This window comes from Struthio camelus, chromosome 8, assembly GCF_040807025.1.
Source record: "Struthio camelus isolate bStrCam1 chromosome 8, bStrCam1.hap1, whole genome shotgun sequence".
In the NCBI taxonomy this organism is placed as follows: Eukaryota; Metazoa; Chordata; class Aves; order Struthioniformes; family Struthionidae; genus Struthio; species Struthio camelus.
The window spans coordinates 12,451,112-12,595,290 of NC_090949.1; the positions used below are offsets into that span (position 1 = coordinate 12,451,112).

Consider the following 144,179-nt stretch of genomic DNA (forward strand, 5'->3'; position numbering starts at 1 on the left):
TCTAATATCTGGAGTTGATAATCATCACCAGTACTTTGACTTAGCTTAGCATAAATCAAAGAATAAGTCAGGTTATGTCTATTTTAAGCCTGGTGAACAATTCAATATAAATCTGGCTTCCTAAACAACAAGGCCAAACCACCACGTATTTAGATAATACTTTAAAGTTGAGTGATCAGTATTATACCTGTGTTTTAGCACGGTTATCGTCTGTGCTTGGGAATTTCTCTGACTTATCAAAGCATAATAACTTTAAGATTGTATGTAGTAGCATGATTTTGAGACTTCAGACAATTTGCATGCGCTAGTGAACCTAACACAATTAATTCAATGTAACTTTTTTTCCTGAATCTTGCAGAGGAGTAAAAACACTGTAGCTGACACTAGAAGACCTCCCCCTCCCCACCCCCCCCTTCCAACTTTGCTTCCTGTGTGCATTTTCCAGCCATTTTTGTAGGGAAAGCTTATGCAGGAATCTAATTCTCCTCCAATAACATGCTAAAACATAGAGACTTAGGAATAGTATATGGCACAATTACTTTGTTTACCAAATTCAGAATGTTAATTTGAGATTTACTCTTTTCTCAGTATGTTTGCTTTACATGTATGAAGTCGGTAACGGTATTGTCCGTGTTGTGAGGTTATTGTCTTGTATGTAAAAAGAGCTTTGAGATTCCCACTGGAAATGCAAGCTGCCAGCTTTATCAACTTTTGCAGTTTGTTAGCTAACTGTAGAGCTGGCAAACCCAAACGTGTTCAATGCTAATAGTATTACTAATGGACTGAAATGAAGGTCTTTCAGCAGTGGATGTGAGCAACCCTTTGCTATTGTTGCGAAGGGTTGTGATGAATGTAACAAAAGGATGCCAGTTAGTAGCAATGTCAAGTTCTTTTGATCTCCACTTTCATAAAGTCATCCCTTGCTGTGTTTTCTTAGTTTTTGTTTTCCTCCTCTCTGCAATTTAAAGAAGTTTAACTTGGAGAAGAGGGCCTCTAACTGCAAACTTTTGTCCTTAACTTCCCTGAATGCCTAGTGCAGTTGGGTGCTGGCTCACTCAGATGCTAAGCACAGACTTCCAGATGCTACCGTCAACTCCACCGAAACAAGTACAGACGTGCTCACTTGTACTAGGGGTTACCCTTACCCCTCAGCAAAGAATAAAAACAATGTTCTAAGATAAAAATCTCATTCTATGTAAGTTTGGAGAACTTTACAGCTATTGTAGTGCAATAATACACATCAAGCATGCATGATCAATTACATATTACAACCCAAGATCCAGAAAGTCGTCTAATACCTGACTTGTGTCAGTTTTTGCACACCTTTTTTTCAGAATGTGCTAAGGAATTAAGACAGCTTTCCCCTTATTGAAGTATGGTGTGCTTTGACTTGCCAAAGAAGCTGTACCCTAGAATACTAGAATTGACTCAGTCTAAAAACCTGCAGTGAACTGAGCTACATCAATCAAGATGTAAATTCCAGCCCAGGTTTCTCTAGCCAGTTAGGCTCTCTTCTGTCTTCTGCTGTGCAGATTTCTGCTCTGTGTTTCTATGCACTATTGTTTCGGGGTTTTCATATCAAAAGCATTTAGATGGAATACTAAGCTGGATATTTCCAGCATTTTCTTGATGCAAAGCTTTCCCAGAAGCATTGATGAAAAGAAGTACTACTGGTCTCATTTCAGTTTCTGTTTTTAGAGTAAGGGTAATAGCTCTGGCATGAGACTGAATACCTTTTTTTTTTTTTTTTTTTTTCCCTTTCTTTCTTCCTCTTTATAATGGAAAGCAAGCAGGTCATCTTGCCAGGTTTTCAGTACCTGAGCAATTTCCTGGGTGGAACAAAGCAAACAGTGGATCCTCTGAGCTAAAATAATGGATTGCGTTTATCTGCAAATTATTCTTTTTTGCCTTTAATCAGTGCTTTATTATTGGGTTTTCAAAGGCGACTTAGTCATACATTCAATTTTCTTTATGAAAATATTGAGAATTCCAGCCTAGAAAGTAACTGGACAAACTAACACAAGTTTTCTGTCTCTCACACAGACCACCATGGTAGATGAAGTTACCCTGTAAACTGTTTCTTAACTTTTCCACCTTTACTATCACACCTGGCTACCAATTTGATTTCATTCTTTATCTGAAATGATTCAAATGTACAGTAGAACCCTGATTGCCTGCGGATAGTCTTGCAAGACCAGTTTCCATGACACTGCCTGTGAATGATAACAACTTAGCTCACTCTCATAAGGACCCTCCTTTTTCTAACATTTAAAAACTATTAAACGTGGAAATCCAGTTGATTTTAGACAGGCTGCCCTCACAGTATGCCCATCAAACTCTTAAATTTTTTTTTTCCAAATTAAGTGAATAACCATGCTACTCTAGTCCACATGTGCTCTAACATCTCCTCTCTCCCTTCAGAAGTCGCATTTAACATGCATTCTATAGTTGGAATAGACTCCTCTTCCTGTACAAATCTTTATTCGAAGTCTAAGAAGAGGCTTCTTTCTCAAAAGGCTGGGCAATTGTTCAGAGAGGAAAAGGAAAGCGTGATAGTGGGCAGTTATTCATTTTTTAAGAATGCCATATCTTGTCATTATTTCTTCACGTTCTGATTGCCACTGCCTTCCCTGCATATTTTTCTTGGACTCTATTATAAATAAATACTATTTTTTTGTGTACGCCAAAAATGTGTAAATTCTAGTAATGTCTCAGTAGGAGGGGGAAAATGAAATATTGTAGAAAACTCTCTCTGCATTGACATAATCTCCTTTTGCACTAATAGATGTGATGGTTGTGTATGTTTATAAAGCAAGTGGTAATCTAGTGCTTGTAGCCTTTGGGTCCAGTGAAACAGCTTTCTGCCATAAAATGTTTAAATGGTCTAGGTGAATATAGTTCTGCCTCTAACCTGGATCTCGCTTCTGGTGCCTTTGGAGGTACTGCACTTTCCTTTGGGGTGAAACAGACAATTTGGGGCCTAGAACGTTTTTGGTGGCAGTGAGGGCCCCTTCCTGACAATGGCAGTAAAGACTACTGGAATAGAAGTGCGGTGTAAAGGGAGTAAGAAGGGACTCGGATTTGTCCGAATTTATTGTGCAGCAGGTTCCTCAGCAAGTGAGGATTCCTCCACTGCCAAATTTTTTCTTTAATGGCACCCAAAGAAAATCAGTATGGATTCTGTCCCTAGCTGATCCATTTGGTGTATAATCCCTGACCACCACCTTTTTTTTTTTTTTTTTTTTTAAGGGCTGTTTCTTGCGATGTAATTAAATGCTGCTTAGCAAAAGGCTATTGCAATCTTCCAGCTATGATATATGTGCATCAAAGCACAGATGTTAAGTAAAGCTGGACTTTTTCAGTTCAGTGACTGAATTAATGCATTTCAAAGGAAGAGAGGGGAAATGGTTTCAGGACAAATCAAACCAGATGGATGAAAGTGGAGGTTAGATTTTTCCATCCGTTTTTTTGAGTTAACTCAAATATTTGGTCTAAAATGAGTGTTTTAATTTAGAAATTATTCATTTTTTTTTTTACCTTTATTAAAAGACGTTAATTTCATGAAAGAAAAGTGCTCAGTGTTTTTGTTTGGAAAAGCTGAAGCAACCTCCCTTGGACCTCCTAGTTTCTTCTCCTTGGTTTGGTTGATACTGATCACTGAATTTGACTGGAAATCAGAAAAGGCTTCTGTGAAAATATATTTTATGGTTAATTATTTGACTGAGGGGAGGGAGAAGTCTAATTGTTATATTAAATGTTTTGGCTCTTTATTTTAAGTTTGACCTCTGCTTATGCACCTTAAGACTGAGACCTGAGAGAGATGTTTCTGAGTTTGTATATGAGTTGCACTGAATGTCAGATCTGTCCATATCAAATGATACAGGAAATGAACCTGTCATACATCCTCATTTTAATTTTCCCTAATGTCTCGTTGGTGGGAATTAGGGTTTTTTTGCCTCAATATCTCAATAAATTTTTAAAAAGAATACCAAATTACTATCTCTTCCCTACATTGTGTACAGTAATGCTGGATTTGGAATCATTCTTTTTTTTATTTCAAATAGAATTTTTGATGAGAAGAGAGATGTTAAATCTTTCAGATCAGCAGAAATACCCACTGTAATTCTAATTCTGGAATCTCTCTTGGTTAGACTGTAAAGGCAACATTCGCACATGCTAGTCAAGGAGCTGTTTTGATCCCACACTCCGAAGTTTTCAGACTGCTATATGCTACTCCTTTTACCTAGAGGATGATGTGTATTGGACAGTTGCAGGGGCTAGTGCTGTGGTTTCTGTACTGAATTTTGCAAGGGACTCTGCAAACAGGGATGTAGAAAAGCTACACAGATTGTGCTCAGCCAAAACCACAGTATTCACCACTATTTGAAACATTTATGCCTTTCTAGATGAAAGTGGAACATAATTTTGCTGGAAGCCAGAAGCTTTTTATGCATGCAGAGTCTAGAGGGAGAAAAAAATTCACTCAAAGGAGAGAAGAAAAACTCCTCTGGAAATCAGTTGTTGCCACTCGTGAGAATATCATACATGCCTTCATTGTTCATGTGTTCCCACATCTTGCTAAAATTTCAAGCTGAAAGCAACAGTAACTGGGGACTTGTGATGTCATAGGGCAAAGTAACTTCAAAATAATATTTCAAGATGCTGAAAGAATTTAGCCAGGTACTGCTGCCACTTAGTGTCTAAAGCCAATAGGGTTTCATAGGGTATACTTTCTGAATGAGGTCGATCCTCTTGCATTTCTAAAAGCTTCATAAAATAAAAACTTGCTAGAAGAGTAATTTTTGCACATTAATAGCTACTGCAGTCATAGTCCAAAAGAGAGAGATACCTTTTTTCTTAAATAAAAGAAATGAGAACATAGTGGTTAACCAAATCAAGGAGGGGAAAAAAAAAAAAAAAACACCTTAGGTATTGGTCTTGCAGTTACCTGTGGCAGTGCAGAAACCTGCACTGTGAGACTTTGAATCAACAGCTGGGCATGGGCATACCTGTCTGACCATGCTGGTAGAAATGGGATGCTGACTTTCAAAAATCCACTCAGAAACAAAACATTTCACTACCATTTTTATTTATTGTAACGTTCAAGGGTTTTCATCTTGCGTCTGGCTACAGAAGGACTAGTATTTATTTGCCAGGATTCACAATACACTTCTGAGACACCGTTTTCCTTCAAAACAAATAAACCCTTAAACCTGGAAAAGACCTACGAAGTGTGTGTGGGGGGGGGAACAGGTTATCCAAACAAGCTGTAATTGTATTTTTGACTCTAACTCTCAATTCCTGCTGCAATATTAGAAGTAGGAAAGGTTGTTTTGAAAGTGAGCTAACAGATTCTTCCATGTGCTGTGTGGAAGTGGGTTTTTTCTTTTTCTTTTAAAGAGTACTTTTTACAGAACCTCCCCAAATTCTTCCTCGCTTGAGCTTGTTTACCAAGCACTCTTTTTCTTCTGATCATGCATCCTTTTAGCATTACTTCTTGATTTAATCCCTGCTGTCATCCAACATCCCGAGATACTTGGTCATCTCTGTGCTGCCTCTATGCAAGGCTACCTAGGATCCTACAACAGTGCCTTTCAAAACTTGCATGATCCTAAGCTTCACTTACTCGGTTTTAAGCGCTGCGCTGTAGTGAGGACTTGAGTTGTATGTTTTTGTCTAAAAGTGTTGCCTTAATTCTGGTATACTTCTGCTCCAAAAACTTACCTCCTTTATCACCAAGTGTCCTAAGCTTACAGTGTCAATCATCTGTAACACACCTTGGTTTCTCTCCCAAAATTTTTCCTATGCCTACAAGTTTTGCTTCCAAGGGAGGATCTAAAAGTTACAGCTTTGTGGAGGACAGGTTGGGTAAGAGGAGACAATTATAGGTTTGCTAGCTCAAGTTGAATTCCTTGAATAAATACTGGAACAAAAGTTCCAGCTTTCTGTAAGTTCTTGACATATGAGGAGAATAACAGTCACCATAGATCTGTAAGGAACAAATAATATCAAATTAATTTCCTTTATAATAGCATAACAGAGGAGCAGTAGCTATTCTCTTTGTATTAGTAAGATTGAAGGTAACCGTCAATAGACGTATATCTAGACTAAAAGATCTGTAGTGCATTGGTCTAAGACGAGGAAGCTGATTGGAATGTCTTCAGATATATAAAATCTCCAAACAGGAAGAAAAAAATGTCATCCTTGCCTGAGTGGACAGAAAAAGAAATAATGAGCTTAATTATAGCATGGACAGTTTAGTTTAGATGCTGGGTAGACTGTCAAAGAATGCCGGGTAGACAGTGAAGTCTGTGGACTTTCAGCACTGTAGGCCTTTAAGATGTCCCTGGACAAATGTCTGTCAGATGTGACTTGCATATAGCTGATTCTGCCAGGGAGCAGGTGGATGGACTTGATGTGACCTCTCAAACTCCTTCCTGTAGCTAGTGGTGTCCCCCAGGGGTCAGTCCTGGGTCTAGTCTTGTTCAGTGTGTTCATCAGTGACCTGGAGGAAGGGACAGAGTGCACCCTCAGCAAGTTTGCTGATGATACTAAACTGGGGGGAGAGGCTAACACACCAGAAGGCTGTGCTGCCATTCCGAGGGACCTGGAGAGCTGGGTGGAGAGGAACCTCCTGAAGTTCAGCAAAGGCAAGTGCAAGGTCCTGCATCTAGAGAGGAATAATCCCATGCACCAGTACAGGCTGGGGGTTGACCTGCTGGAAAGCAGCTCTGCAGAGAAGGACCTGGGAGTGCTGGTGGACAACAAGTTAATCATGAGGCAGCTCTGTGCCCTTGTGGCCAAGAAGGCCAATGGGATCCTGGGGTGCATTAGGCAGAGTGTTGCCAGCAGGTGGAGGGAGGTGATCCTGCCCCTCTCCTCAGCCCTGGTGAGGCCTCACCTGGAGTACTGTGTCCAATTCTGGGCTCCCCAGTCCAAGAGAGACATGGCACTCCTGGAGAGAGTCCAGCGGAGGGCTACAAAGATGATGAGGGGACTGGAGCATCTCTCCTATGAAGAAAGGCTGCAAGAGCTGGGCCTGTGTAGCCTGGAGAAGAGAAGATTGAGAGGGGATCTCATCAACGTGTACAAGTATCTGAAGGGGGAGTGTCAAGAGGATGAGGCCAGCCTCTTCTCCGTGGTGCCCAGCAACAGGACAAGAGGCAATGGGCAGAAACTGAACCACAGGAAGTTCCACCTGAACCTGAGAAAAAACTTCTTGACTGTGAGGGTGACAGAGCAGTGGCACAGGTTGCCCAGAGAGGTGGTGGAGTCTCCTTCGCTGGAGATATTCAAAACCCGTCTGGATGTGATCCTGGGCAATATGCTCTAGAGGTCCCTTCTTGAGCAGGGGGGTTGGACTAGATGATCTCCAGAGGTCCCTTCCAACCTAAACGATTCTGTGGTTCCCAGTCTTGTGGTTTCTTAATTCTGTATGCTGTTAAAAAGTTGGAAAAAGCTATTTTAGATAAAAATAAAGTTACATATATGCAGAATAAAGCAGAAAAAATGTAATCTTTTTGTTGCTGGTGAACCATCTTGTGAACACTGTTGAACCTATGTGAATTAGGAGTAAACATCTGTGTGTTGTAGAAGGTAATCTGCAGCTTAGAGATTTTAGGCAAATGGCTTTGTCTGTCAGGCAGCTGAATCCATATTTTAAGTACATTCCCATCCTCATCTTCTAATGTAACATCCTGAGATTTGTGGCTCTGAGAAGAGAAGTTAACTGTATAGTTGCAACCTCTCCCCTTCCCATTAAGGGGGGAAAAAAAATGCTTACCTATTCTAACATAGGTAGATTATCCAAACCTGAATTTTAAATACCTCCAAAATTTGGAGTGAAACAGCAAACTGTTACAGTTTTTCTTGTTGTTCATGGGCTAGCATTAAAGCCTTTTGAACTTTCAGATGCGTGTTTACCATTGTAATTCTATCTTGGGCCAATCCCATTCAATTAAACATAAATCTGGTACTGCTGACTTATGCGTTGTGAAACTATAACTATTTCATTAGACACTACTGTAAAATGAATACAGCTAAAGATTATTCCTTCATATAGGCCCATGAAGATCTACTAGTTTTAATTATCGTAAACTAATATTATCTTAATATTATAATGGTATTTTTTTCTCCAAAGTTAACTAAAGAAGCATCCTAAAGAGCAATGAGGTGATGTAGTGGTTAAAGACAGCATAAGAAGAATTGATACCAGTGCTTGTCCCAATAGAAGTACATTTCACATCTGTTATTTATGATGTGCAGTGCCATTGGGGACTGATCCAATAATTATGTACATAGCAATACCTTTAATTAGACTAACAGAATAAATATTGCACACAGGCTTTAGCGATTTCATAAAAGCTTTACCCCGGTGAAGAGGAAATTGGTGCAACTGGAGAGTGATAACTCCAACAGGAACTGTAAACTGGGAAAATCAATACCTCCTAACTTCTCTTGCACATTGATTCTTGCAGCGTTTGTGGATAAACTTATGATTACTCTCTGACCTTTAGAAGAACCTTCATGTGAACTCAGAAAGCTTAAGTATAAAACTTAATTGTCAAATGACAAATGTCAGATAACCTTCTGTTATTAGTGTACCTATACCAGTGTGTGTAGGGTGTATGTGTTGTATTTATTTATTTTATTCTCATCTCTTTTATAAGTACTACAGAGACTAGGTTATTGGAGCATATAATATTTTTACCTGGGATCCTGCTGCTGCTTTTCTGGGCTGCACTGCCTTGGGTAAAGAGCTGAAGCTGGAGGTATGAGGGCTTTGAAGTTAAAGCTAACATCCTCTTTGTTTTCTCTGCTTTCCTTGCTGTAAAGAGCAAGTAACTGGAGTGCTGGAGTTGAGTGAATAGCTTTACGTAGTCACCTGCTGCAACACCTGCTGGCAGCTGTGTGTGACACCACTGCAAACCTCTACCCTGTAGCACAGAAACAGGCACAGAAACCCCTTGTTCAGCCTCATGTTTTGTAATAGTGAGAAATATATATAGCTGGGTTGCATTTTCCTCATTCCTGAAACCAGTTTTTCCTTGTATTTCAGCCAAAGCAATACTTGCAAAAGTTGAGGCTTATTTTCCAGCTCAGCACTTTACAAATGACTGTAACAATGCTACAGCCGTTATCATGTCTTCTGTGGCTTGTTGAGCCACAGCTTTACAGTGGTCTGGAGGCACAGTTAGGTGGACAGGTCATTTTAATAACCTATTGCTGTTATTTTGCATTCTCACTCATGCCTTGCTTTAAGTGAAAGGCCAACAGACCAGACTTCAGAAGAAAAGACAGAATAGACCTTTTTGTATTGTTGTCACAAAATGAGGTCTTCCTCTTGTATGCTGCTTGTGCACAAAGTGAGGGGAACTAAATTAACAAAAAAAAAAAACCCCTGAGCTGCACCTTGTGGGCAGGATGAAGAAGGTGCGTCTGGAATCGTGGAACCCTGATAACCTCAGCTGTGAAACCACTTGCATGTTGTCTACTTACCAGACTACAGCTTTAAGTTGGGGTGAATTCTTTCTGTGCCCTGTTATCATTCGCATGCCTTGATCCATCAACATCCCTCCTTAAACACACAAGATGAAGACCAAGTGTTTTTTTTTTGTTTTTGCAATACCTTTCTAAAGTGCTTAGTTTTCTAAAGGCTGCTTTATTTGTCCCTTGAAGAGTAAAGAAAAGAACCTGCTCTTCTAAGGAATGTATACTACTCATCAGATTTTTTTTTCCTGATTGTTTTCTTAATGCTAGTTTCTAAATGCAAGGCTTGTAAAAAATAACTAACCTGTAACTTTCTACACAGTAGAGCTGTGTCTGCTATGAAATGTAGTTTATAAATTCAAGTTTTAAGTCTTATTTTGAGACTTAATATCTTCGTGTATCCGCAATAAATTGTTATACTGAGGTGGAAATTCATGTCTTCATTTAACTGTTGAAAGTGATCTGAAACAGCGCTAGTGGCTGTCTGCATGCCATGCAGGCCAAAATCTCATTAAAAATGAAAGCTGAGCGCCCATTGCTGTATTTTGTTCTTTATGGTTTGGTTTTACTAATAGTTGTGTGAGCCTTCTCGGTAAGAACAATTATTTTAATAATTGTAAGAAAATTCTATGTAGATATCAAAGCTTGGATATAGGAAAGAAATGATGAAAAGTAGGTCATCCTTCAGTCTGGCTTTTAGCTACATCTTAAAGATTTTTCTCTGCAGTCATTTGCTGATCCACTTATTCTTAATATCATAATCCTTAAATTTATAATCCTCAGTGACAGCTAATGACTGCTAACATGGGTAGTTTTCCTCATCCAGTGTCAACAGCATCAGTGATGCACTTGGTCGTATGTTTTAAAATGGTCGTCTGTTTCAGAATCTGGTTATTTAAAGTGTATGTAATTTAATTACCAAACAGCAAATATACTGTCTGTGGAAGTCACTGACCTAGAATGTTGCTTCTAAGCTTTCTAGCACGCTAGAAAGCTTGAATGATGTAAAATGACATGAAAGCCGAAGACATAATTGCTCATTGTGAATCTTTTTTCGGTAGCTAACGTTATTCTAAAGATGAAAAGTGACAGTTATATTTTTGGCATCCTTTCCCTGTAGGAAAGGAACATGCAACCTACTTATTTTTGCTGCTGCTAGGCCCGACTCAAAATTATATTCATTAAAAGTGTATTTACTAACATTATGGACTGAATTTTCAAGTGGTCTCTTCCCAAGTACTAATTTAGGGCTCCCATAGTCTAGGTAGCTCATGCAAAATGAGCTGTTAGAGGTTTATCCACAAAATATCACAAGAATTGTTTGGGAGTGTCTAAAATCAAAAATAGTTAGGCCTCCAAAATTCAGAGGCTGCTTCTGAATGTTTGGCCCCACAAGACGGAGATATGCCATCTGGTGACAGTTTTACCTTTTACTCAGCTCCCCTCAGATAGTGCGTGTGTTCCCGTTGCTTGCAAATTTACACTTGTAGCTGAAGGAAATGTTTTATATATAAAAGCTTGGAAAGCAGCTAGTGAGCAACCTTCTTTTAAAAAGAGCCCATTAAAATGTATCAGCTGACAATCTCAAAGAGAACAAAAAGTCTAACAATGCTTTTAAGTACATACTGCAATATTATGTGGTTTTAAGCACATAGGCTCTGTATTCACTTTTAAGATCGACTGCAACATTTTCTCATAATAATGAAGCTATGTAAACTGAAACCAGCTCAGGAACCTACCAGTCTTGCCTGTGTGCAATGCAGAGTTATCCACGTTATTGCCCAACAAGTTAGGAGGGCCTGCTACAGCTGTGACTGTCCTGTTGAAGGAGGATAGTTGCAGCAGTGTGCTATAAGTTCGAGCACAACAGGGTGTTAATGCAGCACTACTGATTTTGGGACCCAAGTCAGAATCTGTTTGCTGACCTGTGACATCTACCAGTTCATTCGTGGAAGACGCCAAAAGAATAATCTATGTGTGCTTATTTAATTTTATTGACTATTAAAAGTACTCAAAATATGGCCTGTTATTTTTAGGCCCCTTATTAATTTGTCTTTCAGTTCAGCAAAAGCTAGTCTTTATTCTCCTGCAAGTAATTTTGTCACCGATATTCTGACACTGTCAGATTAGCTACTTTTATAAACTGAATAAAGGAGGAAAATTTCTTTTTTAGGAAAATATAGCTTGGATACCTCATCTGAGAAGAGAGGAACCAGTGGAGCTAGACATTCCTACTGGTCAAGACCAGCTGCAAAGGTGTGCATGTAGATTCTAGCCAAAAATATCTGTGCAGGTATGCATGTCTTGGACTTGGGTTATTCCTGAGCAACTGCTTCTGACTCAGCAACAGAGGCAGTAGTGCCCTAAAAATCTCAATACAACATCTAAAGCAGAAGTAGTGTTCCCACACAGCTAACAGGCTTTCAGGGAGGAAGGAAGCGGAACTTTTTTTTTTCTTTAAGTATGGAGCGTCTTAGGTGCCTATGTGCACACAACAGAGATTTGTCCCCATTTATAAAGATACTGATGGGATTGGTGGTGTACGGTTTCCTCTGGAGCCTTAGCAAGGGTAGAATATAGTGAGGGAAGGCTATTCCTTATAGAATTTTTATTTTATTTTTACAATTTGACTCCTAACAGTCAGTTTGTGGTATTCACTTTGAACAGACCTGTGGTTTGGTTGTCTTACTCTTGATGCATGTTATCTGATTCCAGAAGGCACTTCCAGGCAGCAGTTTGAAGTCTTTCTATGTGTACCTGCAATGTTGGAAATTTTGCTGCACATAAATCATCTCTTGTAAAGACCAATACAAAACTTAAATCAGTGAAAGGGATTGTAATGACTTCAACAGTACTCGGTTCTGCATCAGAGAAGGGTGCCAGAAGGCATCTTGAATTGAGAAGCTCCTGTGTATTTTAAAGACCCAGGTGATGAGGTTTGGCTTTATTTTTTTGCTCAAATGCACCAAATGAATAACTTCATTATCTGTACACAGAACTAAAAATTGAAGGTGATGTAAAATGCACAATGTGAGGAGAGAGAGGAAACAAGCTGCGATCATTTCAAGTATGTGCACTGGTGCTGTGGGAGCCATTGTCAGGCATAAGTATGCTGTGAGCTCTCTTTGCCACCCACATACCTCCATCTTCATAAAGCTAGAGAGACTGTCATGTGGTAACGAAGGCCAGATTATCATAATGTGGGTGTAAAGTTTCTACCCCAAAATACTCTCCTGCTTGTTGTGTTCTGAAGCTACTTATGTATACCTGCAAAGCAGCAATCTCTACAGACAGAGTAGTTAGGTGTCCAAGTGCTGTGCCTCCAGGGCCACCCACAACTTGTCTGTGGGTAGAAATGCTCTCTCTGTAGGTGGAAACATGTGTTTGAAATTTCGGAGTACATGTCCTCCCCCCCCCCCGGCCCAAGTAACATCTACCTCTGCATTTTTATTTAGTGTAGGATGTGCAGGACCATGTTTCTTTTACATTTGTCTTGTGTGTCGCCAAGTCCTCAGCTTGTATCAGTTGGCATAATTCCACTGAATTCAATAAAATCATGTTGACTAAAACCAGGAGAGAATCTGAATTCAGTGGCAGACCATCATCCACTTGAACTTCTAGAACGATTTCCTGTGACTGGTTTGGGGACACATAAATCTTTATGGACAGTCTTCAAAGTCTTCCTTACTGATATTCTCTAGACCACAGTTGGCTGCTGTCTTTAAAGTATTGCCTTTTTTTTCTGTCTTCTATAGTTATATCTTGAATATTTATTTAAAAACTAGTTCTGTTTATCTCTGCGGCAGTTCATGGCCTTCCTAGTCTGAGGGAGGGAAAGGGCAGCAGACATCAAAATTTCACCTTGTCTGTCAGTGTGGTAACCAGCAGTATATTGATACTGAGACACTAAGACTGGATGGCATTTAAATGTGAATCTATCACCATAAACTCTAGGCTTTTCATGGCTCGTTATTTTGAGGCAAATACCGTAATTAGTACAGGGTGTACTTTATGATAATTAGGAATGTTTTACACATCAGATGGTGATGTTGAATTTTGAGGGCAACCACCTGGACTCGACTCTCTCTAGCTAATATTAATATTTTTGTATTTCTTTTTGTTCAGTGATACAGCATGCCTATGATAGAATATTCTAACTGTTTAACCACTAAATAAGAGAGCCATGCAATCAATTAGCTCAATAGCATGATTTTTAGGATTTTTTTGCTGTTACCCATAGGTCATACTGTAGTTTGTTATACTGTAGTTTCTGCAGTCTAGATATAAAGTGTATGTATATTGTAGTTTATCTTGCGTGTAAAATGAACTATCATAATGTCCAGATAAATGTTACTTTTCAGCTGTCTTGCCTCTTTTCTAGACTTACTCTGAACACTGCTATCCTAAAATCTTGGTATCTGATCCATTTTAGACTCGTCGTCCCTCATGTAATCTGGCTTGTGTGGATTAGCGTTGCTATACCTGAACTCTTCCTTGAATATTTTTTAGTATTAGTTCAGATCCAAACCTAGAGGAGGAGATTATTTTATGATTACAGTGACAATATGAAGGCAATCTCTTAATCAACAGATGTTGATTGAAATATTTTCTATCAGCTTTCTGATAAGAGCCATATTTGAAAGTGGTGCAACTTGAATATTGGTCCTGTTTCCTTCTCAGGCCAACACACTTTACTCTCAAACATAAACCTCATCCTACATATATTTGGGCTAAGGATATTTGTATTTTCAATTCGTGGTTACTAGTTGTTATGAAGTGAACAATCTAAGACTGCAATGAGAAATATTGAGGTTGTAAATACACTTTCAGTGCAGACTGCAGAATGGGTTTTATGAGAAAATGATCTTGCGGTGACATAAACTTGTTATTTCTCATAGAGGAGCAGTTACCCGTTATGCCTATTGTATGAACAAAGAATGAGGCTGCAGTAATGTGAAAGGGTTATACTTCTTTACATAATAATGTGAAATAGTCATACTACTTTACATTTAAAAGATTTCTTATTGGACGGTTGTTAACTTTTATAATTGAATTCTTTAAAAAAAAAAATCCCTTTACTTAAGGTAAGACAGCATCTGCAGTATTGCCTAATTGTAAAAAATGGCAAATGTTTTAAGAGTTCTCTTGTTATGTCTGTGCACCTTGAAAACACCCCTCATTTATGTATGGGATTGAACTGTTCTTTAGCTCATGGAAAAACTTGTGCTCGTTCTTTCCATTGCCCCTCCGTAGTCTTTCCTTTTAATTAAAATAGAAGTGGGGAGGGGGAGGAGAAAATGAAATACAATGGTAAGCGTAAATATTTTTTCACTAAATTGAGACTTCTGCTTATGTTCAAAGTTTATGCCTACTAATACATGCTGCCATGGATTTTAAGTTTCAAAACTGTAGTGAAATGTATGTGTTATTTTTAGGATTAAACCGTATTTTAGTAATTGCTGTATGTTCAATAAATGGCAAGTGCTGCATTTCAGGGGGATGAAATAACCTGTTTCAAACTGGGAAAGATTTTGTGGACATCCATGTATCTATGGAATAATGTTAGATAAATTTAAATGTGTTAATTGTATGATGCCATTACAAATGCTATTTTTGGCTGAAAAGGATCAGTACTTGCCTGTAAAATAAGGAGACATCAGACTATTTTAGCTAGCCTTGGCTGGACTGTTTGGAATGTGGTCTGCGTTTCTTGCATTTGTACTCAAGGAGGATGCAAAGGAAGACTAGAAAAATGAAAAGTTAGACAAAATTATGCAAAGCTTTAAGTAAAAGAAAGGGCAAGATGTACAAATAAACCTGGAGAAAATATGCTATACTTTAGTGGATGTCATCGTATAAATCTTTAAAAAATTGAGTCTGCGCAGTAGTTGTTCTGCAAAGTAACAAAGATGGACATCAAATGCAACCAAAAAAAGGGATGGTCTGCAAGAAGAAAATTGCGGTGTTCGCATGAGGGGAAGAGTCTGGATTACAAGTTTATCCATTTTTTTTTTGCCAGAAAAAACACAATTGGGATGCAAGGTCTAGATACTGCTTCCAGTTTAGACTATTTCTGTATTTAACTCTTACTGAGTATCACTTCATCTGTAAAGCAAGGAATGTTAGTGCTTTTTTTTTTTTTTTCCTCCCCTACTTGGTGGCATGAGACTATGCCAAAAAGCGAGTCTAGTGTTCTTCATACCATGGTTCTGTTTATCACAGACAATTTCTGTCATAGAGATCCTTATGACTTGTAGCTTTAAAGGCAAGGCCAAGCATCTTTCTATACTTCCTAAACAGAAGTTACAGACTTGATGCAGAAACTGTTGGGTTATTTGCTTTGATCTGTCTCATTCCAGAAGTTGAGGAAAAATGCGTGAACATTTATAGGCAACTATAAAAGAGCCCCCAAACCTTATAACAGCTCCTTAGTACTGTCTCTCCTGTTCTCAAGCATGATATTGTGGCTACTGCCTAGGGAAGAACAGCTGTGCTCTCACGTATGGCAAGTGTTTTGCTTTTCCCCCTCCTCCATTGCTGTAAAACTAGTGCTCTTATTATGTCAAGGTCCATTGCATTCACTGCAACTTTGATATGCTTGACCTAAAGATATGGCTGTGAGTTATTTGTAGTGACACTGAGGAGCAATTTTCTGGAATGTCTTTCTGGCCCATGGATGCTGGATATCAGTACATATGTATACTATTAACAAGAAACATGAAAATGATTGTGAAACCTCTCCAGTATTTCACAGCTATGATTATGGGGATCATACTGTGGCCTTATAGTGCAAGGAAGGGCATGTGCAAGCCAGTGCCCATTGTGGTGTGTGGAGTAATGGTAACTTGTTTTGCAAATGAACATTCTGTCTGGAGCAGCAGACTTCTAGGTATTATGTTGTATGAAAAGCGCGAAGCAGATGGTATTTCTCTATCTTGCTATGAAAAGATGATGTCACTAAAAGATTACTAATACAACTTACACTTGGCATCATTAAAATTTCAGAGACCATTTCAGCTGAGAGCCTATTCTTTAGGAATGCATAAAAACCTCCAGTCGAGGTGAAAATACTTGTTTTACCTTTGTAATGGGTGTAGACTGATCCTCTGTGCCCAGGTCGATGCTGATTGAGGTTTCTGTACCCTTCTCTACTAGGGTGTGAATTGTTACTATTTATTTTTTTTTAGTGAGTGTAGGAAACAAAATCAAGATAGAAGCCTTTTAATAAGGCAAACAGTTGTGTATTTTGAGAAGTATTATCTTAGGAAAGGATATAACAAACTTTTTTTTTTTTTTGTTTAAATCCCTCCCCTCTTCCTGTCTGTCTTTCTCCTTCCCCTGCACTGGAATTGGTCTATACTAATTCTCATCATTCAGCTTTTCTCAGTTACAGCTTAAATGGTTTCTGTTGTTCCCCCTGCGCCTGAAGGTGATTTCATGCCGAGATGCTGGTTCTTTCCTGTGTTGTCAAATTCCAGAATCTTCTATTTTGATAAACCTCTTGTCTGTTATAAATGAATAACACATCTATAACTAGCATTAACAAATGCATTGCAGAAACAGAATTTGATCTGTTTTAGCTTGCCATATCTAATCTTGATGAATACTGTTGTCAGAACATCCTCACTAAAACTTAATTTGAAAGTTACTCCTTCTACAGAGAACATAAAACTTTGAGTCCTGCTTTCTATATGATCTTTATCTATTTGCAATATGCAGTTCAGTAGTAATCTAAGTTCCCATTTCTGTAGAAATGACTAAACTTAAAGGTACAGGCTTATCTCTAAACAGTGTTGCTGATAATTCATCCATCCATAGTGTCCTTCCTCTCGATACTTAACTCTGCCCCCTCTGACAGCAGTACAAGCAGTACTCTGCCCCCCCTGCAAGCAGTAGAACCTTGTGGGCTCTTTTCTAGTGAGTTTTGGAATTAAAAAAAAAAACAAAAACAAAAACTTCCCAACTGTGAATTTTAATGTCTAAACGTTTCCAGGATTAATTCAATTTCTTGTTAGCGTGGTTATCTCTTTGAGGAACTCATTTTCTACCCTTCCCCCCCCAAAATCAGTCTTGCATGGTATTCAGGAGAGAGCTCTGTCATGACTAAAATATATTTTTAATCATTTGATTTTTCTGTTAATACAAAGTTGAAGAAGAAACAAATATGGATGTATCTTCCTGTGACAGACTTGATGCTTGTATCCCTATTTAGTTGCTACATGGACAGAACATGGATAAAACAAGGAAGTACAGTAAGAGACCCATTGCATAATTGAGAAGTGTTGAATGTCTTTTGCAAATAATCAGACTAAACTATAATAGATCTCCCTATTATGAGGCGAAACAATAGGAATGACATGTGATTACCTAACTTGGATGTAGTGCCTACTCCTGAATGTTTGACTTACAACCAAGTCTAAAGGCTGAACTTACCTTGGAGAACTGCATGACGTTAGAAATTTAGAATCACCCCTGTATGTGTCTGTGATGAGGTCATAAGGAAATAAGGACAGAGTAGTGTACTCTAAATTTTTATTTTCATATTACTATCAAAAATTCTGAGAATGTGGCATAGGTACCCGAAGTTTACAGTAAGTTTTACAGTTTAACTACTGTTCAATTACTGTTATTATCGGATAGATAGCTCTTTAGTCCTGGTTTATCTCAGAACACAAAGAAGAGTCAAGTCTCAAAAGGTTTGTTTAATAGTGTTTATTACATGCTTTAAAAAAAAAAGCCTCATGTGAAACTAATCCTTTACTTGATGTAATATTTTATCCATATCTTTGAATTCTGGATCCCATTTGTGCTTCTGTCTTAACAAGTGCAGCAAAGGTTTTCTTGTGTACTTGGTTGTAATGCTTAAGATGAGGCTTAAATTTCTTTCCTTCCTATGCTCAGAGTCCTTAGGAGTGTGCCTACAGAAACAGTTCCCCATACTAGCAATCACTTCCATGTATATACTGAACACAAATTCTTATGGCTTGAATGAGTCAGAACTCTGGGGAGTACGTTGTTCTAGAAAGAGGCAGTGATTTTTCCCTGCCCCCCGCCCCCCACCCCAGTTAGCTGACTTAAGCACACTTAAAAACAACAAGCAAAAAAGTGAAAATCCTTGACTACTTTTTGACCAGAAAATATTAGGATATAAGAATCTGCTTCTTGCTACTGCTTTCAGAGATGATGTTCCTCTTAACAGCAACTGTAAAATGTGGGGCCACAGTTGCATTCATTGTTCAGTGAGCTTGTCCACATAGTTAAACCCACCGACAGCAATGAATGTTGATTGTGACCTTTTTTGTAAAGCTTGGCAGGGTGGAGGAGAAACCTCATGTGCTGGTTAGGTTGCTTTCTTCAGTGTTAAGGCCTGAAAGCATGAAGTAAGGAGGAGGATGGTTAGCTGGAGGGTACAATCAACGGTCGATGGTTTTCACTTTAATTCCAAACTCACCGACAGCGTTGAATGTTCACTGAAGCAACCACTACAACAGAACTCCATTGACTTGACAGCATCCTTAAATGTCTGAAAGGAGGGGGGGAAAATCAAAATTGACACAGTGATTTTAATTGTATAGATGATGCAATTTCAGTCATTGTTCTCTTACCAACTCCCTTCTCTGCCCATCCTGTTTCGATCTTCAGGCAAGGAGCTGGCAGTTTTCCAAGCTTCTCTCTGAAAAGAAAAGGTATTTCACTTATTCAGGTTTTAATTATATGTTGGGCATCCCGGCAGAAATGGATTAATGTGCTCAGTTCTGATGTAACAGATGGAACAGAACTTTATAGCAAATCAAAATACAAAATCACATATTTTAACAGAGCTGGCTAAGAATTTTAGAAATTGGTGTTGCCAATTATAGATTGCCCAACTGAGTAAAATCTCCCTTGCTGACATGGTTCAATTGGATTTAAACTTGTTTAGGATTGATGAAAAACTACATTTCCTCTTAAGGCTTAATTTCTTAGTAAACTTGTTAGAGAGACAGAAGACCTTTATTGTCTTACAAATTGTCACACATGCAAGACCTATTATGATAGTTTTCAGAAGGGAGAAGATGAATTCATGTCAAAGTTTGACCTAGTTTCTTTTCATGTATTTTTTTTTGAAGTGGCAGCATGCTGTTTATATCAAGAAATTGATCAACACAGAATAAAGTGCTTATTCTAAAAAAAAAAAGCAAAAAAAAAACCCCCAAAACCCCAAAACTTCCACAATAGCATAACACATTTCCAATTTTCTGAACTTTCCAATTATTTGCCCTTTCTTAAAAGGAGGAGGGGAGAATAGATGTAGTGCTGTAATTTTCATGTTATAGAGAAGATATCCCTTCTTGGGGGGAAGAGTTTTAGAGGACAGATTAGGGAGTGAACATGGTAACCTAGGAATCTTACCTTCCTTACTATTTGTAACTGTGAGCCAACTTCTCGCAGATCAGTCTCTTGAAGGCAGTTGGTCTGAATGCTTTTCCTGAGAACCGCGCATAGCTCGCTGCAGTGAAACTGACTGATTCATTGGCTTCTGTGATTGTTCTTTACTAAATATTTTACCAAAGAACAAGGTAGTTTTATACTCTTATTTTTTCATTAATGTATGATTATTTTAAGACTCTTTATAAATGCTCTTTCTTAAAGAGCATAAAGGCAGCCATCACCAAAAGACTGCAAGTCATAAGTGTGCTGCCTGCATAAATTATGTAAAGAAATGCCATGACAAGCACTTTCACCTAGCTGTTTCTTTCAAACTAATTGCTCTGCATGTACAGGCTTTTATTACTTTTTATCATTTAACTCAACTGTATTTTCTGTCAAATGAATCTAAAGGACAGCAAGTTATCAATATATCCTACTGGAGAACTAGACATGGATAAACCACATCTCTCCTTTATAGCGGATCAGACCTATTTTGTTTAGGAATGCCACTGTGATTATGAATGTATCAGACTTCAAAGCAATGTGGTGAACTCCTTTTTGCTGACACAGCAGCACGGGTTATCTGCTGCCGATGGATGCTTCAGCTCTGAAGCTGGATTTTCCATTTGTTTGTACTGGCTTTATCAAAGTAGCTCCATGGATGTTAGGGAAGCAGTTCTGGTTTACACCAGCATGAGCGATGAGAGAATAAAGCTCTTCAGCTCAATGATCTTTTGTATTTATCTGCATGCGTTCAACGTTGTTCTAGCCAAATGAATACACTTTACGGGTTAAGGTCATTCATGTTTACCATCCTCCCTGTTACAAGCTTGCTTTCTGTACAACATTTTTTTTTTTTAAAGTATTTATTCCTATGCTTATTCCCTGCTTCCCTCTGTCACTTTATATTTCAATATAGGGTTTTGCCTGCCTGATACCTGGCAGTTAGGATGGGTGTAGGGAAGGAGAGGAGCTATGTAGATGCTACGGCTGGGTGAAATGTGTTAAAAGTGATTATTTTTAATGTTTACTGTTATATCCCCCTCCCTTCACCCCTAGTGGAAAAACCTCAGTATATCTTGGTTACCTAGCCTGTACTGAAGGGGGTTGAAACTTGTTCAAAGTACAAAAAAAGTAATTCTCCGTTACAGCCATGATGCTTGGTGCGTGCAGGTTATGCAGGGTAAAAATGCTTTCATCTTCTGTCTTTTCTGTCTTTGTCTTTTTTTTTCCTTTCTTTTTTTTTTTTTTTTTAGAAGGTTAGTAGGTCATAAATAAACCAGAGCATTTCCCTTGCTATGAGCAATAGGGTCATGGTGTACATGAAATATCGCTTAAAAAAAAATCCAGGAACCTAACACGAATTGACAGAGGTACATGAGGAAGTAGTTCATTGTGTCGTTGTAAAGGCTGTAGGGATTTGGACTGTTGGAATTGCCTATTTTAGGAATAGATAAGATATCTTGTCTGATGACCTGTACCTAATTTAAGTGACTGCCTTTGCCAGCCCTTCCAGAGGGCAACTGTGTGAAATAGAGCATCTCGTCTTCAGTCCTTTTCCTCTTCTTGATGGTCTGACCTAAATTGAAGATACGGATGTTGTTCTGCACAAACAAACGACTACCTCAATATTATGCGAGCTGCATCTTTAGTTCTAATTAGCTAGCTCTTGCATTTTGATTTTTATATATCAAATCAAAAGGGAAATGTTCAGCTTCATTATACTGGTTAATCCTGGCAACTAGATTTTGTCATGCGGTGTATTCATGTTTAACAGCTGCTGTATGCAAAACAATAATAAAAGCTCCCTTTCCCTACTTACAAATGGTGGCTGGAGCCATAAGGCACTACTCTGTCCTGCTTATTGCCCTACCTCTTCCTTCCTTCCTTTCTCCCTTCCCCCCACAAATGTTTACTGAAATATAGATCACAGATGTCACACAGGTCTCGCTTTGCTGGTTAAGTCAAGTGTGTGTGTGCACGCGTGTGTGTTAAACAATCTTGCTACTTCTCCAGTAGTGAGAGCTTTTGGGAACAAATATTTTATGTGAATAAATAGATCTCAGGCTGGGGTTTCTTACTAGTTGTAAACTTTAGATAATTTCCCTAATAATGCATTAAAAAACAACCTATATACATTGTACACTGATTAAAATAGTATGTTAACCTACTTCTGTGGTAGATACTCTGCATGGCTTACATCATCTTTTTCCTTTACTGGGATTGAGTTTTTCCTGGGAGGTGCAGTAAAAGTTTTGCAGGCAAATATTCATTTGTCTAAAAGAGACAACAGAGCAAAAGTATTAATACTCATATTGCAAAGTTATCTTGTGGGTACAGTTGTAGGTTACTTCCATTAATTCCATCTCCCACTTGCCCTCTCCTAGTCTGTCAGCAGGCTTCCAGTTGTATGCCTGGGGACAGGAAGAAATGCAATGCAGTTGGATGTATTTTTAATTTTGTCACAAAAGTGAATTCCAGTGGCAGTGTCTAAAAATGGCACTAAAACACTTGATCAGATTCTCAACTAGTGTAAACTGACACAGCTCTATTGACGTCAGTGGAATCTGCATTTACACCAGCTGGCACGTGGAGATTCATCTGGAAAAAGAAGTGAAGTAGAATGATCAGTCTTTTTTTAAGTACCTTTTCTGTTTTTCATCTTTTTGACTAAAGTATTCTCAAATGCCAAATCTTCATATATGTGCAATAAATTAACAGCAATAATAAATCTCATTATACACTGACATTGTGATGTGCTTCCACTAAAAGGAATTAAATCCAGCTGTCTCTTATTAGAGCTTCAATTTATTTTTGCATGTCTTTGAGTTATATGCTGAAAGTAAAATTTCCATGTAGCCATGAAGAGGAAGGCCTTTCTCTGACAGAATGAAAAGTGTTAATTTCTGCAGTGGTGGTAGAAATTGCAAGAACAGAATCCTGTTCTTTCAGGATTACCTGCACCGTAATCCGAGACTCACTGTATTCTACAAACACTGATTATAGTTGTTTGTGCAGTGCATTAAAGTGTACAATTGGCTCCTATTTACTAATGCAGTAATTTTAAGGCCAATGTTTCCTGAGAAATCAACTAGACAATCGCATTTTCATCTTGCCTTCAACCTGTGGAAACATGGTAACATCTCTTTAACCCTTTGCTGGAAAAGATATATTAGGGAACATGTCACCATTTACTGGAGTACAGCCATCTTTGGAGAAGAGCAGCAGCTGTGTAACATCTTGAAGTGCTAGTGCATGCCAGCCTCACACAGGAGGGAAAATTGTGATTGCCTTGTTTAAATTCTGCTTTCTACAGGGTTACTTTTTTTTTTTTTTTTTTTTTTACGTTGTGATATGAAGAAGTCTAAAGTTATGCAGAATTATTCTCATTATTGCCAATGAAATAAGAGTGGGAAATATCTTGGCATACCAGAAAACCATTTCAAAGAAATAACCACAAGATCATTTTTAAACCAAATAAAAACTTGGGTGACATACAGGCACATTACAATCTGCCATTTGTTGAGTCCTCTCAAAGTTCTACCTGCCCAAAAACGAACACATCTCCAAATGTGCTAAGTTCATGTGTCTGTAGCCTTTGACAAAATTTTTGAGCAAGTCTGCTGTCAAAAAAATGACTGTGCTTTTGAAACTAGACCCGTCAGATAATATTACATGTCTGTAAAACAGTCAAAGAGAAGGGATGCTGATTAGCTGAGCTAATTTAGAAGCAGTGCAAATGTGAGGAGTAGTGACGATATCAACTCAATCAAGTACTTGATTGCACCTCCAGAAATACTTTCAAACTCTGCAATTAAATTATACTTTGCCCATTAGAATTTTACCTGGCTAGTGATTTGTTAAATTTTGATACTAAAGCACTTCCAAAATAAAACTTAATGGATGCTTAATGGAAACCTGGATGCTACCTATCCGAGGTAGTATTGGCTTTTTGCTTACTGTGTTAAACTTACTGTACCTCATTCAATATAATTTATTACTTTTATTTAACAAATCACAGTTGCATTCATTTTTTTCTAAGTAGACTTTTATATTTTAGCTGTTGTGCTTGGCTGTGCAATTTATGTGAGTACTACTTCATGCTGTTAGTCCTGCTTGAAATTGTAAGAGCTTTTCCAGCATAAAGGGTTGTAGCACTGGACCTGTAAGTTTTTGTGTGTGTGGTGGTTTTTTTTTTTATTATTATTTAAAGACAAGAAATTGGTGAATAAATTCTAATACTGCCTTTAGTTTCCCAGCCTTTTTGAACTACAATTCTCCACTTTCTGTTACTGGAACACATTACTATTTATGGAAGATATGCACGTATTTCAGTGTCCATAAATCATATGCAAACATCTGTTCTTTAAATCAGTAGATGGAGTACGGTAACTGCTTTTTACATTAATATCCATGAAACAATGCTCACCTACTGACATTATGCTTAGAGTTTAATATTTTAGCAAACATTTCAGTAATCTAACTTTCCAGGCAATGGAAGTCAAAATAGTAGAAATTGCAAACAGTCTGGCATAGAGTTCTGTGACCTGTACTCAAAAAATGTCAATTGGACATTCGACAGTGGTCGAGGTGAATATTAGGAGCAACATGACTGACTTGACTAAAGTACACTAGGTTCTGTTGTTAACTTTCTGTAGTCATTACTCCCTTTGAAGATAACTTCTTACCCTCCCTCCTCCTCTTGTGGTTAGCCTTAAACAGGCACCCTTTCCTTATTGGATGAACCTGGATCATGTGTGGAGATCTGCATTTTTGTCTTAGTGCTACCCTGTGTTTCCCATGTGATCGTGTGGATTCTAAGGCCAGTAACTCAAACATATTCTTCAAGATGCAATTTGTTTAGCTTTTATTTCAAGCTTGTATTTGGTCGTCCTAGGTACCAAGACTGGTTTTCTTTCAATATCTGCACCTTTGTCTTATTTTTCGAATAAGATTTGTAAGGCTAAATGTTTATTTCATGGAAAGGGAGACTTAGTATTTTGAGGCTGGACTATAAATGTTAGCAAACCATTTTGATAGGATGAAAGTCAGCATAAAAATGGAAAGAAAAATATTCTATATGGCTAAGAGGTATTAGTCTGAATTCTACTGTAACCAAGTCTTAGACAATAGCTTGCAGTTCTTTAGCTGCAAAAAAGGGGATGATTTGTCTTGACTCGCCTTGGTCCTTGGTGCCTACTAATCTCCTTGGTTTAAAATAAATTAAAACTGTTTCAGAATAAATGAATATGGATCTCCATCTTATCTGGGACCTGTAGATTATTTCCATATAGTTTGTATGTTGTTTCATGCTTTGAGACCCAATGGCAGCAGTGTTGTGAATACAGTGATTGTCTTTTATATGACAACAGTGGTTGTCATATAACATGGCATTAACAGTGGTTGTCTCTTATATTCTTCACAGTTACTATATACATGAAAATTCAGAAGAACATGCTTGGGGCTTTTAAAATACTTCATTTTATTTTGGCCTTTACTTTCTTCCTAAAAGTTGCCCAATACAGGAAAAAATTCTGCTGGAGCACAAACTGAACTTAGTGTTCTCTATGTGCTTATATCTCACAGTCATAGCATAGTGCAGTAACAACTTGCTTTAATATCCCATTTCCTTCTTTCTGAGACACCATAGGAATGGACTGCAGGAATTGCCAAATTCAAATAATTATGGTCTTGCCACACAAAGTTACTTTTGATCAATGGCAAGTCATTTAACCCTAAAGTTTAGTGGTTAATACTTACAGCCTCGTAAAAGTGTAGTAATGGCTGATATCTCAGATAGTGCTTTGAGCATGTGAAGTGCTATATAAACAATATAGGGCTATTGCACACAAGTCAAGCTATTAGCATCTAAGGCACACTGCCCCAGGTCTTCAAATGGGAGGCATGTTTTCACTGGAAAAGAGGTGCTTCTTGAGTTCTGTGTCTCTGTTTCCAGGTTAAGCATCAAGAACTTGTATCTACATGCTATCTAGGAAGATTTGGGGAGGAAGGGGGGAGCATTTTAAATGCCGTTTGTTACGCAGTGTTGTATACCAACTAAAGGCAGACTACGTTCAGTTAGAATTGTTTTTTTTTTTTTTTTGAAGATGTAAGGAGGTAAATTGCTGTCTGATCACGTTATCTCCTTTGTAAATGCATTTTGGTGTTCCTGCATTTTCTTTCCTCTGTGAAAGTTCTGCATGCAAACCTATCATGCATGCAAATCTATCACAGTCGCTAACAAATACTTTGTAATTTTCATGTGTAGTTTCTCATAGATGAGAGATTGTGCTGCTTTATTCCTAAAAATATCACTATTATTTTACAGAAGTTGCACAAATGTAATTTGAAAATACACTGAGCATTTCAAGGCTGTCTGTGTAAATGTTGGCTGAAATCTTCTTAAGTATTAGTATTATTAGTTTAAGTTAAGAAAGTGGTAGGGGGCACTCGTTAAACAGCAAATGGTAGCACCTATCTAGTAGAGCTGAAAGTACTGCTCAACTGAGAAATAAGTTTTCATAGGGACTGGTGGAATTGCCTAATTTGCCTCATTCTTACTAACCATCACACTCTGCATGCTCTGATAAATAAAGCCTGTTGCTTAGGATTCACAAGACATGCCCATCTTGCAATCGGTATAGCATGCAGTCTGGGGCAGTCAAAAGATTCACGACTGCCTTCAAGGAGAAGATGCAATTCCCTGAATTCCCTTTTATGCCTGCTACTGTTCCAGTTTAAAAACAAAATTGTCTTTGGCCCAGAGCTGGCAAAACATTCATTTTGCCTTCTGAAAGTGTAATTCTTATTTTCAATAATAGAGACCATTTAAAAAAAACAAGTGTTTTTTTTTTCTTATTAGTGTCTACTGCTAAGCCTTTAGGCATATTAAATGATGTAAACGGAAGTTTTGGATTTTTGTTATTGCTATCTGGGAACAACTACTCAGAACAAATACACTATTGACCCAACCCTCTAAAGCTTTGAACACTGCATAAACTGAGACTTTGAAGGATTGGATACACAATTTAAGTGTTTAGCATAGCAAAAACCATTCCAGTACAAAGTTACTTGCACTGGATCCAGTGACTTACAGCACAGGCTAAGCAAAATTCCATGTGTTCATAGAGCAAATGCCTAGTTCATTTACTGCTTATGTTTAGAACAAAACAAAAAATCCCCCTCAAAAACCACATGCACAAAAACACACTTATTTTCTCCCCTAGCAAGGGTTTTTGTAAGTAGTATGTATTTATCTAAAAAATAGCTCACAACAAAAAGATAGGGGATTGCAGACAATGTTATAAAAGCCTTATCTTTATTGTTGAAAATAGATGCACCCTTAATGTTTTTAATCTGTCTCTACTCTCTTGGCTGCCCTAACATCCTCCTCCTTGTCCCTGTTGAGCTTAGTTGCCCTTTGAAAAGCACTTTGTGCTCCAGTGACCACTTTAAACTCTGTTGATAAAATTAAACTGGACTCCTAATTTATTTTTCCAGTAGAAAGTGCAAGTTGAAAGTGGTCACTGGCCCACAAACTTGTGGTGAGAGCAAAGATGATTTTAAGCGAGGTTTAGTCTCCTTTTTTGTCCTTCTCAGTCCCTTTCTTTTGTCAATTTATTATATTCCCTTTGCTTTCTCCTCTCTCCAGAGTCTCAGGAAATTGCAGTTCGGTTCCTACATCCCTTCTTCCAGTTTCTCTCTCAATCATACATTGGCTTAAATTTGTATTTAGCTGTTTCTCCAGCCCAGCAGCAGTGAGACTTCTCTTTTTTTGCAGCCACCTCCTGCAGTAAGGAAGGGTAGGTCAGAATATACAGCAATGTCTGGGACAGCAATTGAAACTGGTTTAAGAATCCAGATCCTCTTTCTTAAAACCATGGGAGATGGACTAAAAGTTTTACAAAGAAGTAAATGGGATGAGGGAGAGGATATGTAACCACTGAAGGTGGGTTTTATTAAACTGTTCCCCTTGTTTCGCATATGCTTGTGTGTGTTTCAAAAATATGCTGAACATACGCAGACTGTTTAATATGATGGAAGAAAGGGAAATATCTCTTCCCTTTGGCGATATAAGGACCAGATATTGTGCATCTGAAACATCTAAAGAGCTCAGCAAAATCAAAATTTATTTCTAGACAATTGGGTTTTACCCTTCTGCAGTAAGTAACCAGTGTGTATAAACTGCTCTCCTGTAATGAATGAACCCTTTTTAGAATGAGTGCATGGCATTTTTTGCGATCGGCACCTTTACAAAAGTTTCTGGTTGGGAGATCAGCTATAACTATCTTGGTAACCCTTCTTAAACATGGAATCATAACCTAAAAATTGATAGGGCATTGATGGGCTCTTCTGAGAAGTTTTGTTTCTGCATCAAGACCTCTGAATTTCTGTAAACCTTTCTTTCTTAAGATACCTACCAATTTTATTGCTGATGGTAATTGGGGAATTTGTGGTTCACAGATTCAGAATCCTGTGCTGCTTAAAGTGTTTGGGGGGAGGGGGTGTGTGTGGTTTGTTTGTTTGTTTGTTTTTTCCTTCTTTAAAGAAATTGGGATGAGATTCCCTTCAGTGGGAGGGCTGCACTGCTTAAGACCTGTATAAACTCTATACTGCTGAACACCTAATGCAAGGACATTATGTTGGCTTTTAGCAGATAAGGTGAATTTCATTCTTAGTGAGGATGGCCCAGTTAAAAAGCTGTAGCTGAAAGTGCTAGGTTAAAAGCACAAATCAGCTAGGTACATAAATATTACATGGCTACATCTTTAATGGGTTCCTGTCGTAGACCTGCTTTGTTTAAAGATTTCCATAACCCTGCTGATTTATTGCGTCTTTTCTAGGAGTATGCTGTTAGCAGGAAACTCAGTTGAAGCACTTTCAATCATGTTGGAGGATCATTATACTTTCACTTGAATAACTAATTAGTTGCAAGAAATTAACCACTGCTGTTTAGCACAAAAACACTTCCAAGAAGGCTTTCATTTTTGTTGTGGAAAATGACCTCAGGCGCTTGAGGAGGGGGCAGAAAGGAGAAATAATGATCCTGCTGTCTTTTAATATAACTTTTGTTTTCAGTTTAAACTGATAACTAGCAGGCAGCAAAGCTGTCTGAATAGGGCACTGCACTTGGGCTCAGGATAAATACATTTTAATCTCGCCTGTCCCATGGATCTGATGGCTGACCTCATTCTTTTGGCTGAAACTGGTTTAAGATTCCAAATTCTGTCCCTTAAGGCTGTAGGAGACAGGGTATGAGACTGACAAAGAAATAAAGTAGTGAATGGGTTGGAGGGAGGGATATAACCAAAGAAAAGATGAAACCAGTCTGTTCATGTCTCTGGGTTTTATTTTTCCTGTTGTGAAGCGTGGATCATGCTTAGCTGAAAACAGGGGGACTAGTCTGAGTATATCTCATGAAAGTTTGGTATTGCTGTCATGCTGTTAGCAGCACAACTAATGTAATGTAAGACAGAGTGAAGTAAGGGAGAAGAATGAAGAAGAGCCAAAACATTTAGCAGTTTCTCCAGCTTCTAGTGCAAAGATTGCAGGGAAATTGAGGACAAATGGCTTCTGAGATCCAGACTCTTCTCTAATATATAAAAACAACTTGACAAGGCAGAGTGTGGAATCCTAGTAACTGGCTTCTTTGGAGCTGCAATTGCATCCCAACTATTTGAGAAATATATATATTTTCTTAATTATAGTAAAAAAAAATTGTAGCCAAAGTATATTTTAATTCTTATCTTTCAATTTTCTCCCCCCTGTCTTTCAGAGGAAGTGAATTCTTCAAATGTTTGGAGAGAAAGGGAGAGAGGTATCACGCAGTAATGTAAAGGCAAAGAGGTTGGGAAGTTTATTGGTATTTCTCACTCTCCCCTTCCTTCTGGCTACCCCCACTTGCAAGGTTAGAAAGTTCAATCTTCAATACGTGTATATCAGCTGTAGTGACACAGAAATGCTGGGAATTTTTCAGCATAAGAAGAACGGGCTTCTGTAGTCATGATAAACTCCTGCTGAATATCAAAAATAAGGGGCTGGAGCCAAAGGGCTTTAATGCACACAGTAGCCCGTTCCTTTAATATGTTTATCACTTCCCTTCCTTGTCCTTTGCCTTCCTTCCAGCACTCACTCCAAAGCACCTATTTTGGGGAGTCTGCCTGAAGGTTAGGATCACAATGCCATTGAGGTCTTTATGATTATATTGGAATAGCTGCATATTTCAAGTGCCTTCCCAAAATATTGACATACATCTAGTACTTGCTCTTTTTTAATAGATTTTGCGAAGTTGCAACTTATCACATGGGAATACAGTAGAGAAGGTGGTTACGGCTAACTTTGTGTGGGGAAGTTTGATGCATGTGTATGTGTCAGGAAATCTGTCTTAATGTGGAAGAAAACAGCAGAGCTGCTTTCTAGACAGAGGACGCTAGCAATGCCATAATATCTTCATTCAAACGAATGACAGCATTTTTCTTGAGGAGCTATGGAACAAACAATTTCAGACCGGGCACGCTGCCACTGAAACAGATTGGCACAAACGCAGGCAGCCAAGAGGTTGTGTGCGCGCATGTGTGTGCGCTTGCACGTGCTAAGCACTCTATTTGAGGAGGATGTCTGTACACAGGAGCTTATCGGGGGGAAAAAGAAGGGGGAAAGGGGCTAGTGCAAGGCTTTTCAAACTGTGTATTATCCTGAAACTGCATGCAAAGAAAGTTTTAAAAGGAAAAAGGGATTTTAAAAGATCCGGCTCCCTTGATGCTCAGTGGAATTTCTGCTAAAATTCTAGGCCTTTTTTTGTGCTTCACTGGAAAGTGCACTAGGAGTGCAAGAATTATTGCACAGAAATTTGTTAAATTCTGTGCAATGTATCTTTCAAGTAACAGACATTATACAGTAGTCTAATGTAGGATTCTTTTAGTTCTAGTACCTGTGGCTTGTTTCCACTATGTGGACATGCCTTGCAGTAATTAACAATCGAATAACATACTAACATATTCAATATGTTATCATTAACAAACATCCAAGTTATAGGCTGTTGACAGATGCCTCAGCTTCCCTTTTGCCTTATGAGGATGTTCTGATTTGCTTCCAGCACCTCATTTAGTTTCAGCTGCTCCTTCACTTTGATGTGTGACTGCCCAATGAGCTTAATGTGTCTTCAAATTGCAGGTACTGCATATAAGAGTAGTTTCAAACTCCAGTTTGGACTTCTGCCTGTGGTTCAAATTAGATTTGCTGATGAAATGAGTGCCTAATCAGATCTAAATCTTGAAGTTCTTTCCTACTCTAATTCATGTCAGACTCAAGTTACGGACTTGCTAATGTTCAAAAGAGGTGGAGAATGCGTAGTCTAAAAAACTAAGTATCTAAGGAGAAGAGAATGCAAGATTGCTTTGTTAAAAAGAAATGTTTTGAAATACAATTAAAACAAATAGGTAACTATGTTTGCCTTACATTCAAACTTCAGTAATTGGATGAAAATCACAAAACGTGGATCATTTGTTTAGATAGTATTGTGCAACTTTCATGAATGAGTCAATAGCAGAGCAAACCCTAGACCTCTTTACTGAGAAAATGCATTTATATGGGCTTAGCATGCTGAACCAAGATATTGATGAGGGACAGGCAGAGAAATATGACCTTAAATGGATCACAGGAAAAAGCATGTGATTATGTTCTATCCTTTCCTTTAGGAAAACTCATTCATATTAGTTGCGTGTAAACATAGCTAACTTTCTATTTCATTAGCTGTGCGTGCATGCATGCAGTGGAAGAGACCAAGTAAACGAGAAGGTGGGTTAGTCGCACATCTGAGAATCTGCCCTGTGCTCGGGCCTGTGCTGTGTAGATCAAATGTGAAAGGATTAGCTATAAAAGTGTGTTCCAGACATTTGATTACTTCAGAAGAATGGAAAAAGGTTCACTGCAAATTGAAAGAGGCTCTGAATGGGAGAAAGAATGGTTGCTTGTCTGGTATGTGAGTCTGATCTGAATCTTGTCCTCTTTCTCCACCCTCTGCTGAGGACATTGAACCATTTGTCTTCCTTCCCGGTCTCTGCAAGCTGTAAGTCTATAAAAATGATTTTATGTGTATGAGCAAATATATTTGCTCATACGCTTTAGCATGTGCAAGTGTTCCAAGCTTTTATGTCCTACTGATTGATTTCAGTTTCGCATTCAGCAACAAAACTTGGCTGTTTTTTTTTTTTTTTTCCCAAATGATAACTGATTTGCACGCACACTTGGTGGTAGTGAGTTGGTGTTTCTGTAGTTCAAAACTCCTTGTAAGTGTAATGAATGTATTCACTGTCTTTATAATTGCAAAGACTTGCTGGAGTATTAAATCTCTGAATAAATTTTTTTACGTACTGGAAATAGGGGTAGTTTTACTGGTCAAAAATAGGAACAAAATCTGTGCTTTGTAGCATATGCTTTGCCTCATGAAAAATAAGGGAAGAACTAGTAGCCCTTCTTGGATTATGCCTTCTGCGTATCTAAAATGTTTGATAAACATTATAGTTGCTTGTCAAAGGTATGCAGTCAAACTGAATGATGCATTTGGTCAACGTCACCTTGGCTTTGGCATTCTGCCCAGTTTCCCCCCCCCCCAACTATCTTACAAAAAAAAAAAAAATTGGAGTCCAAAGGCATAGGACCAACTCTTTCTCATTCTTTTCTGTGTTCTTTTTGAGCTTTTGCATAATACTAGTATCAACCATTCAATCAGCATCTTTGAAAAGCACCTACCAAGCTGCCAGATTCACGATGCAGAGAAGCTAAATGGTGCCAGAAATCAGTCACTTTGTGCTAAATATGGCTGCTGGCTCCTTTCCCTGTCTGTCAGAGCCTGTAAAAGAAGTCTAATGCTCTGCTATTCAGTGAAAAGATGGCAGGATTTAAAGAAAATGACATCTGAAGTTGCTGTTATGTAACGCTTTTCTTGCCGGCCTGTATGGTTAAGGAGTTAAACTGGTCTCAAATGGTAGCAAGGTCCAATATTGATTCCTTTCTGGTATCTTATATTGCATGGGATGCGTTTATGTTTAGCTATTGTGGTATTTGTCATTGAGCTCTTTACTTGCCATTAGTTGTGTTTAGGAATTTTTAAAATTCTTCTTTTTTAAACAGAAAGATCTTTAAAATATTGACTTTTGAAAATGCAAACTAGTTGTATCTGTTTGAAGACAACCTTTAAATGGTGGTCTAGAATGAATGAAAAGGAATATATTCATTCACCGCAGTGGATCACTTTGTTCTTTCATTAAGAAAATGGGGAAAAAGGAAAACTAATTTTCAGTTATTTTGCTGGCCAAACTGCCTTGCACATGCACAGAACTTCACTCAGCCAAATACCTATAAAGTTGTTCGGCTACCCTCTTCTTTTATCACCTAGACGTCTGTATGGACTTGGCATACTGAAAACTAGAACAGTGTAATATTAAAACTAAAATGAAGAAAGTAATGCTGAATCTACAGTGCAAACAAATCTTTTTCACCATTAACCATAAGGTGGTTTTTTTCTAATGGCATTTAATTCCAGTTTTTGTAGACTCCAGGGACTTTCCCAAAAATTCTGATAGCCAGTTTCTTTTATGAGACACAATAGAATGACTTTTTTTCGTTCACATACATTAAGTATATTTAGTAGTCTTGGGGTGGGGGGAAAAGAGTATAATGGAAACCTGATCAAGCTGCATTACTTTGTTTAAACATATTCCTCACCTGGCTTAGGTGCTTAACCATCACTGAGTGCATAAATCCAAAACTGAAATTCTCAAACCCCCTCTTCAGCGGTTGCCTCACTATGGAGGTGCCCAAAGCTGCTAGCCGCGCACCTACCTGCCAGAGGAGTTTGTAATTGCCTAGACCCAGGCCTTGCCAGGGGGGCATGCGCCGAGCATCCCGCCGCAGGAGTGGCCTGCGAGGCTTGCTCCGGCACCTCTGTGCTGGGCCTTGTATGAAATGCCTGTATTCTGGCTCCAGTGAATGCTCACAGGAGCAGAACATGAGACACAAGGTCTCTCCTCCGAGGCTGGCGTTTCGCCTACCAAGCAGTAGCTTAACGTTCTCTGTAGCCAGCTGAATATTGAATTGCTCCTTGCAAAGTGTAAAAGCTTATTGAGGAGGTGTTCGAGAGCCCTCCTCATATCAGAACACCTAGTAGTGGGATAGGGGGAGATTTGGGTTCATGATCATGTTGACAAAGCTAGAATTTGAATCCAGGCCCTCCAAGCCTGGGCTATCCCTGGAGAGGGAGGCAGTGAAGTGCCTCTCCCTAGTCAGCTGCGAAAGGAGTGTTTGGAGTGCCAATCCAGAGAAAGGACCTGGTCTTGTTGCTGTAACGGCAGGAGGGAGCAGCATGAAATCCAGAGTTTCAAGGCTGCAGTTTTAGACCCGTGAATCTGCTCATTATTCCTCTGCCTAGTTTAGGAGCTCTCTTTTCACTGTGCTGACTTCTGAGAGTCCTTCTACATGCACAGTTCTCTGAGTACTATACATAGTTGAGTAGATATAAATCTCTACAGATATTTTCAGGATAAATTTTTGAAAGATAACTGCAACACTTATCACTTCTGTAACTTAAGTCTTTTTTTGTTGATCTGATCTATCTTTTGGGTTTTTTTCTTGTCTTTTTTCCCTCTATGTTAGAAAATAGGCTTAAACAGTTGTGGTTTTGGTTGACTCCTCTTGTCCTCAACTAAGAGGCTAATGTTTATTTGCTGGATATTCTGTTTTCTTCTTAGGCCTGACTTGATATCGCTGCTTATGCTGAAATGAGACCTCCTGAGTGATGTATGACACAACGCAGCCAAGAAATCTGTGCTTGGGATGTATCTTCTCCAGCTGGATTGTCCTCCAGGAAGAGGTCTAGCAGGTAAATCACAGCCACCAAGAGTGTGCTTTTAAAATTGATTTGTTACTAAAACTTTACACAGCTGTTTTGGGGATTTTTTTTTTTTTTACTCCTTCAGAAGATATAATCATCAAAAATAATATAGTTATTCCTCTCCAGATGCCTTTGGGGATACTTGGGAAAATGTAAAAATGTACAATAGTATGAACTTTGCTGTCTCTCATTCAATTTCTTTTTTGTTAATTTGAGACAATGGAGAACAAATGCTGCTTATGTAAAATGAGACTGGGAGTGCAAATACATGGAAAATGTGTCTGTTCTTGTGAGAGGTGTGGTATGCAGTAGCTTATGATGAGGCACAGTTGAAGAGCTGTTTTGACTAATGTGGATGCTGTCTAAAACACTTCTGGTAGAGCTATTCCTTCAGATTGTGCGTTGCTTCCCTTCACTTTCTGTGCCTCTCTTCCTCCCATCCCAACAGCCCTGTGCCCTGCACCTTCTCTTTAGGGTTGGGGGGAGGGTTTATGGGGGAGTGTTAGCTGACAATAAGTGTGTACTTCCAGCTGGGATCTAATGATAAAACTCAAAAATATGTTGCAAAAATACACTGCAAGGTGGTGGAGAGGAAATAATAGCCTCAGGAGCTATCCTTCTGTTGTGAACTGTGGCAATATAGATTGCATTGCAAGGTGTTATGTGTCTGTGGCTCATGACAAATTGGTAATTTTACACTGAAGATAATTCAATGCACTGTTTGCAAATTAGTGGTGAACTTGTCATGGATACTCACTTGGGACCCGATTAGGTTTGTTTGGCTTTTTCATCCTACGCTATTTGTATCTTTTTCTGATTTCTCTTCTATGACTGAGGTGGGGGAAAAACAACATAAAAACCCAGAAAGCTTGTGCTAGATTGTGCAATAGAGGCATTTTGTTATGGAGCAGAATGCAGACAGATTTCAGTCCCGCAACCCCCTCCTTTCCCCCCCCGCCCCATGTATGGGTCTGTATATTTCTTTCAGATCAGACCTAGGAACTTAATCATGAAACTTGATGTTTTAATTGCCAGGCACATGATTAGAAGTGTGTGTCAGAATTTGTAGTTTTAGAAGAGCTGAGCAAAATGGTTCATGGATTATGTTAATTCACTTTCACTCTAGAGAGTGTTTATGGGAAATTGTCCAATTATAAAAGTAATTATTGATCAGGAGACTCCTTCTACTGCGATATCTTAAATAGTTTTAATTTGTACAATTTCCATAACACTAAATCTGCAACAATATTTTTGAAACATAGCTGCAGCAGCCCCACTCTAACTTTTTTTTCTACAGCCCTATGCATTTGAGTGATGGTAATTGGTGAAAAGGCCAGGATGGACAGATCGTTTCTACTTCATTGTCCCACTGAGTCCTATCACAGAACTTTGAATATAGGTATTCACTATTGACTGTTCAAGTCAAATTAAAATCCATATTAAAATTAAGTTCTGCATTGCTGGATTTCATAAGTTACAAATTAGGTATTGCAGACAATTGTGCTACTACAGTTGTGTTAGTTTAAAAAGATGGAAGAAAGCAAAATGTTTGTTTAGAGAAGACAGCCAGACCTATCTTAGGTATCTAAAACAAACTCATAGAGGTATTTTATCAGACAATTCAAAATTTGATCACTGAACATGACTGAATGTAAAAAGGTCTGAATAAAGGGAGATCTCAGATGCTAGTAAGATGGACTTTTTTTTTTAAACCAATAAAGAGTGAAAACCTTTGTTACTATGTGTCAAATCTTCTTGTCTGTTTGATGGAACTGTCAGAGCAGTTCTGTGTAGCTGAGAAGCAAACCAAAATTTATTTTTGCATTGTTTTTTGTAGAGGCTTATTTCCATTAATATTCTACAACCAAAACCTGCCTGAAAATGTATTAGCTTAAGCATGTAATTGTCTGTCTTCCTATATGAATATAGAAGAATACATCTATTGGAAAAGTAATGTATCTGTTTTATTTTGATACATTTAGAAAGGAAGATGATGTGAAATACTTATAAAACAAGATATAAGTGGAATGTATTTAATTTCCTGAGAATCATGGATATATGTAGTCTTACTTGAGACTTCTCATCTGTTCTTAAGAAGGGTTCCGAGGAGGATTAAAAAATATCAGCTTGTATAACAGTAGATCAGAATAAAATGAAGATACATATTTTAAAGTCCTAATAAATCAAAGTTGCAAGGAAGCATTGAAAGTAATGTTTGTCACACAATCATACTGTTCATGAAGAATATAATTACTTTGATTCTGTCTGATTGATACACATGTGGACATGATGGTCAAGTGCTTTCTGTAGAAGACTGAAGTGGAACAAATACAGATTATTCTCATTTGGTTTTGTTTCTTGTTTAAATGCAGTCCTCGCCCCATTCTTATACCACAATAATTAGTAAAGTTCTTTGAGGTTTAGCAGGATCATATCAGTAAATTCAAAAATGGACCAGATTTCCTAGCTCAGAGATACAGGGGAAGGTATTCTAGTTTCCTTGGGGCCTGTTCCCTCCATCCCCTCCATTAAGCTGTTTCATTTTACTCTTGAAACACAAATTTCAGGCAGCTATGGGCAAACATGAATTAATTCCTGTGTACTTTTCCTTAGTATATAATGCCACTTCTTCTCAAGCAAATGTCTGAAGAGACTATCTAATATTTTTTATCATTACTTAAAGGTTAGCAATCCACACCTTTATCAAACCACCCAAAGGAGGCGAGCTCTATGCAGATCTCCAGTGGTAAAAAATCAAACCTAGTATCTTTTAATAGATAGTTTTCAGAGTTTGCCATATTAACTTACAAGAAGTGAATTGTTCCAGAGGTAGCTTTGGGCTAAACAGTATATCTTTAGAGTAGGTTTTTCAAAAGGGCCTATTGTTACTCTACTTTGCTCTCAATGAAGTTAAATGGGAATTTTATGCTGACTTTTAATTACAGTTGAATTTAGGAAAGGCTAATTACTTCTATGTAAGGAGGATTTTTCAGATCAAATCAGCAGAACAAACCATCAGTACTTGGAATGAATCCAGTCTAGGCTGACAGCACCAAATTCTGAATAGCCTTTGAAACAGCTTTGGTGAATGACGTTAATTTAAAAGAAACTAAATATTAGTAAGGCATTGATGAATGTGGTCAGATTAAAACGATGAAATACTAAAAGTATCTTCAAAGAATTGTCCGTGGCTAGAGCCAGTGATCGTTAGCAAGTCATTTAATACACCGCTAACATAGCGGTCTCAACTAAATTTAGAGCTTTTACCAGCAATTGCCACGGGATAGTATCTGGCATACCACAGTTATTTCTTAGAACAAAGAAAACTAAGTAATGTACAGAAATTAAATGCTATAGCTAAAACGTAGATATTTTCCACTTTAGTCATTGGCTGATGATGCAGGCTTATGCATAGACTTAACTACATGTTTCCTACATGTTATTAACTACATATTTAAAGTTTGTCTCAGACTATTATTGGCATGCCAGTATAGGCTGAAGGAGATGGAGAAAAGAATGCTAATGGGGTAATGGGGGAACTAACAGTGCTGTTCTACAACCTAATGAAGGGCTTATAGAGAACACAGAGCCAGACTCTTCTCAGAGGTGCACAGTGAAAGCATAAAACAAGAAACAAGTTACAGCAAGGAAAATTCTGACTAGGTGTACGAAAAAAAATGAGGTGGCAAAGCACTGTAACAGTTTGCCCAAAGAGGTGTTGGTATCTCCATTCCTGGAGATATTGAAAAATCAATCAGATGAGGCCCTGCACAGGGTAATAGCAAAGGTAGCTCTGGTTTGAGCAGGATATTGGACTAGATGAACTTCTGAGGTCCCTTCTAACATCAGTTATTCCAGGAGTCTTTTTAACGTCAGTCATGTTGAGTTTGCATCGGGGAGGCTTGAGGGAACTGTCCAGAGACACTTTTGTTAGTAAAGATGTTTCAGACTTTTATGCAGTTAAGGTTTACGTACAATATTTAAGGATTCACTTCTGTCCCAGGAATAGTATTGGCTACGTTTCCAAAGTTTATGTATATGGAACCATTGACAGCTGTTTGCAGTGTAGTGTAAAAGTTGATACTGAAACAAAGGGCGTATGCAAGTGGCCAACTATGTAATTGCTAGCTGTATTTTGCTTACCACTTGGAAAAATACTAAGTATTCCAGACCTTTTTTTGTTTCAAATTCCTTTTTTGGTCTAATAATGGATTTTTGATATGCTCTAGAGCAATAAAACTCACAAGAATCTAAAAAGCAGATCTATTTCTACATGTCTTTGTCAGCTGCTTAACAAGAACTTGCGTATCTGAAGGACGCTCTGAGCTTTCTGTTCTAAAGGTCAGGAGTAATAAACGTCTCTCTTGACTTCTGACACTTTAAATTTCCAAGCAAGAATCTTATATTTGGGCTCTTCATATGCGTGGATAACTTTCTTCAGTGCCTGTTTAATGTTTTGTTTGAATGGTGAGAAGGACCGAGTGAATAGCTGATTGTTTTGTTTTGTTTTGCTTTAATACTCTGCTATCCAATGCCAAATCACTGTAATTTTGGATGAAGTTTAAAATAGAATGCTTCACCATTAAATTGCAGGAGAAAAAATAAACAAGCTAGTTCACTCTTAAAAACGTAAAATACAATTTTGTTTGCAATGGAAAGCTTATTTTTCATTTAGGCAAAAAAAAAGACAAAACATTGCAAAGCTTAGGGAAAAAAGTTGCATGCGTTCCCCCCCCTCCCCCCCCCCCGCCCCCCGGAAAACAATTTTAAAAGCTGAGCTGAACTGTTGAATATATTCTGTTGCTTTAGATAATCTTGGCAGCTTTAGTGTTTGCTCACAAGCTTTATGGATGTCTGATATTTAGCTCTTCCGAGTTGAGACTATATCTTTAATAAGCAAAAATCATTAGTAATTTGTATAGGATCTTAGAAATAACCTGATATTGAAAAAGCTGGCTTACTGTAGTTTAATGAACTAAATATTTTTTTTCTTAGTGTTAATATTATGAAGCACTAGTTTGAGGTCTTGGTGTTCAGAGTGATGAACAGAACTTTCTTTAAAATATAGAGAATCCCAAACTGTAAATAAGAAGCATCATGAAAATTTGAAAATTCTTCCTTAGATATATAAACCTTTTTAACTTAAGTGGAGCTGGCTTGTGGGGTCTTCTAGCAGCAGACCAGCTTTTACGAGCAGACCTCCCCCAAAATCATTTTTGTGACCTTAAAACAGCTTGCTTTTAGTCTTTGATGGAATTAAAAACAGAAAGAAAAAAAAGAAAAAAAAAATCAAGGCCAAAAATCTGGATTCACTGCTTAGCTTTGTTAGTGCCTTTATATGATCAGAGGTTACCACTATTCAACTTCTCAGGATCATCTAGGAAAAAAATACCTCAAACTTTGTCTCATAATGGTTTAGAAGTTGAATGTATTTGTTAAAGATGTTATCAAAGTGCTATTTAATATTTGTTACTGTGAATAAACTTTTATTATTGTGAATAATATATGCAAGTAAATGCCTTCCTCCAGAAAACAGTGTTTCAGTACGTCTAGGGTATATTACTGAAATGGGAAACAAAAAAAAAATCTTAACATTTAAAAATATATACCTGATCTAGTGTAGTTGTACTTTAGTCCTATATTATTTGTACCTCTAAAAATTTAATCATCACATAGCCAAGACTCCTGTTGACATTGAATGAACGTGGCTGGCTGTGTAAGACATTTCTGTGGAACCTAAAGACAGAATTGTCTCTTATCTCTATTCGTTGGCAGAGAAAGAGGGTGACTGACGACAAGTGGGTACAGTATATGAAAGAACAGTTAAAGCACAGATGCAGTGCCGTTATAATGCAGCGTCTCATTGGGTGATGCGGTGTTTTGACTACGTGGCTGCAGCAGGTCTATTATTTACATGCCATTAATGGCACAGAAAAGCAATAGTGTGGAGACAGGAATGCTGTAAAATCTCTGGGTCTGTACTTGCAATACAGATAAACTAGCCCTTTGAACTTGTGGTGCCAAACGTCCAAAGTTACCATCCTTCCATAAGGACAGCAGTTTTTGCTTTTGTGGGCTTTTATTTTTTTCCTTTCTCCTAGCACAGGCAGACATTTTCTGTTTAGATTGCTTGACTTAGATCATTACTAAGATCTAAGGCAAAGGGAGACTGCTTATGTTTTTGACTAACCCCAGTTCACACATTTAGCATAGAATTCACTATTGTGAATAGTTATGACTGTGTTTTCTTTGTGCTTGTTGGCTTTTGAATATGCTTCTTTATACTTTCACTAAAGTAGCACACAGAGCTAATTTTACCAGAAGCTATTGGTGTTTAGCTGTAACAGAGTTACACACAGTCCTGTGACTGCATCCCAGTTATAATATCTCATTTGTTTCCACCAGGCTGTTGTAATGTTCTCTGGTTTTTAGGCTTGCTGTCTTTTTCCTCGCTCATGCATGCTCTTGGGCACTTGCTCACTTGTACGTGCGCATGCTCATGTGCTCTCTTTCTCTTTTTATTTTTTATATATAAACTTTTTTATTTATAACTGATTTTGTTTTAGCTTATTGGACTTAACTGTGGGTAAGCACGTTTCCTTACCCGCACGGAAGCCAGATATTGAATGAACCTTAGCATAATGTATGCTATAATTGTTTGCCAAAATTGGAGTGAGTCTTTCCAGAAACAGTTCCTGATCTCTGAAAACTTTGCAAAATGTGTATAATAGGTGAAGCTTTTTTTTTTGTATGTATTTTTAAAGGAGTAGTAGTAGTGCTGGTGCTCTTTAAACAAGTGTTGCTTACACAGCATTTCTAGCGGGATGTTGTGGTAATAGATGTATTATTTCTTCATACTGTTAGAATACAAACAAAAGAATGCAGCCCTTATAAGTTGTATCAAATCATGATGCGTGTATGTTAGTGTCTTTTTTTTTTCTCCCCTTCCCCCTTTTTACACTGATTCACTGTATACAGGTCTTCTACTATACTAGGTAGATGCTAGCTGTCACCAATTTTGGTTAAGCCCATGTACTCTTTTCAAAATGTTCATGCAATGCCAGTAACTTTTAAATCCAGCTTCTGTTCTGTGAATATGTTGAAACTAAACATTAACTCTTGCTAAACAGATAAGTGGCTTCAGAAAAGCTGTTTTGTTAGAACAACGCTCAAATTTGGAGTTTAAGCGTGTGTACATATGTATGCCTTTCTCCTCTCGTTTAAAAATGAATCATGACAAAAATTCAATGCATAGTTCTCTGCTAGAAAAATATATGGTTGCTTAGAGTGATTTGTTTTAATTGGTGTGTATCGGTCATCTGTAGCTACCTCCTCTAAGCAGAGTCTATGAAACATAAGCTGATCATCACAATGGCTTTTTATTTATCCTGTGCACTTATATAACAACTCAAGTTCTTTCAAAATCTGGTACTAGAATGTGCATAAAAGCATCTCATGACTGCTTTGGTTTTGGAAGGAATCTTAATCAGCAGTCAGTAAAATACAAAAGGTCCACTGGCCAAATGAAAGCAGCTGTCTGTGCTTTTTCCCTTCGGAATATCAGTGAAGAAAGATCTTGGTTAAAGAAAGTTCTCATCATGCACAACTACTGCAATCAGTACTTTTTAGCTTCGCTCCCCCCTCCCTTTAAAAAAAATAAAATGTTTAGTAGTTTTAAGGTTTCTTTGACAGGAAGTCTAAAAACTTTAGCTAGAAATTATGCCTGTAACTAATAAATCTGGGGAGTTTAAATTTAGTTTTAAACTTCTAACAGCAAATGCAAATAAACTGTTGTAAGCTTGGAGCATGCTGGGGAACTGCACTGCTTCTGTCTTCTGCCTTGTGAAGATCATTGTTTTCTTTGTTAATCGTTTTTCAGAATTCTCATGAGTAGATATCTAAATTTTGACTCTTTGGGTACAAGTATTGAGAAATCTGGGTAGTAAAAGGGATAGTAAAAGAAAAAAAAAGAAAAAGTATGGGGAGAGGAGAAAAAAAGGCCAATGTTTTTATCCGTCATTTTTATTACAGTATGTCTTTCTGCTTGATAATGCAACAGAAATCATAATACAAGCAAATGAGTTTTTCTGTACTTTTAGTTCCTATTGTAGATTTTTTCTTGCTATCTCACGGGAATCATTACTTATGAAATCCTTTGGTTCAGTGTGATTGCACTTTCTTACTTTAGCTAGTCACAGTGATTAAAATAGCCTGTTGCATACTCAGTATTGAAAAATCTAGTAGTTCAGATAATTAGAGGCAGCTGACTTTTGCATGCTGAACTTCCCAAATTCTGCGTTTTGCAAACACGTGTATCTGTGCACATAGTTTAGAATTCATCATATATAACATACCTGGGTGTGCAATCTGTGGGTCTGAAATTTGAGTAAACTTTTGTTTATTTAATTTCTGTGACTTGTTTAAAAGATTAAAAATGAGTTGAAGCACACTTACAGTATAGGTAGAATTTACATATGCTACACGTGGAAAATAGAGTCCAAGGGGACTATGGACTGTAAAATTCTTGCAATTTACTTAAGACTTTTGGGAAAAAAAGGATAATGGTTTCTTCCATAGAGCCCTTGTTGTCACAGAAGGCTTGGCTGGCAGGCTGGAAATTCCTTCCTCTTTCTTGAAACCCGTGCGTGGAAAACTAGAATTTATCTAGAGCTTAATCATCTATGCTAGAATTTTGTTCAAGTTAATGGAAGTGTTTGTAAGAATAGTAGAGTTTGGAAGAGCTTATGGGTATTGTAACAGATGTTCTCAAACTAAATCCCTCAAACCTGTGAGGTATCACGGATTTTCAGAGAAAAGCCCAGTTTGAAGAGAAATAAGTAATTTTTCTTGTGCTTACTACCACAAAACCTCTGCGCAGAGTAACGTGGAACCAAAGGACAACTTGAAAGAAGTAATGGCTAGCATTTTCCCAAGCTGTTGTTTTTTAATTTCATGACTTCATACTGGTCCTGTTGGAATAATTTCTGAAATGCAAGAAAGCTATTCTTCACTCTCAAGTGGATTTAAATATAGAGTGAATATGCACAATGTTTTTGTGGCATACAAATGTCTCACGCACTTGCATAACTTTGTTTTGTATACAAGAAATTCTTTCAGTAACTAGAATGGTTGTTACTTTTCTGCTAAAAGCCCTGAGTGTTCTGTAACGATTAAAACCCTGAGGAGAGCACGGCTCACTTCCTCATGTAGCAGCACTCTCAGCTGCTAGTAGGATAGTAGAACTCCAGATGTTACTGTTTTGTTGTATGGAATGAAGGGGGCTGTAACTGTTGGGAGGCAAGGACATGATTTGGCTGTCTGATAGCATTGTATCCCTTGAAATCCCTTCGATGTAGCTGCAGTGATGTGGACGTAGAATATTCAACAAACTATATAATGGGACACAGTCTTTCAAAGGCCTTCATACTGCTCAAGTGCAAACAGCGCTTAAGCTTTGAGGACATAATAATGGAATCTTTAATCTCATGTAAGGGGGAAGTTAGATGCTTCTATTCATTATCTTACTTGCTTTCTTAGCATGAGCCATGATTACAGTGTGAATACAGAGGGAAAGAAGGAAACCCGTCTATGGAAGTGTTCTAGATGTTCAACGCCAGGATTCCTCCCACTGCTAAGTTCTTATAGGACACTAAAAGCTTAATAAAGCTTGGATTCAGTAAAGGCAAAGAACATGAACAGTTTTAGCCTTTGATATTCCTGACCTTTTGCTTATTTTGGAGTGTATTCTACCATGGTTCAATGCACATGTGCTGAAATTCCTTTAACATGTTTGTGACTGCATTGGGGGCTGACCTGGATCCTTCCACACCTTATTATTCTAGTAAATGCTATGGATAATATGGTTGTGGGTTCTTTGTTTTTCTATCGATGCTCTTCCTGTTTCTTTGCCAGGATGTTCTGAACTATGATCTAAGATGAAGCGTAGCTCTCATTTTACAAGAGAGATGGAGATCTGCACCTCTATGTTAATCCCAAAGGGTATTAATCACAGCCACCTTTAAGAAGGGTCATCTTTAAGAAGGATCAGGAAACCCAGTTTGAACTAAATCACATCAGACCATTGTCTATTAAACCACCACGTGATACTGTTAGCAGTGCTGTGTGCAGGAAACTGAATGTTATTGCTGGGAAAGGAAGCTTAGCTTTACTTTTAATGAAATATTGCAACACTTTCGATTTACCGCTTAGTGAGCCATATAGTGCTGAATGAGGCTGCAGCTTCCGTTGGCCAGCCCCATGCTGTTGGCATGTTGATCAAAAAGTCCAAGTTATGGCTGAAGTATGCATGTGTGGAGGGGAGCGGGGACAACCTCTCCAGCAGAAGTGTTTCTAGAAACTCAGCCTAAAAGGTCTGGCTGTAAGTGTTTTATTTGTATCCCACAAATAGTACAGTTACTGTAGTATAGTAAGCATACAAAGATTGCATGAAACTCAGCTTGGATTAATTACTTGAGCTGAATCTGCAGTTTTTATTGTAGTTCATGCTCTATTGGTACCTGAAGGGGCTAGCTTAAAGGCTGGATTTGCACACTGAGGAGACAGCCTTAGATTTTTCGCTACCTTTTTCTGTAAAGGTGAAAATAAAGGAGTGTAGCGCTTATTATTCATTTTACATACAGCAAGCAAAGCTTCAAAATGGCTATACTGCTAGGCTAATGAAATTTCCATCTGCCTCTCCCTCAAGGAGGAATGTGTAATAAGTAAACAAACACCTAAATATTTTTTAAAATAATAGCTTAAAGGCAGGAGGAAGAGACATCCGTATATCTGTGCTCCCCAAGCTCAGCCTTTTGAATTCAGTGTTGTCAGTTCCTCCTTACTCCATGCCGACTGCACGTCATCTTCCAGTGTAGAACAATCATCATACTATACAGGAAATATGGGTAGGGCTCACTCACCTGGGACTCCAAAGACCATTTTTCTGCTCCCAAATTCTGTGGCCGTTTCTCTTTTACCTTCCTAACCTGCTTAGCCTGAGAAGTTGAACACTGCAAACTTTTTTAGGGCCTAGCAAAGCAGGACCTTGATTTTGGCTGATGATCCTCATATAGTATTTTAATAGAAATTTGTAACCAAAATGATGGTCAGTATCTGTTAATAGTATGCAGGTCAGCTGTCAGGAAAGAAAAATCTAGATTTTGATTCTCAAATTCCTAGAAGCATACTTTGTTTCACAGAGGTAGAGGCTGGTATGGGGTTAGAAGGGAGAAAAGGATCTTCTCTCCCTTCTGGGTCCGTGGAATTGGACATCCACTTTGCCTGTGGTCTAGGTTTATTACTAAACGTTCAAACAAGCCTGGAGGCATCTCCTAAATGAGGCTGCAACTGTGTAGCTTTTAAACTTGGTTAGCCATCTCTTCTGTTTTTTGCATCCTGTAGCAATTATAGTGGAGTGAGGTATTTAGGTGGCTGTGTGAGAAACAAGATGTGGGATTCCCCATAACCAGCCCCCTTTCTTCCTCTTGTGTAGTGGACTACTGTTGCATTTTGTGTGGCTCTTTTGCAGCAGGTATCTATCCAGAATATTGAGATGTAAATGGCACATCTAAGAAAGGACGCCGAAAAAGTCACTCGGCAACACAGAAAGCAGTGATTTAGCTTTCACTACCTGACATGAAACTCCTTTAAAGCAGAAAGAATGTCCAATTGTGCTGTGCTTTGTGTAATATTGACATGATCGTTTTGCCCAGCAGTTATCTTGGCCGCACAGTGATCTTCTGACGTTTGTGGTCTTCTGTAAAATGCAAACTTGTGATGTGGTTGCTTTTTCTCTCAACTATTACTAATGCAAAGAAAAGGTGGCCTAAGAAAATCCCTATGTGCAGAAATAAGAACAAAATAGAATGTATTTAACAAAACAGTGGAACCATATGTTACTTTTTTTTTTAAAAGACAAAACACCTAATAATCTGCCTTAAAGAAGAAACCTTTGTTAGGTAGGGTTCAAGCACAAGAAAACACTTGGCGTGGTTTGAACAGCAGTATTTTTATACTCTCTAGCACGCTTTTGTTGGATCAAAATCTTCACTCCTTCTCTGTTTGATCTAAAGGTCTAACTGTGTTACATTAATTTCTTAAATTAACACATTACACTTGTAATATGGTTAAAGGCAGTATTAGAACTTTGTAGAAGGTATGTTTTTCTGATTTTTGTTACAAGCATTTCCTTGCATTTTCAGAAATATACAAAGCTAACTCGATTTTGCTGAAAACTTAATCGACTCCCCACCCCAGCTGTGGGGAAAACCTAAGATGTTTTGAAGAAATATATTTTTCCATGGACACTTTTTGCATGAGGAGAAGGAAAAAGCCCCCTTGCTGCCCCAGAATGGTTGATAGCCTGGTGTTTATGGTGTGCCTCCGGAATGTCAGAGCTCTGTTTTTTTTGGAGAAGGGCCTGGAAACCTGGGTTTACAGTATTCTGTGTGAACGTCTCAACTGTCAGACTACTATCCATCTGGAAGGAGATCATGCTGCTAGGTTTTCTATTCCACCCTTTCTTTTGCCATGACCGCCTTTGCCCAAAAGAGAAGTAAAATAATTTAGAAGTACTCCTTTTTAGTCTGATGCAAAACAAAAACTTTTCAAACATCTCTCTCAATCTGTGAAACAGAAGGCTTCCTTTCTAATCAGCCCTAACAGTAAATATACAGATCTGTTGCTCGTGGTGTCCTGTAAAGAACAGGCTTGGACCTGGACTTTTCTCTTGCCAATGAAGTGATGCAGTTGTATGTGTACAGAGAGGAAGGCATTGTATTTGTGGCTGAAGAGCCCTGTTTGGAGCAGCTGAAAACTCTTGCACTTATTCCATTGAGTCTTGCATAGAAGCATCTTGCTGTCCTGCAAGTTTATGTGTACTTGCTCTTTTTACAACTAGTGAACACTAGAATTAATGCTGTCAATGTGAAAGCTGCTCTGAAAACCAAAAACCCCAGTATAAGGGAAAAATTCCCGTTTGTAAGGCCAAAATGACCCTTTATGGAGGAGGAAAAAATATTCCATCTGACACGTCTAAATCCTTCCCCTTAATTCATTCAAAAATATACCAAGCCTTAATTTTATTGTTAAATATTACAGCATCTCTTTTCAAGTAGAAATTTGGAATTAAGTCAGTGAGGGTTATTCCGAAAGGGTGCAGCATGCATGCCAGGACATCAGATAATTTTGTGGGTATGTGTTTACTTCGTATGTGCTTGAGCTTAGGTATGTCTGATTTATATAAAAAAACTTGTGTCATTGTGGGAAGAAGGCTTATGGTTGGAGTATGCTCTGTTAGGATGTCCCCTTTTAATATATTTTTCTTCTCAACACTTATCAGTAAAATGTATTTGTGGGTTTCTGAATTATTACATTGCAAAAAGAAACAGACTCTGTCCTCCATCTCAAGATGGGTTTCCACTTTGTTTAGATTGGTGCTTTTTTCCCCTTTTTTCTTTAGAACAGGTCATTTCTTAATTAGATTCTACCACCTTTCCAAAGAAGCTGCCCCTCATTTTTAATTCAAGGGAACAAGAGGAGGTAGCATTGAGTATATTTCATCTTTTTGAAACATTTCAGTCTTTCTTTAAACATTCGCAGCATTGTAACTTTCTCTTGAAAGGCTGCTGTGACATTCAGATGTTTGTTGGCTGGACTTGAAAGTGTGCTTTGGATACTGTTTAGAAAAATCTAGTGCCCCATAAGTGCAATACACAATAAAAGGAAGTAATGTTAAAGACCTGTTATGTGTGGATTACTGCAGACTGCTTTTCTCTTAATGCTTTCAGCTTGCTGCAGAAAAGTTTGTTTTCAAGTTCTGTTGCAGTTACCTATGTGAAAGTAATCTTTTTGGGAGGTTCTTGGTTTTGCTTTGACCTGTAAAAACAGGTCTTAGTGGTGCCTTCCTAACACATGCACAGTGAACAGCTGCACTGCTGAGTTCGTGCAGATGTTGTGAGCTGGTATGATTTTTATAATTGCCTAGTCTATGATCTGCAATCACAGAAGCTTTGATTTAGGAAGGATCATATTCAATCATGGATATCTTCAAATGTCTTAACCTAGACCTAGGAAAAAAATCCAGCATGGTATTTTCTGGTACTCTTTCTACTGAGTTGCCTGGGATGGTTTTCTTCTGTGGCTGAGTGCATCAGATAAAGTTCAGAGCCTTCGAGTAATTGCACATTCCAAGTTCCTTGCAATGTCTGCAGCAAGCCTGTTAGCGTTACCTCTTTTAGGGCTCTTTGGTAGTAAACATAATCAGATAAAAGGCTACATACTCTGGATTTCTACTCTGTGAAAGTCCATTAGATGCCCACAGTGTTGCCAACTGACTGACTTTTGTGCCCAGTTTCTCACTGAAGTTTCAGTGGCCTGTTAACTACACTCCACAACTACTTCTCACTCCCTGATTTTTGGGAGGGAATTTTGTTGCTCAGATCTCTTTTGTCTCCCTCATTTTCCTGATTTCTTCATGTATGAAGTTGTTTTATAGGAAATAAATCTCTAACTTTTTTGTTATTGTTTTTGTTTGTTAGGAGTTCAACATAACTGTTGAAACAGCCATGACGCTTCTGTATTGTATCTGCACTTTTCATATATTTAAAATTCATAACTGAGTTTCTTTTCAAGATTAAAAACTTCAGAAAGACAAAAGAAACTTGAAACGGACCTGTATCAGTATGCTTATCTGGGAACAGAGTTGGACATTAGGACTGTAACATAGTGAGTATAGGGGAAGGGATGCCTCCTTGCGTGGTTTTTGTTTTGTTTTGGTGTGTGACTTTTTTTTAATAGATTTCAGTTTGGTTTGCTCTCCTTGCTCTGTGAAGCGTTTTGTGGCATGTCCTCTGCGAGCTCTACTCCTCATTTCTCCTGTCTCTACCATTAAATTACTGTATCATGGGTATATATGCAGGACTGTGTGTCTGCACGCTCATGGTATTTGCTAAAGAAACACTGCCAAATTTGCGAGTCATAAATGTAATCATCGCTCTAAACTGCATTCTTTAGAGACTGAGATTGAAAGGGAAAACAACAAAATCAGTGGTGCTGCTCAAGAGTTGCAGTGAAGTGTTGTCCAGTGACAGTAAAGCCAGGACTCCTGGGTCATATTTTCTGTTCTGGTGCACAGAATTGTCCTCTTGTCCCATGCTTATGCCCCACCACAAAACCTTGGCTGCAGGCCCCTCCAATTTGGGGGAAGTAGAAATGTAAAGATATAATCTCCACTCTTTAAATTTCTAGCCCTTTCCCTTGTTAAGGTAGAATGGAAAGCATAAACTACTGCTAAATGTCAACTAACCGCTAGACTTGAAAGAACCAGCAGCTGGCCTCTGCTTATGAAGCAGAACAACTGTGTGGGAGGAGATGTAAAGAACTGCCTTAGATACCCACTCCTGCTGTTAAAAAAGGACTACACTGAATATGGGGTTTAACCTTCAGAATTCTTTTGCTGTTCTCATATTCTTAACTTAGACTTGTATGAAAATGCAAAATGGCAATTGATTAGTTTCACGCAAAAGCATCAGAGGCCTGTATGCCCACCTGAAACGCTAACGTCTACTAATTCCTTATATGAATGAAATGAGGCAGTTAATTTCTCTAGATCAGTTTTGTATCTGTCAAACAGTAATTATATGGATCTCCTAACGATTTGTGAAATTTCTTTAGCAAAGTATTGTTTGCAGAGATTGAGAGCTCCTCAAATCAGATGCAATGTTTCAACATAGCAACGTTATTAACAACACTGTTAGAGAAGTATTGAAATGGCAGCACTTAAAATGCATCAGCAGCAAATCTGAGTTGATGGTTTTGCTTTGACTACAAATATACACAAAGGAAATGGATCGGGTGATATGCCTTCATGATGCATAATCTGAGATCAAACATAGTCTACAGGTTTATAATAGTATAAACAGAGAGAAATTTTAGGTTGGTAACACCAGTTGACCTAAAAGCTATCTAAACAAGGGGACAAAGGTTTCTTCTAATTGTGAAAAGTCTATAACTGGTATGGAGGAAAGAGTTAAGGCTAAAGTAATTTTTTAGTGATTCTTTTTTTTTTTCCATATGTTTTGTTGCACTAGTTCATAGAAACTCTATCACTATCAGAGATGGAAAGTAATACACAGTCCCATTAGTTCATGGCACAATGAGTTTCACCACCTACCCACCCTGGACTGGAAGCTGGATCAACAAGCAGAAAAAGGTCCTGTTTTTTGTCCAAAAATAGTCAAATAAAAGAATCACTTAACCAATGCATCTGAAAAAAGACGAATCACTACCCCATTTATCTGAAAACTTAAAAATTCTTTACGTGCTGAATATATTGGGTAGATGACTCTGCCCTCAAACTCTGGTAAATATTGTTCAATATGGGAAGTTTGTTTTTTACATGTTTGTTGAACAAATTCCATATGCCAAAAAAAAAGTCAGATTGAAACTCTTATTTCACCTGCTCTTCTTTTATAAGTGTCCTTTTTGTTTGCTGGCAACTCCCACTCTGGAACGCTTGTCCAAAGATCCAGGAATTACTACTAACCCCCCAAGATGGGGGTAGGAAATTAGAACTGGTGAGCAAGGGCTGGAAGGGTACCAGCTGGAGGGTATTTGTGACAGATAGGAATAACAGGAAGAGGGGGGGAAAAAAAAAAGATCAGCACTTCTGGCTTTTTAAAAGTGGGGTGCAGATGACTTGCTGTTACGTTTCATAATGTCCTGTTCCCAGACTGCTGGCTTAGGCAGCCACATTTTTAATTTGCCTGGTCTGTAACAGCTGCTTCCGCTGCTACCACAGAAAGAGAAATTATAGTTTCCAAGCCTTCATTTCATGCCTCTTACCTATAATCTGCTAGTTCCAGTCTGTCTGACCACTTGACAAGGCTTTTTTAATTAGTGGATCTTTTGGGGGGCCCTTAAATATGCTTTGCATATACAGAAATACTAAACAGCCTTAGAAATTCTTGATGAAAAACATCCTGCTGGGAATATAAAATGGCACACAGTGCCTAGAATAATGATTTTTGTAATTGAGATTTACCTGCAGCCCTATTAGAAGGAGTCATTTAATTGCGGTCCTGTTCTGACGACGACGACAACAACAAAAGCCTTTTAAAAACTAGTCTGTTATTTCAGTCTCTACACTGTTTTGTTAATTCCTCTCAAAAAGGTTTACACATAAACATTTTTGTTTATTTCAAACCAAAAATGAAAACTATCATTCAGATACTCTTGTACGTTCTGTGACGTGGCTTTGCTTGCTTTATTTGCCTAGATGAGACAGGTTGAGGTTTTTTAACCATCTCTTCCCTCGCTGCTGTACTGCCTATTCATTTGGCTGAGGTGACACATTGTTAATAAAACCACTAATAAACAACATCAGTTAGGGAATATGTGTTCCACTGCAGAGGGTAATAGCTCTCATGACTGCAAGTATTTTAATGTAATTAAAGAAAACAGCTTGTTTTAATTATTTACAATTGTATGGCATTACCAACTAATCTCTAGGACATACCTTAGAGACCCAATAACATGCTTCATTGACTGCTGGGGAACTGACACAGAAGATGTTGGTCGAGTTGCCCTCAGTTAGCTTCTTTTGCTGGTCTGCAGCTTTGTCGTGATTCCTCTGGAAGACAAATTCAAGATTTTTTTGTGTGATAGGTCAGGATATATTCAATAGATCAGCTAATAATTTGTCTTCCCTTGGATTACTCAAGGGACAAGCGCTGGTGTTGCTATGAAGGTCTGTCAGTGTTTTTGTACTAATTCTTTTCTTTGGATTTTCAGGTAAAGTATACTGTGCTTCAAGTTTACTCTGAATGAAGTTAGATTACTTGGAATATTAAACTGAGAGACAACATTGTAGGGGGAAAAAACCCTTATTTTCAATAATTTGAAAATCATAAATAAGTAGGGGCTGTGGTATTTTGTTTCTTGCTCTTCTGGTTTGCTTTTCTGGTGAGATTATTCGGATACACAAAACAAAGAATTCACTAAAAAAGTAAGCTGTAGGCTTACTTGTCCTTAAGTATTATTACTTATCAGTGCTGTAGATAATGGTATTGATGTTTCAGAGGATTTTATTAAGTATTAAACCTGTACACACAGGTCTCTTACCATAGTGCAGCTTTCAATTTATTTTCTGTCTTAAAAACATGCATGTATGCGCACACAGACATCCTCCCCCCCGCCCCCAAACTCCCTCGTAGATACTCTAAATACTCAAAAATCTTGCTTGGAAAGAAATACAGCTCTAGGTACCATGAATCAATCCTGCAGAAATCTGGGGAGGGGAGGGGAAAAAAGGAACCCTACAGATTTTTCAATAACTCTGCAAATTCGTCCGTCCTTAGGCTGTGACATTCAAAGGACACAGGGAACTACATAATTGACTGTCCCCTTACTCTGAAGTGTAAAGCATTAGGTGACAGGGTCCCTAAGTCCTTCTAGTTCTTGGCATTTAAGGTTGAAAAATGCCAGCACCCCCCTAACAAATGCTTGAGTGTCTCATTAAAGTTGCTTTGATAAACTGGACTTGTGAATTAAGTCTAGTATCAAGCAAGTATGGAATGCTGAACCTAAAAAGACATTTTTTCAAATCTGTACTATTCAGTGGTCTCATGATGACATTTTGAAGAGCTTGTGGTCTGCAGAATATTATAATTACAAAGCATATGCTTAATAAGACTGTTCAATGGAGTTAATCTTCAAGTTCCGTAGGAGACACTGAGATTTTTCAGATCCATCTTGTGTGCATAGCTACACCTTCACCATTACAAGTAATGGAGGAACGTGCAAGGCTGAATTCTCTGGATAGCTTTGAAAATCTTGCGTTCATTATTTCTCTATTTTATAGGACATAGTGGGGGAAAAAGCCCTCAGGAATTAAATCACCCTAAACCTCAGTGCTTAAATGTTGTTAAAACTGAATGTTCATTGCAAGGCACTGTGCTTTAATTACATAATGGCCATTAATGCTAATAAATTTTATGCAAAATGCCTATACTGTACCAAAGCCAAATAAAACGCAAGTCTCCTTGCTTTTCCCATCCTGTGCCACATATTGCCAGGACATGTGGTCATTAAAATGAATTCAGTTGCAATGATAGGCATTAGACAAAGATGCAAGATTTCATTTTGACTTGTTGTGGCTTTGGTAGGTTGAAATAATTCTAGGATTTGATCATCTTCAAGTAATCTTTAAAAGTATTCAAATAGAAATAGTGTTAGCTGAGCGAGGGAAGAGGCCGGTATTTATGTGAATTTAAGTGATCGTATTTTTCAACTGCTGTAGTGTTTCTACAATCTGATGCTGCTACTTCTCTCAAGAAGACTCTTTTGTTGGTTTGTAGAATGAGTTTAGCAGCTGTATTAAAGCACGTTTGTTACTCCCCATTCATAAATCTAGTCTCATTTATTATTTCATTCTCTGTTCTCTCTCTTTCACCTGGTCAATAACTGCAGCCCCAGTCGTCTTTTTTTCCTCACCTTTTAAATATAGCTCTGCTCTTAGTATTCCTTCCTGAGCTTGTTCGCAGAACTAAGTCTCCTTCTCTTGCAATACTTCAGGAAATTGGGCAATCAAATCACTTACTCTTTTTAATCTAAGTGGAGCAGTTCTCCTTCCTCTGGGCTGAGGACAGGAGGAGGTTGGGATCAGCTTTACACAAATATAGAGGAGCTCTACCCCACCCCAAAACTGTGGCAGTAAGAGGGTCAAAATGATGGATACAGATTTCTTCCTGTCTCAGCTCCCTACCGATATGGGAGGCTCCTGCTTGCTAGGTGCCATGCAGCTGCAGCACCCCAGCGCGCAGTGCCGGCTGAGCCCTGGCAGCCCCGGTGCCCAACAGCTGATGCAGGTGCAAGGGAAGAAGCTGCTCAGCCAGCTCTGTGCCGTGAGGGCAGCACACAGCTCCCTGGCTCTCGTTGGCGTTGTCTCGGGTGTAACGAGTGGGTTTTGGAGCACGTTAGTGTGTAGCACGGCAATGTCTAAGCCTCTCTTGGCAGGATGGAGAGGAAGGTGCTTGCCTGAGGAGGCAGCATGGAGGTGAAGGCTGCCAGCTGTGAGAGGGAGCAACTTGTTAGGGAAAGCAGGTAGCGTGGTGGGGAAGTGAAAGCATCGTGTTCATTTGATCTGGTGGAGAATGGAGACCAAATGGAGGGAGGGTGGAAGTGGTGCCTTTGTTGTGGTACTGGGAATGGCTGCGCGTGGGGAGGATGGTATTTCTCAGAGCAGATGAGAGGACTTTGTGGTGACGGGAAGGTGACATGAGGAGGGGCTGAGTGATGGCTGGATGGCAAGTTGCACAGAAACAACAAATAACACTTAGATACTGTCTGGCTATAGCAATTTAGAAAATGCCTGGACTTAGTAAGTGGGAGGATGGTGGGGTCAGCCAAAAGACTGTGAAGAAATTTAATTAAAAATAAATAAATAAATGTAAGCTTGTAGCTAAACTAACATACAGTAGTCAGGGTTCTTTCTTGTGTCCCCAGCCCTTCACCGCATATGGGATGAGGAGAGTATGGTTGTTTCTCGGTGTGATCTTTGTGGTGGGTTGTTTTTTTTCTTACATTGTTCTTGACTAGTCTTCCTCGAACCCTTTATAATTATCAGTGTTGATACCGTGGAGTTGTTTTGTTCTCTAGCGAAAGGATTTCTGGCCTGTCGTTCCTGGAGACCATCATTAGAGCGAGGAGGGCGAGGGTGGGCACCGAGGGAGAAGGGCCTTGGCCCCGTGGTGGGTTTGGGCAGGCGGAGGAGAGGCTACCGCACTGAGTGGGGAGAAAGCAGGACTTCTGCGCACGGTGCCTACGGCCCTGGGACTCCTGGGGCCGCCACGGCACAACAGGCTGGTGCAGCACCAGTGCGTGGTCTTCCCAGGGACGTTCCCGTGGTGGTGCAGCTGGGTAATGCCTGCTATATTGGACTCTGAGCAGCTAGATTTTATCCTCAAGTGCAAAATCTATCTTCTGCTGATACCAGGGAGTGAAAAGGGGTGGGGGGTCATGTCTTGAAAGAGTTTTTAAAATAAACTTACAAATCAGGGTATTTAATTATGTTTTTAGCCTTTTCATTATGTAATCTTTCCTATGTTCTGCTTATCTTAGGTTAGTGTTTCTGCTGAAAGACTTGAAGACTTTGGTTGAATTTGGGTGGTTCTGTTGCTTGTTACCAGATATGTGGAGGCAGCCTCGTGTAAAAGAAAAAGGGCTATTATAAGCAGAGGCTTTGTAAGAATGCTGTATGTTGATGAGCAGTAATTATCAGAGCTGTAAGCGTTTTGAAAACCTTACTGATTTTGAAAACCTCACTTTTATGTCTCTGCTTCCAGCATTCCCAGTCTGATGGGAGCTTGTTAAAACTGATGGGAGTTATTGTTAAGAGCAGCTACTTTTGCTACTAAGTCTTAATAGACTGGAATGATTTCTATCCACACCTAAAATAATTGATAGCTTTCAATCTTTCATGCTGTTGTAGTAAGCATCCTTTTTATGTTTAAATTAATAAGAAGCTCAATCAGTCATGAATCTTCCTATAGTCAGCTGCGCTTTAGCCCAGCTTCCTGATTAACTGACTAGTTTCAAACAGAAAATCGTGTTCTGCCTTTCTCTTCCTCTCTGCTGGTCTGTGTTCACCTCCGTACTGATCTCGCAGCTCAGCAGCAGACCCGTTCCAGCTCGGTGATGAGTGCCAGTCACGATAGCGTTACAAGCCAAAAGTAGTAAACTTGCTATGAAAAGCTTGCAAACTTGGAAGTGCTTAGGTGCCAGGGTTTTAAACTCATTGCAACTTTTTAAATGACACCCTGGGGGAAGACTCTTTTAATAGTAAACACATTCAAACATGTTTGAGTTTAAAAAAAAAAAAAAAAAAAAAGCTGGTTTTACTTTGTTTTGATTGCATGTGTACTATAGCACTATCAGGAGATGATTTAGAGCAAGAGCCGTGAGCTCTTAGCTTGGATCTTGCTGAACCTAGGTTCTTCATGACTGAAACTGTTTTTTAGACTTCATGGAAGCTCCCCCTCCTACCCGTCATGACGCTTTGCAGTTCAAAATGAGCCGTCGGTTAAGCAGCGCTTGTTGAGCTTACTGAATAATCAAATATAATTTCAACTTTTCTTGAAACGTTCATTCTGGCTTTTGCTTTTGAAACGACACGTGCCAGTGTGCGACTTTTCTCACTGGTGGTTTCTACATGCAGTCTCTTTTCCGTGAGAAAATGGGATCTGTGTGCCTTTGTCTGGGGCTGGCTCGCAGGCCTGTTTTGGCAGGAGCGCGGACTGTCGAGGCACTCGGGAGGAGGGGCCGCCCGCTCCCTGTCAGCTTCTCCGGCAGCTGTAATTTTTGTCCACTCAGCAGTACTGCAGGGGCTTAGAAAAGGGGGAGAGCTCATAGCTGTTGAAAGTCAAACTCTTAAAATAACTGCCAAACTCTAACAGTTTTGAGGAAGGTGAGTGCATGTATGGGGAGAATCTACAAGTGTTTTAGCTAAAAAGAGCTATAGGTTTAAGGTTTTAGAGAATCTCAGTTTCATGTAATTGCATGCCTTTTCCCCATATATCTGTACCGGCAATGTTATTGTGTTTATAGGCTTGTTTACTGTGTGTTTACTGAATTTTTTAAATCTTGATGAAAACTATTTCTTTAGTGTTTGAGACCTGATTCTTTCCAATAAACAGATTAAATTAAAACATTTAAAGTCTTTTTTTAACTTTTCTTCTAATCCTCCACTACAGTCTTCCTTCCCAAACTGTGTGCTTTCAGTCACCATGGGAGGTAGCCAAACAAAAATTAGTTAATTTTTTTTATAATAGATGACAGATCCCTTCATATTAGAGAAAGCATTTTTCCTCTTCAGCATTTTATGGAATATTAATGTTGATCTCCCCTCCTCATTTCAGTAGGCTATTTAAGCTCAGTGCTCATACTGTGAGTTGTTAATTAATCAGTGTGACAGATGAAGCAAGTATCCAGCTATGAAAGAAATCCTTACTTCAGTGACTAACAATAAGGATGTGAGCGTGAGAGATTTAAAGGGTGGGTGGGTGTTGTTTTTTTTTGTTTTTTGGTAAATGTGTGATAAGGAGTCTTAAGCTGTTTGAGGTAGTGGTGTTTTTTCACACAGTTTATGTCTCTGCACAGACATTAAAGGATTCATCAGTATTTTGCCTTGAAAAGTCTAGACAGGAGTTAAAAGAGCCTCTCCTACAGTTTGAAGAGATCCTGTTTCCCATAATTAATAACAGGAAGCAAGTAAATAAGGCTTTACTTACACATGAAACTGCAACAGTAATGTACCCAGAAACATTAGCTCCTAGCTGGGAAACGTAGCTGAGGCCTGTTGGTATTATGTACAGGAAAAGATTACTGTGCAAGCACATTAAAGCTTTGCTTGAGTCTAATTCAGTTATGTGATAGCAGACTAAAAGTCCAAGAGTAAAGATAATGCCTTTTAATTATTGATAGTGATCCCTGACCTTTGTTTACATCTGTATTATAGTCCAAGAACTCTTCCCTCTGTCATTATTTGAAACTCTTTGAACTCAAAAGGAGATTTTCATGTTTATTTAAAAGCTACCAGGAGGCATTTCAGACATTTCCTGGAACAAACTGTATATATGTATTTTAGGAAGATAAGAAATGAAAGGAAATTGAGGAAAAGCTTTTAATTTTCTTTCTTTTTGAAGACAGTATTGTCCCTTCAAAGATATCTTTATAGAAAGTAGTGTGTGGGGGGGGGGGGGAACCCTCCCGCAAACCCCAAATTCCTCTCGTTAGAAGCATGTAAACAACCGAAGGGGCGTAATTCTCATCTCCGCTGCACCACTGCAAACCCAGACCACTGCTGTTTGTCTGACTGAGCTATTGAGATCAATTAAGTCATTCCACATTGCAGTGCTAAAAATTCAATCTTGCCCTCACCTGATGTGCTTATAACTTTGGAGGCAAAGAAGGGGCTTGTGGAAGGGTGGGGGTAGGATGTTTTTTGTGACTTCTTAATGTGATATTCAGAAGCACTGGAAAGCAGGTTTAACTCGGTGTTTGTGCTGGAACTTAAGTCTGAGCCAGCTGAATTATGGGTTCATCATCTGACATGTCTACTGCATGATACAATTGTATGATACAGACTGTATGCTATCTTACTGCTGACCTTGAGAAGAGCAGTTAAGGTTTCGCTGATTCTTAGACACACCAGGCAGTAAATCCCTACTTTAGCTGTTTAATTTACAGTTAGCTACTAGAACTAAATTGTTTTTTTTCCCTTGTAGAAAACTCAACAGCAGATCTAGTGAAAATGACAAGATAGGCAAAAATAAGCCTATTTGTGCAGCTAATATGTTTTTCCTTTTCTTTATGTTTTAGAAGATTAACAGCCGTTGCTGTACAGGAACATGGTGATGAATACTAAATAGTCAGTCCATAAGGCATTTTGGAAGAAATTCAGTAAATTCAAAGAAGATATCCCAGCACCGTATCCTAGTATTTTATTTATTTAAGTTTGCCATTGTTTAGTTAGTATTATTGCAGCTAAAACTAGCAAGCAACAGACTATATGCCCAAACAGAAGTTTTTACATTGTATTTCCATTGCTGCTGCCACTATCTGGCCACATTAAGATGTTTACTGGCAGATACTTTACTACTGTTAACCAATTCAGTGAGATATTTCAGCACATATACCTAATTTTATGCATAGGCTTTTCCCATTCAACTGAATGAGATTATATATTTCCACAGTTTGTAACTGGACTTCTGTTATTATCTAAATGCATTTTCCTTCCCAGTTAAGTACTGAGTTCTGCCACCTTTAATCATATGTATCCAGGTGGACTTACGGCTTTTAAATGAGAGGTTATGAGGTTATGGAATATGGTGCTATTTGACACAAGTGCTTGGGTTCTTAATGGAAACGAGTATCTCAAAATGACACTTCAAATGACTACTGTAACGGGAAAAAGTCGAAAAAATAACTTCTCAGTTGAAGGTGCACTTTCGGGCTGACTGTAAGCTGTCCCATGCAGATTTTTTTCCTACATCAGAACTGTAATAATTGATGCAATGAAGTGGAAAAGATGTATTTTCTTTACCACAAAAGTTACCTTACACAGCAAAGCTCTGAAGAAAATTGTGCAAATTTATTTCATTTGGGGACCTTCGAAAATCAGGCATTTACAAACTGCACATAATAGAACTAGGGTTAGAAAATTAATTACAGAGCAAACATTTTACAAACCCTTTTAATAAAGAATTTGAGTATCTTGATTTGCACGTTCCAGAGAGAATTTTCACATCGAGCATAATGTTTGTATTCAGTTCTCGATGTGCATTTTTCATGAATAAGGAGAGTATTTTCATGTTTAGGGTGCTTCTTGTAGAAAGTAATGCTTTGATTTGTGTCCTCCTACCACTGGACTGCTTGCATTCTTCAAACTGTAGGATTAGAGTCCAGTTCAGCACCATATTACTGGTGGTTTGCGTAGTGACAGCTGTAGATTGATTAAATATGTATTTCAGAGAGATTAAGGAGCATAGTAAATAATAGGATGATGTAAAATAGTTTTCAGATAGGGTCCTAGTTTAATCTAAAAGATGCTACTATGCAAGAGAGGACTGACTATTAGTAGTTGAATTCCATTATCTGAAACCTACAGATATGCACAGTGTCCAAGGACAGATACGCGCAGTGTCCAAGTGAAGCTATCTTGAGAACTAGCAGTTTCCAAGCTATTTTCTAGTTTTGTTGTTTATTTTGTGGTAGGTTTTACAGATTATTTTATTGTATTTTATTCTATTGAAAGCTCTATCTTGTGCTGTAGTGTCGTTTTCCCAAAAGGATGAAGGCAGTTTTTTTGTAGGGTGTTATCCAAAGTCCTCACCGGTAAAATAGCAAGGTTCAAAGTTAACTGTACATACCCCAATTATACCACAGCTTTTAACTGTATTTCATTTTGCTCTCTAGGATTTTTAATTACTTTGTGCATATTCTTTTTTTCTGTGTGTGACCTGACCTGATTCATTCCTGCCTCAGCATTCTTAAATGTTTTTGATCTTCTAATTTACTTAAGGGGAAAAGGATGTTTATTTTTGATTCAGTGATAGACTACTTATAAGAAACCTAACTAGAATAAAGTTGAAGTAAAAATGCATTCAGCTTCAACTTCCAGTGTTAAAGTTTCTAGTTGCATTCCAGTCTCTTATTTAAGTACTTATTTTAAGGGTTTATTTTTATAGCTCTCCATGTTAGAGTGGAAATTGTTTGGCAAAAACATCTTAATCCACAGAGCTTGGGAAGTTCTACTTATTTCTTTTAAGCAATAACCTAATTCTGGCACACAATTTGGAGAATATATTCCTATTCATCCTCCTTTTAAATGAAATAATGATTGTACAGATGTCACTAGTATGCAGTTATTGCGAGCATGTGAAAGGAGATACAGGCAGGTGGAGTATGACTTAAAGAATTTGCCTGAAGTTTTACTTTTACTGTTGGCCTGTTCTGGGAAAGTTGACCGTGTTGTGTGCAGGAGCTCTCCAGGCTGCCTTTCAGCAGTACCACAGTAAACGTTTTGGGGGTTATCAGCAGGTAATAAAAAGTATGAATTGCCAATAGGATAGGTGAATTCAAATATTTAACTTCCAAAGGTGTTCATTTTAGGCACTTAAATAAAAAGTGCTTTAAACTTCTGCTTTTTTGTCTGTAAAATATGGAGTAGAAGATACCTGCTTACAGAAAATAACTGGTCCTCTTGTTATGTTAAGGGGGAGACACTAACGCATATATACATATGCAGACGCTCCATATGTTTCAGCAGAGAGAGATGGCCGCTGCCACAGAGTGGGGAAGGCTCCTGCCTCCCTGAAGTCTCCCCTCACGCCGTGGAAGCGATGAGAGCAAGGCCAATGCCCGGAGGGGCCCCGCTGCAGGCCCGCCACCATGAAAGCCAGTGGGAACGTAGGCTTTGGTGGGGAGGGGAAAGAAAAAGGAAAAAGATTTAAAAAAAAAAAAAAAATCTGTACTTCTAGTTCAGGCATTCGCCATCTGTTGATACTGGAAGGAAAGGCTATTTTTGTTTTTTGTACAAAGATAAGTTTAAAAAAAAAAAGTAAACTTTCTTGAGAAATTCATTTCAACTCTTGGAGACACAAACTGACCTGAATCACTGCCAGGCAGAGGAAGAAGAATGAAATGCAGTAAGGAGTTGCATCTTCTCTTGATAGCAGAGGTTTAAGGGAATACCTGCTCTTTTATTAGTTCTTGATGTCCTAGTTTAAGCTTAGGCTTACCAAATTAGCGTGTGTGCCTTGTGTGATTTCAGTGATGTTCCTACTCCTTTAAACACAACTACCTGTATTCCTTAGGAAGGCCAGGAGAGGGGAACATGTGATGATGAGACTGAACTCTTGTTTATTTGCTTTAACATTTGCTTAAAGGTTTTTATAACTACCTTGGACTGCCTCTTTCCAGAAACATTATTTCTCACAGATAATCTAAATATAATGTGTTTGGAAGATTTGCTGAGTAAGTGGGTTTTCTGTTTGTTTTTATTTGTTTTTATAGTAAAGGATCTAGGGAAAAAGAATAAAGGTCAAGGTTAATTTCCTCTACTACCATTTCTTTTCCTGAATGGGGGAAAAATTTCCACACTCACAAATGGCATGTTCTATTCTCTCCTGTAAGAAGCCAGCGCTTTTTTGGCAAGTTCTCATCCTTCACTAGCTTGTATACTTGACACAGGTGTAGTGGAAGCCTTCGTTTATGATGCAGGAAGGGAGTTTTTGTTAAATAAGAAAACCACAGACTTTACACTTCCAATTTTGGCAAGCTCTGTACAGTACTTTTTCCTTGAGTAAAGTTAGTATAGGAACTGGGACTGATACAGCCAAACTTGTTTCATGAGCACATAAATCATACCATTCAACAAGAAACTTTTTAGTAAATCATTCTCTTCCCAGTATGTTGAATAATATTTTGGTGCATGCAGTTAGTCATGCTTTTTAAGCAGTATGGTATATAATGTCTTCGTTATACTAATTAGATTAGCATATATAAATGTTAAGATGTTAATGCTATATACCTTCAAGTTAAGACTTGAAATATTTTTCAGTGATTCTTGCCCATCTTTTTTCACTTCCAGAACTGAAATCTGTTCTTCGCTTGCAATAACGTCATAGTTGGCACGAAAGCACTAAAAGGCCATGTATTGCTGTTGTATGCTGAGTCTTAGCTGATCGAAAAAATTTGGCCTTTGGCCCTGCCACTGTCTCACAATCACTCCGATAACTGTGGCACAGCAGTGCGCACCCTGACAAGCATTACTGCCGCTGGAGGTACTACAGCCTACTGTAGTGACGCGTTGGTTTGTTAGAATGAATTGTTAAACCCTGTTAAATTTTAGCAGTTAAAAAAAAAAAGCTTAAAACAACTCTACAGAAAAAGCTGTACCTCGTGGCATTTACTGGGTTCTCATGTTAGCAAAGCTCACTGTGACTCTTACTCTCCTTTGCCCACTTTCAAACAACAGTTCCCGTTGGAACTGCAAGCAGTTGTCCGTGAATTGAGCCCTGTTCTGTACTCCTGTTGTTGCTATTTGATTTGATTGACTCTTAATAGCATTTTTCTTCTTAAATATATAATATATCTTTTCAGATTCAGATTTTTAATTTTTATACTGATCTTCTCCTTTAAAAAGCATAATCTTTGATAAAAATCAGTACCATAAAAATAAATCCTTAGCTATCAACAGCCTAAACAACCAAAATGATTTAAAGTATGTAAAGTGTACTGAGTGCATTCAGCTTCTACTTTTTCTCTGGAGCTGTCTAAATTTTATTAGACTACCCTCAAATGACACTTGAGCACAGAAGAAATTTTAGGCAATCTTCGCCTTTTATTCCCAAGCACAATGTCACGTGCTTGGCTTGCAGTTGATAGAGGAATATATATTTGTTTTAAATATTTTTCTGTTGCTCTCTTAATCACAAACTTTCTATTTGTTTTCACATATTTGTTGTTTTTTTGTCTTTTTAAAGCAATAACTATTGGGCAGGGAGGCAACATTCTTTTTGCTAATTAACAACCAGTATTGTTTATTTTCTGAGGCAACTTTCTAGTCAAAGACCAATGAAAATAAGTCCAGTATGTGGTTCACAGTTGGAAGTCTCCTTTTAAGGAATCCAGCTTAAGTATTAAGATAATTAAAAGTGTCCATACAAGTTTGATACTTATCTGACACTTTTTCTTCAGTCTCAAACAGATCAGTCTATAAAGATTGTTCCACGCATCCCTAAATTTTTATTTCCAGAGCTATAACAACCCTCCTTTTACAACAGATCTAAAGAGGGAAGATGATGGCTATTGTGCTGGCTAGGCTGTTGGGCTAGAAGAGTCCAGCGGTTTCCCCCTGCCAAGGAGCCTGCCATGCCTGATGGCTGAACCACAAAGTTCCCCTCTTCTGAAAATGGCACCTTGCCATCATTGCAGTAACTGCTGAAGATGGCTTTCAGCAAGGGTAGCATCCCTTGTTACTTATAATGCTAAGATTAAAGTTTCAAAGACCAAGGAAAAGATATCAAGCACACTTTGTCCACTACTTTTTTGCTTAGCGCTGGTCATAATCAGAGTGTGAAAAGGTTTTTATCTTGTCTGAAATCTGCTCCACATAGCAACTATTTTTTTCAGAGAAAATCTTCTGGTGGTAAAGAATTATTTTAAATATACAGCTGGCTCCCTCATTCTTTTTCTTCTTTCCAAAAAATTCAACTAATCAAAAAAGCCAAAAGTCATCCTTTGCCTCCTCTAAATAATCCTGCATACCTCTTTAATAATTGCAGTTCTCTTTAAAAATACCTAAAATGTGTTTCCTGGATGTGATGGCACTTTTATCAAAATTAACTGATTTTTCTGAAAGAGTGCTTAGGGCATTGTTCTGTTTTATTAAATAGTTTTACTTGATCTTTAATTTGAACAGTTGCCTTTTCATAGGCATAAGTAGTTGCACTTGTCCAGAACAGACTAAAAGCTTTTTACTAAAAATTATTCTACTTAGAATGGCTAGCAAAAAAAAGTGTCCCATTCAGTTCTGTCTATCTGTTGTTATTTATATATATTTTCAGAATATCTGCTAAAATCAACTTTTGAGGTGCTTCTGGCAGATGAGATTAAATACCCAGTTACTTAATGGGAGACCACATTGTTGTTACGCCTGTGTCAGGCTGAGATAAAGTAACATGACTCAGTATGCTGAATACATGTGACCACTGAATGCTAGATGCTGATTTATGAGGTCCTTCTCATACTGAAATGAATCACTGTATATCACTCATTGCTGTTTTTTAACTGGGAAACTGATAAATATTTTATGACCATAGCTAAGCAGAAAACCCACTTTTTCCATCCGACAAAACTTTTTAAGTTCAAAACCAGTTCTGTTCTGCATTAAATTTCAGTGAAATTTAGACAGAAAGAAGAGATCTGTCTAAAATAGTTGAGATGATACTGGATAGCAAACCAATTCTGAAGATGGGAAACTTAGCTATTTTGGAGTCAGTGTGCCTGTTTTGCCTACAGATCCTCTTTTAATCCTTTGAAATGTTTCCAAAGGAGTTTTCTTTAAAAATGGTACAACCTCAAATGAAGTTTATCTTCATGAATTATCATTTTCCAGCTAGACAGAAACGCTGATAATCAAAGGCTGCACTGCTTGTGAATTAGAGAGTCAAACATGAAGTGAAATCTTCTTACATTTTTTGGTGGGAAGCGGCACTTGATCCTTGAGGCAAACAGCTTCACTTCAACCTACATGACGCATCACATTACTAACAAGTGCACCAGCAAGGCTGTAAGATGAAGTGCCACTTTCTGTTAAATTAAAAGTAGGACGCGTTTTCCCTTTTCTGAAAGCTCTATCACTTCGTATAGTTGCTTTTGAAAATAAAGAATGGCAATGGTCCTGTGCAGAAGCGGTGTATGAATTACAGAAAAGCAGCTTATGTTGAGCTATGTGGCACGAGAAGATGCCAAGCCTTTTATGAGGAGAGCCTGCAGGACAGTCATGCGGAGATTACAGAACCCACAAAATTTAACTGTGCCAAGTCTTTTATTCTAAGCTAGGGAGGAGGAAGAACAAAATACATTTATGGTTGTATTTTCACTTGAGCAGGCTCAACAAATATGATGATCTTGTAAAGGCTCAAGGTACTTAAAGCACCTGTACAGAAAGTATAGTGTTACAGTACAGGGTTTTTTTAGTTTAGTTAATTTCGTATACTTTCATCTGTATCTTGATCTGCATTACTACCGCCAGTTTTTGAGGGAGATATACAATTGTATGTGTGTGATATACCATACACAATTGTCTAGATTTCTGTTGCACTGTATGCTTGTGTTGTTTCAGCGTATTGACAACTTGCTTTGTTCTACACTGGAATGAGTAAAAGGAAACAGTGTCTCACCCCACAGCCTGGCAGTTCGGCAATGAGCAGCATGGAGTTTCCCATTTCAGATCACTCTGAACCTGCAGTAACAGGAGCCCTGATAAACCTGGGTCTCTGCTGTCTCCACCCTTTCCTGCCCTTCTCTTCCCCAAGAAGTGCTTCAGCTTTGAAAATGAAGTTTTATATTAATGTTTAAATCAATGGTAATATGTCTGGTTTCTGAGACATTTTAATTCTGGTGTTTATGTTGGAATTGCGTTCTGGATAGGAATAGAAGCAACTGAAAGGCTCACCCATAGAAGTAAAGAAATGAATGGAGAGAATTTGTGTTCTGTGTGTAGTTTGGTATGTTGCCTTGTTATAATCATTTTTTTTTTTGTTTTAATGTCTTTGACACGTTTTATTTTCAAGGGTTTGAATCAGTGAAAGAAGAAAAAAAATAAAGTAAGACTTAAATAAGATGTAGTGAGGAATGTAACTCTAGCTCACAAAGGCTTTAGCTTATAATAATAAAGACTGGAGTTGTAATTAGCTTTTCTGGAGTATTTTTCACTCCAGCTGCACTAGACAATACTCTGACTTGTAGCTGTACATACAGACATGTCTACTTATTTTATTTTGCATTGCAGCATGTGCATCCCTAATTGGCAGTTTGCCATTTGTATGTGGAAAATAGGATTATATTAAGAAGAGGGAGAAACTGAGATATTTCGTATGTCTACAGTGCACAAATGTCTTAGTTATATTAATGAAGAGAGAAGAGGTTTGAAATTGAATTCAGTTATTTAGATCATAATGCACTAAGAGCCTCCATATGTCTAGCCATAAGTTGCAAATAATCAAAGCACGACTCAACTCAGACTGCCCTTGCAAGACTTTATAATAGCACAACCTTTTAGTTTCATTTAATGGTAGCTCTGTGTAGATACCCAGCAATTGGCTTTATTCAATGTATTTACTCTCATTTTTATCTTAATACTGAAACTTCTATCAGAAACCGCTGAGGTATCCCTTCTCTTCAATGCAGAGTAAAAAAGTGGAGGCATTTTTTTTTTTTTTTAAATATATAAAGTTAAACGTTATAGGTATAGGTAGCAAATTCTTCCTTTAATCAAGCATCATACATGCTTTTCCTGTCTCCTCAAAGCTATAAAAATCTAAAATCTTCTGAAAGTGTTTTCAGACAGATTATGTTTAGGGCTTTGGTTCTGTTGACCTTTTTTCTGTTTAATGCACAGTGAGTGCTTCTAGTAATTCAGGTGCTACAGATGGCAGAGGGACTTTCTGTGTTAATAATTACAGACAGAAAAGTATCGTGTATTTTGGAGTCTGTGCCTGTCAACATAAGGAACTGTATGAGTATCTGAAGCTGTGCCTTCCTAGACAGAGTACTTGAATTAGACAAATAGGCTCTGAAGACTTTCTGAAACAGGCCGTCTGCTATAGCTTGCATGAATCTGTGCTGAATGCGTACTCAACCAGAATTGTTTGAGAAGAGTTGATAGAAGTATAACCAAGTGAGCCAAACTGTTTTCTTTACTTCTGTAGTACCAAGATGGTCATCAGTAAGCTTATTCACTAATATATTCTTATTCATTAGAGGTGAACCAAACAGTGAGTCAGTATATTAAAAATCACAATGTTTGATCATTTCTAGATCTCATGATGAATTAGGGAGTTCAGTAACTTCCCCACTGTAATCAGCTGGAGGTGACGTTGCTGAATTCTTATAAACCACTGATTTTAAGCACGATCTCTATTAAAGAAAATCCCCAACTGATGCAGCTAATCTTCAGTCCAGCGTTGCTGTGAACTTATCCAGTACCTCGCACAAGTCACTGACTTCCATAAAGTGGACTGAAAAACATTTCCTTCTCCTTTTCCCTTTCATTTCCAAATACAGGGGTCATGGTCCTCTAGATAGGTTTTGTCAACTGAGGCAACAAAGAGGGCAAATAAATTTCCCAGACAACACAAACTGATCTTCTAAGCACCATCGCCATCATCAATAACCTCTTAAATACTTCTGATTTACATGCTGGGGCAGCTCTAGCCTTCACATCTGGCTTCAAGAGAAGTGTGAAAATCATGGTGTCTTGTGATCCCCCGTGTTTTGTAGCACTCACACCATGTGAGCTGGATGGTAATTAAGGTGACACTAAAGAAAGGATACATTTTAGCAGAGTTCAGAAAAAGTTACATGGTGTAATTTAACCATCTTTCATCAGCCTCCACTGAATTCCATTTATGTTTTTTCCCATCAGCCAAATCTATAATGTCTTATTGCACAGCTCTGATTCTGGCTTCCAGAGTTTTGAGCTAGTCACTTTTCCTGGTCTAGTTCCATTTGATTTTTGATGGGAAAAACAGTCTTTTAGATGCTTACCTCCAAAAAATAAAATGAGATTCTGCAATATTTGAAATGACATGGTCACACGCTTTGTGTCAATTTTCAAACATGTTTGCCTTACTTTGTTCTCCTAAAAATATGCTTCTTTTCCAATCTCTCTATATATTTCCTGATCATCTTGCCCCAACAGGTAGAATCCACTCATTTTCTCAAGCGTTCAAATGAGCCAATCTATTTTTATCTGACTGCTTAAAGGATGGCTAGCAAATATTTAAATACTTTGTGACACCTGAATCTCTCTGAATCTCTTTCGGTCTAAAGATTAATTCTATTAACTTCTCATAACAAGCCATTTATTGTATACTTGTTTCCAGTGGGGATCCTTTAATAAACAGAGAAAATACCTGTTAAAGTCAGTGATACAGAACCATGAATCAATCATTATAATGAAGAAATAAACGCAAGGAAAAAGTACTTGAAAAAGAAATGCTACTAATTGGCTTTTTTTTTTTTTTTTAAATTTAAGAGACAAATGAGACATGTTCTTTCAGCATCACTGAAACAGGTTAGTACTGGCCTGTTGAAGAACATGCTTATTCACCATTTGTTTTGAAGTGAGACTCTGTACGTTTTGTTAATCTCAGTAAAAGGTGGAATGAATTACCACCTGTGGAAGGCAAAGGTACCCAACTTCCATTTGCCTCATGGCAAATTTTAGCATTCATTTTTAAGCAATCTAGAAGTAATTTAAGGATGAAAATAAGAACTACTCTGCTGAAGTTATGTGCAAGTCTCTCTTAATGTTGCTTTTCACCACCAAGTTCAGGAAAAGTGTTCTTCATTTATCAGGATAGGTAACATGATGAGTAAGAATGAGTATGATACTATAGGAGTGAGTCATCTTTTGCTCATCATTCATAAAAAGATAAATCCAAGACTTTTCTGAGGTTATTGGAAATAAGTTTTTGGTATATAAAATATTTTGACTTTTAACTAAAAGGTTGAATTCCACAGTGCCACCATCTTTTAAAGATGAGATCCACATGGCACTGAATGGAATACAATATCCATTGTTCATGCTTCTTGAATGACTTGGAATATCGTGTTAACATGGTGAAACCAGATGGGATGTTCAAACATTAAACTCCATTCAGTGCTATCCAGATGTCTTCCTGGAGGATGGGGGAGGGATTCTCCAAAAAACAATTTCAAAAAAGTCGTTCAAGTGATGAATATACTATATCAGTTATTCAGTAATTGCTTATCTGCATTTAGCTGAGCTTGATCTTATTTCAGCTCTTGGGTTCAGATGTGAATGTATCATCTAATCCAAAGTGCTTACTTTTTTCTCCACTTAACTGAATAAGTAAAAAAAAATGTAAAACTAATCTGGCAAGTACACTGGGTGATACGGGTTTTGCATTTGTTGCTCAACTAACGTCACACAAAGGAAGAAAATCAGGAGGAGAGAGCAATAGGTAATTCAAAAGCAATCTACATTTAAAAAAAATTGCTAAGTGGTTAACAGTCACTCAGAGAGGTTTTATCTCTGAATTAGATTAACAAATGCTTCCAAAATGAGACAAATATATGCATAGCTAGGTTTGCAGAAAATCTTCGTGTCTTACAAAATATACCAAAACAAAAACTCTTCAGTTATGCTACCTTTGACCCTTAGAGGCATTCCACTACAGTGGGCTCAAAGCAGAGTGCAGAGAGACTGTAAATATGTTTAGACAGCTGGTACAGTCTGAGACCTTCTCAAGGAAATGGAAAACAATACAGAAGGTCTTCATTCAGAAATGCACTTGTATCATGAGGAATGCCCAGTATCTCTCAATGCAGAATGACTTTTTTTTCCGCTGAATCTCATTGCTTGGCATGAAATAAAGTATAGATTTTCAAACAGAACAAGTGAAAAGGAGGTTTTTCTCCCCTACACTTCTTTCATGCGATGGTAACCCCACTTATTTCATATTTGTGCAGTAAAAGAAATGCCAGCCAAGTTATGTTTCTAAATTTAAAAATACTGGATGATAAATCTTCAGAAATAAGGGATCCACAGTTCTAGTTTTCCTCATGCTTGCCACCTGCTGTTGTAGAAAGCTAAGAAAAAAAGCAGCAGGAAGCTTGCTAAGATTGTGCAGCCATAAGCTACTAGCTTCTCTCCCATAAAGGCTTCAAATTTTCTTGACTTTCTCTGCTTGCCCCTAGCAGTATCAGGCATTGAATCCTGAGGGCATCCAGCAAGAAATCATTGCTGTCTGTTCTGTGTAAATCACTCAGAAGGGAAGAAAAGGAGAGGACGTAAATGCCAATGCATTACGCAGCAGAGCGGTGCCGGAGAAGGACAGACCAGAGATCTAGCCCTTAATAAAATACAAACAGTTTGTCACTTCAGTGGAAGTTCCCTCTGGTGACTTTAGTGTCCCTGAGGTTCTCACAGTCTGTGTGTGCACGTTTCAGGGCGCCAGTCTCTTTTTGCTGGGGATGCTTATGTATTAGGTGGCAACACTGGATGGAGTCCCAACCCCAGAGAAGCCAACAGGGATTACCCAACCCTAAAAGTCAACTGGGTTTCCCTACCCCAGTGCAGTTGCTACAAAACAGCCTGCCCAGGGAACAGGTACTCAGGTTGGCAAACAGACTCAGGTTATGTAACTAAGAAATATTTTCATGATCGTGATGCATTTTCAGGGTGGGTTCTTGTTTCCTTTGATCTGTTAAGTTCAGATTTTTGATTTATATACAGTTAAACCTGTCATTCAACAAATAACTTCTTAGTTCAACCTTTTGAAAAGGGCATGAATTCCATCAGCTTTTCGTGTAGCCCAGATTCCTTCCTTCATTAACGTGACCGATAGATTTTTCATGGCAAAGATCTTAATAAAGTTACCAAAATTTTGCTACTGAGCCTGAGAAACTCGGTGAGAATAGTGGTACTAATAGATTAGTCATGATGAATTATGACTATCTAAATGAAGTTATGCAAACTTTAATTGTTCCCTGAGCATAAGTACAAAACTGGCAGGGGATACTGGTTGAAGGAATCACTTTTCTTTTTACTTTTTTTTTTTTTGAGGACAAGCATTATAGGATTGAAATGTGAATTTAACCACAAAATAAAACAATAAAAGCTTAAAAAAAAACCCAGCAGCATGTACACGAGTCACAAATGAGGGGGGGGGGGGAAGAGGAAGTTTAGATTTTGAAGCAAAATGCGGTAGATGAATCCTACAGATTGAAGTAACAATGTCTCATATTTTGACTCACTGAAATTTCATGAGACTAGATGCTCACTTTACCATACTATTTTGTGCTTTGAGGAAACTTGTTTCTAATTTTGCAAGTAGGATAAATAATGAAAGAGAGTCTATTCAGATTGCAACCTGGCGATTTATTTGCTGTTTCCATTAATAATAACATTGAAGATTTGGAGTCCTAATCTTTCTTGGGTGAATTTAATAAATTTATATGTATATCTTTGTGAACAGACTTCTCCACGCAGAGGCGTTATTTTACTTGCATTTATACTTTTAAGTAAAAAGAAAACCAAAAAATCCCATCTTATCTAGAGTGACTTTTCCCATTTTCTCATGGCAAATATCAGTAGATCCAATTCTTACCACTTGAGTGCATGGTCTTTGCAGTGGAGTTCAGTGATTTCAGTGCAGAGCAGAGTGTTTTCAAGAAGCGGGTTGGATGGGGTAGAAGACATGGCTCAGCAGCATGGGGATTGTACAGGAGGAGAAGCTGTCTCTTTGCTAGACTTCTGTGAGCTGATGCTCTGGAGCACGCCTGAGTTCTGATCCTGACAGTGTACTCCTATTCTTTTTTTTTTTCTGTTCCATGTCTTTGATATATTAGAGTTGTTTTAAAGAGATTGTCTTTCAGAAAAGACATATTGAACAAGACTGAAGTATTATTTAAGAATTAGAGAAGGAGACACCTACTTTTTTCATTATGACTTGGAGTGACGAACATGGAAAAGAGCCTAAAAAAGAAGCACGGCTCAGATGCTTTGTTCCAATTTCCTCTCTTCAGATAAAATTTGTACTGAAGGCAATAGGAATCATAAGTTAGAGGAGGAGGGAAATGTGTATTCACAGCAAAAAAGCAGGTTCAATGAACAGTTTCCTATATTTTAGATGGAATTCTGCATAGCATACGCACTGTTAGAAGAGATTGATCATTCATAATGGCAAATGAATCAAGACATAAGAATAATGTTCTATTTCTGCCATGCTATTTTTGCTGCAGAATTAGTATAAAATATAACAATTGTAACAAATTGGTTTAGAACGTACAGAGAATAAGCTTTATGTTGCTCTTTTTACAAGCTAAGCTTTGAGAGACATATTTTTGACATTCCAGAATAGCAGAAGACTAAATACATTTGTATTTTTGGTTATCTTTTTTTTCTTACTGTACTTAGAATAGAAACTTGACTAATTTATGTTTTATTTGATTATATAATTGCAAATCATTGTAAAATCAGTCCTTTACAAACATTTCAAGAACTTCACCTCAGATTGCAATCTTGAAAAAGATTCATAGATAGTATCTAGCTAAAGAAAATTTAGTTTGATAAAGAAAAAAGAATCATTAAAATGACCTAGAGCATCTTTACTCCTCAGGCAGGTTCAGGCTGTGTAAAGACAGGGTGAATGGCAAATGTTCTTGATTTCACTGCCATTCTTTTATAGAAGACAAGGTGATGCTATGGGGATAAAGTGATACCTCTGAAAGGTTGCAGGCACTCCTGGAACCACCCAATGCATATTCACAAGAACTAGAAAGAGGTGACAAAATATTTGCAGAATTAGAAATTGTGCTGCAAAAAGCCTAAGGTATAAAGAATGAAACAAACTGCTTAAAAACAAAATTAAGACAAACCACTTTTCCAGACAAAGAATTCTGAGGTTCTCTAAGTTTGTATCCAAATGGGTGTTTCCACTGATACATGGCAACCTCGAAAGTGGTGCTCCTGATGAGCTACTAAGTGAACACTGTGAAATATTAACTGCTTTCTGTTTATTCCAAGACCAGCTCTTCAGTAATGTGTTTCCTTAACAGCAACAATGTCTCTGTTTTCAGCCTACAGAAGTAGTTGAATTCTCAGCTGTGCAAAAAATACAGTTATGACAAGTACACTTGACCTTCAGTGAAATTAAGGACAGTACCACCTGCACTAAATACGTGCTTTCTAAGTAATATCAGGAGCAAAGGGATACAGCCTGGGTAGAAATCAAATCCAGTTGCCTGGTTTACTACAATAACAACATTTCAGGTTGCTTTAACGTTTTGACTTCTAATTGCAACCTACTCCTAAACAAGGAGTGTTGATGAGTTGTTAGCAGCTGCACTGTGAACAGGAGCACTCTTTGTGCTGAGATGAAGCTGCCTAGCTCTAGAAATAGTCCGTCTGTCATGCAATAAACAACTTTACATTTTTTTTTCCCCTTGATTCGCTTGTAGTCCAAATGTAAAAAAATGAAATAAAGGGCCGTAACAGAAAGTTGCCTCAGAACGTTTCCCAGAATTTTTGAATCCTATTACTACTTCCTAATTCCAGAATAAGCTAGTATGATCATGAAGTAAGGTTTTCTTTAAAAACAAACAAGCAAACAAAACCCCCGAACCCTTTAAAATACCTGGAAAATGAAGTTGGCCTAATTTAGTTTACATACAGATGTAATAGGAAAACGACAAAATATTCTTTTAGAAAGATATAGTGTAACACAGCCTGCTTGTCATCTTTGGAAAGACAATTTGGGTAAAATGTTTAACTGGTCCAGAGCAAAACACGTCTCTGTCAGGAAATGTAAACCCTCATCAGACTACTCTTTATGCAAGGCATTGCAGCACTACGGTGCTGGGAGCTGTGTTAACCTGGGATATTTGGGCTAGAGAGTTGTGAAGAACTGCGGTTCTCCATAAAAAACATGCTGCCACTAGTCACCTCTCCTAAATCAATCCCATTCCTCTTTTCTTTCCTTCAGCTTAATGACCCTTTTGCAGTATAGCTCAAAGAGGAATGAATGTGGGGGAAGTTGGTTAGTTATTTAAAGCTTTAAATGTCTAAACCCTAACTTCTAAATTTTTTCTAGGCATAGTCAGCTAGTATAGATCACAAAGCGCTGGGAACTTGCTTCTGTGTACTGGACAGTTGTGTATTTCCAGTAAACTTGATACTGCAGTCTCACAGAGCGCGTTTTAGTGAACGGTATCATAAGGTGAAAAAGTTACAGATCTTAATTGCTAGGTCCACATCTGAAGAAGCAGTCACTGTCTTGTAGTGCTGTATGAATGGAGAAAATGGCTTTCCGCAGTGGCAGGAAAGCACCACTGTATTTTTTCTAGAAAAAAGTCATGAAATCTTTAATGGCCTCAGAGATGATGGTACTCAGCTTACGCTCCTTCCCCCAGCAAAGTCCAATTGCAAGTCCTCCAAAATGTTAGTTAACTACGTAAGGCACAGATGAATAAACATTACGTGCGTGTGTGCCATCTTTCATATTATATGCCTCACTGACAATTTCAGAATATATAGCCTTTTGTATTTATATACACTGCTGCTATACTCCTTTCTTATTTCTGTAAATCAAAGTTGGAATTATGAAGACTTTGTGCAATTTAGGTCCTTTCATTACTAGACTGTAAAACTGTTAGGGTTTTTCTTTAAAATTTATCAGGCCAGATATAATTAATAACAGTACGAGAAATCAATTTGTTTTTGAGGAAAATCAGCTAAGTGCCATGGCTGTTCTGTAGCAATGGGTTCTCTTGTTTTTGTTTCCCATTTCCATAGCAAAGAGAATTAGTTTAAGAGAGATCAATAGTGTAGCTGGCATACACTGCATACCCTTGCTATAATTCACGGTGCTGGGGAATGCGCAACACTAGTTTAAACTTAATCTTGCATCTTGCTATTTAGAATTATGCAAATAGCATGCTCTTTCAAAGAAGCTTTTGTTTTTATTAATTTAATGCAGTAATGACTAATAGTGGAAAATGCATGAAATCACTGTTTGTACTCACGAAGGAAAAAAATTGCTAAGCCTCCATATTGCATGTCTGTGAGTAATGGATGTTGTTGGGTAAAACCCTCTGTGCACTTTGCAGCATGTGAAACCTGCACAAACTTTCTAATAATGTTAAAGCACTTGCAAAAATGTTGCACCTGGAGCAGGGAGGAGTGAAGAGGGCAGAGGTCAGCATTAGGCATTAAGACACTGACTAAACAGACTTTACACTCGGTGAAAAGTCCAGACAACCCCTGCAGTGTCATCTTACAACTCTGGTTTTCTTCTTTTCAGGACATAGTAATCCATAAATACACTCAAGTCACCAGCAGCTTAGCTCTTTCCCCTCCCTCTCCCCCTTTTTTAACTCTCCTTTCATTTTTAATTCTTACGTAAAGATCTGAATTTTTAACCCTTTCTATGTCTTTTAATCAACCTTGGGAACTGTTTTTCTCCTTCACCATTGTCATTCATTAGACTTCTCATCTTTTCAAATCTTCCCTTTTGCAAATTATTCTCTTAGAAAAGTGGTTTCAAAACAAACTAAAATATTGCTTGAAAACAGAAGCACAAACTCAGCAAATAAGATATTCTGGGAAATTATCAGATTTTTGCAAAAAAAAAAAAAAAAAAGAAGGAATTATCAGACTCTGCAAACAAGTCAAACGCATCCTTTTGCTTAACTAGGAACTTTACGTGAAATATTTCATGAGAAGTAGTGTAACATTTGTTGTTACGACTTCTTTTGAACTTATTTGTTTGGATAGAAGAAACCACTTTCAACTAGGACACTGCAAGGGAATAGTCATCTTGTTTGTCATCGTTACTTTCTTTAATGAAAGAAAAAACACTCATAAACTATTGCTCTAAACTGGAAAAATGTAGAGGTAAATCTTAAAGTGGTGCTTGTACTTTTGTCATACGATTAAGTCTTTCCTTTTTGCATCTGCTACATTTACTAGCTGAAATCATGAGACCAAACTGATTTTAATCATTTTATCCAATCCCATTATCCACATCCCATGGCTTAAGGGACTGGGTAGACTGCTAATATAGTCTGGAGTCTTGACAGTAAAAATAGGCTGGTGAAATACAGCCCATTAATTGCATGTGACCATACATATTTTGCTTACTTCCTCTTTTTATTCGGAGCCTGGCATGAGGCTGTCCATCCCCGCAGGATGTTTCCCCGTGGCCCCTTCCTCACCAGCCCGGAGACAAACAGCAGACCTGCCACACGGCCATTCTCTTAATGAATTTTTATAACTCTTGAACAGCACTGACAAAAGATAGTTGAGAGTCTGAGTATTTCTTTCATACTGTGTATGAATATTAGTACAAACATTCAGGAGAAAATCATTTTTTTTCTCTTGCACAAAGGTCCGTCCTATGTGCACGCGGGGGATGAGCGCATGTTTCCCCGCAGCTCCATGCATGTGGCGCACAGTGAGCTCAGTGACTCACAAAATGGCGGCCTGGCAAAATGCACTGTGAAGTCTCATGATCATCTTCCAGCCCCCCAATTTCTAGTCCTGCCTAGTGAGTTCAGAATCACTACCCAAGGGTTTATAACACAATCTGTTTAGCTGTGGAATCAAAGGATTGTCAATAGAAACAGAAAGGCGAAGCCAGGAGCACAACTTAACCAAGGCAGGGCTGCGTCCGCTAACGGAGCGTTCGCTTCTTGTGCTTGCGAAGGCTGCTGTAGAAATTAAAGACGTAGTTCAGCAAGATCCTTAAAGCATATGCTTAACTTTGAGCATGAAAGTGGTCGGCTGGATGCCTTCGGGCTTTAAAAGTAAGCACGTGCTTAACTGCATGACGTAAATGGGGCCTCATTGCACAGCTATTGAAGGTAAATATCTGGGCTCAGTGCCCCTCTTCACCCAGTGCAGCGTTTTAGCCTGCGGTTAGTCTCACTGCGCTCGCTGGACCAGACTGCTAAATATGCCGTTCCTCCACCAGAGTCGGCGTTTCAGAGTTAGGCCTTGCATGGCAGCACTTTACACTGAACGTAGCCTGTCCTTACAGATGAAGTTGTCTTCCATTTTTCCTAAATTCTGATGTTTTGTTGCTTGCTGGTAAAAACATAAATAAATTTGAATGTTCAAGCACATGAAAAACTTAATGAAACTTAACTAAATCTGAATACTGTACCCCCAGAGACACAGATTTTCTATCTAATCTAGCCAAAAAAAATACCACACCAAAAATGACCTGCCTGAAAAACAAACAGACAAGACTGTATTGTTCTGCCTGGAGCTTTAACCTCCCTGTTTTTCTCAAACACCTTACGTGCCTCAGTACCCCTTGCTGTCGTGTCTCAATAGAGGCCTCACAATAATCACCCATTCGATACTTGAATTCTGCTCGTATGACGTAGACAAGAAGCTAGGCAGTTAAGTGATTCGCCCAAGGCTACAAAGCATCTTGCAGGAGAGCTGAAACCAGACAGTTTAGCAAGTCTGCGGGGCCAGTCCCAAAGTCTGTGCTTTGTTTTATGTTCTCAGGCATGTTTCTGCATGCACATGTTATTTTGACTGCACGCCTGACACATAGCAATGGCCATGCTGCCCGCTGCATTTTCTTCTGTTTCTTTCACCTTACATTAACAAGTGATTGGGATTTTAATGAAAACCTGATTAAACTGAGGAAAAGATGTCTTATCTTAACCCTTTTCATAATTAGCTTTCAGAAATGATTTTCCAGAGCTGCTCAATTGTTTCTTGATTCAAGCTTATAGTGATAATCTAAAACCCACCAACTATTCAAGCCTAATGCTACACCAAACTGTGAACCTGTACTGTGAATTTGTACTAAATGGTACAGTAAAAATAAATCTGTAGCCAAATGTTATGCTCGTGTAAAAATGCTTGCCCTTTATTGCTTTCAACTGTTTTTTTTTTCCTTTCCTCCTAAAGGAGTCATGCCACTCACTTACCTTATTTGTAGATTAAGTAAATATATAGGTAGGACCTTGTGTGTCTTCTGCACACTCTACTTGATAAATCTCAATAAATGTAGTTATATTAGTCCACAGATGATATCTCACTAAATCCAAACAAAACAGCAGGTAATATTCTTATGATGTAATCTATATGCCTGTTTCTCTAAGTAATATTTGTGTGTGATATATATACAGTACTTAGAATCTGTACTTTATGCGTATATCATTTAGACACAAACAACCCTGTGATCTAAAACCCATTTGGCGTGGGTGGGGTGTGTATGTAAAATCAACGTAGGCAAATTATAGCAATTAAAGATTTCAGATGTTTTAATGGGTGGGTATTTTGGACAGTGAATATTTAATTTTTCTATCTTTTTTTAAATGCTATTTTTCTTTTTTGTTTGAAAAGTACCGTCTCATTTACATTTTTGACTTAATGAGAAAAGGGAAAGCAGTTCGTCAAGCCTTAATTCACCTACACCTTTCCTTTGCTTTTGTTCGCTCTTTGTTTTGAGGGGTTTTATTTCTTTTTCTTAAACATTTGGCAATGAAATGATGCTGAGTACCTGTTTGTCTGGTGTGTGATAGACGTATTGCTTGTTGCAGACGTTTGCAGAAGAGGAGCTTGGAATGATTTTTGCCTGAATGCAACTAGATTTGCTGCTGTACAACTAATATATATTACATATTCTTAATTATTGTAGCTCATGCTAGAAAAGATTCAGGACAAAGGGGAGATTGATGCAGTGTGCCTTACAATGGCCCTACTGATTTCTCTACTGGCCCTTCCTCTGCACATGGTCAATTAGAATTGAAAATCCTGTGCTGATTTCATTCGCTGGAATTTTTAAGCAGGTCAGGAAGAAAGATGTTATTGAAAGGAAAAGTCTCATCTAAATAAGAAAAGAACACGTGGCCATCTGGTCTAACTGTACCATGCCGAAAGTCATTTTGGCTCAGCCGCAGTTAGGTCTTTGCAACAGTTTGCCAAAATATCAAACAGAAATCTGCTTACATTAAAACACTCTGTACTTTTTAACTATAAAAATGCAACGCACAGCACTCTGCCTATCTGTAATGCATGAGCTCGTTTGACCCTGTTCCCTTATTGAGAATGACTGCATTTCTGGTAGGCTCTCAAGTTACTTCTGCTGCATAAAGGTATCATTGGAACAACCAATCTTTTGAAAGTTTTGGAAGTAATCTGGAGCAGTTTATTCTTATGACTGAAACTTGCACTTCTGCTTGTACAGCAAAAGGCTTAAACAAGCAGATGCAAGAGGGGAAGCATGGGGAGAAGAAGGGAGGAGAGTATTTAAAAAAGAAATTAGAACTTGAAGTTTCTGTGAGTAGCACCAGGGAGTTTGCACAACCAACTGGAGGCCATAGGCTAAGAGATCGCATGTAATAGCCATCAAACTTGTAAGGAATGGAATCATAAATATGCATGAACTTCTACGATTACTTTGTTTCAACACCAGCAATTATTTAAAAGTTTAAAGAAGTCACCAAAAACCACAGGTCGGAATTTTCAAATTCGGGTAAATAAACTCTTTGGGGTAAAAAGTAAATCACATAGCTCTAAACCTCAGGCCCCTGTGGCAACAGCAGCTTGAGGCTACTGCCATATTTGTGAAGATGCTGGGTATTTTTAATCTCCTACCAACGTCAGTGAGAGTTCCTGAACACCCGGCACTTAAATCAAGTGACTTTACTGGGGAGAAGGGGAGAATTTTGAACTAAACATGAATCCAAAGCCTTATATTTATATGTTCGTGTCTAATACTAAACTTTTCTGTGAATGAAAAAGTAATGACTAATCACAAACTGAATATATAAATTGCTGGTTGAAACACCACTTCTATTCTAAGGTAGTGTACAAATCACTTCCAAAGTTTAGTGAATTGATTTGCATAGTGTTTCAGTCTTCAGGAAACAGATAAAAATAAGCCTGCTTATTTTCATTAGCTAAAGAAAGTTAAAGTCATCACTTTAATGTAGCTGCAGTCATTATTTGAAAATACATTTGTGAAACAGAAGTGACAAATTTTATTTTTCAAGCATAATATGCTGAAAAACTAGGAGAGGAATTAGTGTATTAATACTACTGAAATTGCAAATGTATACAAGTTGCAGGTATACACTTCTCTTGTATGACCACTGTGTTGAGTTAGCTACTGGTATTTCATACAAGGTATGTATACTGTTCCTTCAGGAAGGCATAAAATCAATTGCGTTAAAATTACAGGAATACAAATTTGAATGGAGTTCTCAGTTCTTTCCCTTCGTTTCTTTGAAATACATTTTCTAGAATCCTGACCTTGCCTGCAGATATTGTTGTCACTACATGCAACCTTTGTCTCTGCTGCTATTTGCAAAGGAAGTTGTGTCTGTTTTGGGGTCCTTTTTTTTTGTTTTGCTTTTGTTAAGACTAAATTTATGGGATATCCATGCTGGGTTCCTTTTTTAGTAGTCCTTATTAGTAATATTAAAGAAAATCACTAAAAATGTACTTCGTCTGATCGTGTGACCAAAGTGTACTTTGTTAAACCTTTGCAGGGAGTGAAGTAAGAACAGGATGTGTGTGTGTGTGTGTGTGCGCATGCATGCGTATATAAAAACATATTTTCCTTCAAGTCTTGTTCCCACAAAGTTCATGCTGAAAAGCAAAAGTTAATCACCATTTATACCATTCAAGTATTTGTACCAGAAGACAATGCGATTCAAAAGAATTTTTAAAAATGGGTCCACACTGCATACATTTAAAAATTAAATAGGAAAAAAAAAAAAAAAACTCCTTGAAATCTCCCTTTCCCTTGGGTGTCTCTGTTAACCCCACCCCTGGCCTCACCAAACAGAGAGCAACTATTTTGGGGAGTATTGCGTTCAGAAGACCAACTTGCTGGAGTGACGCCGCTCGGCCAGGCGGTGGTTCTCTGTGCGGGGGCGGCTGAGAGGCCACTGACGGCAAGGCCAGCTAAGGGAAATAGTTCCCCCGCCATGCTCCCCTTCTTCGCTCTGGACACCACCTACCCACAAAGCATAGGAATACAGCAGCTTTAAAACTGCCACAGATTTGTCTAAGAGATCTTGCTAACCTCTCTAAAACCAAACGTGTTTTAAGTATTTCAGTATTTCTGCCTTTCAGATATAGGTCTCTGTACACTATCTGTATATCTTTATCTAATATGCTGCATATGCATACAAAATCTTTACATAATATACATGAGCTACATGGGCAATTATCTAAGTGATGTATGAACTTAGCATAAACTATTGCATTGACTGTAAAACTAGAGCAGAAATAATCAGAAAATGAGAAACAGGGGATGCCCCTAGTTCTACTGTGCGGAAAGTACGTGCACATATACGCATGTTTTATATAACAACGCACATATATATTTACAAAGTTACGTATTTCACATTATCCTAGAACCGCAAAGTTGAAACAGAGCCTGGCCGACAGAAAGAAAAAAGGTTTGTGATTGTCTTTAATCTTTGTGCAGCAGGGCTCAGACGGCTGTCTGATCCGCACATAGCAGAGCACGGGGCCGGCCGTGCATTGCGTGCAGGCTTCGCGATTGTGGCAGGGGAAAAAAATCTGGCTGGACTCCAGGCGGGCGAGCGCAGCGCTCTGTTGATCATTATGTCTAGCCTTCAGGTGTCTCGGCTCACAGTGGGCGGCGGTTGGGGGAGGGGGAGATAAGAGGAGGGCAGACAAAGAATAAAATGGTGTATTTAAAATTAAAAAAAAAAAAGTGAAAATTCACATCAGATCCTCTGTCCTAAAAATGCTTCTTTTAATGTTCCTTTCCCTGCAGTGGGAGCATGCAAACATCTGTCCAGGAAGATTTATTTAAGCCATAATTAGTAGTGTCTAGAGTCTTTCAACAATTTCTCCTTATTGCACTTATTATCATTTTTTAAAAGAAGTCTACTCATCTTTCACTCCGAGAGTGTTTTCACTTCATGCTTTCGTAGAGATCCAGTGCAGCTAAGACCGAGCCAGGTTTCTATTGTCTTTGCTTCTTCCCTTTCTGAATGTAGTTTTCAGAATCTAACTTTTGGTAGGGGAGGGCAAGGGTGGGAAGGAGTCTGGGTGTGCGTTGCGGGGGGGGGTTATCTTATTAAAGATCTTATGAACATTTAAAAAAAAATATGAATTTGTGCTTCTTATTATACAGTTAGCCATTTGGATTCAGTTCTTTCCTCGAGAAGAAGAAAAGCTCTGCTTTGTCTGTTGCTTCTGTTTGAGAACTCTCATAAATCTTGCCCAGAAAGCAACTTAGACTTAAGGAGATTTGGCAAGCATAGATCTGGGAAGCAACTGCAATGTATGTTGCTATGAATATTCCCTTCTTTCTGCCCCCTTGCTGCTGCGCCTGACCCCGACGCTGTGCTGTGAGCCCCACACCCTTTCTCACCCCACGAGCGTTTGAGTACATGGAAGTTGCAGTATAGCGATAGTTAAAGTTTCTTATCAAAAAGCCTCTCCTCACACTGAGCGAGTCCGGATATACAGCTCATGGGGTTTTTTTTGTTTTTTTTTTTTTGTTTTTTTCAGTACGGCCATAACCCTTTTCCTAGCACTCCCTCCTTGCGCTGTGCTCTCCCCCTCCCAGCGGTGGAAGGGGTGGGATGGGAACCTTGCGCGGCTTCATTGTTCCATCCAAATGTAAGAGCTATTTGCCCCAAAGTGTCTTTGCTGTCTTTCATAGCTAATTATAATAACTGTCAGATGTCTGGAAAGTCTGGGCTGTCCTCACTGGCGGAGTTAAAGTTTGCCTTTATTTTCTTCCCTTGGGGACAGATCAGGCCTGATTAGACACAGAGTGCAAATAAAAGTGAGTAACGTACATTTGTAGGGCTTTTTGTCTTTGTTTTTCTTTATGAACAAAGCAGCATGCTGGCTATGTCAGGGAATGGTGTGGCTTGCAGTATGCGTGCAGGCACTGCTCTGAAGGACAACTCTTTTCTTTTTTTCTTTTATTGAAGCATGCAAGGAATATTTCTGAATTTGAATAGCAGTTCAGATACTTGTCCATCTCATAAAAAAAAGTAACCACCGATTTGGTGCACACAGCATTTGGACAGTTTTCAGGGATTTCTTTTATGGCTAAAAATAAAAATAAATAGACCCCATACTCACAGTTTTGTTTTGCTGTGCTGTGCAGGTCACGCTGCCTCCTTCCGCAGAGACGGGGAGGGTGGGCAGAAGGCAGGAGGGCACAATTCCAGGGTAATTTGGGAGAAATGTACAGCCGGGCTTCGCGGAGTCGCTTGGAAGTCAGCCACCCGTGCTCAGACATCCCATTGCTGCCGTGCAGGCTATACTATCTGCAGTTCTGAATTGAACTAAATACTGCCCATGTGAAAGACAGGGGAAACACAGTCATGTGGGACACACACATCCACTCTATTGGCTCGGGAGGCACAACTTCGGCATTCTCGCGTTTCCACCATTGGTTAACAGTTCAAGCTGCAAGAGTCTAGGTCCTCCTAGTGAGTCCGTTTTCCCTTTATGTGTGGAAGAATGACTGTAGGATTTTACAGTGACAGGATTAGTTAAGAAAGGGACTGAAGTCATCCTTTGACTGAAGCTGGTGGGTGGGGATTGGAAGCTGTGCTTTTCTCAAGTCTACGTTTTTCCTTTTTCTGCCTCTGTTCTGCATGGCAGGAAATGCTTGCAGTTAACTTAGGAAGCAGAGAGAAACTGAAGCGACTTTCTTGTTCAGGTTCAAGGGTAGAGATTTCACTTTTAGAGCGAGACAGGCTGTACAATGATTTTAGTGGACTAACTACCATTTATTCTGGCTGACTAAAGAGGGTGGGGTTTTTTTCCTGTTTTTAGATTTCTTTTCTTTTCTTTTTTTTTTTAAGTCCAGAAGTGGCTATCTCAGGATCATCTGACCTGACCTTTTGGGTCACACAAGCCAGATAAATGGATCCAGTAGTCTCAAAACCTAGACGGGTAATTTGAGTTGAAATAGAAAATAATTTTTTGAAAGCTATTGGATTTCTCAGAAATATTATGATGTGATCATAATAATATTTAGTAAGGAGCAACAAATTTCATAACATCTGTAATTGCAGATATTTAGTAATATTGAGAATAATGATGCTATGGAAATTAAATAGGAGGGAAGAAGACGGACTATTCCCTGTTTTGATATTCTGTCATTTGCCTAATTTATTTATGCCAGCATGAGCAGTAATTTGAAACGATACTCAGTCATGTGTGTCTTACTTCTCCAATTAACCCTTATTAAAAAGACCTTTCTAAAGTCCCACATGTGTGTTTTTCTAGAACCGCAGAATGTAGAGGTATGACAGATTTGTTAAGGTTTTTTGTCTGTCCTCCTTTCTGCATAGGTTTTTCTCTCCTATGTTTCAGGTGCTTTGTTCAGTCCAGCTCTAATGCCCTGAACGTTGTGGCTCCCATTGGCAGACTACTGAACGTAAGGTCCTAATTCAGCAGTTGAATGGCTTAACTTGGAAATTGACCAGAATAATTATTTTGGAATAGCTAATTTAGTATATGCCTGTGGTGTAGACACTAGTCCAAGAGCAGACAAACTGCAGGTGCTAGTGCTTGCTCTATGTACAAGCTACTATTCAGTAGTTGCGCCTAGGTCTGGGTCAGGACGTCTCTTTGTTTCTACTAGTCAAGCTTGCTCAGACCACCTTAAAACAATGTTTCTTGCTCTTTGGAGTTCACTCTCTTAAACTATTTATAGACTTTTATCATCACCTCGCTGACCACCCTTGTCATCACTTAGCTGAACACCATATTCCAGGTGTAGCTGCAAAGGAATCGCGCAGGACAGGGGAATGTTCCCCCTCAGCCTGTGACCTGCTATTGCTGTAGCAAATCAATACGTGTTTGTGCAATGTGTGAGCAGCAAAAATACACATTTAAAAAATCTACTTACACACCCGGCAAGGAGGATTTCAGAGAAGATGAGTACAGTTTATGTTCTACAGTGATTTTTTTCTCCTGGGAGAAAACCTTTTCTAAGACCTTCTTTGCTTGTAAGCGCTAAGAAGAAGAGGCAGAGCATTTAGTTTTCATCTGCAAGTTCACTTAAAAATAACACTCAGTAATAATGTGAAAGAAAAAAAAAAAGGATTTAATGTGTTTATTATTTATTTATTTTCAGACAGAAAGATAACTGTGTGGTTTGGGTAAAATAAGACTATAGCAGTAGCATCAAAACTTTCTCTCCTCCCTCCAAAAATGTTTTCAGCTCCACTGGGCTTTCCACATCTGGACTCCAGAACACTGAGGGGAGAGAACTGAAAACCCTGGGAGACATTTTCTTTTTTTCTCAGTGCTGGTGGTCTTCATGATTTTGGTTACTTTTTTGTTGTTGTTTAATTCAATTAAAGTGGGAAGAAATACTTTTAAAAGAAACCTTACTCCAGAGAGCAGTAAACTCTTTGGTTTTAAGTGTAATACATGGTCTTGTCTTAAATGCATCTTCTTCATGAATGTCAGTATCTGGTTTTAAAAGAGAGCATATAAGCATGTGAAACTGGTTAGTATTGTTTTGCTCTTTACTCAAACAAATCATGGGTGAATTTCAGGGAAGTTTAGGGACTCTGAAGCAATGATTATTCACCTGCGCTTCTTGAGCTGTGAGTCAAAGGCTTAGGAGATAAAAGCAGACATTTTGTGAATGTTATTAGTATTTCAGAGAAAAAATTAGTATCGATATTGTCTGCAGAGAGAACACTAATGTCTCTGTGCATGTTTTTCAATCGAGATGTTACTTTCCCAATCACCTCCGTCTAAAAGAAATCAAAGTGAAAACTGAGGCTACATGCAAAGGCTACACTCCCTTTGAATAATATTAACTGCTTATTCACCCATTATGGGTTACTAGAAAAGAATTTGGAAGTGTAAGAGCCAAAAAAATAGGTTCATCATAAAATTATCATAGAGTGGGAAAGAGCATTACTTTGCAAATGCTGTCATTGTGGTGATGCATAAGACCTGAGACAAAATGTCATTGTATGATCAGGGCTGTAAGATTCATGGTACCATACTGCTCCTGCTCTGTGGTCCTCTGTGGCTCCATTTGTTGATAAAATGGGCCTTTATTTCTGATTTTGGGTTGGTTTTTTTGGCCCTTACCTGGCAAAGATTGATGAAGGTACTTAATTAAGCCAATGTTTAAATCTCATTGAATCAGTGAGATGTAAGTATAGGCTTAACTCCTGCCTGAATAGAGATCGTGTTTCCAAGTATTTTCACTGTATTTTTTGCTTGGGAAATCTAGGAAAGAAAAGGGTAGACTGAACTTAGAAATGGTAGTCTGTAAAGAAGCTCTTTTCAGTTCATTGCTATTATTAGAGAGCATAAGGGTATGAGGGGGGGAAATAGGATGGCCTTGATCCTCTCAAACAGGATGCATTCCTAAATTTACAAATTGGCTAGTGATTTTTCTTGTGTAAATCTAAGCTCTATGACTATTGTGAGGGAGGAGATTTGCCCCCGGCTTCTTTATAGCAACATATGCCATATGTTGAAAGGCAAAAATCAAAACATCAGATCAATTTCCTTCAGAAATGCTTAGAATAAAGGCACTTTTGTAGTTTGCAAGTTGGTGTGCTGTATTATATAAATGGGTTCATCTGAAAACATTTTAACAGTTTCCTTAGAAAATCAAATGCAATTCTATTGTATATACGATGTGCATTTCATCTTGCCCAGTGCTTTTAAGGCTTTTCATTTTTCTTTCTGTAGCAAATAATTGAGCATTACTGTATAGGCTGTGTATTTGCTTGCAACTTTGCCAGAGAATACTTGCTGTTCTATACACCTTTGCTTTTTATAATTCAGCAGTAGGTGGTATCTGCTAAAGTTTAAATCTTGCATTAGTCACTGCTAGTAAAATCCCTCACTATGTTGGTAACGCATAAGAAGAAAGCAGTCAAAAAGGACAGGAGATATTGGAGAAGCTGGAAAAAAAGCAAAGAAGCAGCAAAGTTCCTGAAAGTCTCTGGGAGGGCGGGCAGGTGGGCAGAAGGCATCTGAAAGCCATCTCAGTAGCGAGGAACTACTGGAGCCTGGAAACACGTGCACATCACTTGCAGCGTGTGCATGTATTGCTGAAAGTGTTGCGCCCCACGGTTAAAAATAGTCCTGAGCTGACGTGAGGAGAGTTGCCACTGGAGCTGATGCAGCAGGGTGCTGAGGGAAGGTTCGTTCTCGTCTCTGGCACTGGGAAGGCGCAACTCGCTGCAGTGCTGCTGTGTGTGAACGGGCTGCTCCACTTGCAGAACTTACCGTTTACATAAAGCAAATTCACCATCAAAGCTGTTAATATCATAACTTATTTTGTGTGGGCTTTTGTTTTTTCAAATGGTTCTCTAAGTCAGGGAACTTATTCCTGATTCCCATGTAGGCCTTCTTTCTATTTAGGGTCAGTCCTTGATAAATAAATTTGGATATTTTGGCTGCAATTTGACCACAACCCAAACTACCTCAGATTCAGTAGGTTCTTGACCTGCATATATTGAAATTCATGCTTGTGGCATTTTAATTCCAAATGCTTGCTTTGAGCTATTACATGCCATTTCACATTTTAAAATCTGATTTTGGTTATAGGAATCTTGGTGAGCAATTCAGATCTCCTCACCATCTCGTTTAGCTGGACCAATACCATTAGGAAAAATTCAGGACTTTTCAGCTAATGCATTCTAAATTTTTAAAGCGTTTTACAAGTTTTATACAGGTGAAAATATTCTGATAACAAATCAGAATATTTTCTGCAATATATTTGCAGAGGGAAATTTCTAGATATAACAGCACCTTCTGTAAATGATGGTTTGTGGTAACTGCAGTATTATTCAGATGAAATTGAGTGATATAAATGTTTGAGAGCTTGGCTATATTTAGAGTCCCACAGAATTATGATCTCCAATTAAACAACTGATCAACAAGTAACAGCTAGCAATGCTTCTAAACTGATATAACTCAAGTTTAAAAGATGTAAAATCAACTGTAGTCATTAAAGTAGCATTGCAATGAAAGACACCCAAACAATTTCTATATCACATTTTATTTATTTATATCACATTTTTAGAGTCTAGAAAGTCTGGTGATTTCTTTGAAGTATGGTGGGTTTTTTCAGGGAGCTTTTCTGAATTTTTGGCAGTCCTCCCATTTTTATCCCTTTTCTCCGGTCACTTCTTCCCGTATCTCCTTTCAGTGAAAAGAAATTCTGTATCTTTTCACTAAAACGCACAGGCCCAGAACTCATGGCCCAGTTTTCGTTGAGGAGGAGGGAGTTTGTAGGGCCTGTCTCACCTGATGACCCTAACAGGTCCTTTTTCCCTCCGACTGTTATAATTGCTTATGTATCTCTTTTTCCTTTCGAGTAAATCCCTGTCAGGTTTCTGGTTTCTCTTTGATCCCCATGTAACCAATAACTATGTATTATTATATGTATTTTAAAATACATATATTATTTATTAAGCTGCCATTTTCTTATGCAGATCCAGAACTGGCACTTTCTATTCTGATGTCCTTCTGCTATAAGATATTCTACTGGCTTCAAAATCTGAAATATATCAAAATTTTGTGCAATCCACTGTTTCGTGCAGAAGGATGTTACTTAGCAGTTCACATTTAAAATGTATAAGTCTTTTGATGTAAAAGTCTCATATGGCCTATTTCCTAATTTTTAAATTTAATTTAGCCTTACCTGGGATAAATCATTTCTCTTTTCACGGAGGATGAATGTTTACATATTTCACACTGTATATAAAAAAATTAAATGGCGCTTTTCCGCCCTTGTCCCAACCCCAACAGCACTGTCTGGAACAGAAGCATAGTATTGTTGGTGAGATTAAAGCATCACAGGGAAACAAGTCATTAACAGCTGCAATGTCTTTTTCAGTAAATATATGTTAAAATATATGGCAATTTGCTCCAAAAGAATGGATGATTATACTGGGGACCAGTATAATAAATCTTGGAAGTAATTTTTCTTCAATTTTTTAAATGAATTGAATCCAAAGAGATCTCCCATGTTTAGATTTGTTGTTCTTATCTGACATCTCAATTTTTCAGAGATTAAGGTAGGTAGTTTGCCCCATTTCTGTTCCAGTTTTGGGTGGCCCTAAACCGAGATAGTTACAAGGAATGTGTTTTAAACCATCTGCCCCGCGCATTTTACTCCTTAATGAAATAATTTACTTTGGGCTTTTCTTAAGGGGAGTTAATACTGCATAAAGGCAATACTAATACTGTCGTTTTCCTTGCAAGAAGCCAAGTCTGATACTTTAAGGATGTACATTTTTCCTCTGGTAGCTTATGAAAATTTAAATTAAAAGGATTTAATAATTTAAGCAGTATAGTCTAGTGACTGAACATTGAAGAACAGAGGAGTTTGAAATAGCTAGCAGAACACTAGACATTTTGGAGAATATAACTTGATATTTTACTGCCCTAAGGCACTGATTCTTGCTAGGTGCATGCAGGGTAGAGGTGTTTTTGGAAATAGGTTAAAATATAGATGAATAGAACAGCTTTTTAGTCATGAAATTCTATCCTCAGTTATATATTGTATTATACATTCTGTATTGATTAATGAATTTCTTATACACTAATAACTAAAGAATTCCATCACCAAGAGGATTTAGATCTTGGATAAAGAATAAGGTGAAGGCAGGGAGGAGGAAAGCAGGGAAAAAAAATCTATGTAAACTGCACTTATTCAAATAATTACTATCACCAAATATGTTCACATATTTGTCTGATCCTTGTAGGGGAATAAAATTCTGCCTTGAGCTCTCCTAAATGTCCTCCTACTTTAAGTAATCTCTAGCTATTGTGTTCTTACAGAACTATCATGATGCTATCTAAGTATCTAATCACTGTGCTCTTGTTCCACTTCTCCTTTTCCTTCCCACTGTTTAATTATTGACCTCATTTGTGGCATGTCTCAGATCTAAACTGGCAGTTTCTTGCTGTAGGGACCTTGACTGAGATCCTGACCTTAGTGAAATCAAGGAGGAGAGTGGATTTCAGTGTCTCAAGTGGGACCAGGATTTCACCCCTGCTTTTATTCAGGACACCTTTGGACAAAGGGAACAAACAAGACTGAAGTGCTTGAGTAATAAGCCAATTATTTCTTCTAATTAGGACATGTATAGAGAACTCTCAAACTGAAGAAAGGGTGAAATCTGCTGAATAAATTATTCACAGTAAATAGTCCACCCAGTTCTAGTTCTGGCAGAGATAAAGCTGCAGTGGCATCAAAGTGTCTGCTTTTACGGGGTGTTGCTCTAACACAGATGTCAAATGACAAATCAACATGAGGTGAACAGATGAGTCTTAGTCCCTGCCTTGCTCAGCTGGAAAGATCGCTAAGGGTGGTCAAAGACTCTCCAGTGATGCTCTTAGAGCATCCTTTAACTGTAAAAGATAAATAAAACTGGCCAGGAGGTAAATTCTGTAATCCTTAAATCTGCTTTGCAGATATTTCAAAGGCTTGGGAGCTGTTTACCACAGCCCAGGGGTGGGGGGAAGCATCGTAAGACCTTGTAGCCATCTCCCCTGAGACTGAGAAGAGATCTGAAAATTTACAGCTTTTTCTGCTAGTGAAATGGGTGCTGCGAACAAGGGATTCAAAGCAGTGCTGGTCCATTTCATCAGGACTGAATTTATCCCCATATGCTTTGATGGTGTCCAGTGAGAGTTCGTTCAGACTAGGTACACAGTGATGGCTGCTGGCGAAGATGTCATGAATAAACAGTGATTCAAGCTCAGTTTTGGGGAGGATGTGCCAACTGTTCATAATTTTGGAAAATACCATGGAAATCACTTAGTTTTCTTTGGGTTCTTGTTACCCTGTACAATTTGTGCACTACCTCCTATGCAACTCTGTTGTCTTAGCCAAGAGGTCATTCGTACGTTTTAGATGGCATAACACTAGCAAAGGCTAATTTTGGCAGCACCAAATTTTACTTTGAATGATAAAACAGACTGTTATAAAAACAGATTATTTTACCCTTTACATAAAGCAAATACAAAAATGATCTCCACTAATTTTTTCCTGCTTTTTGTCCCCTCTTCTATTAGACTGAATGGCTTTTGCAGTCTTTTTCCTGAATGTAACATTTCAAGCCGTAATTTAAAATCAATGTACTTTGTATCGGATTTATGGAATTCTCTTAACGCTTTTTGGAAATTCCACATAATGACGTTAAATTGTGGTTTATGGTCCTTTGCCATATTGAAATTCCTTACTTTGCCATGACATGTTTTCATGGAGTGATGATGACAGTTAATGTATATGAGGGCTTGGTTAAATTTCTGTAGCTTTTTAATACGTGCTATTCTAACATGCTAAAATTTTTGTAAATGAGTGAGTATCTTCCACAGAAGCAGAACTCTACTGAAGATGAATTTTATCATACTGTTAAAAACTGTACATCATAGACAAACAATTCATGTAGAAATATGTGCTTGTTCCTTTGAGAGAGGTGAATAGATAAACTGTCCAAGGTACAGGGAAATAGAGCATGGATAATGCGGGTTTGAGATATTCTGTTGCTTAAGTGATGCATTAAATCAATATTCTGCAAAGCTTTTTCTTGTTAAGTTATTTACTTGGCTGCTGTCACAATTCACCATTTAGGTCATCATCTTTTAAAAAAATATATATTTCCTTGTGGCCTAATTTAACTTTATCTAAATACTTCAGTGCCTCAAGTAATGCAACTTTTTCAGATACTAAAAATACAGCAGTGTTTTAATGCCAATATTTACACTGAAGTTCCTTCTTTGGATAACAGGCTAGGGAAAGAATTACTTTCAAATGAATTATCTGCATTAAAATCTATTACTACAAATGAGTAACAGTAGGAATAAAAATGATGTTAATAACCTAATAAAAAGTAGAAATAGTTTATTAAAGTTATGAAAAGAGGTACTGAAAAGAAAATAAGGGACAGTGTTCTTTCTTCAAGTATTTTGATTTTAATGTATATCTGCATAAATTGAATATCAAAAGCTGCTTCCTCTGAATGGTCAAAATAACCATTCCAAAATAATTATGGAGCTAATCAGTGCCTACTTTTAACAGTAGCTGAAGGTGTGCACTCAGTACTAATTTAATGATATGTCAGGGAAGCCTTTATCCTCCCATCGCTGAAGTGGCTGAGTAAGTGCCACAGAACTTCAGCACCCGAGAGGTATTTAGTTTGTCAAAATATATAGACATATCCTTGATCATGAATCACCTCTGCTGTGCTGAGATTATACTGAGTTTAAGATAACAAAGTCATTTTAAAGCATGCAATTTATACAATTAATATTTCCTTTAATCAAGTTTTAAAAGGGTAAGATCACTCACTCCCTTTTGTAAACTGTCTTAATGGTCTATCATCTACACAGTACTGTCTGAGATACCGTTTACATAACATGTAATTAGTCACAGTGTCTACATATGCATGTGGCTAAGTCTAAGTCTGCATTTCAGTTTTAGAAGTTTTTGTATTTTTTTATGAAGAATACTGGAAGGAGTTAAAATTACACGACAGCTACAGATCGGTGTTTGTTGATTTTTTAAATACTTTTAATTTTCAGCTAGACTTTGAAAAAGTATTTCCAAAGAGAATTTCCTCATCTTTGTTATGGTATTTTAGAAATATGGGTCTTCAAATAGTGATGAAAACAGTCGAGTCAGTGCAAGAGGTTTGGGTGAAGGAGACTGCAAAGATTAGGATTAATTATTTAAGAAAGCAGAAGAATAAAAGGGGTCATGAGGGAAAAAAAATTGCAAAGTACTGAAGCTTATAGAGGAGAGAGAATGGGAACACCGGTTTTTCTTGACACACACAAGGGAGCAGAGAGGTCTTCAACCTAATTTGGAGGTAGAAAAGTCAAAACCAGGAAAGGAAGTGCTTTTTCACACAATGTGTGATTAAACTGTAGAACGCACTGGCAAGGTTGTTAAGGCTAGAACTGTTTCTTAATTACTATGTGGATTCGGACTATTTTTATGCCTTTCTACTTTTTATTCATTCTCTCTCTCTCTCTCTCTCACTCTCTCTCTGTGTTCATTATCAAAGTTTTTTTAATCTACTTTTGTAATACTTTTTCTAATACACATTTTCAGTTTGTGGGAATTGAACACAAAACAAGACATTTGCCGTCTGTCTTTTTGCAAGTTGCAGAAGCTTTTTTTTTTTTTTTTTTTTTTTTTTTTAGAAAATACCCAGATAGGGCAGCATGGTTCCCTTTCACCAGTACTCTGATTGTCATGTGGTCATTCAGAATGTAAGCACCGTTGTAAGCACAGAGATGCTATGAAAATTAAGATGGGTCTTGTTAATGCTGCTTAGGTAGGAACATTTTCATTGTGTATTAGTTCTCCAAAGAAAACCACCGTTTTCTTATCTTCAGTATCAGGTAAAAAGAGAAACAAACAAATCAGTGTTTGAAATCTGATTAATAGAATTTCAATTATGTGAGCCATTGCACTCAGCGAAGGTAATGGTGAAAGAAATGAAAACTGTCTGCAGTTAAGTAGGTTTTCAGATTAGTAAGGTAATGGAGAACTATTTATGTACCTTTTTGAATAAATGAATGCACAGGAGGCAAGACCTTCTTCAAAAAACAGTTTTTGTATTAACAGCAAAAATACATATATTTTTAATCCTCCTCTATCTCTGTTATCTATTAATGATTTTACAGAAGTATTGTATTATATTTGAGTAATGCTGTGTGCAATGAAACATGTAGTATGTCTGTCAAAAAGAGCATAAAGTCCGTTTCCCAATTAGACAAAACATCTAAACTGTGTGAAGCAATAGCCTTTGCAATCAAAGTGGCTGTGGAGTAGGTAGTATAGATACTCGAAAAGTACAAGCAAACTATACCCCATATCAAATCAAAAGGCGCATGCTGTACGCATGTTCTTAGTGGGCTAAGGACATAAGAGGATGCTATTGCTGAGACAGAATAAAGTTCACCAATTGAAAAATGATGGAATCGCCTAACCGATGAAAGCAAGAAGTGCCGATGAACCAAAAATTGACTAAATCCAAAAATGTAAAGTGCTGACCCCTGCTGACCTCAACAAGTTGTTAATTAGCAGAGGATTAACACCCTTTTCATGTGATGGCAATCACTAGAAAATAATGTCCATGCATCAAAGAACTTTAGGGTCTAACAAAAGATTAAACACAAAGATTCTGTGGGTTATAAAAGTGGAGTCTGAAAGGGACACTATACTGTCCTGTTCTCGATTTCGAACAAACAACCAATGCACTGAAAACCAAAATATTTTGTCGGGGAACTCAGCTGAAATAGAAGTATCTTCTTGTTTAAAAATACTATTCCTATTGTGTCTTTAATGTTAACACTTTACAGAAACAGTTATTAGGGAAAAATCTGGACACGTTTTAAAATATTGCCAATGTATTTGAAAACAGATGATAAGGAGATATTTCTCTTAAGTTCCAGAAAGCCTTTAGAAAGCATAGAAAGCGTTTTCAATGCCTATTGCCACCCAGGTAATTCGAGACCCTTTATATGAAAGGGGTGACCTGAGATAAATACTGTAAAAAACAAAGGACTCATCCTATTCTTTCTGTTGTGACGCTGGTTTGGGGCAGCAGAGGCTGCCGAGGGTTGAGCTGGGCTGGATACTGCCGGCCCCGCGAGGAGCAGTAGCAGCCGCCGGTGCGTAGGTGCTTTGGGGCACCTCGGAGGGGGGCGGTGCGGTGGCCAGCAGCAGCAGCTGGCTCGGGGAGCCCCCGGCAGCCCCGCCGGGCTGGGTGCCCGTGCACCCTGCGCAGCATCTAGGTGGGGTGGCCCTGGGCAGCCCCCGGGTGCCCCGCCACCCTCTGGCCCCTGGCAGCAGCAGGCGATGGGCCCGCCGTGTCCGAGGCAAGAAGCTGCAGCCTTGGCTGGGCCGGTGGCTGGATCCCAACAGTTGAAAGCTTAAATCACCAAGTGATTTCCAAGGATCAAAACCACGCTAGCAGACTTTTTGAATGACCACAACTCTGTAAATGTGTTTCTAATAGTTTTGAACGCAGCACAATTTTAATCAAGGATGTTTGCTTTCTCTAAAGGGTAGGTTGTTTCTTAATTCTGGAAATGTGGCTATATTCTGCACGTACCTACTGGAAAACAGAATTGATTTCCTTTCAAGATGCACACGATACTTGGTAATTTACTTCTGTAGTAGGTTTCTAACTTTTATTCTGACGCAGACTCCTGAAGTGGCGGTTGCTAGAGAGCTGCGTGACTGCTGTGCTGGTGGGGGCAAGCGAGGGTGCGCGGCCAGAGGGCCGGCTCCCCCCGGGCTGCTGTGTGTCGCAGCCCGAGCTGGAAGCGAAGCTGCAGCCCTCAGCTAAGCAAGGCTGTGCTGGAACCGAAACCGTGTAAATGCAGCTAGGCAGTGTGTGGCTTTCGCCGCTCTCACAGTTGGCAGTGTAAGAAACCCCCCTGAGCTGTCCACTGGGGGAATTGAGGCACCACCCTGCCCTCACCTAAGCTAGTGATTTACAGCACTGTAGGCTGATGAACAAATACGTTTGTAAAGCTTCTCTTTAATTTTGCTAGCCAGACAAATATCTAAGCCATTAAAGAAATAAAACCCTTGATTTGTCTAATTGCTTGCAGATAGGCAGTTCTGCAGGCTAGGTACATTGTAAAAGTCTCTCTCTCTGTAACCAAAAGAGGTTGCTTGTGTGAAGTTTGTTTCCTTTCAGTTTTATGAGAAGTGCAGTATTTCTGTTTTAAGGGATAATAAATGCCTATTACAGCATTTGTTATCATTTATTTTTAATTCACTCATGCCTAGTTTTATCTTATTGAGGTCCTTTTTCTTCCTTTTGTATTATGACTTTGGCATATCTAAGGTATCATGATGGACAGAATATGCAATAATTTATATCACTAAAGGGAAAGGGAAGTAATCGTGATTCCAGCTGTGATTTTCAGTGTTGTGTTCCTAGTTGCACTCCAAAAAAAAGACCATTTTTTGACTTTCAGATTTAAGGTCAGTCTTGCAGGGCTGACAACTGAGAAAAATATTTTTCAGATAAACTGAGTGAATGTGACCTGGAAGTTTCTGAAAGACAATAAACAGGAAACTGTGCAATTTCTAGAGTCATTTCTCAATAGAGCCACAACTGAAGCATAAAGACCTTCTCTCTATTGTGAATATGATCTCCTAGTACTTATGGTGGATTCTCTATGTTCAGAATGATCTTAGAATATTAACTATGCTTAGATGTAAGCTAGCATGTGTTCTAATAATATGTTTGGTTTGGCTTTGTCTCACCTCATCAACTATTGTACAAACATTTGAAGTCTCCTGTCCGTGTATAGGTCTGCAAGAATATACTGTTTAATGTTGCCTAGTTAATACTCTGATTTGAAAATAACCTGATTCAGCCTCGGGCTTCATATTTTAGTATTTCAAAAGAAAATGAAAACAACAACCATCTCCTCAAATAGAGGAAATCAGTCTACTCGGTCATGATGGGCTCTAATCATATGTAACCATATATGAAAAAAGCCATTGGTAGCCTAAGAAACCAATAAGTAGGCACTAACCTAACTCTTTTTCAGATAATAGGAAATTTAATTCAGAAAGAGTTGATAAGTGTCAACCAAAAGTGTGACTATGTTTAATTCTCTATTTCAGTTGCTTCAGCACTCTGATGAAATATTGCCTGTCAGTTATCTCCCTCCCTAATGAGATAAACATTTCAACTGAAATTCTTGGAGGGCCAGATTTAAGTTAAGCTCACAAATGCAACCTTGACATTTACTTTCTGCAAATGTTCATACTGGCAGAGTTGGCTATTTGAATACTGTTGGAAAGCAAGTAAATTCAAATGAATATTCATGAAAGGTGTTGTTATTTCAGATCTAGGAACTAAACATAGGATAGGGAGAGAGATTGGATTAGATCTTCAGCTGCACAGCTGTAAATGATTCCAGCAAAATCTATGTTAGTGTGTACCAGATTAATCCTTTCTCTCATCTAAGACTATGGTTTCACAAACAGCGTAAACTACTCTAAATCATGTTTTGCTGAAAGGCATCGTTGCCCTTTCCAGCAGAAATATGTAACTGGGGATGGGAGAGCTGGGACTTCTTTTGGTAGCATCATTTTAGATTGATTTAAACCAGCCATGGACCCACCCTAATGTGTGCTAAAGAGAGACAAAAACACAACCATATTCTTTTCCATATGATTTCCTACCACTTTAAATCCTTAAATCAAGAATAATATTTCATCAGAGTTCTGATACCTTTCTTAAGACTTGATATAATTAGATTATTTTCACTGTTCAGGGGTCACAAACAGCATCTTTTGTTGATGATAGCTAAAACACAGAAATGCTGTCTAAAAATACTCAAAGTCAGGGTAAGAATTTTGACAAGATTCACGTTCCTGGAACTCACTCAAAATGCCTACCTCAGTATTTACTGTTTGCTTTCATTCCTTTCTGTTAACAAACTCAAATGAAGTTTACTGCAACAACTAGAATCCACAGGTACTGAGGCATGCGCTGCTTGGAATCGTTTAGAATGAGGATGGTGGTCGCAGACATACTCGTTAGGTTCTGCTGCCTTTCTGTTTTTCCTGGGCGTTAGATTAGATAGGATAGTTGTCTGTCTCAAACAGCATGTGCAGAAGGCATGCCAAATGCTTCTATATTCGATAAGATCACAAAACGTAAAAGCATAAATAAGTGTATGGTAAATGACAACAGTATCCCAAGGCTGACTCGCAAAACTGTCCTGAAGAATTCAACAGTGAGGTCACGATGAAATGTAGATTCAGTTCAATTACAGGACTAAGTGAATCAATCCCAGGTTTTTGTGGGAGGTGCTGACTTTGGTAACTGCACATTCCCTATCCCTGTAAAGGAGTCTGGAGGGAGTGAAGGAGCTGGTTTCCCTGCTTGTCTGAAGTAGAGTTTGTCCTGGAAAGCTCTGCAAATCAACAGGACCTTCAACAGAAATAAGTGTGGTGGAGGCTTTGGTGTAACAGCGCCTGCTTATTGCTTAGTGGGAGCTATTTTCATTATTATTCTCCTTACTGCTATTCAGATTCAAAGTTAGTTTAGCACTGCACATCCCATTTATCACAAACTTACCTACTCAGAATGGAAAAGCCATATGGTGATCAAGGCTGGGAATTATGCCCTAAGTTTCACACTAAATGCACTTATATGGTCTTATGGCTACTTACACTTGGTGCCCATCTGTTCGGATGGCAGGGGGCCTACTGTGAAGCTGGCCAGACAACTGCCCTTGAGGATAGTTGCCAGACATTGTTTGAGCTTCAGTGGGCAACACAGCAATGGAAACGCCATAGTTCCTGCTAAAACTCCCTCCTTATACCAACAATAGCTTATTATATTTGCTTGTAATTTCTACTTCACATAGAAAATATATGAAATAAAAATGTGATAACTGTGATTTCTTCTGTCCCTTCCACTGCTGGAGGTTATATGTAAAAATTATCAAGAATTGTTTCAAGTCAGAGAGACTGCAATAGGTTAAAATGATGGCTATTCCACATGCAGGACTTTTCATATCAAGTAGGGAACTAGGAAACAAATTGATTATAATGTTTTTGTGGCAAAACTAAAGATGTAAGTCCCAAACGTGCTTCAGGAATTCAGCACTCGGCTTCTGACAGAAAAGACTATATGGTTCAAGTTGGTATACACCATTCAGGAGGTAGGATGAATGATAGGTTTATCTTTGCTAATTTCAAACTACTGGAAATATTTTGCTTCATTATAAAGCTAGGGAGTAAAAGTATTGCTTTGGAAAAACATTTCCTTACAGCTCTGCAATCTAAAAACCGTGAAGACAATGTACAAAAATAAAGTTAGGGAGAAAAAAAAATAAGAATAAAGGTAATGAATGTACATTATATAGCAAATACATTTTTTCAAGGAATTAAAGATTAAGCTAAGAAAAGAGGAAGGAGGATTAGGCAGCACACAAGGAGGTATCAGTAGCAGAGAGAAGCACAAAACCAGATTTGCTTATTTTCATTAATAAACACAATGTAGTAAGAGTCTTGGGTAGAGACTAGGGAACCACTATATTGCTGATAAAAGCAGACAGTCATGCATGCAAGAAGGAGAGGCAAAACAGAAGCAGGAAAGAGCATTCATGCTAAGAAAGAAAAAGAAGCCTTTGCATGAAGGGAAGTTGCGGAAAGACAAGCAATGAAAAGCAGGTGGTGGCAACTGCAGCTCAGGTCTTCTGTTGATGCGTGTGGACCAGGCCATAGCAGGGCTCTGGTCTGACTAAGGACAGGAGTCCTTAACTAACAGTACGGTGGGACAAAAGGATGTCTACTGGTCTCAGAAAGCCCCTTCTGGGGCTGCATAGCTCTCTTACAGCTGTAAGGTCTGCTCTGTCAGAATGTTGTCTTCACCTGTAGTGATAATATATTGCTTCAATAGCACCACTTTCTGTATCTGTATGTTCCTAAGAGGCTTTAAACATCATTTTCTTGTTTCTGAAATAGTATTAGTTGGAAATATTTTTGTTACTGAAAGATATCAGTTACTTGAAATTAAAGCTCACAGGAGCGTAACCCGGAGATTGTATGAGAAAAGGTCTTTGTGTCCAGATGGGCAAAACTAACTAGGAACACAGTTTGGTGGTCAGAACTACTGCTGGTGACTGAGCCAGTTGTACGCCAGGCCTTGGTGTACCTGCTTTGTGCCAGGAAACTCTGGGTCCCCCTGTGCCAGGGAGCGCGCTGGCTCCCTGCTGTCCCTGGAGGAAATGGGCACCTTCTCCATTGTCTTGTTTGCATCTTGACACTGGAAGGGAATATTTTTGAAAATCTGAGAACTTCAAGGGTCACAGATGAAGGAGCTGTTCTCTGTCAAGCTTTAATGAGGAATGGGTGATTATTGGCTTTAGGATGTGGTTGCCATCCCCAAGAGGCCCCATAGGTGAAACCGGTTGTAGTTCCTTTGTCAAAACTCCCATAGGATAACAAGTAGGAAGGCCTAATTTCTGCTTTGAAGATGTTAGTACACAGCATGAGTGTCTACAGTTTGAGAGTAGAGAAATGCTATAAGCAGAATGTTTAGCATTTTTCAGTCCTATTTCTAACTTTCATTTCATAAATAGGTGTTTTCTAAAATAATCATGCAGGGCACACTCTCAGTATTGTGTGCTCCAGGAGATTAGGTCAAACATACTAAATGATAATGGAACCACTGATGCAAAACTGTAATTTTGCTTGGAGTCATATTTTTCTAAGGACCCTTCACTCTGTAAATAAGTTTGGTTGTTTTTATATTGGATTTATGGCATTCTGTAGAAATCATATAACAAGATTAATATATTAAAAATGAGGTTCCGTATTCTTTAGTGTGTTGTTTTGGCTGTGTAACATTCATAAAGAGAAATTATTTAGATTCATATTGAATTTGTAGGAGGCTTTTCAGATGTGAACAGAAAACGTGAATTTAATTTTGAGCTTGGCCCAACATCTAAGATAAAATACAAGAAAACACAGAGTTATGCAGTTCATACGGGACCTGAACTCCAGCAGAAAAACTTTTATCATCTAAGTTCCCCTGAAATAATTGAAGCACAGCACCTATTAGTAACCAGATGTAACTTAAGCAAAATACATTCAATTTTTACAGATGGGCCTTTCAAAACCAACTATATGAAACTAGTTTATTTTGAATGTTTTGTTCCTGGAGGGACAGCATTTTATTTAATCATCATAGCTCTTATTTGCATATTGTGTCTCATTTGTTTCATGACCATATTAATTAGAGCAAAAGACTATCTTGCTGTAAATGACATTTCAGTTTCTGAATGAGCAAGGACATGAGCTTCAGGCAAGTTGCATTAATTTGGTCTGTACAGAAATTAATAACAAGTGTGCTCCAAACTTTCCCCGCAAAAATAATAGTTTGAATATTTATGCATTAGAAAAGGCCATTCCTGACTCATGGCTAAGAGATTATTTTATTGTCTTAATCCATGGGAAAATATTTTATATTGAAGATGATTTTTGAAACATAGTCCGAGCGTACTGTTCTTACAAAGACTTGATAAATTTGCTTCCTATATGCTTGATCATGACCTGAGGGCCTAATCTTGATCTGGGAATGGAAATGTCAAATATCTGTTTCCAGAGAAGTTCTGGATTTAACAAATATACTTCCTAATGAAAATCCAAGGTGACAGATTGTAGATCATGTAATGATCAACAGAAAAGATGTTACGGAAGAATGTTGATGTAATTCATGAGTTTTGAGTCCAAAAGAACTATATCATGCTTAATCCAGTTTATCACAGCCTGAAATACTCCCAAAACTATGTTTTGGGAAGACATCCAGTCCTAAAGTGACGATTTGATGAGGGAGAGGATTTGCTTGATCAGTTGTTGTTGTTTCAGTGGTGAATTCTTCCTGCTTTTAGGAATGAATGGCTTGTCTGAGCTACCCAGCTTCAAGCCCCAGGGTTTTCACCGTCTCTGACCCTCACCATCATCTAAAGCTCTAACTCAAAACATGCGTGAGCACAGGTAATTAACATTAAACTCATATGAGCATTAAAGTCACAAGTCATTTTCTTATAAGTACTATACTAGAAAAGTACAAAATTATAGGGAGAAGTGCACTTACAGGGAGAGTGTGGCACTGAAACGTTTTTCAGTGCCATCCTTGAGGAGGAAGTTCAGATGGGTTTGTATACTTGAGCTGAAAAAAAATTCTGCTTGGAAGTTGCAGAGAAACTTCATCATATATACATAATTTTTGGCTAGTAGACTTTTAAATCTTAGCAGTTTTGTTAGACACCCTTGATAAGGGAAGCATGCTCAGCAAGCGTAGCCTTGACAAGAAGATTCCAGTAGCCTGTAAAGCAGTGTTGACATAAAACATTTTTCTTTGAAGATTTTGCAGTCTCATGGGTTCCGCTGGAGAAGAAGAAACATTTTCCACTCCTGCATGCCTCCAGTCTTTCCTATGCTTTATAGCTGCAGACTGCAGCATACCTTTTAAGATCAAGAAGAACTATGGTTGTCCTTTTCCTGACTGTTCAGCTTTCTGATTGTTTGGCTGGAACTGGGGCCAAATATCCTGCCCTAAACTTTATGAGGATACTCATTCTTAGGAACTTTATGTTAAAAATACTTGTCTTGAAAATCATTGCAATTAGTGCATACAAATAAAGACTTTTTTTGTTTTTAGAAGCTCATTTTTTTCCTTTACAGTTCTGATTTTGGCATGGGGAAATTTTTGTATATCTGTCTTTCTAGGCTTTTGTTTTACATATAGTGTCTTCTCTTCTTTCTGCCATTCAGTGTTACAGGAGTTTACCTCCAGAAAATTAACCACTTACAATGACAGTGTCACTCTCAGAACCACCTCGGAAACAATGATTTCATTTTGTCTTTGACTTTTCAATTCTATTTTCTTTTTTTTTTCTGTTTTTTGTTTCAGTCTTATTTTCCTACTAATTCAGTAACTCTTGTCCTGTTTCCAGCTGAAGCTGAATATTTTGACTTTCAGATGGATTGTGAAGGAGATATAGTCTCCTGGACTCTTAAAGGATGAACTGCAGTGCAGGGAAAAGGGAAGACAAACTTTTTTGCACCCTTCAGTGTACCATGCTCTTCTCTTTAATATGAAATTAAAATGTCCAAAAGCGTTGATCATAATAATGAGAAGAAAACAAGGCCATGTTCCTTTACATGTTCATTTGAACCATAATTGCTCAAAATAAACGAGACAACGAATCCTGCAAAGAGTAGAGATTAAATTTATTTGGCAATAATGGTCCATCTTATGCATTGGTTTTACCTACATAATCAGAAGGAAGGACATCAGGTTAGGGCAGCTTAAAATAAGAGCAAAGTGTGATCTGTAGCCTGGAATATTTTCCCAAGCAGCCCACCGAGAAGCCTTGGCTATGTTGCAGTGGTTGGCTTCAGCACTGAAGTTGATATTGTATCTGCTCCTACAACGGTTGGATGTATTCCATTCAGTTTACATATATGCGTTAAAGATTATTTTTTTTTATTCCAAACCTTCCAAACCATCTCTCTGAGATAATTAAATAGCTTACAAATGTGGTTTAATAAAACAATTATATCAGGTTTTGCATCTGGTCTATCTAGGTTCCTTTTAATCTTCAAAAATAAAATATATTGAAATAGCCATTATGACTTTGATGGAAGCAAATAATGTTTGAGGGAGCTGGGGTACCTCAGCAAATCTCCTTTTATTCTGCAGCTCTTTTCTTGCTTGCGTTTTGTTAATTTTTGAGTGCTGTTCGGGAAGCTAGAAAAGCAGTAAAGTCTTTGAAAAGCATGAAATAAATTCTGTTCACTGAGTGGGTAATTGTTCAAGGTCATCTGTTCGTTGTCTTTGTCTTGATTGTTTGAATTAGTAGCTAATAATGGGGCTGAACCGTGAATGAATTATTATCCATAGGGCATATTTTGGGGAGTGTCAGGAAATATTACAGGGTAATTAAGGTTATCCAATAGCAAGGCTGTGTTACCAGCAGATGTCTAGTAATTACTATGTTTAAAAAGTGTGGAGATTAAACTAAGATTATAGCTTTTATATTGTCTGCCTTTACAAGTCATATTTGGAATTTATTCAGTTTATTCTGCTGCCCTTTTCCTTTTGTTCCGAATCTGTCACTTAAATTCCAACTTAAACACAGGCCTTTCCTGGTGAATTAAAATAAACATCAGCAGATGGTATGCAGTGCATGTGTATACAAAATAGGAATGTGGTTATTGAGGACTATAAAGATGACTACATTGATAAATACTTACTGCTACTATTTATTTGTTAACAAGTTCTGATTCCATTCTAGGGCTTGAACATCAGCCATCTTAGATCTGAAATTAGGCCCAAGATGAGTTCTTAGAAATATTTTTCAGCAGCATAATTGTGTTTATTAATGATAGGAGAGCTCATTTGCTGCTTTTATTACAATTTTTGGAATTGGGCATCTCCTGGCAAAACTAAATGCCCTAAGTTCAAAGTTCTGCTGCTATTACTGACCCTAAGCTGGCTTAGTGCTACCAGAGGCCAGGGAAGGGAAAGCATTTGTTTATTCCCTGATCCAGCAAATTTGATTTTAGTAGATGGGCTGAAGGGAGATAATGCAATGGACAAGAATCTGTGGCATCTGGAATGTCTGCATTTAGCACAGTTGACTGGCACTGAGGGGGGGGGAACTGCGCAGAAACAGTGTGTGCAAAGAGGGAGCCTGAGAGAGGAGGTGATGGAGGACCTTTCGGTACAAAAAGGTGGTAACGAGGAAGACAAAGTGAGGACCTTGAGGGTTTACAGCCATAAAAGAGGAAAGTTAGTATCTGTTCTACCTGCAAAATAATCCTATAATATGAATGGTGTTTATGGGCTTTCTGGTGCCTCTTGTAAGAGGACCATGCTGGAGCGTTTTTTTCGTTAGCAGTAATTTAAAAACACAAATAAGTAAAATAAAAAAAGCTCATTTTACAAATTTTCTTAAGTGAAACTTTATTCTAAAGCATTTTAGTTCTGCCTTTCCATTCCTTTTCACCCTTTCTAATCTGACTAACATATTAAGCATTATTCATTTATTTTGCAGACTGGTAGCACTGTGAGGGGGGAGTACATATTTACTACACAGAAGCATTAAAGGTTGGAAAGTCTAGCTACTATGTTCATGATTCTTACTGGATTCTTACTGGATAGCAGCAGCTGAATTAGTCTATGGCAAGTACTAGTAGCTGTTGTAGTGCAAGCCTCTGCTCACTCGAGTTGTCTTCTGTAGTCCTCTCATGCCAATCACAGTAGTATCAGTTAATGCACATTCAATACTTTTAGAAATCACTTTAGCCAAATTAGAAGGCAATCATTAACATTGAGATTTTATTAGAGTCAAAGGTATCGTTCATGATCTACAACTAAGCACAAGCTCAAGCTTTTTCCTTGATTAAAAGCTTCTCACAGAATTCTCACTTGAAAAAATTCAAAATCCAAACTAAAATATGCTCTGAATCAATGCTAGATCTTTTGATTTTTAAAACTTAAATATCCTATTGAAATTAATTTTCAAGAAAAAGTCATGAATTTTCATTTTTTAACCTCTATTGGAATGAAATCTTGACTTTCGGTGTAGAAGAGAAGCTGAGAACATGGAAAGGAAGGAGTGGCGAAGGGCGGGCAGTTGCAGCAGACAAAGTTGGGCTCTTGTGCAGTTAACAATAAAGGAGAAATATGAGGTGCAAATACACCTCTAAGAAAACTGACTGTTTGCAGTCGTTCTGGGTTTAAGTCTATATTCATGCATATATGTTGCAACTGGATTTTTATCTCCTTAGGTCTTCTGAGTTTAAAAAAGGCAAGCCCCTCTTCGAATCAATTGAGAACTTCAATAGCAATTAGTCCTTTCAGTGAAATGCTGTAATGCCTCTTGTTTGTATTCCAAGTCATTGATATCCATACATTAACATGATAAATGGTAAAAGCTGATGTAAAATGCTCCTGGCTTTATAAAAGACATCAATTTTTTGTTGGCTGTCCAATTATTACCGTACAAATGCTTGATTCAGAGCCTGTTTAAACTTAATGAGAGTATTTTTACTGGCTGCATTGTGCTTTGGATCAAATTTGGAAACTACTAAACTTATGTTTTAGCAAGTTATGAGTTTTCTATAAAGAAAATAAGGTTGACTTTTTGTTTGATGTATTAGTTAGGAATACAGGAGTGGGGAAAGGCAAAGTTCAAACATTTGTTCTCACCTTTTGATCTGATTGTAAATTAACAGCCACTGAATTAGCAAAAACCATTGTAGCTTTTATAGCATCATTTTTTCATAGTTGGAAACAATCTTAATGGAAAAGTTCTGGTTTACCCTAAAGCTTTGCTTTTGCTTCACTTTGTAATAAAAAAAAAAAAAACCCTGATGATTACGTTTCCCTAGTGCTGACCGAATTTGCTATTGCAGCCATCACGCTCCTACTAAAAACTTAAAACTACCAAACGTGATCAAAGGCAGTAAGTACACTGGGCACCGCATTACTCCCTTGACTGTGCTAGTAACGACATTGGTTACCTGAAAGAAAAGCAGTCTGTGCAAGATCACGAGCTTCTCTTATCCAAGAAAGTGCGTAAAACCAGAACGTTGTGGTTGCAGGATAAATAATGAAGGAATGGCCAATACAATGAAGATCTGTCATATGTGAGATCTAGACAGATCCAGTAAGGGTGGAAAACATAACCTCATTCATAGTCTGATTTTAGGACAGCTGTAGATTTCCTTAACCTTAATCAGCATGTGGCAAAGCCACACTTTTACTTATTTTTGGAAAAATTTTGTTGTACTTTACTAAAAAAGGGAGCCTCCCATACAAGAAAAAAGTCCACTCTGGTGATGAGAAATCTTGTTAACACCTCAGAAACTGACCAAAAGACTATTAAAGCTGGCTTAATTTTAAAAATTAGGTGAACTAGTGAGGTACATTAGGGACTGTGCAGAACATTTCCATTTTAATGTGTATGCATCTATTTGTACTAGCGTGAGACATCTTACCTTTCATATTGATCCTTGTATGCTGAAGCTGTTGATGGCAGAGAGTTGTTGACCTTTTATTGCCTTTTTTTCAACCAAAAAAAATGGAATAAACAGTACAGAAGGAAAGATATGCTTACACCTGAGGAGTCAATAGTTTGTCTTATGGTTTAGAGAGGAAGAATAGCCCCTTACTTCTTCCCACCAAAATATATGGGACTTAAGTATACTCAATTTTCAGTACAAAACAGATATGAAAAATGACAGTCAGAAATTAGAGGTGCTTGTAAACTAAAATTGCTTTGGAATATGATTATTTTTAGAGTGTTTTACAGAATTAAGAAATGGCAGAACTTTGCACACTTTGTGTTCTACTTTTAATCCTCAGGAAATAAATGTTGTAAAGCTGCGATTTTTTGTGCTGATTACTACAGATATTCTTTGGTCAAAACGTTAAATGTTTCTGGAATTATCTGGGTAGTTATAAAATTAAATGTGGGTTGAAATTTGGTGAAACAGAATCTACATGCACTTACTTTTGGAAATAAGTAGGATTATTCTTGTATATGAGACTAAATAGGTGTTGGCATATTTGTATGATCAGAGTTGCAGAGATAGGGACTTTTTTGCTGCAGTCCTGAGCTTGTTTTATAGGATTACATGAGATGTCTTTTCTGGGTGAACATCAGTCCTAAGTCAATGTTTGCAGAGAGCCATGTGCTGTGAACCAGCCCATGCCCTGGCGACTGCAGCCGGTTCCCTTGCAGCTGCCCAGGCGGGCAGTGCATTACCCAGCTGCCTTCAAGCAAGCTGGCTGCTCCGCGGAGCCATTGTGAGTGACCAGGAGTCTGCTGAAGGCTTCTATGTCTAGAAAACATGACCTTCAGGTTCATAAAAAGGCTTCCATGGGAGAGAGGTACATGCGGACTATCTCAGACCTTGGAGTAAAACGTTACTATGTTAGTTTAACTGCACAGACTGCTGTAAAGCTTCCCAGACCCGCGGCAGGGATGTTAGCCGTACCTGACTAAGGGATGTACTCTGAGCAAGCAGCTCAAGGTCTCTGCTGGGAGCTAAAGTGATGGCCTTTAGCCTCAAGTGAGGTGGTCCCCAGACTCCAGTGTGCTCAGTAGTTCTCTGCAGCCCACAGTGACTCTTATCAGGTACCTGAGCTGGTGCAAAAATTAGTCCAGTGTGGCTTTTTCCCTAGTCACTCAAAGATGACAGGATTTACACCTCTAAATTATTTGAAACATGCTACTTTTAGAATGATTTTGTAAAAGGATGAAATTTTATGAGCATTCTTAATGGCCTGTGAATCGGTAATAAGATGGATGAAGAGGTACCCTGACTTCACTGGCAAAATGTGTAAGAATAGCTAAATCGCTGTAAGGAAACAATAACCTTTTTGGAAAAGTAAAAAAGTTCTGACTTTTGGCTTCAAAAACTCATTTTTAAAACTGTCCATAATGAAAATGAAGGTTTAAAAATGGTTAGTTAATTTGCAAATGAAATGAAATATTTTATTACCCATTGGGCTAAAATCATGATTATTTTACAGTTTCTAGTTTGGCCACTTAACTGAGAAATCCATTTCTCACACAGTTCTGTTCTCAGTCTCCCTGCATGGAATTTGAGGTTGTAACTTTTCCTCTGAGATCAGAACTGAGAAAACCGGAGAGCATGTGTGGCAGTTCCCGATCTGACTCTAAAACCATGTGAAATCCAAGGTAAAATATCTTAGTGTGAAAGCCTGTAACTTTAACTGTGTGTATGTGTGGGTTTTTTTTTTTTTTTTTTTTTTTAACTTTCAACACCTTTCAGATTACTGGAGCTCAAATCGGAGGTATATTAAGCATTCTTCTGGACATTTGTTTTTTTAACCAATCAAGAATGCCTACTGAAACATAAAATCTTAGAAGAAGGCGAAACAGTTCATTGCAATTTCTTGAAATCCCTTTTTTCTACTTTTCTATGCGGCTTTAAAACTACCTGGCCTAAATATTGCCACCTTTAGTAACTTCAAATGTAAGTTGTTATAGCAGAGGGATGAAATAATTTGATATAGATTTTATTTTTGATCTCACGATATCCTCATCTGGCTCTGGCTTTAACAAGAAGGATGACTGGTGTTTATTTTTAACATGTTAAATCAAAAAGGAAATACAAATGGTAATTTCTTGAACCATGATTTGCTGAAGTCCTAAAAGCAAAGGGTAATTTAGACGGGTATCCTGTGACAGGAAATGACAAGCTGCCTTCAGCAGGGCATCGGCTGGGCTGTGGTGGCTGGATCTGTATACAGCTGTTGACTTAGGGGAGAGACGCTTGCGCAGAAAAAGCAATACTTTGTTCATGTCAATGGGCAGTCTGAGGATTTGGGGAGGAGACAGGGAGGGGTTGAGGGCTTACACTAAAAAGGCCAGAGTCATCAAACTCGAAAATAGCATGTGTGGCCTTGTTTAGTGAAAATAAAGAGTAATGTGGCTATAAAAAGCAAAGTAAACTAGCAGTTGACTGCCTCTTTTATGCCATACACATCTTTGAAGGTTAAACTTGTTATTTTAGAAAAACATATGGTAGGTCTGAGAAGAAAACCCAGGTTGTTTGGCTTCAGTATTTTGTTAACTGAAAACTCTTGCACTGAAGAAGCAAAAAATCGCCACGTTTAGCGTAGTTACATTAATGATGAATGCGCTACCTTTTAAAATTCTATCGATAACATTATTTAGTATCTAACATTACAGTGCCTTTTGTAAATGTAACTGTAGCTGTCATATTAACATAACTATATAAGGCAACTTAACTGGTTATGGCAAAAAAGTGCAGGGAACTAGATTTCCATACTGCAGACCTGACTAGCTGTTGAAATATTCTCTTATACATCCAGTTTTCAAATCAATGCCACTTATTTTCTGTGGCATTGATTATTTTTATATTAATATTTTTCAGGCATAAGTAACGTTCAAAATCAGTAGTGGCTGTTTCATTTTACTGGATTATTGAACGAAAATGAAAGAAAAATTTCTTCATCAATATAAATAAATATAAATTTTCAAGAATTTCAGAGGAAAATGACAGTAGTCTCTCATCCTCCTCGTAGGTACTGTAACACCTGCAATGAAATAAGAGTCTCATATAAGCTAGAAAGGCCTCTGAATTTCCTGGAACAGTAATGCTTAAAATGCAGTCATCTCATTTTACTAACTTTTTTGGCACTTTCTGCACCCTAACTTTCTAACCCTTTATCCAAATTGTATTTGACAAGATGAGGCTCCTTTGTTTTTCCTTCTGTCTTAGCACCAGTGGAGCTCAGATGTGCAAAGACAGAATTATTAAAATACTAGCTCAGTATATACTAGGAATCAGATTTGGAAATGGGCAAAATCCAGGAATATTGTAAAGCATTTTCTGAAGATCTAATTTTATCTGTCCAGTGTGGAAAGCACATTTATTATTCTAATTTAGATTAACTAAAATCAATGAAGTTATTTACAAACATCAGGACTTCAGCTCTTTCAAACTGTTTTCTCATAATGACCCAGCTGGAAAATGGTTGTCTTTGATAACACAACTCTTAGAGTTATTTTGATATATCATTTGGACCTCTAATGAGCTTTCTCAGTTAGGAGTGGTAACCAATATTCTTTAAGTTATGCCATTTATTTATCTTTGATTTTCCTTTATTTTAAAGGGTTCTGAATTATTAGAGATATCATTATTTTGTACATGCAAAATTATTTTACAATTAAAATCAATTATTATTGCTGATCCAGGCATTTGAGACTGTCATGGAGTTTCCACTGCACGCCTTCTCAACACAGTGAAAATTACAATTCAAGGGCTTCATTATCCATCAGTTTACTCCTCTTTCCTTCACTACAGCTCAACCACAACCCCCTTCTCCTGAGGAACATCCTACCTACCAAAAGTGTTTTCTAATAACCAGAGATTTATTGGCCAAGACATATTCATTATTTAGGAGCATTAGAGCTGTTTGGGAGCCACATCTTTTCTCTCTGAATTAACCACCAAAAGCTCTCTGTGCAATTGGTTGGTGTGTGCTCTTGGGATTAGGATGGTCAGCTACTCTTTGTGGCGATGTTTCTGTTCTTCAAGTGGATAAGTAGTCCTGTTGCAAACGTTTGTGCCTAAACCTAAATACTTTACTCGAATACTTCCATGTGTGCCTTTGAGCTTGCCTTCCATAAATATTTGTGCTCATAAGGCTTGAAGACTTTTCCATGGGACTGATTGCCAAGGGGACATGGACATAGTCTAGGTAGATTAATTAAAAGAATCAAGCATATGATCACTGAAAACATTCAACTGAATTCATTTCTTTTGAGTCACATCTAAAATGACTAGGTGCAAAGGGTGGTTACAATTAATTTGTGTAGTTGAGACACACTTGGGTATATTATTCATTCTTTTCATCTGTATTATTTGCTGGCTACTCTTAACCTCTCCTCTTTTAAAAACTCGCTTTTATATCTCAGGCAGGTTTTTTATTCCTTTGTAGGAAAAAAAAAAGAAAAATACAAGTCAACTTTAATAAGAACTGACAGCTTTTAATGAGTTAATGAATGCATACTGTTAAAAGGCGAATGAGTCATTGTCATGATATAAAAACATTTGCGTGATCTTACTTTTCAGTGTCTTTGTGGGGTTGAGTAATTAATCAGTTCTTTCAGAGATTAGAAAGTTTACTTAATTATGGAATCTTTTCTGCTAAAAATATTTTTAATCATAATACGGTCATAGTATTTTCTAATTATGTTATTATGGGTTTTTCTATTTCAAAGAACTTGAAGTTTAAAAAAATCTTATTGATGTGCGTGTAATATAACTTGGAAAATATGGTCTTCTGAAGAATGTAGCTTAAGAGGGAGGGAGATATAAAAATGCAGGAATGAGAGAAACTGTTTTTTCAGAGTCTGCAGCAATGGGAAATTCAACACTCCTAACATTGTTTCATGAAACAGTACTTGAAAATTGGTACAGTTCAATAGTTTGATAACCTGAACAGTTCATGTCTGAGGAAGTGTGTTCATCTGTTGTTTAGTTTACATCATCTGCCTTATGGCATCAAATCAATTATGCTAAACGTCTCATTTAGGAAGCTGGCGAATAAACATACAGGTATTCCTTTCAGCATACAGATTGCTAAGGACACACACTTGTATTATTTAGAGTCCAATTCTAGTCTTTGACTGTGACATAAGATAGAGTGAATTATATTTCAAAGACTGCAGGTGTGAAGGTTTTTCTTCTTGGCTTGGTTTTCAGAAATGGGGAGCATGGGCTATGCGATGTCCCCGGAAAGGGAGGGGTATGCAGCTCTGGCAGGCTTGCACGTGCTGCACAAGGTACTGAGTCTGGGGTGACTATCTCCGAACGTGGGCTGGCTGGCAGAGAGCAGAGGCAGCAGTCCTGCAGCTGGGGGGGAGAGAGGGAGGAGCTGACCCAGGGAATAGAATAATATCAGCCATTTGGTATGGGGCTCGGTGGTGAAAACATCTGAGACCTGCTGAATCACAGTATGTGTGTACTGTATATTTTGGTATAGTGATATACAGTGCCTATTTATTGCTGAGTAAAGTTCAGGCCAGTATGAGGGCATAATCCATCGTTTGATGATGATCTATCTTTGCACAGTTTCAAAAAATCAAACTGGAATGTCTTATTTTCTGCATGTGAGTGGTCTGTGGTGGTCTTTTTCTAGAGGTCTAGAGGTCTAGAGACCTCTTCCTCTTGAGAAGTTTTTAGAGATCTGTGAGCTAGTAATCATCTGCTTGTTGCAAGCTGGAAGAGTATATTAGAAAAAAATATCACTGTGTGACTGCCTGGCGCTTACACTCTTCAGTAGCATCTGTTGATGGCCACTGTTGGAGACAGGCCTGATAACAGGATACTTCAGCTTCTTCCAGAAAGGTGTTTTTACGTGCTTGTAAATAGACCTAGCCCAGTTAAAAATGAGATGACTAGTATGTTTGGGAAATTGTTTTCTCTAGCTTGGTAGTGGAAGGGATCTTCTGTGTCACAGTATTTAGCCAGCTGCTGTTCCAGGTGCAAAAGGTGGGATTCAACAATAGCTGAACAGCAGGACAAGAAGTCTGTACGCTAGGTGGATTCACTACAGACCAGGAAACTGAAGAGGAGAGGGGAAAAATGATGTCTTCCCTGAGTTCTCAGTGGAGACAGTTTTCACTGTAGGGCTTGGCAAGCAAAAGGATGAAGCAAGAAGGAGAAAAAGCCAAGCCCACCCCCAGGAGAACCCCAGAAGCCCCCATGTCTCAGTAAGGAGCACAGCAAGGTTTCTGTCCTTCCAGAGGTCGTTCCCAGCAGCAAGGAGGCTGAGGCAGCACAATGTGTATCACGCTTTCTTTTTTCCCTGGGCCAGTGCCTCTCCTGTTTCAGAAACCTTTGTGAAACCTGCGTATCTCTCGGCTCTTACAATTTCATGTCCTTGGGGAAGTGTCTCTAAACCCAGACAGCCCCAGTGCTGGAACACTGGAAGTGGTGCTCGGTGCCTGCAGAGTGGTGAAGCCCGTGTCTGGGGAAGGGGACCAGACTTTGCTCAGAGAGCACACCAGAGAAGGGGACAAAGAGGGCAAGCTGTTGCTTGGCCATACCAAGGGAAGATGGGGAGGGACAGGGTGACAGAAAGGCATCCCAGCGCAGCAGGATAAGTGTCCGGTGGGCCACTCTCGACTAGGGCTGCGTGACAAAAGAAAACAACCTAGTATTTGTTAGACAAGATGGGATCTGCGGTTCACCAAATGTGATGCCACAAATGGTGAATCATAAAAGATATGTGCACATTGACATTTTATCACGTACAAAAACTATCCTTATGTTACAAGACAGAAACATAGCTTTATTCTAACAGTAGAGGATCCTTTCTGGCTTTATGGTCTGCCCTACAGACTCGATGAGCTCTCCCTCAAGACCCTATAAGAAGATGGTGACAACATCAAAGGTGCTTCATTGAGCATGATCAGGGAACCTCTAATGTCAATATAAGGCCAGTTACCATGCAGTTGTGGTGCTCCTTAAGGTAGAAGTGGCTTTAAAAGGGTGATGAAAAAGATTGATGGAAGATCTACAGCTGTAGACTGTGCAGGAGAGGGACTGCTTTCATAATACAAAGGTAACATTTTTGGTCTGTGTTTAAAAAGAAAAGGGAAGAAAGGGAGCCCCTCCCCACCAAAACTTATGTATTTTTGTCAGCTGTATGTGCCAAACTGGTGAACAGTGTGAATTAGTTAAGTGAAATGGTACCAGTGGTCTCTTGTCTCACCAAAGATGAATAAATTATCTTAGGTACAGAATTTGATGTAAAATATACAATAGAGTAGCAGAAACTCTTGTGACCCTCCTTACTAGGGATTTCATGTCTCTGAATCTGACACTTTCTAGTGGTGGCAGGCAGTAACATGAGACATTTCAATCCTGCCTTGAGTCATTCAGTGTGGGCCGAAAGTAGCAGCTGCCAGCTTCAATGGTCGAAGGTTGAATAGCTCAACTGAAAATTATACTTTCAAAGGAGGCTTAATGGCCAATTATTTTGCAGCTTGTCGCATTTATATCCTAGTGGAGACCAGTCTCATAACACGCATTAGCACTCGTACGCTGGGGCAGCTGCACACCTTGACTGTGGATCTCCATTCTGGTACCATTTGGACAAATCACCCTGGTATTACTAGGCATCTCCTAGTGATGTTGGAGGTGTGGAGCCATCTGCAGACTGTTTTGCTGAAACAGTTGGAGGACAAGCAGTAAAGTTGTCTCTCTGCCATGAGATTTTGGAGAAGTGCTACAGCTGACAGTATCAGCCATCTACAAAAAGACCAGATACAGATGGGGACATACAAAGTTTACAGTATAGACAGATTCTTTTTATTCTTTTCTGTGTGTGAATGGATGATTTTCCACTTATTGTGTTGTTTCCTTGGAATAATGTATGTTAATTTTTTACTTTCAAAAAAATGTGTTCATCTCAGTCTCTGCTGATGCTCTGTCACCTATATGAAAGAAAGCATGTGGATAGTGTAAAATCCGTCCCTCCCTCCATCCCACTTCCTCAAACCAATAACAAAAAAACAGTTAAGATATTAAGATACCCTCAGGTGAATGAATTAAGACTCCATTGGTTTGGCACGTTATCAGCTGATGCTATTCTTACTCATGAAAGAAGGCATAAATTGTGAATAATACAGTGCCAAGAAGCAGAGAATGAGGCCTGAAAGGAGTGTCAGTGAGTGTCCTCATCTTATTGCAGATGTTGGCAAAGAAATGAGAAGAGGCTGATTTATGTTCCTGTAATCTTAACTTTTATATAGGTATGTTATTTACAGAATCCGTACTCTACCTTAATATTACAGAATGAGTTTACGCAGAGTCTGGAAGTAGCCACATTCATTGTTCTGACAACGTACGTGGGTGCATGTGGTTGGCGAGCTGGACAGAGGGACAGGTTGTTTGCTCTAATGCACATTCTGTTACAGAGAGAGCCAACAAGCTGGTATTTAGTGTTCACCCTGACAAATACATGCATATCTGTGTAGTGAGAAATTTCCAAACAGGCTCTTATCATATATAAAAATAAATACCTATTGTCTGATAAATGCATATATTTTACATATGATGTTGGATATGCAAGTTGAAGCCTGACTCTCATTTGTTGTAACCATCTGGTTTTTACAATGAAACTATATGCTATTTCTAATTTTAGTGTTTTACAGTAAGTTCATTTGTTTTAAAAATGAAGCTAAAAAATATAAACTGTTTCCTTACAAACCTAGTTACATGCACAGTTTAAAATGTCTTTAGAATCCTTTAAAAGTGGAAAATATTAACAGAAACTACAGATTATAACATTAAATTTCTAATTAAAACCAAAAGATTTAAATAAGCTCTCAGTGTCTGAAGTAAAGCTTAAAATTAAATTTGAATTTAGGTTTTAGTCATAGCTTTAGATAATATAAAAGCCAAATATAAAACTAGCAAATACAGTAGAAGAATTTTTCTATGTTTTTGTGAGGCAGAAAGAAAACAGATTTTTGCAATAGAAAGGTGCCGTAACATTTTTACTAAACATCTCATTTGAGGATTTGTTACATAAAAAGAGTACATGAGGAGTTTTATGAATTCAAAAAAGGAAAAGCCAATTTAAACCATAGGATCAAGTTGTCTGGTGTTCTGATAGAAACAGTAGCTGAACAAGTAGCCTAGGTTCTTGACATCCTCCTATACAAATGATAATTATGCAGTAGAAGCAGGAGTGGAGGTATTTTCATAAATACTAACAAAAACATTGCTGATAACTGTCTTCAGATTTTTACATGCTAAAAATCCTAGTGAAAACTAAGAAACTGGGATTTCAGAACTTCACCCTCTAAATAAGTAGAGGAAATAAAAGTACTGGTAGTCACTTACTTTTTTGTTTCTTTATTTGCTTCTTTTTAATGGTAGATGCTGGGAACTATTCTTTATCTCTCTTACAGTAAACCTGTTAGGCCTTTCTGTCTTATTAACTCTTCTAAATCAGCATCCAGCTCACCTTCTTGAACTGCTATAGCAGGCAAGCACAGATGGTTCTCATTCTTTCCTGGGATCAGAAAAATTTTCCAAGAATTTCCACTTAGATTTGATCAATTCACCTAACTTTTGGACATGTCCTCTTTCTTTATAACTTCTGTTCTTTAGTTTTTCCTGTATTCCTCTATTGGGCAACCCCTCTCAAGCATGGGGCTTTATGAGTTTGAATGCGTGCTGCAACCAGATGAGCTGCATTTGCAGCTTCTCCTTCTAACGCTGAGATATGTTACTTTAAAAATACTTGTTTTTCACATATGCAAAATAACACATTTAGTAATATTAATAACGTAATAGTGTTTTATTATTAATAAAGCATTTGTAAAATGTTTTGTTGGAGGGAGAGGGGATAACTGACTGCACTGTTTTAACAGTGGCACAATATTTCATAACCAAGTGATGCTCATAAACTTGAGCTGTCACACTGATTAGACTATCCTTTTTTCCGTCTTATCCCCTTCCTGTCCGTAAGAGCCACGGAGACCTACCCTGAGTGTGCAGCTGGGTGACATACACACTGTAGCTGAGGTCCTGGGATGTACGCATCTTTTCTAGTTCTGGTGCACTTGGCTAATTGACAGAGATTCTTGGCTTAGACGATTCTCTATCTAGCCCAATCGCTCATTTTGCTCTCTTGCTCATGAACACCTGAGAATTGACCTTGCTGGATAATAAGATTTTTTTATTTAATCTAAACTTAATCTGTTTTATGATTAATTGGACAGAATGAAGTCGTCTGGTTGTGAACAGCATTCTATTTTCAGGTTGAAAAATATTGTTAAATAGGTATTTTTATTGTTCTTTTTTTCCTCTTTGTGATTGCAGACAGCATCCCTACTACCCAGTAAAAACTTTTATCACTTTTTCATAATACAACTTCCTTACAGACTATTTACTTAACATTCTCTTAGTGCTGTCAACAATCTATATGTTTACTGGTTTATCAGATCAGAAGGTGCCAGAGATGGCTTTACATTATATACCTTTTTTGAATTAACTATTGACTGATGATACAAATAGAGACATTTCTGTGGTCTTTTTTGTCATTATCAATCTGCATGTTTTGATTTAAATAAAAGCATTTACTTCTCTCTTTTGGGGGGGCAATCTCTAGCATTCTGTATGGAGACTGTTTTGTATTTTTGTTAGAGGCAGGTATAAAACAGGTGACAGTTTGGAATTTTTGAATTATGTTATCTTTTTTACTTTAAATGAAGTTCTGGCATACTCTGAAATAGTGGTCTATATGAAGAGTTAGAAGTATGTGACATGTGCAGGTTCTTCTGCTGCAGCTTTCCTTGCTCTTCCTTTTTTTTTTTTTTTTTGGTAACAAATAAGCAAACTAGGTGTGTGAGAGTACAAAATATTTCTAATAATTTAGATTATATTTCAGTATCAAAGCACACTTTAAATCACTGGGCTGATTGAGTGCTTGTTTGGTTACTCTCTAAGGACACATCAGTTAGTTAAATAATGCAGTGCATTTTTTAAATGAATATGTGTTACAGTGTAGTTTATTAGGCAAAAGTTTTCTCCTAATAAGGTTGGAATGCAGTTTTTGTTAATGCAGCATCAGTTTAAAAATTCAGCTGGACAGATGTTTAGAGTCCTCTGGAAACTGAAGCAGACACTGAAGTTCCCAGAAGAGTCGGCATACATCTATAGACAGTGGCTCTTGGAAAAACACAGCTTTCATGTTTTTAGTGCTTTTAAAAAGCAGTTTTAAAGTTTCAATTTCTTCTCATGCAAAAGAATATGGTAAAATTCAAAATAATGTACTCTGTGGTGTTGTATATTAATCTTATAGCAGTTATCATATGGCATGAAAGAAGGTCAGTTAATTTTTGCTGCTGTGAAAATTTCAATAATGACCATTGCAGTCTGAGCATGGGAAAGAGTGTGTACTGATCGTTTTGGTCACATCTGCTGCCTGCACATGTTCAGGACTGTTTTTGGCTTTTTTCTCTTTAGACAAGAATTGCACACCTAATTTTATGCTCTTTGAGATATTATCTCCTTCAACAGCCTGGTGTGCAGATATTTGTAAACCTTCTTCCAAACGAGTCCTTTTTTTTCGGAAAGGTGGAAGTGGTAAGAAACCGTTAAACCAGTGGTTAAGAAGGTAGGTGTCTGTGGGTATTGATGGGAAATAGTCGTTAGAGGAAGGCTGCATCACCACACAGGAAGAAGCATAAAACTCTTGAAAGCATTTTCTCCAGCTGTGGCGGAAGAACAATTTACACAGTAGAACTTGAAAGCCACAGATCTTATACCTCATTTCTAGCTGAGAGAGCCCTTCCAGAAAAAGGACCGATTAGCTGCACTCATTTACAGCTCTCACAAAAGCTCAGTGTTTTCACAGAAAAGATGGGTTTAACAGTGGGGAAACAATAAATTGTGAATACGTAATCAGATTGAGACAGGATGGCCTTGAGGCTTTGCAATAAAATATTGCAAAATGTGAAAGAAAAAGAAAATTTCAGTTTGATTTTTATAACAGAGCACAACTTCATAATTTACTATCAACCTGTCTGCCCATATGTAATAGCCAATGAAACTTATACAGAAATGACATTTAAAATCATTTATGACTGTAAGCAACTTCCCTTCACGCAGTCATATGATTTCTTCACTCTGTCAGCTATTACATTTTTGGCCAAGGGCTGGACAAGATTTCCCTTTGACTTCAACAGAGTCATTCAGTTATCTGTAAGGACTGTGAGCTAACAGCTCTAAGTTTCTCTTCCTTCCCTACTCCCCCAAGTCTGTTTCAAAAACTGAAGAGACTGTTTTTCCCATATAGCTGTCCAGTACTCTGCCATTAAGTAACTTTAACACTTATTTCACATGACATATTGTTGGTAGCTATTCCACTTCTAAAAGATTGCCCACTAGCACCCTTGGAGTAAACATTTGCAGCTTTTCTTTGAAGTATGTATCTGGAGACAAAGCAGACCCGCGCACGCTTTAAGCCAGTATTTTTAACAGATTTTTCTTTCAAGTAAGATTTAAGGAAAGCAATATGATAGTTTTTATAAGAGTAGTACATGATTCACTGCATGGATGGTGCATTTTATAGTTCCGCTGCTGTTACTGACCTGTTCTGTCATCATAGGCAGGATATTTCATCTCAGCCCTTGTATTTTCTAAAGTGAGAGTGGTCACTAATAGGTATTTTTTTTAAAGTATCATTTAGTAAAATGTATTTTGTGTAGCGTACATATGTTTGTGTATATGTGATGGCACAGACTTGCAGCCTTGTCTTTGGCCATCTTTTTTGAAATTTAGAAAGTTTTTCTCCAGTGACAGCTTAAAGAGTAATATTCTTCTACAAAGAACAGACTGTCTCCCCCACCCAGCCCCTAGAAAGCAGAAGCCATGTCCCATGGTCTCAGGGAGACAGGAGGGTTTGTTTGTCCTCGTCCTCTCTGGTAGCAGCCAAGTGGAGCTGCCCTTTAAGGAAGGGGGTGGCACGTTCACAGAGACAGTCTTACACATACACATAGGGCAAAAACTGTCTATAAACTGGTCATACCTATAGTAGTCTTGAATAGTAACCAGAACCGGATTTCTTCATGCTCCTTTTGCAGGCCAGACTTCAGATTTCTCTGTGCCTGAGTAGTCTATTTCCATAACTTAACATTTTTCACTCACTCATTTATACTAGTTGATGTGGAGGTAATTGTGACATCCTGTCTTGATGCATGTTTCTAACTGGAAGTCTGTTTTAGCATAGCTGTTACCTAGGAGTAATCTGCATAATAATGTCTGCATGCTAGGCATAATCTGTGTAACTTCATATGCTAAAGGATAGCAAAGAAGGTAGAGAGAGACACGATAGTTCATATGTACTGAAAGGTGCAAAGTCACAAACTGCTATAGTCAGGAGTTGTGGGACGTAACTGAGAAAGGGAGAACTAAGGATACCAAACAGGACTGTCCTGACTTGTATTAGTCTTTCAGTTTCAGGATCTAATGATAGTAACAGGCCCTACAAGGAATTTTACTAGCAAATAACCTATAGTTTTATGATAGGTTGCTTTGGTAGTTCCCAAACACTGGTCATGTGTTTTGATGCACATGTTGTTTGTAACCAATATTGCTTTTATACGGATTTCACTTTTGAAAAAAAAAGAGACTTTGGTGTACAATGGTTCAGAAAAAACTCCTGAAGGGTAATAGTGACCAAAAAAAGCCTTGTCACTGCTAGACAAGACTGAGCACCTGAATGTGAACTGAAAGGAAGGTTCTTGAAAGAAGATTAAGAAATGGAGGGCATGGTATAGTCTGTAGTTCTTCTCCATGATATCTAGCTTCTGCAAGAATAACGTCAGGAAAAACAATGTTTCTATTGAGTGGCCAACTGAGCTCCTCAAATGCATTGATGATAGATGATGTATTTGGTATGTGTTATCTTGCCTTTAATTGCCTGACCCAGAAAGCATTATCTCCTGTGCCTACAATCTCCATTCTTCATGAAGTACAAAGGGGATGGGTAGTATAGGCTTACCGTAGTATGGATTTTGCTATTTGATACTGAGAATTGGATCAGCTCTGCTGGTCTTTACTGGAAATCCTAGTTAATGCCTTGCTTGTGTTGATATTTCCACCTGCTGATCTTCTTGGGTAACTTTTCAAACTACTTGTATTTCATCTCTAAAAATTGGAATCTCATTGAAAATCATTGGGATTTGAATTTTGAATTTTTGAGAAAAAAAATCCTTACTTGTTTTTTGTTTATTTTTAGTTTCACTAATGCTGCTTTACTACATCAGAGAAATAGATGGAAAAGGGGCTGCAACTTCTTTGGGTAGATAACCAGAAGGTGTATGGTCTGAAACAGGAAAAAAAGCAAGGTGCAACTCTCTTCTGCACTGCACATGTCTATGGCATTTGTCTTGGACAAACCACCTTGTCTTTCCATTCCTTACTTCTCCACTAATGAAAGGAAAATTATGGTATTTTCTACTTGCAAATAAGGCACCTTACAGTGGCTACTGTGCTTATGTTTGTATGTAAAATAATTGTTGTTGTCTTGTTTGCCAAAAACTCTGTGTTCTCACACATAGAACTAGCATTATAACTTTGGAGAAGAGAGCCCTGTCAAGGACTGTGCTTAAATGGGCTCATCAGGTGCTACTTCTGTTCCCAAAGTGACATCTGAGAAATGTTTTAGTGTTGACGAATTCCTGTGCTGTTAATGTTTCTCCTCCTCTAATTCATCTACTGAAAAAAAAGTACCACCAAGATTTTTTGTCACTGACTTTCACAGTGGTCATGGGACTAAAGATGTCGCTCTTCTGTGGCTATATACTTCATACATGAATAAGATGATACACTAGAAATGTATATGCTTAACAGATGGTATCTGTCCATAGTTCAGGCAGCCCTGTGAAAGCCAGAAAGCTTCTGAAACTCTTCCAAGAATAATGACTTGTTCCCCAAGACAAACTTATTCAGGATGCCGTTACCAGACAGAATTCAACATTCTCTGTTAAGAGAAGCTGTTTGAGCAAAGGCAGTTATTACTTGCTATGTCATTTTGCAAATGAAATTGATGGATTCTTCTCGCGTCTGGAGCAGACACTAATGGAAAGTCTTGTGAATGTGCTGAGACCATTTGAACAAGCCACTAGAGAGCTAAGTGCTGAAACAGCATAGTTAAGCCAAGTCATACCACCAGTTCTTATTTGGTGATAATTGATGCATGACCCTCCGCTCCCCACCCAAAGTCATTCAAAAAGGAATCTCGTTTGTTGCCAAAACATTTAGGGAAAGAAAAAAGATGTCACAGCATATTTAAGACATTTTTCAGATTTAGAAATAAAAGTCTCTATTTTTATGGAAGCTTGGTTCCACATCCCTTCCTTTGAGAAGGATAGTGGAAACTTTGCACCAGAAAGGTAACAAGACCGTTAAGTGACCAGAGACATCTGAAGGGTCATGGAACACTTGTGTTCCTTTGGCTACCACTATTTTTCTAAATTATTTTTGAAACATTGCTCAGGGAGCTGTATGGACATGATTAGGTTTGTTAAAACAAGTGAAAAAAAATTCTACAGACTCTTCTGCTGTCTTTTGCCTATGCTACGCTCATTGAGCCTGAGTTAAAGCAAAAATCGGATGCTCTTGTCTGCTGGGATTTCAAATAAACCATCTGGCTAACTAATGTGATAATTAAGTGTCTTGAATTCCATCCCACTAATTTGTCATTTAAAACAATGACAACACTTTAGTAGGGTGGTTTTTTGTGTGGTTGAGGTTTTTTTTTCCCCTCCAATACCATGCAGGTCATGTTTAAATTTCAAAGCCCAAGTAGCTAGGCTGTCAGATAGACTACTCAGTCTGAACTGCTGAAACTTATTTACTAAAGTCAACTCATTTGGTAAAGTCACTGCAGACAGCATTAAGGAACTGGTTAATTAGTCATTAAACCAAAAAAAAAAAAAACAAAAAAAATGCCTGCTTTGGAAAGGAGTTTGAGATTTATTTCTGCACATATATTTATTATTCATTAGTTTCAATGAATGGATGGGATAGAAAGTTTTCTTATTGTATTGTCTGCAAACTGTTCATAAACTATCTGTGCAGCGCTGTTTGCCATGGCCCTGCTTACCTCAGATCTATAGGGGGCAGGGCAAGAATAATAAATATTCAGTATTGAAAAGTACATACTTGTCACTAAAGTTCTGGTCATTTCCAGTACAAAAGGTGAAGTTTTGAAGAGCTGCATTTATTTTAATGAATAATGGTAGCCACATAAATACTGGGGAATGGTAACGCTATAGAGCACTGAACAAAGGTTGAGTCACCTCTGTGCCAGAAGAGAAATCTGCTGCATTGGGCTATGTGGCCCATTTCCCCAGTGCTTGTGCCCTCTGAGCACAGTACAAATTGTGGAGCACTTGCAATAACCTGACAGAGCAGCTTGAGGGTTGCTGGGCTGCTGAAAAGTGTCAGAGTGCACCAATAATTCTACTGAACTCGGAGGGGTTATTTATGAAATACAGTGGTACCTGAAAGGAATATATGAATAAAAATATCAAACATGAATGATATGCCTAGCAAGTTTGATATTATATTCATGTGATTAAAAATCTCTCTCAAGTACTGTATACAGTTTGTCTCTCCAGTGCAGTATTATTTCAGTACAGTAGATACAGAAATCAATAAGGCTATTCATAAGATACTGAAAATGTTTAATATTTGCAGTTATGGTTTTGTTACATATGTCTTAGAAGTGTAATCAAAGGGACAGAGTTCTTATATGAATAAAATTTGAGGTTGCTTTGATCCAGTAGAAGCGGAGGAGAGAGAAGGAAGAGTTTGAAATCACAGGTAGAACTTCTAATGAACACATTTAGTATAATTTCTTCATATCTTCTACTAATTTTTCATTTATACAACTGGAGTTTGATTGGCTGGAAATGACACATCTTATAGTCTGAGTAAACTGTTAATCAGAGATTATGTGTGTGCGTGTGTGTATAAGACCTATGGATGGAAAACTGACTGCTCGTCATGGATGAATTGAAATAGGTATGTGTTATAAAAATCAGAATTATGTAGGCTTTGGCTTGAAATTGTCTGTTATTAGTCACCAGCATATTTCTGGGCATTATAGTTACAAGGAGAGGCATGCAATTAATGAAGGGAAAAGTCTGTAAAAAAGGTTATCAGCACCTATATTTAAGCTAACATCATAGCATCTGCTATAAGTTAGCCTTGCTCTGAGCAGGGGGTTGGAGCAGATGGTCTCCGTAGGTCCCTTCCGACCCGAACTGTTCTATTTTAACTAAACGTTCCTATATCTAGAAATATTGAATACTGAAAACAAAACTCCTCATGGAAATCTCTTGGGCTTGGTGAAAGGTATGCTGGGAATAAGAGGGAGAAAGGAAGGGGGAGCCCAGAAAAGCCAGATATTTGGGTTAATGGCTGACATGTGGAGACACAAGTTGAGGTCCAGTCTCTTATTCAGAGAACATGTGAGCTGCTTCTCTCTATCTTCCTGTATTTTTTAATTTAGGTCTGTTTTATTTTGCTGTGGAATAAAAGCAGATTATGTAATATCAAAAATGCAGTAAACTTTAGGATTCCTGGTTGCCAGCCCTACTCAACTGGACCTACTTCAGGGGAGAATTAGACCTTACATAATTCTATTCTTTTCATTTCTTTTTTTGAATGTAATGGGTAATAGCTTGATTATCTTTCTTGCAAATTATGTCATTCTAATTGAGAATGTTTATTAGTTATTTCAACATATGCTTTTAAGAGATACATATGTATATATTGTTTTGCAGCTATTTTAAGATTATCTATTAGGATTCACTCAAAGCTGGGCTAGGCGCGGAGGTGGTCCAAAGAGTATACAAGAAATATTTTGGTGGTCTAGCCAAAGCAAGTTTCCAATTTGGAACAAAAATATCAAAAGCTATCACAAGAGTTTCAATAATAAGAGTAAATATTTTTCTCTTCTGTGGGTGGATATCGATATGGTAAGAAAAGGTGTGAAAATCCCATATGTTTCACTCTTCAGTGATAAAAGCAGGAGGGGAGTAGATAGGGGAAAGTAAATTTAAAACAAAAATTTTGCAAGGGAAAATTCAGTATTTAAACATTTCACATCATAACCAAATGCCCATACCAAAGATATCCATAGAATCAACTTCTTCTGTAGCCCAATAAATAAATATTTAAGGTCAAGAGACATAAGTAGATCACTGCCTGACTCTCAGCAAGTGAGAGCACTCATCTCACTCAGCATTGTATAAAAAGAGGAGCCGCAGTCTGCCAGATCAAATATCTGCGCTTGTTACTGGTGTGGAGAATGCAACTCTTTGCAAATGTTGCCTAGGCAATATCTCTCAAAAGTGAGATGGAACCAAATTCAGATGTGTTATGCAGAAAAAACACCATATTACAATTTACATTATAATTCTAAACTGGATAATTAATTATCATATGGTGCTAATAGCCGTTTTGCTTTTCCATGGGGCAAGTCTGGGATTTAACATCTTGAGATCAGCTTAATCTAAAACGTATGTTTTCTTTTATTTCACATATGTGTTCTGCATTTCCCTTTTTCGAAGAGCTAGGACTGGCATGATAATATGCTGTGATGAGAGAAATAGAGAGTGTGGTGTTGTGAAATAGCTACAGAAACAATAGGGGGACCTACAATAAAATATGTATGTGCTCTTTTATGGGTTACATTTTCTGGCCCAAGCTAACCTTTCTGATAAGATTACAAAGCGTGTGTTGCCCTATTGCACAAGGGAGCTTTCCCAGAAAAAGGGTTTTAGTAATTTCACAAAATATTTTACTAAAACTTGTAGCAAAGGTTGAAGCAGCACTGTATGATAAACCTTCAACATGTGTGCTTTCTTTTGCCCTGGGAATGTCATGAAGGAGGATTCCATCACAAAGCTTGGGATCACTTAGATTTTTGTGGTTCTTTGTGTCTGGATCTATTTAAACGTAGCATTTTAAAACAAAGGACTGAAAGACTTTTTCAAACAAAAGGATAATTTATAGCATTAGTTTATCAAAGTGAAATCAAAATATATAATATATTTAACTTGAAAAGCATTTCATATAAAGATGTCATTTCCTTTTAGTGCTAGAATAAGCGTATAGCCCATAATATTTTCTTTTGTTATGTGGAGATACACTACAGTATGGTACAAAATAAATTAAAGTCCCTGTCGTAACAGTATAAAATATGAAATTCCAGCAGAATTGTCTGTCCAGTACAATTTTCTTTGTAGCCAGAAAACCCGTAACTGCCATGATGAAACTGTCTCTTCTGGCAAAAGAAGTTCCCATGATCAGTGCTACATCCCCACGAGGGATTTTCTTTCGTCTTGTTTGGTCAGAAGGTTGTCTTATTGTGTAAAACTAGTTTAGTATGGTAAATTAAGTCTCAGCTGAAAACTGATTATGTAGCGCAGTGTCTTCTCTTAATGCATTGTTTCCTTTTGCTGGAGCCCCTGCTTTGATAGAAGTGAATATTGAAAGTACATTTGAATTATGCATAACCTGAAAAGGGAAATCCAAACAAAAGGTCTAGCACTCTTTTCTAATGAGTATCAAACATCTTTTATATGTTTTTGCCACTGCATTTAAATGAAGAGTCCTCTGTGCCCTGGTGCAAATTTAAGGGAATTTATTGGAGGTAGCTGAGCAGGCTCACTGAAGCTGTGAAGTAACTGCAGAAGTTAGCTAAAACAAACCTTCTGTTTGACCTAATCTGCAGTTTTCTTTGGTCTTCACATGATTTTTTGAGCAAACATGAAATTTTCTTTCATGGCAACGATCATTTAACAAATCTTGAAAGGGCATTAAATGCTGCCGTGTAATTAATCAGGCTTGTAGTTTCCGTGGTGCTCTTGTAGACGGAACAGTAAGGAGCTGGAAAAATTGGAATAAATCATGGTATTATCCTGCATGAATGAATGAAGCATAAGTTTTGATTTCTGGTTAGAGCAGAAGAAGGAAGGGTAGGGCATGATGCTATGTGGTCACTTGGTGTAGTACGTGAGAGGGTGTCCCTGGGACTTTGCTACCTGCCGACCAAACGTGCAGGGAGGCAGAGGCGCAGCCAGGGAGCCTCAGCTTCTGCAGGATGAGAAGTATTTAGTGGGGGAAATGCGCAGCACCACCAGCTCTTCTCTCATCCTTTATTTTCCAGGATTTACAAGGTATTGAGGCAAGTCTTTTGCCTCTAGCTTGTTTAGATAAAGCTAGGCATGCAGATCAAACTTATGTTTCCCCTATACAGAAAATGAGGGAGGAGAATATTTAGTGACAGTGATCATGAGTAGCCCCCGAGTACAACACACAGATTTTTTTTCTCTGTTCCTTGAACAGATTCTTTCAGAAACAATCGCTTTAGCTCTGCACTGATGTAAAGATGAGGTAGAAGCTGACTCTTGCGTGTTGCTCAGGATTTTTCATCTACTAGATATTGAAATGTTAAAATACTGTGAGGTTTCAAAGTTTTTAAGGGGTAGAAGAATCTTTTTCCCCTTGTCCTCAAAATTCTGAAATAGTTTCTCTAACTTAAATGAATATGAGCCTTGAGGATATTATTTGCTGAAACTTTTCAGCATCTGAGATGAAAATCTTTATGCAGCCTGCACTTATGTGCAGCAGAGTTTGCCACTGTTGAAAGAAAGGTACCTAAAGTATACCTTGTTTATCAGGAGTACATGTATGGGGGTTAATTTGGTCTATCTAAGAACACACCCCCTCAGTGATATTTGCCATATAAAAGTGATTTATGCTTTATTCTTAGACTGTTAATTCTTAACAAGAGAAATGGGTTCTTTACAACACAATTTCAAAGTCTACAGCTCAGTAAATTTTCAGAAACATTCTTATATATAAAATTTCACAGACCACTAGCAAAGCTGTGATTTAATCTTTCGTAATGGTGCTACACAAATTGAATTCGTTTGGTCACTATATCGCATGGTATGTGGTTATGTAGTTTTATTATTCACTGAATAGATTTTTGAATTTTATTAAGCAAATAATCTTTGCAGTACAGAAATGCATGTGTTATATAGACGGAGCAGAAGTCATGGATATGTGTACAAAGAAATATGAGATCAGGACTGAATGTTGAAATGCACAAGCGGAAATTTTTTGCTGTTATAGTGACACGACTTGAAAATCCTCAGAGACAGAAGGTGACTAAGCTTATGATATTATATGTACAAATATGTTTATCAACCTCTGAAAAGTAAAAACAGGAAACTGCACCTCTAGTCTACTGCTGAATGTGTTTCTCTTTATCACAAATAGGAAAGTTTGCGATCTAGTTTGTTTTTTTCCCATCTCCTGTGATAAGGTTATATGTCCAAACTACCTACCCCTGATTTCAGAATGCAGTGTAAATCTATCCCATACCAATATTTAATATATATTCTTATGTAAAAAATAACAAAAATTGATCCTAGCTACTCTAAGTGAAGACTATGTTTTAGGAAAAGAAAACAGTCCAAGGCAGAGACATAAACATGGAGACTAGAAGTAATAGAATATCCTTTTGGTTTATCTTCCTGAGAAGCCAGAGAAAGCTTGATTTCTATAATCCATTTACAAGTATTAAAAACCTTTCTAACTTTAAACATGTTGAACTTTAAAAATTTCTTTTCAACTATTTAAAACTTACATTAAAGGGGCTTGCCTTGCCAGAGAATAAAAAGTTTATTTGATAAGATTCCATCTTCAGTTTTTGTATTGCTATAAGATATATAGGTAATGTTATGAAATCTAGCCCTTGTTTTTTTAAAAAGGGCTTATTTTACATTTTTTAAAGCAATTGAATGATTTATTTGAGGGTTTTTTTTGTTATTGTTTGATTTTGCTTGTGACTTCTTCACTCAAAAAAGTGAAAGTGGACCTGTACAAGGTATTACGAAATAAGGATAGAAGAAGAAGGGGGAAAAAAAAAGCCAGAAATCCTGAGAAGGTTTTGTTTCCTGTTAGCTGTTTTCAGATCTGGTAAATCAAGGTTGATTCATGATGTACAGGTTAGTCACCCAGGCATGGAAAGGACCAACTGGGTTGTCATGCTGAGAGGTGTATAACAAGCAGTTAATCCAGTTGGGCCCGTGGGACATCTGTCATTCAACCTCCTAGAAGCTGTAGAGCACTTCTAATACCTAGTAACAAGCTTAAACCCATGATAAAAGATCCGTGGTCATAATTACAACGTGCCCCAGAAGGATGGTAGGAGATCTCGGAGGTAATATTGATATCCCAGGACATCACAATAGCAGAGAAGTTGCTAAGTGAGATTTCCAGGTGAGCCTCAGTTACAAACCAAGGTCCGTGCTAGCAAGGGAGACCAGCACCACAGGCATGTCTGCCAGGCTGACCTGTGCAGAAATTCCTTCAAAGGCGATCTGGCAACCTGTATGTGGTTGAGCTAAGCATCACACAAGTATCAGAGAGATTCTCCTGCCAGTCAAAGCATCCGGTTTATATTTCTAGCTTATAGCTATGGTGCCTCAGAAAGATACACCAGGAGCTAGTTAATGTGTCAGCAGGGGAAGAGCAGGTGATGGAAAGAATAGTGCTGGATCCTGCAGGCCATTGGTGGCAACACTGAGGCAAGGGGGAACACAAGCCTAAATACAAGTAGTAGTCAAATCTCCTTTTGAACCATCTTGTCACCAGCCTCGCAGGGTATCACAGCGAACTGTTTGGCTGGGGTCTTGTATAATGAGCTTAAATATCTAGCAGCAGTTTCCAACCCTGTCTGATTCAGTCCCTTGACATAAGCGTGTCAGGCTGTCCTAAGACAGGTCTGGTCCCTTGCATTACTGCCTTGTTTGTAAGGCTAAACCACTAATGACTAATTCAAATTAAATTTATGCAAGGCCAGTTGCTGTGTACACTTGATCTTGAATCAAGATCTTGAACAGATACAGTAAAGATATTTATACAGTAAAGATATTCTATATAAGCAAAAATATTTTTACTCCATGTAGAGTCATCTTGTTGCCTCTCAGTTTGCATTTCCACAGCCCGTTCCCAAATAAATAATGCTTGATCAAATTAGTTATTGAGAATGTTGTTAATCATACATATTTTAATAGCGTTGGCTTGTTTTAATTGATACTGTACTTCATTGAGACCGGTATCTATTAACCTGGCTTTGGTCTTTCTAAGCTACTTTGAGGTTTAAGGAAATGCCAGGCAGAGTTCTATTTTAGGCCTTTATAAATCATACCTTTATAGAATTAAAATTGAACTTGAGCAACTTTTTACGCTTGACATTTTTCATTTCTTATTCTCTGTTGCACCATAACATGTGGTAGCTAGCATGCAATGAAGTTGCCCAACTTAGTTCTCTTCATCAAGCCCATTCTTCTGTTTTCATCTTTACCTACATAAGCCTGAGTGTTTTAACCCTCACTCCTCAAAACTCAAGTAATTTGAACTTGCCCTTAAAAAGATTTAATGCACCTTTGATAACTAAATCAAAATCTGTTTATTACCTGATGTATGTTTGATTCATGTCTTTGTCTAGTTGCTTGGATCTGTGAATTCCCAAGAATGATTTAAAGAATTTGATGTAAGCTAAAATAAATTAAATGTATAATTTTAAGCATAGATAATTGAGTGACCCACTTCCTTTCTGCTTAAGATGTTAAAGAGGCTTAATTTCAGTTTCTGATGGATGTGTTGCTGTTTTATTCAGCTATCTTAATCGCAGCCTTATATAAACTATAGCATTGGTATATTTTTAAGCAAAAGACTGAGACAGGAGTTTGCATGTATATTCTCAGAAATTGAACATGAATTTGGCAGCTTCAAAACTTTGAATCAGATTAACCTACTAGAAATGTTCCTCAGGCCTAAAAGTGGATACAGCATCTTGTAAAAGTGCGAAGGGGAAGCATTTCTAATGTGCTGTCTGACAGAGGGTGGTAGAGTTGCCAGATAATGGAGTTACTCTTTCAATGTTGCAGTTCCCAGGCTTTTAATCCTCTTGGCTGCCATGTGAATTGTTATATAACTCGATAGCTTTACATTCAGAAAGGATTTTTTGTTTTAATCATTATCTTAAACAATTACCCTTTCAGTGACAGGGGTGAAAAGAGCAGTAGTACTAATCTGTGATACCTGTCCTAAATAATATTATGTCCTCTCCACACCAGCTCACAAACTACATAAGCCCAAGACCCAGAAGGTCAGCTCTGAATCCAGACTTCCCCAGTGTAAGAAGCTCTCTCCATCTCATTTTTTGGCTTACCCATTCTAGAAAGAAAGGCCAAATGCTAAGGCTTGAAAGGCATTTGACTCAAGCATCTCCCAACTCAAGTTGTGCAGTAGGTTGCAACTGCTTTCTCGTTCTAAAGATAGTGTTTCTTGAGCTATGACGGAAATAGCTTCAGAGCATAGTTATAGCTAGCATAGATTTAGTCTAGTTCGGTGCATTTTTATAGGATTTCTGCATGTTGCCTTACTGAAACTGCCATCCAGAATGTACCTTACCCAAACAAGTCTGTCTATGAGCAGCAGAATTAATGGAGTCTGATTTTATGGATCCTATAAATACTGTGGATTTATGTTTCACATCACTGAATTCCATATTCCCTTCCCTTGTCTCCAGTTTCCCTCCACTTTCCCTACCTCTTATGTTATTATCCCTGTTTTCTTTGCTGTACTGCCAGGTGTCTCCATATCTCTTAAACCTAATAGGCTGAAAATAATTCTGCAGAATTATTAATACATTTGAGAACTATGAGTATAGTGTAAATAATAGTACACATTTATGTGTCTTAAACGTTTTTCAAGTACTTAGATACCAAATAAACCTGAAACGCACTTTAAAATTTCCTAAGATACTTAATAATTTTTGCTCCACAACCCTTGGGTATCTAATTCATTGTATCTAGATCCTAAATTGTAGTGGTTCTGAGCAAAAGGATTGGACCTTTGTGAGCTGAGGACATTCAGAAAACTAAGTACGACGCAGTTCAGCCTGGCTCTGAAGAATAGTGATTGATAAAAAAGAAAATGTCTATCTGCTTTCTGAGAATGGTGTTAAAGTATGTAACTTCTGTCCCTTTACTGGAAGGGATGGGGAAGGCTCTGACATAAAAGCGCTGATACTTTTTCTGCCTGAGTTAACTTTTACAAAGCTTTTGTGCACTGTAATGTGGCCACAAAACAATAGCAGTTTATACAGTGTCTCAAGTTTGCACACTGTATCTTGGGTTTGACTGATGTCCTGGATACCTGCAACCTTTCTTCAATAGGCAGAATAAGGCTTTTTTTGTGCATGCCCACTTTTCCAATCTACCTTACAGTAGACTTTTTGATCGCTGAGATTTTTGCCCACTATGACCAAAATCAGGTAGCTGTTTTTCTTTTTCTTTCCTTTCTAAGCTTATTCACTTCACATTTGAACTGTGGCATCTTCCTCCCCCCCTCATCCCCCCCCCCCCAAAGGTGGTAAAGTCAACTAGTTAAGACTATAGGGGAAGCAAAACTAGTGAAGTCAGCTGAATAACATCAGGAATAAATTTGGTCATAGATTATGGAAAAAAGAAGTTATCTTTATGTGGAAAGGCTCTTCACTGCCACTACACTCACAAGAAATTGCCCCATTTGTGTGACTTGATTTTTCCCCTTGAGGTTTTGTGATTATATTTTTTCTTTCTGATACCTAAATTTAGTTCCAAATGAAGTACAGTAGCTCAATGGAACACCTTGCATTAAGATCCACATTGAATTTCACATGACAGCCTTTACGTTTGCTGAAGGCTTGGGGGCTATAGTTTTAACGGTCATCTCATTCGCATTTAGGTTGAACACAGTTTGATGCACGTCTAGGAAATTTGTGTTTTGCTCACGCAGGGGATGATTCAAGCCTACAGCTGTCTCAAACAGCATACAGGACCTAATTCATGAGTAAACTGGCAGTTACTACATTCCCATAATAAGAGCAAATTAGAGTCACCAAAGGAAATTGGCATGAAACATTAAGATGAGAGTTTAAAAAAAAAAAAAAGGTCAAAAAAACTCATTGGTATTAAATCTCAACTTGTATTATTGCAGTCAGATCTCTGTAAAGCAATTACACTTCACCCATGAATGTAGAATTCTGCATATGAAGTGTATTATTTACCCTTAAAAATATAATAATTCATCTACAATGCCATGAAAATAGCTATAATAAGAAAAGTATGTTCTTGCCTAATCATACTGCTCCCCCTGCAGTTATGTCACCAGTCCCCCTAAAAATACCATGAGTGGAAAGTACGCCTTCGTATCTAAAATGAGAATTTTACTCAAAAGTTTGAGAAGAAACCCAACACACCTTTATCAAAGTGTCCATGTTATCTCCTAAGGCTTCAGTAGTAAAGCCAAACCTGCAATGAACTTTGAAGGTTTGTTTATTTCACCCTGCTCTCTGCAGGAGCCTTTGCCCATTTTGGCTGCAATTATACATTTATTTACAGAGCTCACTGATGTAACATTTCAGATAGTTAAGTGACATTTCTACTCTTTTTCCAAGCATGAGAATGAGCATGAAGCGCTTATCAGTATGGAAGTGCTGATGCATTGAAAGCTATTATTTGATCCAATTGTATGTTAGTACCCAGACAGTAGAAATTATTATACGTATTATTCAGATAAATATAAACCAGAGTTTTATATATACATCTAATTAAGCCAATACTTGCTGTAAGGTGATTACTGGTAATGAATCAATGTCAGAAAAACATTGGATTGTATTAGACCCCCCCCTCCTTATTTTTACTGAAGTGAAAAAAGGACAGAAAATACCACAAGGAGCATAACTATTTAGTATCAGTATTTTTGTTTGCGCCTTTCAGAGCACCCTTATTGGAAAGTTGTTCCCCAAACATATGAGAGCACTATGCATAAGAGATACATCTATGAGTTACTGAAAAATGCCACTTCCCTCAGAGGGTTAGTGCAGTCTAACACCGTCACAGGAAATGTGAATATCTTTGTACAAATAAGCAAAAGGTCACAGGTATGAAAAAGTCTTTAGATCTATAGCATAGCTAAATTTCTAGTAGTTTCAAAGAAGCATCTGTGTTTACAAATTTGGTGGAAATATTATTAATGCAGTCCTTGACCTCCTTTTTCCCCTCTCACATAGGCTTTAAATAATTACTTACTTTTTCAGTTTCTGAGTACAAACAAAAATAAAAGCTTTTCTTTAGATATATTTCTCTCCAAGCACCTGAACTACACCATCCTGCATATATTTTCTGCTTGTCCCCCCTACAGATACCACTATAACCCTTTAAAGAGAATAGCAGGGATGGCAAACTTGCTCTGAGGTCCAAAATAAATGTTACTCAGCTCTCAGTATGGTTTTCAGCTGATACTTTTTACTTCTTTACGTTACTTGCTATGGCATGCAGAACCTGGGAGGAAGGCTGTGTAAATCTCTTTGCCTTCCAGGCACATAGCACCTTATTCCATCAAATTTATTGTAAATACTAGAGCTAGAACTACAGTGTACCTCATTTGATTATTCTTTACAGGAAGCATGAGACTAGGGAGTCTGTTAATTTTAAAACAAGATTGTCCCTTTCTGCAGGGTTTTCTGTCAGTATTGCTGTGTTTGAAATACCTTCATTGCCACTAATTTTTGTTATCTGGGATGGTACTGTTGGCTGGTTGTGTGTGCACATCGTTATGCTTCATTTCTAAATCTTAAGTTCTAATCGAGATTCACAGCATCAAAGTAAATAAAGTTCCCCCATTTTCTTCTTTCTATGTCACTTGAATAAAAACTCCACCTTTAGTTTACCCTTTTCATGCAAAAAATCACTTTCCTGACAGCCTCTTCTAGCCAAGACTTCAGAGGTACCCCAGTAGATCCTGATTATCTGAACATATCTTTGTCTCTTATGTTCAAAATTTATTTGGCATCCCACGACGACTACAAGTGTGCATTCAGTTACACACATGCTTAGGTTGTTGCTGGCTCAAATCTCAAGGGACGTATGTGCCCTAGTTTATACCGACTGTTGGGTAAGAACAGTTAAATACTAATCTGGTAATTATTAGTGCAACATAGCACTTGCGCTGCAAGTTCTGGCTCATAGAAACAGGTGCAGCTTATAATGGCCTATCTTTTGTACAGCAAAACTCCATATGTAACTGCTCCTGAATATCATGCATTGCACAGGGATTGCTATGTGGGATGCTTACTTAAAATCACAGATTACTGCTTTTAAAATTAAACTAAATTCAAACAAGTCTGCACATTTTGGAAATGAATGTTTCCATACCTGAAGTACCTGTCATCACATGTTACCCACCATATTTTAAAAATCGGCGCTATGCAGGCTCCATGCGCTGAAAAAGCCGTCGCATAAGACTTTCTGTGAACAGAATATCGTTGCTGCAGACAAGACCGAGGAATTGTTTGAGGCAGTTAAAGCTGCACCACACAATAGCTCATTCGTGTCTGTAGCTTCACTTCCAGTTCGGTTGTGTCTGCGTACAGATCGCTCAAGTGCTCTTATTGGTTTTTTTCCCAGCTCGTTCTGACAAGTTTGCATAGTGGTGGCTTGTTCGGAGGCCGCCAGCCTGGCTGGCAGGGCGAAGCCTCAGCCTTGGTCGACGCCAAGCAAGCGCAACAAAAGCCGCGCTCTGCCCGGGCTGCGGCTGCGGCTGCTTCTCAGCACGACTGCCGACTGCGTTTCAGCTTTGGGAAAACTTAACGCTGCTAACATGGCTGGAGCTTCGTTTGCTCTCGTGGGCTCAGTGCCAAAAGACCTCACAGTTAAGGTTGTTGCTGTTTTAGAAGAGCTCTTTTTATTGCTATGTTTTGTTTTTTTTTTCCAAAATTACAGGCCTTGCTTTCTGGGTATATATAGTTGTACGTTTTTTTATTTGACATTTAGAGGAAATGTCCTACCGTTTTCTGAAACTTTGAAATATTCAGCAAATGCTTCTGGTCATGGTTTACTCTATTCTTCATTTTCAAAACCTCTCTAATTTGTATTTTAGTGTTCAGAGAGATAATTGCAGTGATATAATAGCTGGTTATAGTAATACTTACTGGCTAATATATATATAAAAAGAATCATCTAGTATAATACTTATTTAGACTTTCTTATTAGAAGGCAACATATTTTATACCTAAATCAAGATAGTTATAATTTTTTGTTCTGTAGATTGCTTATATAATACTGATGTGTGTTCCTACATCAGAAATTGCCCCTATTTCATTATTATACCATTTAGACATTGAGTGATTTTCCTTACAGATGTAGGGAATTTTCTCTGTCCCTGGAAGTCTTTATCTGAAAAGTGTAAATCCTTCCAAAAAATCTGCTATAGCTTATGAAAGAGTATTAGGTGTAACACTCATAGTATGCAGGGAAACTGTTTATGGATTAACCTGTGGGGGGGAAAAAATAGATAGAAATAATGGTTCACTGTGGTCTCTAAATCAATAATTTCTTTAACCATTGGAAGATGTGAAATGTAAAAAAATTATGCAGAAAAATAGAAGATCGTCACAATTGTCTGGTAGGGAGGACTAAATCAATTTTGATTGAGCTGTTTTCAGTTAGAAAATGCGTTTTAAAATTGAATCAATATTCTCATTTCATTTTGATGTCATCATTTCATTTTTACTTGTATTCATATTTAAAATATAACTTCTATTGCTGCTAAAAGTTTTATTACAATAATATAATATTAAAATACAATGTGTCAAAATTTCCTCTTGTGCAAAACTTTAAAATCCTGACTTCTCAAACTTTATCTTCAGAATGAGTAACAATGAAAAATCAGAATTCACTAATAGACAGAAAACTCTTTCTAAAAATGGAAAAAAAAAGGAGAAAAATTTGGTATAGCAGAAAAACATTAGAGAAAAATCTTAAGTACCACGGAAGTTGATATATTTTTATATGAGATGAAATAATTTTAAAATGATCCATGACCCTTTATTTTATGAGACTATTTTTCTTAGAGTCAAATATATCGGGTAATATTTGTGTATTCTTAATTTGTACACTCGGTGTGTGTGTGTATGTATGTATTTAGGGCTGCACATAAGTTTAACTCTGAAAAAGATATGCAATATAATTTGAAATTTTAAATATATCCAGTCTATTAGATCTGTGCTGCCAAAAACTAACTTCCCTACTACTTTGAGGATGAAACCACAAAAGAACCTAGATAGGTAGCTATGCTAACCTGGTGCCTGTAGGTGTAGCATGGATTCCAGGTAGAGAATAATACAGCTTGAGATAAGGACATCATGGTCTGTTTATTTTTTGCTTTCTCATGAGACTTTTTTGAGCCAGAGAATATAGCTATTGTTCACATCTGTCAAAATTATCTGTATTTCTCAGTTTGTGTCTTCGTTACAAATGATTTCAGCAGGTATGACAGTGAGCTTCTATCAGAGATGGACAGCCAGTATCTGATCTCCCTTCACTCTCTTTACTAGTAAACAGCAATTTCTATGTCCAATGCATACGTCCTTTATTTGGCTCTGTGGAGAGAATATATTGGAGTTGTCTGTACACCAGTAAACATGTAACCAGTTTATACATCTTTGTTCTGCTACCCTAGTGGTTCCCCCAGGATGGTCTATTTGAGTTCAGTCCTCAAGTGCTGAACATGCATTTCTGCATTTTATCCCAGGATTAGATTGAAAATAAAAAAAGATGTTAATACTTTCCCAAATTCTTTTCAGTACATGAGAAAATGATAACATAAAAATGCGTGCAGTCCTTGTCAACAGCAATGTTTCGAACTTTCTTTTCTTTCTTTAGCATCAATATTTGAGTTGTTCCAACAGATTTGAACTTAACTCTTCCCTCTGATGAATGGGCACAATTTATCCCTCCTGGAACTACTGCTTCCACTGTCTGCTGATGAGGGCACTTATCTTGGTACTGATTTATATAGTATTCAAGCTTTGAATGTTATCTTTACTACTAAAACCATTAGAATCTTTGTGCCTTTAACTGAAGTTTGGATTTTGGCTCACCAAATGGCATGCTTTTTGATGAGCTAGCCCGGTTTGACACTTAATTTGATAAGATATTTAAGCAGCATCTATATGTGGAGTCAGTTCTTCTATACAATGAGTAGCATTTAAGATTTGCAGATCTCCACTGGTTATAAAAGCCCTCCCCTTCCATGAAGGCTCTAAAATTGGTGCTAATTTAGACAGAGAAACACTCTTTTGAGAAAAGGAGAGTCATCTTTTTCCTTGCACTGACAAAGGACTTTATTAGAAGGTGGAAAATGGCTTTGCATCAACTTTGTTCCTTTCTCGTTGTTGAGCTTCTGAGGAGAGATTTTTCCCCAAACTTTCATCCTGTCTTAAATGGTCGCGTGTGCAATCACAAAAGACCTTGTGAGTTTAGTGGCCCCAGTGTGAGCACAGACACAGTACAAAGGCAGTCAATCAGCTTCTCGAAGGTGTCCGAGTCTGTCGCATTCATTGCTTTAACATAAAGAACTTGCAGTAACGCAGGGTGCTGAACGCTTGCCACTCGCAGGCTCCGCTGGCGCTGATGCACGGGAGCCCCAGAGCAGGAGGGGCGCCACGTGGCGAGTGGCCTAGGGCGTCGGAGAGGTTATTGGCATTGAGTAATTAGAGAGATGAACAAGGGGAGCACAGGCTGCTCGGGAATTTCCTGAAGCTTGATTTTTTTTGTGTGTACACCCTTTTTCTTAATGACAGGAGCTGGGGGTGTTTAGCAGTGCTGTAGTACCTTTTGCCCAAGTGAATGGTGAGTTGCTTCCAAATGGATGCAAAATGATCTGTTCTGTCCTTTGATGTGACTTCACTGAACACGAAGCACAGATAAAAGGCTCTCTACAGTTTATTATAAAATTACTGGGCAAAATTAGAAACCCTCAGGACGTACTCGGATCCTTCAAAACTTTTCAAGTATATTTAACTGTTATTTTCTTCCTTTACCACAGCATAAGCTGCAAGCAAATCCAGGGCCTTGCTTCTCAGGTTATGTGGCAGAAGTGGCTCTCTCTGAGCATCCATATAACTGCAGGACAACAGGATTACGTTGCCTCCTTTGCTGCTACTTCTATGTTTATATGAAACATGCTCCTTTTTGCTACTTTCCATTTTTCCTCCTTGTGTTTCTCTGTGTCTTTCACGTCTGCTTTAGTGAGCTTTGCTTTGTGGTCAGTTCTTTCAGGTCAATACAGAGTTTGCCAGCTGGTCAGTTATCACTAGAAAGGTGGTTTTGAGCATCATTTCAGAGGGGATTTCTTGGGGAAAAGGTTCATCCACAAATACAAACAGTGGTATTTGGTATTTTGATAGAACATGTCCAGACAACCAATAATTTCCTGGAGAGAGGATAGAAAACTGATTTTCAATAGCTAACTTACTGTCAAACTCTAACTCCTTCACTCCTCAATTTAAAAGGAGGTCATTGACACGTGCCTATTTAATTTAATCTGTATTCGTACGGTGACTATAAAAGAGCTTTCTGAAAGTTGTTTTATCATTAATCAACCACATTTAGCAAGCAGGCTGTGTTGTGTGGAATATCAAAGACAAACGCAGGCCACAATGTGTTTTCCTACTTGGAAGCTTATGCATATATCCCACAGTTGCTAATGGTAGTTACATGCTCTGGGCATGGGAGAGCAGGTGATGCCTATCAGTCCTCTTCATGAGCACACAGGTTCAAGTCCTATTACATTGGCAGGGTATTTGTCTTGAAGCTGTGTACCAAGACAAAGGTCCATATTTCCATCCTATGATGAAAACATACAGTAATTATTGGAAATAGTTATGAAATGAAACCAAAAATTTAGTCCATTTGTTCTTCAGACGTGGATGACTTAATATTTTTGTTGTTTTCTAATTGAGACCTTACTTTTGTTTATAATAAGCTGAACTGAAATATTTGACTCTCTTTGCTCCCTTGTTTTATTAGACTGCACCACCACTAATGGAGAGGTTGAAGTTGAGAGAGAATGGTGGGATTACTCAGCCACTTGCAAGGCTGTGTTTATCATAGTGGTTGCAAGGCTTTATAATGTGTTTTATTAGAAATGTAGTTTATATGCAATCTGACAAAGTATAAAAACTGAAAACAAAACATTTATCTGAATATTTGTTTTATAATTCTCCTATGCAATGTAAACCCACCATATGCTTTTATTACTATTATTATCACAGGCTTTTAATTAAAGTGACCATTGCTAATTCCCCAATCCCATATATCCTTCTTCACTTAAAATGCGTGTCATTTGCATCTCACTATAAAATCCATGATTTCCAAGATTTTTTCTGCCTGTAAGCATAGTCCATATGTGGTGACTGGTAAAGGAACAACATGTGGTAGGACACATGATATTTCAATTACATAATATAAGGATATTAATTATCTACAAAAAAGCCTAAACTCTGGAATGGCAGCGTGTCTGCTAATATTTCATCTTTTTTTTCTTTTTTTCCTGTTTTTTTCTTAGCATTTTATTGATTCTTGCATTTTTTTTTTCAGAGACTTACTGAATTTTGGTTGCAGCAAATTAATTGCTTTTAATATGGAAAAAAATAGTATAGATTAGAAATTTTATGATGAAAATCTAGGCTCTTAGATAATGATGGTTATGTGGTTGTGGTTAAGACGTTTGATTTTAATAAGCCAAACTTCACAGTTATTTTTCAAACACAGTTATTCCAGGTCATATTTTTAATTGCAGTTTTTCTAGTAGACAATTTATATAGCCTACTTTGTTTTGTTCCTTCATTTGGAATTCTAATACAGGGCAGATGCTTGAAGGAAGTCTCTAGCCACACATAAGATAAGGCTATGGCTTTGATGATGTATTAAAGTTTTAGCCAATCCAGAAAGGCTTAATTAACTCCTGAAGAAGCTGTGAACTATCTGAACAGATCTGTTTCTGGTGGTATTTGGGGCCCCTCTGAGCTACAAGGAAATGTAAGAAACTTTCACAACCTGCTGCAGAGAGTTGTCCTGTTCTTTTGCGTCTTTGCAATGTCAATGGCCACTTTGTAGGCCCAGTTACCAAAGGCGGGGAGGAAGGAAGGTAGTTTCATAGCTATTTGACAAGGATCAGGTTAATAGCCTAAGAAAGTTTTAGTGGAGCAAGAAGGTGGGGAAACACATCCTGAGATGATGACTACATGGAGCAATAGATAGCAAAACAGAAAAATTACTTGCTCAGAAAGTCAGGTGCTCTTCATGTCCTAAGAGCATCTACTTAGAAATGTGTGTCAGTACTTCCAGGCTCTTTGACGGTGGCCTCACTATGACTATGCGGCCAAGTCATGTTGAATACATGCAATTGGATTATTCCTGTAACCACAGGTGCTGCAGTGTTGTAAGGAATTTTACTATATAGGGGTGAGACAGCTTGACTCCTGTGTAGCTGCGTGGCAAAATAGGACCAGTGATTTTGTCATAAATGCCTCCAGGTTATTTTTCATATTCCACTGTATTTGGTATGAGAACAGCCAAAGGAATTACACTGAGGCCTGTCCTTGTAAACACAGGCACAGGACCTACCTCCAGGGTCTTAATAGGCTTCGGCAGGCAGCAATCCTGTGAAAGCACATTGGAAATTATCCTTTCTCCAGGGGCTGCAGGAATGACCTCCTGGCACATCCCAAAGTCCAGAAGTGAAGCCTTTCTGTATTAACTCTGCAGTGTCCTGCTGTTTCTCAGCCTACCTGTTTTTGACTATATGGCCATTGAGTCTGCGTGACAGCTCATGTTTTCCAGCCGAGCGACAGCTCTGGGGATGACAGGCCTTCAGAAAATGCCAACTCGGGGACACAGCTCCGATCGCTCTGGCAAAGGGTGGCTTGGTCTTGGCCAGACCCGTAGCCACATGCCTTCCCTCCTTGTTCAGGTGAAGATAAAACCAGATGAACTTCTCCATGTACCAACTCATGTTTTGTCTGATTTCATTCCTACACCTTCTGGTATCTTTATCAACCCACATGGATCCTTTATATGAGCTTAAGTGAAGCTTCAGTCTTTATAATATTTTGAGGTAAAAAAAACAGGTTGTTGGCTCTGATGCTGCAGAGACCTATTATAAGAGAAATGTGCTTTCACACTGATTGAATTGTCCTTGCTTACATCAGGGCTATCTATGGCCTTTTTATTCAGTTTGTGGCTTGAAAATATGCTTCTGATGAAAAGCTGGCTTTAATTTTGGCTTAGAACAAATGAGGCAGCAGTGTGGCAAAGCTCACCTTCCTCCTCTAAATGTGAAGTGGGAGCCACCCCTTCATTGCTCTGGCTGATTTTGAGAGTCTACATGATGTTTTAAATTGACTCCATGGCTAACTCTGGAAGGACGCTGAATAGAAGAAAGGATAGCTTTCACTAGTTTATCTGCTGGTGATTTGGGTGCTTGTTTGCTGATATTGTAGTAAACCACTGTGGCATTTCCAGAAGAGGCACTGATTTAATACTTCTCTTCAAAAAGCGTCTTACTGAGCATCAGCTGCAATCTGGTTTCTCTGATAGAATTATATTTTAGTGTAAATCACAGTATCTGTCAGATGAATTTATTTGGGATGCACTGGTCTGTATTTGTTTGGGATATCACTGTTCAGTATTATCTGGATCAAGGCCAATATTTACACAACACCTTTGAATGGACAAGTGTTCAGCTGAGTGGGTTTATTATTAGATACCTCATGTATTAGACACAGTAAAACCAGAGTTCATTTTCCAGACAAAAGTGAAAAAACTTGATCATTCCCTTTCATGCTAAATCTGCTTAACAATAGCTTTTTTTCATATTATGCCTGTGGCCTCAAGCTTATCAGGCTAGGAGTCTGTCTGATGTGCATTCGTTTGTATTTAAGACATTAACCTGTCTAAGAAGTGAATATGATAGAGGATCATGTTTCAAAAACTATGAATGCATTCCAGCTTTGTGAATCAAAGACCTTCTGATAGAGCTTTTACTTGTCAAAACAAAATATGTATTTTAACATTTCTATCTGCAGACCCCAATGTATATCCTCTTCCAACCCATATTTAAAATGTCAATTGCCTACCACAAACTGAGAACATCCATATCAAAAGAGACTTTGTCTACGTGTTTGGAATTGTTTTGTGGTGTTACTTTAAAAATACATACATTAAAAAAGGAGTTAATTCTAGCACCAAAGTAACTGTTAACTACCACAAATATTTCTTAAATACTGAAAACTTCACTAATTCTTTTATTAAATTCAGCAAACTTTACCACTCTATTCACAAATTCGTATTTTTTCATGACTGCACTTCTCTACTTTGTAAGGTTCTTTATGAGCATATCATAGAGAAGAGAAATTTAGCAGGTCATGGATAGCTACACAACTATGTCATGATACGTTATATTCCAAAGAATGTAACACTATTATGACTACAGATTTTCTCAATTCCAGAAGATTGTTTCATCCAGATGACTACTATTGTCTTGAATCAATGTATTTCAGGCTCTCATGAGTCTCTTGTCTTCAGATCTTTGAAGAGATTTGTTTCTTTCCTCAGAAGACCACAGACATGTTACACAGCACTTGAGTAGAGAGGCATAAGAAAAAACTCATAGACCCTATAGCATTTTGAATTAAATATCAATGGCATATTACTATTCATTCAGCCCACCTACAAATACCACTAATTTGGTAGGAAGAATAGAGTAGACAAATTCAGCAGCATCAGCACGGGGGAGGAGCTTTCTGGATCAATAAAGAAAAAAGTCCTTAGCTCCTAAGACAGGTTGCAGCACTTGAGCAGAGAGGAAGCAGATCATTAGTTCTCTGTGTAAAACTTTGTGTTGACCTGAGAATGCATCTCTTGTTTGTCAAACAACAGTCAGGTCGCCTATGTATAAGACAACAAACCACAAAGGGGTATGCAGTCTTCAGAAAGTCTCAGACGAGGATTAAAGTATTC

General features: G+C 38.0%; 2 long non-coding RNA genes across 7 annotated transcripts; both read right to left on the reverse strand.

Annotated features, from left to right (window-relative positions):
• Positions 1 to 9,387: 9,387 nt before the first annotated feature.
• On the reverse strand, positions 9,388 to 15,201 carry LOC138067993 (uncharacterized). The gene is made up of 3 exons (XR_011142478.1): positions 15,128 to 15,201; positions 12,159 to 12,246; positions 9,388 to 9,577 (listed from the first exon to the last, which is right to left on the reverse strand). It is a non-coding gene; the product is annotated as an uncharacterized lncRNA (long non-coding RNA).
• Positions 15,202 to 18,186: 2,985 nt separating this feature from the next.
• On the reverse strand, positions 18,187 to 84,146 carry LOC104140803 (uncharacterized). Of its 6 annotated transcripts, XR_011142477.1 has the most exons (9): positions 83,709 to 84,141; positions 52,305 to 52,418; positions 22,442 to 22,500; positions 22,071 to 22,176; positions 21,381 to 21,478; positions 19,882 to 20,024; positions 19,095 to 19,162; positions 18,941 to 19,012; positions 18,187 to 18,856 (listed from the first exon to the last, which is right to left on the reverse strand). It is a non-coding gene; the product is annotated as an uncharacterized lncRNA (long non-coding RNA). The 6 variants fall into 6 exon arrangements; XR_011142475.1 differs by having other exon boundaries at positions 19,882 to 21,478; positions 83,709 to 84,146; XR_693391.2 differs by lacking the exon at positions 22,442 to 22,500 and having other exon boundaries at positions 83,709 to 84,134.
• Between the last annotated feature and the right edge of the window lie 60,033 nt (positions 84,147 to 144,179).